Below are 118,736 nucleotides of genomic sequence, written 5' to 3'. Positions count from 1 at the left end.
TTGACTTTAAATCACAACCATGGATCGATTAATGTTTGACTACCGTCGAAAACCTGGAAGCACTAGACGGTCGTTTCGTCCTGTTATGGGACTCCTCAGCAGTGGGCATCCACATTTATGGTCTCAATGAAAACAAATATTTCACAATTTATTTTCTCTTACATTCATTTTTCCACATTAATATTATTCTAGTTGCTAATTAGTTAATTGTCTAACCGAACAAAGTAGTTATTGTAAAAAGTCATTATCTCAATGAATATCGAAGAAAATGAGGATAACTTTTAAGATGAGATGTTTCCGTGAGATTGTAGCTCATCTGTTTTTCACTGTACAATATCTGTGCAATATATAGCATTTTACAGTTCATTTACTGTGTAAATTTAGGATGTGAGACCATAACCTTCACTGAGGATTTCATTTCAAGCTCGCTCTCCTATGTTTTGTGCTTTTTCATGAGAGAATTTGAATTGCACTACAGTATCTTATTCACAGAAGACGTATGTAGATAGCTTTAGAGGATTAAAATAAAGACTCCAGTGATAATCGCACTCTTGTATGAGGCACGAAAAAAGTAAAGTGAGCAAGAATGCTAAATATCGCGTATCTGATATGATGGAAAGAAGTCAAAATTCGATTGATTTACTAATTATGAGTTTTATTCAGCATAACTTCCGTTTTGGTTCAATGTGATGATCATTTAGTGTACTAATTGTGTTCTTTTCTCGTATGATATTTTATTGTGTATAATATACGATATTCTTGTATTTAATTGACATGAACTATGCTCAGTATATGATTTGTTATAACTCTAACTATTTTTCATAAGTGTGATTCCATCTTAATTATTAAACAAATTGTGTGTACAATCAATACATAAACGAGTGTGTTTTTGACCATCGTCGTCGTGTTTTGGGGTCAATAAATCTTCACTTATACTAGTCTTATGTTCCTACTTTCGTGTCGTTGGAATTACAGAGGTTCGTCGTTCCGAGTATATGTGATAAGCGTTTCTGGCATAACAATCAGCGTCGACTTGATATAACAAGTAGCATTCAAACAACAAGACATAACAGCTTTTAATGAGCATTGGGAAAGGATGGTTATCCTCACCTTCACTTGTAAGATTGAATTAATAAGCTCTATAATCTGTGATCAAAGTATATAACCACCACACAAGAGATAAAATAGGCGAATGAGAAGATTGATTTCAAAGCTTCTGTGCAGTTGTTAGGTGTTATCAGGTTATTTTCGGGATCAGTATTTCTTAAATATGAGCTAAATTTTGTCTGTTTAAGACCCCTCGTCAAAAATATTGCATCCAATTTAGTCGCATTCGTCAAATCAATCATGTCACTATATTAAGTGATCTTATGTTATTTTCTGAGTCTAATACGCTCTTCAGTGAAACACGTTTAACAATAGTCTTCTAACAGACAGGTACACAACAGCGAGGAATTCAATTTTCACACTATGAAATTAAAAACACACAATGTAAGCTATTTTAAACGATTGTTTTATGTTTTTCAACGTTCACAAACCACTTAAATGTATGAAAAGCAGAAACTCCGGCCAGCTCAAACACATGCTACCAATCTCAAAGAATTCAAATACCGGATGCTCACTGCTAAATAAGTCGCTTAAAGTTGTTAGAACGAAAACGAAGTTGAGTTGGACTGAATTCGTCTTTTCACTCCTCTCCACAACAGTGTTCAGTTCCATATATATTTATTTACCAGGGTTCACATTTGCCAGAATCAGGCTAGTTATTCGTCAGTACCACCAGACAACACTTCACTATAACTCCACCTGTAGCCATTCTAGAGTTACTGTCTATCCCAAGCCTGGGTATACGAGGAGGGTTAGGCATGGGGTCAGCAACCCACATATCGTAGATAACAACCTTACTACAAGACGCTAACCAGAATAAACAGTTTAAACCGTTTCAACACGGTACTGAGAGTTCAAATATCTTTTTTAATCAGAAGAATCATGGCGCCTCAAGGAGAAAGTGGAGATTCTCCGAATGTCATGAGGTCAATGCCTCTTTTAACAGCCAGATCAATAATTTATATAGTTACATGGACTGTCCAGTTAATGTGGCTGGTCGGAAGGACAGGTCAAATAGCAACAAAAATGTGGAGATACAGGTTGGCGGCGGTGCTCAGAATAGGTGGGACACATTGGTCTCAAGGTGGACAACAAAGGCTAGATACGGGAGATACTGCTGTACTCTGATTACGAAGAAGAAAATGCTTCAAACACTCAAGGAATCGCTCTGATACTCTGATGGATTCATGATCATTAAAGCGTCCATCAAAACAAAGAAGGAGGGAATCACAGTGGATGTTATCCAATATTATGCAACAACCAATCATAACAACAACCACAATAAGGATTAGTTATATGAGAGATGGCAATCGATCATAGCAAAGTGCTCAGGAAAAGACCTCACCTTCCTGATGGAAGATCTAAACGCCAAATCCGGAATGGACAACAACGGTTGTGAAGATATGATGGGACGACATGGACTGACTAGAAGAAAGGACTTAGGATGGCAAGAGATTTGTAAATTTATGTGTATCCAACAACCTGGTTAAAAGTGGTACAATATTCCCTCACAAAAGCATACACAAAGCTACGTGAGTCTCATTGGAGGACACCACAGAGAACCAGATCGATCATATTTGCATCAATAGAAAATCCGCAATATCAATGGAAGACGTGAGAAACGGGAGAGGAGCTGACATTGCTTCAGATTACATTCTATTGGTGGCCAAGATAAGACTGAAGCTAAATAAGCAATGAAGAACTGGAACAACAGTTTTACAAAAGTTCAATACAGCCTTCGTTCCACATACTGACAAACTCAAACAATTCGAAATAAGTCTCAACAACAGGTTCCAAGCCTCACAAAATCTACTCAACGAAGAGGAATTTACGATGTAGAACAACTGGACGAGTATCAAAGAAACATTAATTTCGACATTCCAGAAGGTTTCGGACCACAACAAGTATCAGCATAAGAAGTGGATCTCACTCGAAACCCTGCACAAGGTTCAAGAAAGGAATAATAATAATAAGTGAGCAATTAACAACAGACGAACAAGAACAGAGAAAGTCAAGGCTCAAGTTGAATACACAGAAGGAAGCACGCAAGTGAAGGAGGGCATCGGAGTTGACAAGCAGAAATACGTGGAGGAACTACCGACGGCAGTGGAAAAAACTTCAAAAGAACGAAACGTGACATAACCATATGATACAATGAAGAAACTGGTAGGGAAATATAGTAAATCACAGAGACCAGTCAAGGATAAAGAGAGCAAGACAATCACTGAAATTCAATGATAAGGGAACAGATGAGTGGAACACTTCGAGAATCTGTTGAATAGACTATTGGATTCACCGAACTTCAAAGCCACACCAACAGGCATTTCTGTAGATGTCACTCCACCAAAGGCGGAAGAAATCAGGATGGCCATCAGATAAATGAAGAGCGAGAAAGCAGCAGAACCTGACAATATACCAGCTGGAACATTCAAGTCAGACAAAGACGTAACTACAAACATGCTACAAGTCCTATTCAGGAAGATTTGTGAGGAGGAACAAGTGTTGACAAACTGGAAAAAAGGATACTCCATCATGATACCAAAGAAAGGAGATCTGAGCAGGTGTGTAAACAACTATAGGGGCATCACACCTCTGTCAGTACCAGGTAAGTTTTCGACAGAGTGTTGCTGAACCGGATTGAAGATTCGGTAGACGCTTAATATCGGCATCAAGATGCTGGATCTCTTAAGGATCTGTCGTGCACAGACCAGATCGTGACACTACGGATCATCATTGAACAATCAATTGAATGGAACTCCTCACTATACATCGACTTCATTGACTATGAGAGAGAACTTAACAGCTTGGAATGGACAACACTATGGAGGCTTCTTCGACACTTGTGCGTGCCTGAGATGATCAATAACATACGGAGTTCCTCTGATAGATTGAACTGCAAAATCGTGCATGAAGGACAGCTCACGGTCGCAATTCAAGTGTGTACCATAGTTGGACAAGGCTACTTAGCTTCTCTCTTTGCCTGTCAGCCAGTGGCTGACTGGATGATGCAGACGTCGGATGGGAAGCACTGAATGCAATGGACAGCTTGGTCGCAACTAGACTACTTGAACTCTTAAATGTTCATTTTGTGTCTGTACATTTTCACTTATACCAAGGATGTATTGATTGACAAAACAAGAGTAGCATCTCTTAAGTTTAAAAACATATTGAACTGAATAAGATTTTCATCCAAAGCCATTCAGAATTTTTGACAGAAATATCTAGGAAGATGTATGGCAGTAGCTTTGAAAAGTTCCTACATACAGAATAAAAAATGTACGATTATTTGTAAGCAATCGTCTACGTAAGATAATCAATATCGGTTGACCAAATAACACCAGCAACAACTTATTACGTCAATAACTATCCAACTTGCAGCTGAGGACAAAGTTGGGAAGTGATGCTTGAGCTGGGCAGCCCACACATTACGTAAATCATCACACAACACCACGGGGCAAACCCTTTCTTGGAATCCTGAATGTACGAATAAAAGAAAACGTTGAGCAGAGAATTGAAGACAGACATAGAAAGAATGAATAGTAGTTGGAAGCAACTGGAGCTAAGGGCCCAGAGCAGGATCAGTTAGAGAGTCCTGGTCTGTGACCTATGCTTCTAAGAAGAATGACGAGCTTAAGTGTGTGAGTGAATAAGAACAGTTCCGAAAGTTCCATTTTTACAAACCCTGCCCTGTTATAATGTCAGCCTGTACCTCATGAATAAAAACACAGTATTCATAATAAAGTCTTATTTAAAGATCTAGAGTCACTGTTAAAGATCAGGAGTGTTTGAGCATAATATCAAACGACAGGACTTGAGAGGAAGGAATCGAGTCCAAAATGTCTACCGTGTAACAAAAACTATGGGTCGAAGACATGCACAATCAGATAATCACAAGGAGTAGTGGTCACCCTAAACCAAGCGCCTTGCTCTATCAAAGAGAATTGTGGTGATGACTTTACTAGATCAGACACCACACAAATTTATACTACCCAATTTGTCGCATATTTAGACCGTCCGTGTATATAAGATGAACATCCAACCATCCTCTCAAAAACCTAAAAATTCCTTGATTTTACAGTGCTTTCTAACGTTATTGTACCAATATATTCATTTTATTTGGGGATCTCAAAGACAGTCAAGTCAATAGTTAGAGGTAAAAGAATGGTCAGGTATATTTGAGAAATGGTCGGATCGTTAAGAACTGTGTAATCTGAGCCGACTAGTTATCGTAAGAAATATGCATGGCGGTATACCCAGACGTAACCTTGTGTGAGAGTTATAAGCTAGAGACGTGTTCAACAAAATTATATTCGTCAGACTTAACGTCGAAGACTTACAAAATTATCCACTTTTATGGATTTCTTCACCTCTACAAACCCAAAGCAACAGTATTATTCGTTTTGCTACCCGTATGATATTTCAAGAATTTAAGTTCCGAGGATCCATTGTTTCTTTAGTCAGTGACAATCCCTGCCGTATCATGGTGAAACAGTGATCAGCTGCATCTCATTATATATTTTATTCAGCCCCTCGAGTCCGACGAAGTTCGAAGGGGTAGAAGCAGGTCGTTTAATAATTTACTTACTGATCTTGAACTCTTGTCCTCCCTACACTTATTTATATTTCCATTCAAAATTCTGAGTGTCACAAACAATCCGTCGGCGATAGTACAACTTGATAGTTGACGGTTTCGGCATTCCCATGACCACATAAGGAACGCATTCGCTTAAACTCAGGACAGGTGGACTTCCAAGTGACTGTCACATTTACAAGAATTAGTTCAGCCAAGTGACTATACTACACACAATTGATAACATCAAACGGCTCGAACTACATCTACCACAACCTGAGGGATCTATGAAACTAACTAGTTCACACCGACTCTTCAAAATGTTATTGTACATTGAGTATTCAGAGAAGCAACATTGCAAAGCTGAAGGTTACCCTTCTGGTCAAGGACGGGCATTCGTCTGTATTACCGGTAATACTTGGTCCGTAAATAACAAAATATGATTATATATATTCATATAAATATGCGCATATTAATGTAAACACATAATATGTTATGTTGAGACCATGATTTTTGTCTTACTTCCTTTCAAGTGTCATTATAATGACAATATTATAATATTGTCCGGGCTAGTCTCCGTTCATCCAATTAATCTACATTCCTACCTGGTTTTTTGGAATTTGTATTCACTGAATGCAAATGAACCTTTAATTATGTTATGTGGTTATGCATACAAATAACAGGACGACTAAGATCTGTTGGGGCCTTTTCACTGAATTTCAAGGGAATTTGCCAAACTTTTCAATCACCAAATAACTCGGTAACTAAGTTCAGATGCCATAAAACTGTGGTCGCTATAATAAATAGTTCCTTAGCTGTAAGGTAACTGATTTAGTCTTTTCAGCTAATTAGATATGTATCATAGAATATATTTTGCCAAATAGTACTATTTGGAACGTTCTCTAAATTTTGGTCTTTATCTAATAAACTCTTAAAAGCACTAAAAGTTTAAATGCAGGATAATGACAATTAAGTGTAGTGTTCCTTATTAGATAGTGCTTTCCACAATCTACTGATCAGTGTTGCAGTTTCTGAGATATGATGTAGTATAGTAGGAGGCCTCTAGAATACCACACTTACTCACCTTCTTACGTCTGTTACTCCTCGTGAAGGAGCATGGGCCGCTCACCAGCATTCTCCATCCAACCCTGTCCTGGGCAATCCTTTCCAGCTCCTTCCAGTTGTTATTCATCCTTTTCATATCTGATTCTATTATCCGACGTAATGTGTTCTTTGGCCTTCCTCTTTTCCGCTTCCCTTCAGGATTCCAAGTTAGGGCTTGTCTCGTGATACAGTTTGGCGATTTGCGTAATGTATGTCCTATCCATTTCCATCGTCTTTTCCTAATTTCCTCTTCAGCTGGAAGTTGGTTTGTTCTCTCCCACAGAAGGCTATTGCTGATGGTATCTGGCCAATGGATGTTGAGTATCTTGCGTAGACAGCTATTTATAAATACTTGTACTTTCTTGATTGTGGTTGTTGTAGTTCTCCAAGTTTCAGCTCCATACAGTAGAACTGCCTTGACGTTCGTATTGAAGATTGTGACTTTGATATTGGTTGAAAGTTGTTTTGAATTCCATATATTCTTCAATTGTAGGAATGCGGCCCTTGCTTTGCCAATCCTCGCCTTTACGTCTTCATCTGAACCTCCTTGTCCATCGACGATGCTTCCTAGGTATGTGAAGGATTCTACATCTTCCAGAGTTTCGCCATCAAGAGTGATTGGATTGCTGTTCTCCGCTTTGAATTTGAGGACCTTGGTTTTCCCTTTGTGTATACTGAGGCCTACTGATGCAGACACTGCTGCTACACTGGCTGTCTTCATCTGCATCTGTTCGTGTGTACGTGATAGAAGAGCTAGGTCATCTGCGAAGTCCAGATCGTCTAATTGGTTTTGAGCTGTCCATTGTATTCCATGTTTTCCTTCGGATGTCGAGGTCTTCATAATCCAGTCGACCACCAGAAGAAAGAGAAAGGGAGAGAGTAAACAGCCTTGTCTGACCCCGGTCCTTACTTGAAATGCATCTGCCAGCTGTCCTCCATGCACGACCTTGCACTGTAGTCCGTCGTATGAGTTCCGGATAATATTGACAATCTTCTCAGGAACTCCGTAGTGTCGAAGAAGTTTCCATAATGTCCTCCTATCTACACTGTCGAATGCCTTTTCATAATCAATGAAGTTGATGTATAGTGACGAGTTCCTTTCAGCTGATTGTTGGACGATGATCCGTAGTGTCGCAATTTGGTCTATGCACGACCGATCCTTACGCAGTCCAGCTTGCTCATCTCGAAGTTGGGCGTCTGCTGCGTCTTTCATGCGGTTCAGCAACACTCTGTTAAAGACCTTCCCTGGTATTGACAGTAATGTAATGCCTTTGTAGTTTTCACATTGGCTCAGATCTCCTTTCTTTGGAATCTTGATGAGGTATCCTTCTTTACAGTCCATCGGCACTTGTTCCTCCTCCCAAATCTTTTTGAATAGAACGTAAAGCATGCTTGTGGTTACTTCGATGTCCGAATTCAGTGCTTCAGCTGGTATGTTGTCGGGTCCCGCTGCTTTCCCGTTCTTGATTTGTCTGACGACCATTCTGATTTCTTCCTTCGTTGGTGGGTTGACGTCTATGGGAAGATCTGTGTGTGCTGCTTCGATGTCCGGTGGATTCATTGGAGCCGGCCTATTCAGGAGTTCCTCGAAGTATTCTACCCATCTGTTTCGCTGTTGTTGAATTTCAGTGATTGGCTTGCCTTCTTTGTCTTTGACCGGCCTCTCTGGTTTACTGTATTTCTCTGATAGTTTCGTCGTTGTATCGTAAAGCTGTTTCATATTTCCTTCTCTAGCAGCTTTTTCCTCCGTCTTTGCTGGTTCCTCCACGTATTTCTTCTTGTCGGCTCTAATGCTCCTCTTCACTTGCTTGTTTGCTTCTATGTATTCAGCTTGTGCTTGGACTTTCTCTGCTCGTGTTCGGTTGTTGTTAATTGCTGCCTTCTTGTTCTTCCTTTTTTTGATCTTGTCTAGAGTTTCTATAGAGATCCACTCCTTATGATGGTGTTTCTTTAGGCCCAGAAACTCTTGACACGTTGAAATTAATGCTTCTTTGATGTCTTTCCAGTTGTCCTCGATAGTAGTTTCTTCTTCCTTCAGTAGATCTTGTAAGGCTTGGAACCTGTTGCTGAGAGCTATCTTGAATTCATTGAGTCTGTCAGTATCTCGAAGGAAGGCCTTATTGAACCTTTGTATTGCTGTTTGTCCAGTTGTCCAGTTCTTTTTTAGCTTCAGTTTTAAATTGGCCACAACTAGGTGGTGATCTGAAGCTACGTCAGCACCTCTCCTGGTTCTCATATCTTCCATTGTCCTTCGGAATTTTTTGTTGATGCAAATATGATCTATCTGGTTCTCTGTAGTGTGGTCCGGTGAGATCTATGTAGCCTTGTGTATACGCTTGTGTGGAAATATTGTGCCCCCTATGACCAATTTGTTGAATGCACATAGATTTGTAAATCTTTCTCCATTTTCGTTTCTCTGTCCCAGCCCATGTCGTCCCATAATATCTTCATATCCGGTGTTGTCTATTCCGACTTTGGCGTTTAGATCTCCCATCAGAACGGTAAGGTCCTTTCTTGGGCACTCTTCTATGATTGATTGCAGCCGCTCATAGAATTGATCTTTAATGTCGTCGTTGCTATCATTGGTGGGTGCATATCATTAGATAGTATTCGTTGTGATCCCCTCCTTCTTTGTTTTGAATGATGCTTTGATGATTCTGGATCCGTGAGATTCCCATCCTACAAGTTCATTTCGTGCTACTTTGGACAGCATTAGAGCGACTCCCTGAGTGTGTGGAGCATTGTCCTCTTCGTGACCGGAGTATAGCAGCATCTCTCCCGTAGCTAGCCTTTTCTGTCCAGCTTGGGTCCCGTGGGTTTCGCTGATTCCCAGTACTGCCAAGTTGTATCTCCTCATTTCCGTTGCTATTTGACTGGTCTTCCCGGTCTCCCACATTGTTCGGACGTTCCATGTACCTATAAAAAATTTTGATGTGGTTGTTAGAAAGGGCATCGGCCTCGTGGCTTCCGAAGGAACTCGGCTTTCACCATGAAGCGTCATAATTCTTCTAAATGAAGACCTCCTAACTCCCAGGGCAGAGTTGAAATGGTTTGAATTATTTTTTCTGGTGAGCGTTTTTTTAGCGAGTTAGTTTTCTACGGGATGGGGACGCTAACCTCATGCCCAACCCTCCTCCTTTATCCGGGCTTGGGACCGGCAGTAACTCTAGAAGAGCTACAGGCGGAGTTTAGAATACCATAGATAACCAGAAAATGTTATCAACATACAAAGTAACTGGTCGTCAGTCTCAGACGTGTCGCTAAATTTAGACTATTTGATCGCATTCCCCTCGATCATTGGTTGGAGACGGTCATTCTACGGACCCCGACAACGTGTCCAAAACCCATTAGTTCCACTTTTTCTTTTTTTTCTCTAGTTCACCGTCAAACCGCTCCTCATGATTGCATATAGGGATAGGTATTAGCTGAGCATACTCAACATATCCGAACTACCTCAGTCGATGAATATTCACCTCACCGGTTGATTTGCACTCTTCTCCTATTTCCCTACGTTCTACCTTGACATTGTTCAATCGGTGGTCACAATATACAAAAGATACAAGTTTACGAAAGTCAAGCAACCTTTCTAAATCTGTGCTGAGATTTTTTCAGACACCAATTCAGAAGGGTTAATGATAAATTAAGTAATAAATGCGTTCGGAAGCTTCATTTCCTCTAGTCAATCTAAACTATGCAACAGGTTGATCTAGGAAAGTAAGCGTGCTTACCAGTATATCACCGTCCTGTCTACTTCTTGCATGAAGTATTTATTGTGATGATGCACAGATAAATACTCCATTGCTGAGGTTTGTTTAATGTTGTGAGATATAGCTGTTTTATTACATTGACGAGAGCAGTAACTGGATAGTATTAATAGTTTAGGAATTTCTGTGACGTGACAAAATATTTTTCCATAGATCATGTTCCTAAATTCCCATCACCACTAAACGATTTACATTTTTAAACAGTCACTCTTATCACTAACATCCTAAATCGTAGAATTAATTCATTGGTAGGTGTTTGTAACTCACGGCACATTTCGTCATCCTCATTTAACAATCATGTCTATCTGCATGAAATGTCAATTATTTTAACATCTCTATATTCCTAAAAATCTTTGTTGTTCGGTCGTATAAATGCACCTAATGTAATATTCAATAATAATGTATGTAAATTACCAGAGCAAAGCTGTTTTAAACGTTATATAAAACCTATCTGACCGAAATTAAAGATCTCCTGGAACCATTGTTGGTTTGTTGTTACAATCAGATAGTCAGTAACTACACATACGATTAAAAATTCATTAGTTTATTGTGGTGAAAGTTGTTTTCAATGCAGTTTATTCCTATTCATGAGGTAAACAACGTTAAGTTTAAGAAAGACAACCTATATATGTTTTTGTTCGCTAACACATTTCGGACATTTTATTCTCAACCTTCATGTAGGGATGTCGAAAATGTCACACAATCCCACTCCTGCTTCTGTTCCAATTGAAAATTCTGCTTTAGATTCTGTTGAAGCAGCTAAAGCTAAACAGAATTCTTTACGTGAACGTTTAGCTGCAAGACGTCAACTTTTAGCTTCTGTTACCCATTCTACTAAAACTTCGTCTTCCGCTTCCTTCCTTACAAATAATAGCAGTACTGGAATTGGTTCAATTAGCAAACCTTTTAATGTTAACCAGTCAACTGTTTCTGTTATCGAGAATGCATTGAAACGAAAACTCGGTGATAATAATATAACGAGTGTGTCGTCTGATACACTTTCAGTCCATTCTCAGTCGAATATAACTTCTTTATCAGGATTATTGAATTCGTCATCTAGTAGCTGTGATCATATTGGAAAATGTCCCTGTCACAAATCGCAAAATGTATCTACTGTCGATTCGAAACAATCAGATCACAGTTGTAATTTACTCGATAAATCATGTAAGTGATTTAGTTGACTTATTATGAGTTTTCCTACTGCAAATAAGATGTATAACTCTGTTACTTTCAGTAGAGTAAGAACAACATTGGTGATAAAAGAATAAATATAAGTCTATTTGTGTCATAGATGTTGTCTGGTCGCTTGTAACTTGAAATATCTTTATTAATTATTTGGAAGGGAAGATTCATACCATGTGTTAGCGGGATATAGACTAGATTAAAGCATGCTCAATGCATGATTGCTTTGGTGCACGCTGATTGGCTAATTCTTATCCAATCAGCACTAGTCGATAGTTTGACAATACTCTAGAATCTTCTTATGGAAAAACTATAAATATACTGACGTTTTCCCTATTGGGCTTCTGACTTGCTTCTTACTTCCATCTAACCTTGTTATTTGGAATATAATCTCTTTCCTGTTCAACCGTGTTCTGATTTGGGGACTTGTCGAGTGAATCGGTATCCGAGAATACTAAGCAATAGGAATAGCTGGGTCATAACCGTAAGAAGAAAGAGATTATAACACCATGTTTACAGGGTAACAAATGTAAACTTATAATTGTTCTACTTAACAAGAAATTGAGAGACAAAATGAATAGAATGCAGTGTTGGCTAGTGCAAGTTGGAGAAAGCTAAGAGCATCCACATGAAGTTGTGACTCGAATTTATAAAGGTATTATATAGTAATAGTTACAAACTACCTGGCTGGAGTTCACCCAACTATCATGAGTGACGATTAGCGTTGTTGGGTGATATAGCTTATAATCGGTTGCAACGTCATGGATGCATTCGCAATTTATCTTCCCTTATGTTTATGCAATGTCAAGTTATTCAGACTAGTGGCCTCGTTACAACTAGATCGATAGAATTCTATCATCACTAGACAAACACGACATTTGTGACTACCACTCCGTTTAAGCTATTAACTTGTATATGACTACGAGCTTTACCATTCCTAACTTTGAGAAGTATACACTATCTCCAAACCTCAAATCGTTCGTAACATTCGAATTTTATGCCCAAATTTTTACACCGTCCTAATGATACCTAAAATAATACTAGTGTAAACCGGCGATCGATACTGTTTTTACTATGGTTAGTGAAATATCACTTGCAGGGAATAACCTGACCAACTAGCTTAGTATAATCTAAATATGGAACATTTATTTCGTCCATAATAATCTGGGTTTATTAAGTGTTTACTAAACTGTTCTTACTGAAAAAAATCGGGCCATATGGTATTGTGGTGTGTGCTACCTATATCGACATAAGTAGTATGTGACGTTAGTCATGATCGAACAGTAAAGAATGGAGACAAAATGCAATTTGTATGGAAATGTAAGAACAATAAAGTCTGAGTCATTTTGAGGCAATTGATGCACATTTTGCAAATTAAGCATTTACTGTATGATTGTTAGATTTTATTAACAAGTCCTGTAATTTAGTGTCAAATACATTCGGTTGTCCCCACTCGTGTTCTGTTCGCTACAGTATCACTGATCACATGATTCTGATGCGTTTTTATGATTCATAATTCCCACTATTTTTCATATCAAGTTTTATTTTATCAACATCCTATGATGAAATAATCTAGACTTCGTTTTCGATAAGTTTTACCCATTTTTCCTCTTTTTTTCAACCAACTGTACCCTCTGTGTTGATCTTAACTAATTACTCGGTTACTTGGATCAGCTGATTTCGAAAAATCAATTCCTAAACAGTCAAGGTAAGTAATACAACTGCCATATTTAACTAGCAAAGTTTTTCTTCGAAAACGTATTTTATTTAAAGACAATATCGGAAACTGGAAATAATGTATAGTTGTTCCATAGTCGATCTAATATATCGTATATTTGAATTTTGTATCACCCATTCTAATTAAGGTAGCTGAACATCGTCATCGGATTCCACATTGGATTTTCGGTCCTACAATGCTTGGTAGAAATAAGATGTTAGCTCTATACATTGCGCAAACTCAATGTGAGCCAGCGATATACGATAGCAACACCCTGAATCGTACTTGTTCCACAATTACTATAATAAAATAAAGATTGACTTTTCGTAAAAGACCTTTTACTGTTTCTATAAAAGTTAAGTTAATAGGACTCATTCGTATGCATAACTCTCTTATTGATTCTGTAATATCTGAAAGAAAATAACGGCAAAGACAAAGTAAACAATAAAAGAGAAGTCAAAGTCATTACCTGAAGTATGGGCAATGGATCTGTAATGAAATTTCGTTGCGCGAAAATAAGAATTTCAATCAATAAATCTTATTTTATTTATTTATTTGGACACCAATATCGGTACATAGGCGCCACATAAGTCACTTGATTTGTGTGTGGGCTATGATATTGCCCGGGTGCACAAACCGAAACAGGTGATTTTCTTAGGGGGCCACACATGGAGCCTTCGACCTAAAGGTCTGATGCACAAGGCAGTGGAGCAACGTCAGGAGATGTATTCCCATGGTAGCCGGTGACCAATAATTGGTTCATACGCCATTTGTTCCTTCATGATCCTGGAACCCATGTGCACCATTGGTTTAGAATCAGGGTTTTCCAACTCCTCTAAGTGGATCCTCCGTGTCCACTAACCAGGTTAAAGTGCTGGACATTAGCCTTTCGTTCACTTAATTTTGTAAACAACACCGGTGCCACGAGAAAGCAGTGAGTAGGACTTCCATGGCAGTGGTTGTATACGTGTGGCCATGTGAGAGTATTTGGAGAGGGAGAGCTGACTTTCCTCACTCTCGGTCGTACCAGGGTATTTGGTGGGCAATCATTAAATCTAAAATACAGTATTTTAATAACATCTGTAAAAGACTGATAAACTAGTATATAAATTTATCTGTTTCACGAAGTTTCATAGTCTACTTGAACCCGATAAATATTGGACTTTAGAGCAGAATATTTGGAAATCCAAGTTTATGCCCACTGATTAGATTTGTATCATACGTTTACTAACCATGCATATAGACATAATTCACTACTAGTCACTGAAGCATAAACAAAGATAATATATAGAATTATGATGAATCAGTGAGTTATATGATCACTGTAGTTCTGTGGATAAAATTTATTAGCTCATGTTATTCTGTACTGAATAAGTAAAACCTCTGTGTTGGCTTGAATACTGTGATTTTCTGATACGAATTATCCACGTGTGACCTTAAAGTCTGAACCATTTTTTCTCCCATTTTAATGACAAATTGCATATATTGCAAATGGGTGATTTTCACAATATGATAATTTAAGTCATTCATTTCTCTGTATTAATTGGCATTTGTCTTTTTATGAAATATTTAACTGGTCATTGGAATATTCTTCTAGTGTACCTTCTTAATTCCATGCTATTTGTTAACAAACAAATTTTTTGGTCACGAATTGACGCCAGTTGGAGAACCATTGAAAATCTGGTAGCATTGAGTAGCTGTTTCATTATAGCTTATAGGTCTGTGATAAGAACCGTTTTCACTCTACAAAAACTGTTTAGGGCGCTTAGCGATGTCGTGCAGTACCAAAAGTCTCATAGGAGTTTACTTCATTGACTCCGTCATCGAAACTACAACCTCTAGGTCTTGTAGTGATTGTATCACAGTTGATCAAATCTTTCGCAGTCTGACTTTAATCATAGTTAAGTAAATCGACAGTTTTCTCTTTCATGTACAATTAATAAATACCCATTATGTTATATAGTTGAACTCATAGTAACAATTACTGCTCATACATGTATATATCTATATATAACACCTCACTGTGTTATGTTCTTGATTAAATCACATGTAAAATTATCATATTGTATTGTAAAACTTAATTTCTTTCATAGCAGTATTCAACAATTGAAAACATCACATCAACACGTAATCCATACATCGGAAACAACGCCAATAGACTGTGAACGGAAATCCAATTTTTCTAATATCAGAAAACAATGTGAAAATAATGAGTCAATATCCGATAGAAATAAACGTCCACCTAATGATAAATGTAATCATTATCAATCTACTATAAAAGAGACTAATCATGAAATAGAATTTGATTTAGAAAATCTGTTGGGTGCTGAAACGATACGTGAAAAAGAAAGTAAACGAATACGTGAAGAAGTTATGGAATTATTAAACAGACAATCGACCAAAGTAATTGTATATTGAATTACTTTTATGTATTCCATATTATTATTTTGCAATTAAAACGTGGCATCATTCCATAAGGTCACTAGCTTCTTGTCTGAGCCATGTTGATATATGCAGAATACTTGGTTGGGGTCCGCGCGTCCATCGTAACCAGTGCTTGGAGACTCTGGGTGACATTGGCTCATAATGGATTACAGTGGCGTAGGTGTATACACTTTATCTTCCCTTAAACCATGAGATTAAAATTGCTTTATACCTTTCACTCTACGAACTAAGTGTTTCTCCTTGTATCATATTGTTATGACTGTGAAAATAATGCTGGGGATTAAGGGTAGGGAATTATTGATCGGACCAAAGACGCACAAACACGTAGAACAACCTAGGGTTCTGATTGGTCTCGCTTCCCTGTCTAGCCCAGTTAGTTGAGTCCAGAACACAAGTCACAGCCTCGGAGATATTTCAAACATACTTTGTTTATATACCAGTCAAGCAGACCACATCGTACGATAAAATAGAAAATAACATTTTACCATATTAACCAGCAGGAAAAGGACACGTGAAATAAGTACTGACCAATAAGTAAATAGTACCATCTCCAAGTCCAAGAATAGCATTAAACTTAATAGAATAATTTCTGGGATATTTTCCTGAATATCCCAACACATATCTTATATGAAATCTGTTTTTACTATCATTAAAGTAATAGCTTCTATGAATTTAGTGTTGATCTTGTTGTGCTACTGTGGTATGGCAACTTAGACCGATGCATATTTGTACCTAGTCCTACGTTGTAGCCGACTGAATAAGAGATTAATTGACAAGTTTATAGAAACTTCTAATCTCTTCTTTATGAATGTATATTGCTTATCTGGGTAGGATTGTTATCTTCTGCCATTCAGTTCATCTACAAGACAGAAGCTTTGCTTCAACATTCCAACCATTTGCTTTTTATCTCTTGATGGGCTAAACATTGTAATTAATTCACTCGTTTTAAATTTTTTTAAACTGGATAGTTACGATTACTAATTGTATGCATTCAAGGGTCACTATAAGAAGAATTACAAATTATCTTGAAGTTAAATAATGGACATTTCAAATAGAAATACTGTTATTTTTGCCATACTTTCGTGTTTATCTATCCTCTGAAAAAAACGAGATAAATGTATTCTAATTCAAGTACTCTGCTTGATCAATTAAAAAAGAGTTATTGTAGATGAACTGATGGAATATATTGACTTAAAAACATTTACGAAATCTGTCATTGAATAATTACACTGCGATGGATAAACAAACAGAGAAATCATCAATATAGAGCGTGAAACAGATGTTCATTGGCGTAGATTCCTATACCTAATTAACACCACAACGTAAAAGTAACAAAAGACATCAAAATAGTGTAGGAATTATGGAAGAAAACACTAAACCGTAGAAATATAGAGAAGATAGAATGGAAAAGTATTCGTGAAGGAAAATTGGAATTCAGCATCAAGAAGATGAATAGTGAGTGTGTCTGTGCCACTGCGAACTATTCTGAGCTATATCACCCAAGGTCTCTAACTACTGATCTCTCCAAAGAATTGAGCGTTTGTCACTGTGTATAAGAATCAAAAGTATCTCAATTGAGCTATTCGTGGTAAAATATAGACAGCTGGTTTAAACTCATGGTTGAATGTTGTTTGTACTAACGACTGCTTTGAACTTATGAACCAATATTTGAGGGTCCATTGTTTCAACTGATGGAGTATTGTTCTCAAGAACATCGGAATTATAAACCTAAACGTGGTTCAGTGTTTAAGATATTCGACTTTCAGCCACTGAGTTTCAGGTTCGAATTCCATACATCTACTTCAGTTTAACCAACCATGCGGTATCACTTTCTCACACTTAGAGTGTAGCCAAAAGTCGATTGTACAGATCTGTACTTCGAAAAGTGAGTTGGTCTTAATAACAATAATAATAACTTCAGGGATATAGCACATTAGATTACAGTGTATCAATGAACTCAATGTACCTTTAGTTCTGACATTGACCAAAGCTAAAACCACTCAAACTAATACAGTAAAACGATTCAAAATTGTTTGATATATGTAAAAAAAAGTGCGATTTCACTGACTGATGTCTTATAGATGTCCCTTTAAAAATGAACTTCTCACAAAATATTCGTTTGTCTATCTTGAAACTATAGTTGGGTGGATAGATCGATGCTCTGTTTTGTTTATTAAGTGCGTGTATCCGTCAATTTTATACTGTTTTGTTAGGACGGAAGATTACAAGTTTTTTCGTCCACGATCCTACACTGGACACTTGGTCACTCTATACCAAATAATAGATTATTAAAGATTCAGAATCAAACACTAAACTGGTCTCTCAGTCAATAGACCGAGAACATCATATGATACGCTCTCATTCAACCAATTTATAACCAGTGTTGGACGAATATAGATTAAAATACACAAATCTATCTGTCTGCTCTTCCTACTCAACCATTTCTCATCCTCATAGGACACATCACTTTTGTGGTTGTAACTCTTACCTTTGCCCCTTTTAACGTTACAATATGTATACTTCCCATGTATAACAGCTTTCTGGAATGATATATATGTAAAGTATATCTTTTTTCTATCTCCAAATATTCTTTACAGGAAAGATTCCTAACCGAACGTTTCCGAACTCAAGGAGGTATGTGTTTATGTATATTTAAATTAAAATGCATCCATTTAATTCATCAAATACATAATAAAAACATGTTAATTAGTTAGCATATTTGACTAAAAAATCATATCACGATATTGTTGAGATGAGACAATATTTTTTAATGTTGAGTTATTTGACTAATTGCTACAGACGTTGAATAGTTCTTGACTAGATCTTGTGAATAGTCGGTTGGTGTGAACTGTTCTGTAATAAGAGCAAATTATTACGATAGAAATGCTCAGTTCACTTTCACTTTTCACCTATCCTTCAACCGATATCACTTCATTATGTAGGTGAGATACTTCACTTATTGGTTCCATGTGTTTTATTCGTTACAGATTGGTCTCAGTTGATGCACCGTTGACAGCCAAGGAGAATTGGACAGTTGTTTCGCCACAGTATGAGGCTACTTAGCACTGCACACATGTGACCCCAACAAAGACCGAATTCATGACTTTCAGGTCTCGTTGCCAATGCTTAGTCAGTAAAACCATCGGGCCAACCGTCCAGTGCTTCTTGATTTTCATTAATACCTCAACTGAGGTCAATCTGTGACCAGTATATTTTACAAATCAAATCAATCTCCACAAGATCTTTTTACTAAACTCTATTGCTTTTACTATTTTCTATACCATTATATAGAATGGGTGCTTCTCAGTGAATCTCTTTACAGTTTATAAAACTCACAGATGTAACTACAGAGATATTTGGGATCTGCCGAGAATTCCTCGTTAGGGTCTTCAGAAGTCAGGATATATATGCGGACATTTCGTCCAATCAGCATACGCCACGAAAATGTTTAGTAGATGGACAGATTGTCACACTTTGATTGACTTCTTACTCTGGTACTTAAATTAGCATGCTTCCGGAGGTCAAAGGTTACTGATAAATCTATAAGTGCTGTTGTTTTCTGTACATCAATGAGCCCTGGACTTTTTGTTACTTTGCTCCTTTTTCCTACCGTTCAGATCTCTAGTGTGGGAGAATTCTCGCAAACTAGAAACCAGCTATGAAGTGAGTATCAAGCGTTCGAATTAGCAACAGACCTGTCAAAATATTTATTGCTTAGAATTCTCAAACCACTACCGAGTACTATATGGAATCTTTAGAAAACTAATTATTTGAATAGTTGTCTACTATAACCCTTTGCCTTCCTTAAAATTCCACCTGTTGTGATCTGATATCATCTGTCTTATTCCTGACATGGTGTGATCCTATCGGTCACGACTTTCCCCTTTAAACTTCCCTAACTTACTCACCAGTGAACACACCTCAATTGTCATAGATAGAGATTTAAGGATCGTAGATTCGAATGTCCACTGCTGAAGATTACCAAGAAAGATCGAAAGATTTAGAACAGGAATCAAATTAAATCACTTTCAGGAAATAATTTCCAGTGATCACATAATTAAAAAAAGTGACTGGTGAATACAAACCACTGAATAATCATCATGTTCCAGTATTGAGAATTCGGTGGATAGTTTGTTCATCGTATTGATTACATATTATGTTTGATTTATTTATTGATATTGTTTTTTTCTAAATTATCATTTACCGAGACATATACATATTAATTTTAGGCAGTCAAGTACAACAGTTTTGTTCTTATGGTACCCGTACTGAATGCTCAAAAGTTAAATCACGAACTGGTGATAAGAAACGGTGTAATAAACTTCATTTCCGTAAAATTATACACCCACATACGGATGGTAAGTACATATGTTATAATTATGTATAAGGTCGGCGAAACTAAAACGTAGAATCATTTCATGTAGCCACTGTATAATGCCAACGTCCTAGTTTGGATTCTTGTAATTATCATGATTAATGATTGGAGACGTTGTATGAAATTACTAAAAATTGGTCACAGTGACGTAAATACATTCACTCTTTCTTTTCATTTATGTCTTCAGTCCTAGTATTCATTCATTTATATCCTCTCATTCCAATTTCCCAAACTGCTTTTAATAATATGACTAGTCTTGCTATCGTATTAATGTAGTACACCTGAGAGTGAAAAGAATATTTGAAACCGTCCGTTAAATCACCTACCATGCAGTTCGAATAGAACAAAAATAAAAAAAAATAGGAATGTTACATAACTCAGAAGCCTAACTATCTAACGGACACAACTGTGTCATTGTGATCAATTTTTCATTAAGTCGCCCAACGTATCTAATCATTATATGCGACTATAGTGCAGTTACCCCTCCTTCCAACTAGGATGTTAGGGGTTTCAGACATTTTCTCTGGCTAGCGTTTTCTAGCGAGTTAGTTTTCTACGGGATGGGGTCTCTAACCCTATGCCCAAGCCTCCTCTTTTACTCGGGTTTGGGATCGGCAGTAAATCTAGAGGAGCTACAGGCGGAGTTGGTTTCAGACATGCCCTCGATAATTACCAGTTCATGATTTCACCCTAAATTTTCTGTGATACAGTCTGAAACCACCTAAATGAATTTGTAAGTTCACTTAAAGTCTTATTTTTCTAATTTCAGAATCTCTTGGAGACTGTTCATTCTTGAATACTTGTTTTCATGTTGACACGTGTAAAGTAAGTATAAAGTAGTATACCATGATATTTATTTGTTTTCTGCTTTTAGTTATTAAGTTATAGGTTTGAACCCGTCTCATGTTCGTTTTTGGCTAATTAATTAGTAGTAGTATTCCTAGCCCTTACACAATTAGTATGACTCAAAGCTGAGTACATAAACGTGTACAGGATAATTGTGCTACTTCTAATGATATGTAGTCAAATAGCTTTGCATAAATATTGTAAAAGCCGCATCGTCTGCTGTTAATTTCCTAGTTCAACTGTCTCCGTATTTATCATTCCAATCAATTTATGCCCAGATATACATATGAAGCAGTCAACATCGTGAGCAATACTAATAGCTACACTGTTACTACAAAATCGAAGAAAAATTTGTCATGAATCTTTGTACTTTTTTTTTAATAACGTAAGAAAACTTCATATTATCTAATTCATTTATATTGGTTGCTGGAATGTTCCCATTGATGTTTAGTACGGCAATTAATCAATCGCTTGAAGCATCCTGTGCGCATTACCTTGATATCGCCATTAACTCACAAGCGTTATAAGTGTACATGAGTGATGGCTGACATTAAAATCCATGATGTGTGTTTCGTCCTATTTATTGTTCGTCAGCTGAATTTGCCTACAATCGGAAGTAAGTCAATGAAAAAGTCCAGTGAAATGTTGAATGTTAACGGTTCGAATACTGTTAAATTTGATTGGTATCCAATTCATTAAGATTTGGTTGAATGCGAATGTTTATGATTACTTTTCTGCATTTGGAATCCGTGTTGTATTAGATGGTGCCCGAAATATAATACACACCAACCCCTCCAACTGACTCTTTGAGTGCAAATATGAGAGTGGATGATAAAGTTTATTGAACTACCGAATAAAAGTACTCATATATATATATATATATATATATATATATATATATATAATCATTTCTGATTGGTTTACCATATCAATCTGCTAATTCAATCGCTAGCTTATGTAATAAACAATACATTGTGTACATTCCTATGCAAATTTTTTGATTGAGATCATGAACCGATTGATGTTAGACCCCTATTGAAAATCTGAAAGCACTGGACGGCCTTTTCGTCCCATTGTAGGGCTCTTCAGCAGTGAGCATCCACACAATAGAACGAAACGGCCGTCCAGTGCTTCCAGGTTTTCAATGATGGTCTAACATCAATAGGTTCATGATCTCGATCAAAATGTAATATTCTCCACAACCCCTAAACTATGCAAATTTATTTTTGTCTTAACAATTAAAAAACACGACTGATAAATAAATGTATGCTGTTCTTAGTCGTATCATTTTGATAATTACTCTTATCTACCTTCCGTTTCTATGTGCGTATGACCACTTGTGTACATCTGCGTGACCATTATTCGACTATATAAACTCAGGCAGTAATTTAAAGAGGGATTCAACTAATGTATTAAATCCACACAAATACCTACACATTATACAATTGATCAATATAGCAATTCGCGGAGCACAATTATTGATCGCCACATCAATCCATTCATCACACTCCATACACTATATAGGATTCTCACTTCTCACTATTGTTTGTTCTTCGTACACGTGATCTTTTTAATATATTCGTCTAAAATATACATACCTTTCTAAAACATTTCGTATCCAATAAATCTGTTAGAAAACAGAATAAGTCTAAGGATATATATACGAAATTTTAACGTGAATTCAATAATCGAGATTATAAATAAACAGTGGGAAATGAGGTGGTACTTGTAACTAACACTCTCCATTCTTAAATGATCAATTCTTCTAATTCTCACATAAGTCACCCTACTTATTATCATTGATTTTTTAAATTTTCTTTGTTATTTTAGTATGTTCATTACACAATAGATTATACAGATAGTGTTAATCAACAATTAGATGGTGGTGTTACTACTCGGAATGTGTTAAATAATAAGAAAAATAATCAAAATGGTAATAGTTCTACAACAAATACAATGTCTTCGTCATCATTATCAGTATCATCGTCACAAATCAACACATCTTCAATAGATTCAATTGATGACGGTGTCAGTGGCGGTGGTGCTGTAAAAGACAATGGAACATCACTAATTTTATATCCACCTCAGGTAACGTTATATATATATATATCATTTATTTATTTATTCGAAGACATAATTATTGGTATAAAGGTGCACCATACACAACAAGAAAATGTGGTTGTGAAGAGATAGAGGAAGGAAAGTGAGTATAATAAATAAACATAATAATAGATGAATAAAAACTAGTGAATGCGAGTAGCAAATAATGATAGAACCAGTTCACTTGAGAAAAATATACAGCCAGAAAGGATTCTTTCAGTTCAAGAACTTACTCTCACTTTTACAAAGTAAAATCCCTAGTTATGTCTCAAGCTATTGTGTTGAACTATCTTTAGGATCTCAGTTAGGGAGTAGTGAAAAAACAACAGATTTAAATCCTGTATAGCTTTCTTTCGCACCCCGGCTCTATGTCATAAACCACTTTTTCCAATCAGCTCAGGCGTTGTCAAATAATGTACGATATGGAATTCATTGGCATGGTATTCGTAATATGTGTCCAAGTCACTAAACTCGGTGTTTTAAGGTGGTAACACTAACTGAATTATCGTTATTGTGCCCAAACGTATGTTGACGGACCTCTGGGTTACTAACATGACGTTGGCATTGAATATCAGCAATCTTTCGGAAACAGTAATCACCGAGCATAAAGAGTTCTCTCAATTCAGAGTGGCTAGGTTTCACAATCATAGAGCAAAACTTGATCGATAGCATTCGATCTGCACTAATAAGGACTAGACAAGCATGACATTGATCACCACCCAGTGATCAGTCAATTGTGAAAACTACTCTCACCCACGCGTTGTTGACCCGACCTTTACAGCCACATTCACATGACGAAGGGACCAAAGATGGCCCAGATTGGCATGAGCTACTATGGCTTTCACCATACATAAATTGGTCTCTTCAGTCACGCCACCACCAGGGCTTGAACCGGGTTAGTGAATATTGAGGGCCTACCTAGGATAATTGAAAACTATAATTCTAAACCTTATCTCCTAAATTCGCCCCACTGCTTTGTCGACTAGGCCTCTAGGTTAAAGGCTCGAGGGCTAAAAAAGCCACCTGATTCGGTCTGGGAGTCCGTGCAGTATCCTAGCCTACATGCAACTATAAAGAAAATTATCAATGTATATAGGTATTTACTGCTCTGTCCAATAAGTCGATGAACTGGACTCATAAATATTTATTCTATAAAACACGAAGTGTTTCAGTCTTATTTCCCTTAAAATCCTTCCAATTTGTGACAACATATTTATCTCACCCATGTTTTCACTGACGAAAACATCCCTGAAGGACTTTCAAAGTTATGTTCTTCATCTGCTTCGCTATTTCATTTTTTATCACTCCCACAATAACTCAATACCGCACCCATATCAACATTTTTCAGTCTGTCAGTCACAACGTACAACTTTTACGTATGTACATCGGTTCAAGTTGCCATACCCTATTCGCACAGAGAGCTGAAATTGTCAGGCCAAGTTTCAGAATATTAGATCTAGCAACAGTATTAGTGGTAATAGGAAAGATTAGATATCAAAGATACAACTCGAAAAGAAAGTATGAATCAGTGAAATAAAACAGTTGTGAGGAATTTAGAATTTGAAGGAAAACAAAGAATAAATGCACATACACCATTGCAAACGATTTTGAATCATGCTATTCAAAGTATATAATCATTGATTACGATAATCACAAGAACCCCAACCAGGTAGTCTATACCTATCAACATGACTAATTTCAATTGCTAGTGACTTCATGGACTGATGCCATGTTTCGGTTTGGTTTTTAGCCTGTAAACATAAGGAACTCACAGGGACTATGTCCGGTGGTAAGTATAAAGGGTAATCAGACGTGACGATCGAATTATCTGTCAGAAACTCGAACGGTTATTGTAGGTTTTACAAGTTCGTTCTCGGAATACCACGGCTACATCCATCGATATCTAAAAACTCTGGTCATATCGGATCCTACAGACACTTGAGAATCTCTACTCAAAGGTCAGTTGGTATGTGCTCTTCAAGAAGAAATACGTAGTGGACAGTATCCTGGATTTTGCGCAGTCATTAGGCAGGCAGTATATATTTACGGTCTAATCATTAATTTTCAAAGTATGTCAAGTGGGCAATACTTCTAACTACAACTGTTAATCATAGGATCAATATCCAAGTTATTTTGATCAGTCTATTAAAGTTTTCATATCAATTTTTAACTCGCACTATTAAATGTTTCAATAAATTAATCATAACTTGTTTACGACAGCCTCCTTGAATTCCGTAAGTATTAAGAGTTTGGTATATTTTACGGAAGGCTGTTTGATTTCTTAGTAGCTAAATTAGTTGTTTATGTATTATTAAGTTGAGGGTTCGAGCTCCGCCTCATCCAACGCAGTTTAAAGAATAGAATCGTATTGTGGTATGCGTTACTGATGTCGACAGATATAAGTAGTTTGTATCACCAATCGGAAGTGGAATGCCTGGTGGAAGGTTGAGATCAAAGAGGAGAGAACGAGAACAGAGAGTGATTGGTATAGAAATATAGTCTAAGACAATTGATGGATATTTTGCAAATGAAGTATTTATTGTATTGTTCTCAGATTTTACTGAGATTCTGTAATCCTGTATTCAAATACAGCTAGTTGTCCTCACCCGCGTTCTCATTCACTGCAGTATCACTACATAAACAATGTAGGTTAAAGCCATTTACATAAACTTTTACTTGGTAAATGAGTTACTAAGCATGTGTTTTCCTTGAAGCAATGGAATTATTGGAGACCACTGATGTCGCACCTTCAGAGATTCATTCCGTTTGTCCTATTTCGTAAAAAAAACTTAATCATAATATGTTCCTCAGAGGCTAAGAAGAAGTATTAATACAGTAGTGAAATTAAAAAGGAAGTATCGCGTAACGCATGTTAGAGGAACTTGTCCTATTATTATCCGTCCGTTTCAGTTAAAGAAGGGCATTTCTTAGGAAAATACATAATATTTTATCCTCCTTTCATTATTGTCTACTACTGAAGAGGCAGTGGTTATAACTGCTGGTAGAGTGCTTCAGAATGCATATACTGTTGAAAAAGTAATAACTCACTTGATACACAATACTGCGAATAAGATTACTGATTTTCAAGTATTTGCTATCACTTTTCCAGTGGATTAACTGTGATATACGACTGATAAATATGTCAATCCTTGGAAAATTTGCTGTGATTATGGCTGACCCACCATGGGATATACACATGGAACTGCCCTATGGAACAATGTCAGACGATGAGATGAGACGATTAGATATACCTTGTTTACAAGATGATGGTTATATATTCCTATGGGTAACAGGAAGGTCAGTGAATGTTTTTTTCTCATTTAAATTACAACTAGTAAGCCCGATTTTAATGTGCACTAGTGATGTTTTGTTCTATACCAGGAGATCTGAAAATCGTTCTTCCAGATATTTAAGTTCCACTTTTCGGGTTATGTGTTTAAAAAATATTTTTCAGATTGGATAGTTCCACAAAATTATGTGATGTGTGAATCTACTTCGAATGTTACTTAATTTAATTGGTGAACCAATCGTTACATATGCGTATTACTCTACTTATCTTGACATGTGATGCTAATTAGCATAGTAGATTAAAACAACGTTCATAACCATCAAATTAAAGCGTAAGACTAGTTCATGGAATAACTGATTGTTGACTTATACCATATCGAGATATGTGTACTTCCTGTAATTGGAGTTCACATGAGCAATTGTAAGATCTACGTAACTTTCTTTCGGTCTATTTGAGTTTTAGACATATTGCTGCTGTGGTGTGTAGCGTCTTAAACTGTCATATTCCTTAATAAAAACTCTGACACCTTTCTCAACTCTTGCTTCAAAACTCTGTAGTTTGGATGATTACCTTCTAGTTATTTTTTATTTCAAATCACAGAGCTATGGAACTTGGTCGAGAATGCTTACGTTTATGGGGTTATGAACGCGTAGATGAGATTATATGGGTTAAAACTAACCAATTGCAACGTTTAATTCGGACAGGACGTACAGGACATTGGTTAAATCATGGCAAAGAACATTGTTTAGTTGGTGTAAAAGGCAACCCAAAAGTAAGCTGAAAATAAATTTTATCAGTTATTCTTTATTCTATAAGAATGACCATTACTGGTTGGCGTCGACACTCAAACTAGCTGTAGGAAATGAAGTAGTTCAGTGGGTCAACTACTTCACTTATCTTGGAAGTCTCATAAATCCTGGTGGGTTGGTATGTGATGAACTTTCGGTATGGATTCAATAAGCTCAATTAGTTTCTGCTAATTTACATCACTTGTGGTGTAGATGGGACCCCCGTATCCCAACCGTGCAGCAGTACCTCTCTGTTCTACATGACGACAGCGAAATGTGACCTTTAAGAATTAAGGGTATTTGTAAACTATTAGTACTTGATCATAGATCCGTTTAAAGCATTGCCCCCATATGTTGGGACCACCGGAAGAGCAGTGGTTAGGTCAGACGTAGGACATTAAGTAAACGTCACAAATCGACTGAGGTGGTTGTGGTGTGCATTACGTATACCCAATCACCGCCTACTTCGATGTGGTATTTGGTATTGTGGTAAGTTAGAAGGAACTAATGATGGGCGGACCAGAACATATTTGTCCATGAGTGCATTGACTATTGACTGCAGACCATATAGTTAGGGTCCGCATAACCATTGCAACCGACGGTTAGAGATGAGTAACATGTATTAGAATCGGTCGCAGATGCATCCACTATTTGTCTACCGTTAGATACTGAGTTTATATTTTACCTTATACACAAATGGGTTCTTTTTAAATCATGTCTATGTTTGATCTTATCTATTACTACCGTTACTATTTCTACTATTCTCTCACTTGTGTTGATAATTTTCATTTCGCTGCGTTAATGTGATGTGGCGACGTGAACCAATTTACATATGTACCAGGTTGTATGTTACGTCTGACTAACTTTATTTTAGGGGACAATTTTAATTATATTCTTACACCGATATTCGTATTTTTCATAAGGGTGTAAATCGAGGTCTCGACTGTGATATAATTGTCTCTGAAGTTCGTGAAACTAGTCATAAACCTGATGAAATCTACGGTATAATTGAACGATTATCTCCTGGTACGCGCAAGCTCGAATTATTTGGACGTCCTCATAACTTACAGCCTAACTGGTAAGAATCTAAACATTTAATCAGTATATTAACTAAACAAAGTCATCGAGAAAAGCATATATATTAATTTTACTCTGAAACCAGAGAATTAAACTGTGTCAAACATGCAATATGAAGAGTAAATCCATGTTCATTTTTCAGACATGTATATTCTAATTTAGATTTACACTAGAAACATAAATCAAAATGATAAAATAGTATTTATTGAGTTATCTAAAAATATTTTCACTTCCATGAAAAAGTACTTGTTTAACACCAAGATCTAGTTCGCACAACATATGTGACCTTTCAGTATTTTATGTAGTAGCTAGTAGCATATTAAACAAATCAGGCGTAATATGTTATTTCAAGGTAAGAGAGTGTTAATTAGAATACCATCTACATAACAATTGGCCTAACACGACTCATTGTAGGCAAAAAATCTACACAGCGTCGATTTTGTTCTTGTTGTCAGTTACTAGTAAACCAATTAAAATCATATGGATAGTAGTTCATTGTTTGTTTCAAGTTCTTATAAATGCACATATGAAAATTCTGATTCACCAGAAAGTGGTGGTACAACCAGTGAGGCACTATACTTGACTAACCACTCACTAGCGACTAGTGTCATGTCTACCTAGTCATTCTTTCAGCCGTAATCGGATTCTACTAATTAGGTTGCTATGTGATTAATAGTGTGAGCAAATCATCATCACGTTCATTATATTTAGATGTTAGATGGTTGGAGCTAGGTTTCTCACTAGTTTTTCCTCGTCAGCAAGGCGTACTTGCAGTCTCGAGGGGACTGGTGCTCCACCGGAGACCCGGACTTGCATCGTCCGCCGTGATACTCTGGAACACTACTACTTGAATAACTCAGCGGCAAGATCCTAGAATGTAAAGCTGGGTGACGTGAGTTTCAATCACACAGGAAGCATCAGTTGCTTCAAGATTGCAGGCAAGTCATACGGATCAGTGCTAATTAATGCGAAACTTGAGTTCAGGACTTCCTCTTACTACTTAATTAAGGCAATAGAATGTGAAAACTGCATCCTGTTTCCTAAATGTTTGATCCTAAAATGGATCTAGCGTCTGCAGAGGAAACGATGAAACAACCTGCTCTCTGATTCTTACTATCTGCTCACTACTTAATAAATGGTCCACCATAAGATTAACAGTGCTATTCCATACTGTTAGTGTTTTTCACTTTTGTTTTAATCTTTTAACAAAAAAATACCACAGGATCACGCTTGGAAACCAACTGGACGGAACTTATTTGGTTGATCCAGCAGTTGTTGAAAGATTTAAAAAACACTATCCAAATGGTTTGGATATAAAAGTCAAATAAAAACTAGACTACCATGTATTAATTCTGATTTATACATACATCTGTACACTCGATTTATAAATATTGTAAATATTGTAAAAATGTGAAGAATATTACTGTAAAGAAGTTTTCTAATATAGAGAATGTCACTTGCTCAAACTACCGTTTTGATTAGTTGAGTATTTCAACGTAAGGAATCTAACTCGCTAGTTGTGATAACTATGTTTAAACCATTTTGTATCCATGGCATATTTAGTAAATCTTTTGTAGATGGACGTTGTTTTGGATCATAATGCGTACAAGCTTTGTAGATTGCTTCCATTTCAGCACTGGGCGGATTAGTTTCATTCTTGTTAAGAAAATGGGAGATAAACAGGAGAAATGGAATGACAAAATATTTTAGCGAAAATGAGTGTAAACCCCAGTAGGATACAAAAATTTACAGGACAACTATGGCAGAAACGCAACATTCATACATATATATATATTTATTTCAACACATAAATCTGGTACAAGGGGGCACCAGATACATATGCGTCACACAAATCAAATGAGATTTGTGTGAGGGCTGTGATACCGCCCGGGTGTCCAAACGGAGTCAGGATACATATAACTGATAACTGAATGTAAAGGCTAACATGATCTTACTAGCTATTAATATTGATAGCTGAATACTGTCTCGTTAAATGTAATTCAAAAATAATAGCAGTAGTAAAGATTGGGCGTAGAAAATATGATTCAGGAAGACTCATTATTTGACGAGGGATAAAGGAATGAGCATCTGAACCGTTGCTACTAGTTTCAAACCATGTCGCCCGACGTACCCAGTCATTAGTAACGATAACTGCGCAGACAGGAACTAGATAGTCTGCACCTACCTACACTGCTAAATAAGGTTAAATGAAAGAAATCTAGCATACCCAGTATATTTGGAAAGAGATAAAAAGAGCACACCTAACGGTAACATGACTTTCATACCTGTCTGGAGGACTAAATTGGATTTATGTAAAACGACCCGGGGGTGTTTGATTGTACTAGATTGAAGTTTAATATACGTTTGGATAAAAAAATATTAGGAGTGGGTCTCAATATCAATTAACTACCTATCTTAAATATTTCAAAAAGTTACTAACTGCGTACATCTAATAGTTATAAATGAACCTGCAAAGTTTTCTGTACAGAAGTAACAAAAACTTCTAACCTAATTTCAGTGAACGCCCACTCTTCAATTACTCTCCGTTTACTCGTATATCGAATGAGACGTGAACATTGATTTATCAAGCTATGCGAAATTGATGGTACTAAGCATGCCCATCAAAAAAAATAATCTACTTGATTTAAGAAAATCGGTTAGGACCCTTTTATTCAAATGTGGACTGATAATTGGAATATTATTAAGGCACGCTTGATTGTATTACGATCCACTATCATTCATTGTTTAACTTAAGATTTAACAGTAGATAGCGAGGCATTTTTAGTTGAGGTGTACGATGAACTCAAGAGCTGGGAAAACTTTAACTGATTACCGCTAGTTGTTGGAGAGTTATGAATAGCACATAGTGGATAGTTTGTTGCAAAGGATTACAGAAGTTTAGTGTGCTGTATGCGGAAAGCCTTCAGAATATGGATGAAGTTAATTCTGATTACCATTATATTTTAACAAAATATTTTTTGTAAGGAATCGGAAGGCAGATAATGACTCGTTCAATAAGTTTCATCACTGGTCGACAAGCAGTATATAGTGAAAACTACAATAAATAGTGTCTGTAATTACCATTTTACTATTTTATCAACCTTACTGATAATTTGCATGTCGCACTGTGACTAACTGCATCAAATGGATGCTGATAGATTAAAGTTCATTTCGTTCTACAATATATACAAAAAGTGAACAAGTGAGGTGAATTTGCGTAAACAAGATAATTTAACGAAAGCAATGTAACATTTCCAACCTGGATTACGTATAGAAAGTGAGAGAACTGAACTATATACGTTGTGGAGTAAATTGTTCGCCTTTTTAATGGTTAAATCCATACGGTGTGGAATGTAAAAAAGAGATTAACGAGTTAGAAAAACCAGCAACAAAGTAATCAATAACTTATACCTGTTTACAAAAAGCTTCACACTTAATCTAATGAAATTTTAAATTTAACAAGAGCATCTTATATAAACTGCTTATGGGGCCAATGTATGGATAATTTCGTTGGTCGACAACTTACAGGTACGATTCGCATACAATTCATCTTCACATGATTTTACCGATGGAAAGCAGTGGAGATCCCAGTCGACAAATTGTAGTTTTTGTATCAACTGACGACTCCTTGGTACATGGTTGCGCGCCGATTACGAATCATGAATATAGTACGCCCAATTGTGCTCATCTAGTTCTATCTGCCTTAAATAGCACCATTTCGTAAATCTTTAGTACATTAATTCGAATACTTTTAATTAACATACAAATTTATCAGTTTTTATTTTTTAAATCATATGCTTTTGGACGTAATTTCAACTAAAGAGGGTCTATATATTTAGAAAAAAAGAACTTACATAGTGAAGTTGAGGGAAATCTAGCTGGAGCATTTTCTTCAGGAATATAAGAGAAGGAGGACATCCTATATATGGCGGTTGACCAGTGAACATTTCGTACAAAATAAGACCTAAACTGTATATATCTGAAGACCACGAATATCCAGTAAAATCCTGTGCCAATAACTCCGGGCTGTACCATGCTACTGGATGGCTATATGATTCACCTCCTGACGACTCATGCAACCTCCAACCACGCCATGCAACATAAAGGAAGGGCAGATCATTTCGCGCCACAGTACTCCAGGATGGTGGTAGCTGTGCCATACTTCCCAAGCCGCAGAGAACCACACTTAATTTATGAGACTTTGAGTTAGGATCTAACGTTTTTTTGAAAAGTAGATGTTTCGAACATAAACCTCGATGAAGTAAACCACTATTATGCAATTGGTCAAGGCACAATACTACTCGGCCCATAATGGCGCATACCAGTTTTTCGTTCAAACCGCCCTCTTTCTTACAAAGAATATCGTGCACAGAGCCATAATCACTGAGAGGATAATGCAATGTCAGTGAGGTTTTGTCCAAACAAACACTGGAAGGGAGACTCAAGTAAGTGTGGTCCACTGGTGAGTCAGATGTAGGATTATTTTTTATGTGAGTAGACGACAAATTCCGAATCATATTCATAAAATCAAGAAGTGTTGAAAGACTAAATCTATCACAAACATCCAACTGAATTTCTTTTGACCACAATTTTGACTTAAGGTCGATGTGATGCTGGACTGCTGGTTGTATGTCAGTATGCCAGGAACTGACGTTTTCGCTTGACATGTTATCTAAAGACGAAGATCTATTTTAGAATAAGTAAATTTTAGGCATGGCAACTTACATGAAAGCCTCGTCGCATATCATTGCAAATATATTTCAGACGTCAACAGGTTTATGTCTAGTCTATGCGTTATCTTCCTTCAGATGAGCGAAAATTCGAGTTTTAATTTGGAGTTGAAAAATCACAGTGTTCCTGAACTAGTGTATACGAAAACGAGGAAGTAATCCGGAAAACAAATATGCGAGCGGAAATAAAAATCCCGAATTCTGAGGCAGATGAGTCCCAGAACCCTCAAAACTCGCAGCATACACTTACATTGAGTACTATGTACAATCAACAATGATGAGGGATTTGGAAGTGAACGAGGAGCAGCCAGGAGATAGAAAATATCTAACACCTAACAGTCTCAAGGTCGACGAGCGTCCTTCGGATTTGAAGTTGCCGAAGAATTGAAATGATTCAAATGGTTCAAATGGTTGTGGACGGAATAGAAGAAGCTTTCGCTTAACAGGCTTCCGTGTCTAGTAGCAGGGGATCACCAAATCCTCCAGGCGGGAACCTAGGTATGTTAACAATAAAAAAGGAAAAGAAATTGGTAAATCATAATGTGATGCTGTCCTTGGTCCTTAAGAATAGGTCAAGTTGCCTCTTGAAGGACTCCTGAGAAGTCGCTTGGACTAGCTCGGCCGGCAGCGAATTCCAGCTTTTGACAACTCTTAAGGAGTAGAAGTTGTGTCTACATTCCGTCTTGCTATGTTGTGTTTCCAGTTTCTGGGTGTTACCCCTTAGATTATTATTCGAACTAAGCTTAAGTAGGTGTTTAAGAGGATGTCCAGAAGTGTTAAGAATACTTTAAGCCATTAGTAAATCACCTCTAAGACGCCTATATTCTAGTGGGTAAAGGTCTAGTGAACGGAGGCGTTCTTCGTAAGGCTTAGATTTGAGTCCTCGAACTGATTTCGTAGCTCGCCGTTGGATACGCTCCAAAGTGACCTTGTCCTTATGGAGTGAGGGGGGGAGTACTATGTTTCCGTACTCTAAATGGGGACGGATGAAACTATTGAAGATTGTATGGAAAGTTCGTCCGTCAGACTGTCCAAAAATGCGCTTCAACGTTACCAGTGCAAGGTTTGCTCGGAAGGCATTTTTGTCACAGTTAGCGTAAGACTTTAAGTCATGGGGCACCAGGACTCCTAAATCTTTTTCGACTTGGGATACTACTAGAGAGGAGTTTCCTAAGTTGTAACTGTAGTTTGCGACATGTCGCAGATGGACTACTTTACACTTTGAAGTGTTAAAGGTAAGTCCGTTATCGTCTGCCCAACTTTGAAGTCGCGTCAGATCCTCCTGAAGTGCCTATGTATCGTCTTGGTTGCGTATCTCTCTCCAAAGTTTCACGTCGTCGGCAAAAAGTAGTAAGTCTGACGTTACCTGTTGAGGAAGATCATTTATGTAGATCAAGAAGAGAAGAGGCCCTAGTACTGAGCCCTGGGGGACCCCACTAGGACATTCCATAGCCTGAGATAAAGTGAAATTAACCCTAACCTTAAAGTGTCGATTTTTTAGGTATGAAGTAAGCCAATCGATTAGAGGTGGTTTGATACCTAGTCGTTTGAGCTTGTTGATAAGACACAAGTGGTTAACCTTATCAAAAGCTTTTGAGAAATCAAGGTAAATGACATCAACCTTTCCCTTGCAATCGAGGATGCTTGTCCATCTGTCCACCGCAGTCAGCAGGTTGGTTATACAAGAGTAACCCTTCCTGAAACCATGCTGTTGGGGTGAGAAGAAATTTAAGGACAGTAGATAGTCATTTAAACCGTCGCATATCAGGGACTCCATGAGTTTTGAAGGTAATGACAGAAGAGCCACCGGCCGATAACTTGAAGGTTCATTGCGTCGACCACCTTTGAAAATTGGTGTGATGTGAGCCAACTTCCAGTTTTCCGGTAATTTGCCTCGGCTAAACGAGTGTGAAAACATCACGCTAAGCGGCGTTGCCAGGATTGAGGCTGCCTCCCTCAGTATGGCAGGATGAACCATATCCGGGCCAGGAGAAGTGTCAAGTCTTAAGTGCTGCAATTTCCGGAACACCAAGTCAGCGCTTAGGTCCACTTCAGAAAGTCCTGTGGAGTTGGAGATGAGACTGTCGTCAATAAAGTTGATGTCAGCCGGTTGAAATGTTTGAGAGTAATGGGCCGCCAGAAGGTTAGCGGCGTCGCCATCGTTGTTGGTCGGGCCGTTAAGACCTAGCAGTTGAGAAACTCCTGTTTTGGCTTGACGAAGAGAGGCTGCATAACGGAATAGGCTTCTAGGGTTAGAGGCGAATTTGTCCATAAGCTTTGTTTGGTACTGAAGCCTGTCTTCTCTTATAGCCTTCGTGCATGTGTTCCTGATATGTTTGTATTGCCTATACGCTCCATCGTTATTAGTTCGTTTGTATTCCGCCCAACAGTGCCGTTTGCGGCTTAGGAGGCGAAGGGTACGGTTCTTGATTACTGTAGGTGGCTTGAAGCTTTTGGGAACCGTTTGAGGAACTGAATGGTCTGTAGCACATAAGAGCGTGTGCAGTAAGAAGTCCCAATGACCATCCACATCGATTTGAGGGTGAACATCCCAAACCACCTGTTGTAGATAGTCATGTAGAGCTGGGACATTCAGCCGTTTAAAATTCCAACGCAAATTATTGTTGGGATACCTTAGCTTAGTTTTGATGACAAAACTGAAGGCTATGACGGCATGTTCGCTTTTTCCCAGAGGAGCCAGGATTGAGAGGTTGTCGACTAGGAATTCTTCGTTAGTGAATACACAGTCTAAGCGCGATGGTGTCTGACTGTTTCTCCAACGAGTTGCCGACCTCACATTTTCATATAAGCCCAAGTCATCGATGAGGTTGAAGAACCGAGCTTCAATTGAGTTGTCGCCTCCAGTGTACGTGTGTTCCGCGAAGTTGACTCTAGGGAGATTAAAGTCCCCTAGAACCAGGATGTGTGTGAAACCGAGACGGATAGAGCGGGATAGTCCTTCCAGCATACGACTATCGTACTCAGTGTCGGCAGTTGGCTTCCTGTAAATGACTCCGACTAGACACCTGGAAGTACTAGACAATCTTACAGAGCACCATATGGATTCCTCAAGATTGTTAAACTCGAGGTTGTGAACCTGGTGCACCTCCAAGCAAGAGCTTATGTATATGGCTACTCCGCCCCCAATTCCTGTTTTTCTGTCGTTGCGGAACAAAGCCATCCCAGGCAATGCTAACTCTTGGTCCGAGAACTGAGAAGATATCCATGTTTCAGATATTCCTATCAGATGGGCCTTATTAGCGTTGCTTAGTTCACGTAGTTCATCCAGTTTGTTTGGTAGACTCGCGGCGTTCATATATAAGCAGTTTATGCTTTCAATTTGGAACGCGTGAGCTTCGTCCTGTTTTTCTGTATGAACCTTATGTGAATGGACAGGTAGCCCACCTATGTGAGGTTTGCCGAGGTGGTAGGCCCTGTCCTTTACACGTTTTTTTTATCGTTTAGACAGTCCACAAGTGGAATGGTCAGCTCTAACTTGTCTTTGTTCTTGGTCCTAACTTCGTATGGCCTATCCGGGTGCATGTGGATTCCAGGTGGCAATCGACGTCTATTAGCACGAAATGCTTCCAGAACTGCAGCCGCCATGTGGGAAGATGGGAAGGTTATCTTCATTAGACGGGGTCTAAGATCACCGTCCTTCTTGGCTAGTCTCGTCACATGCTGAGTCAGTATGTGTTTGAGCCTCAAGGACTGTTTGATGAATTTCCATTCCCTGATGTCAGAATTTGATTGAGTAGGGTCTGCATTTTCCGGTATACCTTGGACAATTATGTTTCTTCCGCGGAAAAACTTCTCACGAGATTCTTTAGGGACGTTTCGTATGATACTGCGCTCAGAGTACGGTATGTCGGGCAGTATTCTTACGTTACCATCTGATTTCAGCAAGTGGCTTGCTAGCAAGACGTCCTCTACGTCGGTAGCAGCCTTAAGTGTTACTCGGAGAAGCCTCGGGTGATTTAGATGCTTAGAATCCTTTCCTCGAGTGAGCCGGGTGACCGTCAAAGGCTCTATTCTAGGAAGTTCGAGCTTCTTGTTCAATTCACCCCAGAGCATCCTGTCGTTTTTGTCCTGCAGACTGAGAGGAAGATCAGGCTTGTCAACGAGGTTCATGATAATGAGAGAATCGTCACGAACTGTTGTTAATTTACCAGGTTTCACGATGGGTTCAAGTTTAGTAACTTGTTGTTTGGAGGTCAGTGTGCGTTTATGAATCATGGGCTCTTTATTGACCGGACGAACAGTCTTGGGGGTAGACTGTGCGACTAAATTACCAGTTATTTTCCGTGCAGCAACTCTTGGGTTGCTCGGCTTAGGCGGTGATGCCTGGTTCTTTTGGGCTCTCTTAACGTGGGTCGAATCACATGCAGGGTTTTTGGCAACCACTGTTGTGTTCGGGGACCCTGAGCTGGGAGACCCGAGTTTGCCTAGGGAGTTCAGTACCGTCGACGTAATGATGGTACTGAGCCTCGACACGTCGTCGTTAGTGTGGATGGATGCTCCATCGATGGAATACCTATCGATATCCCTGTTTTTGAGTCCGTTGCACTCTCTTGTTTGTATATCAGTTTTTTTACTATCGTATTCCAAGTTAACTGACAACTTGTTCCGAAGACTTGTCAGTAGGACAATGATGTTACTCAGCAAGACTACGGAGTCTGTGTTGCACGTGACACACACCCACTTTTGCTCTGACTTGCTGAGTCTGTTGTAAGCAGTTGCTGTCAGATCTGTGCATGCTTCGTGGAACCAAGGCTGGAGAGTATCAGTGCCTTGGTACCATTTTTCAGGAAACAGATATACAAGCCTTTTGATAGGGAAAAAGACTGTAGTATTAGAACACAACTACACGTTGTAGCGTTAAATAAATCCCCAAAATAAATAGCTCTGTAAGTTCTCAACATTGGATGCTGGCCATATGTTTTAGTGGACTCATCTAGCTGAAGGCGCTCGGTCCTGCATCCGCATCAGATCACGTGTGGTAACTCTGTGCTCAACATCTACAGCAATCGCTAGCCAGACTAGATCAGAGAATTCCGATATATTGGTAATCGCCAAATACACTCTTCCGATCTCCTCGACTCTGTCATTTGATTTCTCTCGGTGGGTATGAATTATATTGGAAGGTGTTGCTGGTAAAAGCGTTGCCAAACACTGAATACCTGTGTCATCTTCAATGTCTAAAATAACTGGTTTCTGAATGATAATGACATACTAGGATAACGTTTTGTTCAAGCTCTGTCACGTTCATTCAGCACATCAAGCAACTCCTACTGACTTCTATGCAGTCTTTAAATGGAACTAAAATTATGGAACCGAAATAGATGACTGTAGTAGTAGATCCGAGTTATGTGTCATGGTGAACTTTTAAGTTCTGTATATTTGAGTTTATCGTATGCACCATGAATGATTGAGAATGCTCCAATTGGTTCATTTGATCGTTTGTTTGCTCGTGTGCCGCATTTTTATTCATTTTTCATGTGTTGAAATAGTACGCCTGATAACACCGTAGGTTGGCTATTTTATTATTACGAGTCGATTTCGCTGATTTATCACTGTCTGGTTGAAAGAGTAAGCGTGGTAATTGATTATCTTGTTACTTTTGAAGTAAGGAACGCACGAAGTCTGAACCCAGTACTCTTATTTTTCTAGTCATCTTACATTTTTGACACGTGGGAGCGTACACAGTTTCTAGGAGTTAAATGCACTATGTCTCAATGAAACTCCTTATTCATAATTGGAAACTCAAAAATTGTCGCTTCATCATTTCCTTTACAACTGAATTTAGACATCATTGGTGTTGTTTTTTCAGGAAAAACATTTGCAATGACGCACATTATTCCGAAAAACTCTTATTATATCGAGTAGGTCGAAATATTTATTCTAGCTAATGCAAGTCACGAGTGAATTTTTTGTTGCATTCTGACTTGAGTGAAAGCATTAACTATGTGTTGTCTGCGAATACAGCTGCATTCCAAATTTCACCAGAGTCAAACCGCTAGAATACAACCCAATACGTAAGTAAAAAGTTCTTGTGTAGCACATGGTACAATAAACTTACGTTGTCTTTTTTAACTTATGGACAGAATTTGATAGCTCAGATAGTATGCGACTGTTGAGTCGTTTTGGCCATCGTGATGACTATATTCCTTTCATAGAAATTGTTGCCTTCAACACGTACACCTTTTATACTCATGCCTCTGTGGTTCTACACTTTTACATATATACTTGTATGTCTGCAGACGTGTTACTTTTTCTAATGTTTGTCTAAATGCCACGCTGTGCATTGCCTGTTTTGGGTTATAATACTGTCATTAATGATTATTATTTTCACATGGGCTGAAAAGCCTCCCTCCATATCATACTTCTGACCATCTGTATGCGTAGGTAGACGACTCCGTTTGTAGCCTTTTTGAGGTTTCTGCCGGTCTCAAGCTCGGTTAAAGAAGAGTTGGGCATAAAGTCAGTAAACTCATCCCACAGAAAAAACTCGCTAAAAAGCGTTAGCCAGAAAAACAATTCAAATCATTTAAACTCTGAACTAGAAGCTAAAGGATATTTACGTAGAAGAATTATGGCACATTATGGCTAGGACCGAGATCTTCGAAAGTCAGGAGGCCGATGCACCTTCTGACAAACAGAACAACATTGAATATAGGTACGTGGAATGTCAGGACAGTGTAGGAGACTAAGATGGCCAGCCAAATAGCTGTGGAGATACAACTTAACGGGTCGAGGGATGAATGAAACCGACTGGATCGGAGATCGACAGTAAGTATAACATTTGGAAATGATACTGTGATACTCGATTCAATTGCTTCGCACACACGAGATGTTGCACTGATGGTATCTAAAATAGCAGGAAAAGCGTTCATAGAATGGAAATATCATAGGTCCATGATCATTAGGACACTCTTTTAAATAAAGAAGAACGGAATTAAGATGAATGTTATTTACTGTTGCCCGACCACTATTTAAAGTGACCATGACCAGTTTTATGGGGGACTGCAACCGATCGTAACAAATTCTCAAGGAAAGAACCTGATGGTAGATCCAAACACCACGGTCGGAATGAACATCACCAGGTACGAAAATATCATGAGACGACATGGGATATGAGAAAAAGACGTAAATAATGAGAGATTCGCAAATGCATGTACCCTCATCAAACTGGTTATAAGAAGCATTATATCCTCCTAACACACAAAGCTACACAGGTCTCACTGGACTATACTACAGATAATCAGTTCGATCATGTTTCCATCAACAAAAGGTTTAGAAAATCAGTGGAAAACGTGTGAAGTAGGAGAGGAAATGACACTGCTCCACATCAACATCTGATTAAGGTCGTGATGAAAGAGAAGCTAAAGAAGCATTTGACAAACAACATCACAAACTCGTAATATAGCGAAAACAAGAGCGACTAGTCAGGAAAAAAGAAGGTGAGTTAATCACTGAGATTCAAGAAAAGAGGAACAGATGGGTAGAACGCTCTGAGAAGCTCTTGAACAAACTAGCTCCACTGAATCCACTGGACATTGAAGCAACACACACAGACCTTCGTATGGACGTCATTCCACCAATAATTAAAGAAATTGGAATAGTCACCAGACAAATTCTGAGTAGAAAAGCAGTAAAGCCTAACAATATTCTAAATGAAGCACTGAAGTCAGCTATACGGGTGGCTGCAAAGATGCCTCACGTCTTATTCATAACGTACAGGAAGGAAGAAAGTGTTCCGACTAACTGTAATGAAGGATGCCTCATTGAGACACTAGAAAAAGATCTCAGTAAGTGTGAGAACTACAGAGGAATCACACTAATATCAGTACCGTGAAAAGCCTGCATTAGAAAGCCATTAAACCGGGTTAAAGATTCTGTAGACGCCCAACTTTGAAATAAACAGGTTGGATTCCGTAGGGATAGGTCTTGCACAGACCAAATTGCGACACTACGGATCATCAACGAACAATCAATCGAATGATGCTCATCGCTATACACCAACTTCATTGACTGTGAGAAAGTACTTGGCATTGTGGATAGGAGGACCTTATGGCAACTTCGACACCAATAAGTGCCCGAGAAAATCGTCAATATCATACGGAGTTCATACGACGGACTTCAGTGCAATGTTGCGTATGGAGGTCAGCTAACTGATGCGTTATAAGCGAAAAGCAGTGTGAGGCAAGGCCGCTAACTCTCCTCCTTCCTCCTTCTTCCGGTGGTTGACTGTATTATGAAGACCTATATTTCAGGAGAAGCACGGAATACAGTGGTCAGCTTGGATTCAGTTAAACAATTTGAATTTAGCGGATGACCTGGCTTTTTTTATTTCACACATACCAACAAATGCAAATGAAGACAGCTAGTATAGCAGAAGCCTCTGAATCAGTGGACCTCAACATGTACAAAAGAGAAAGCAGAATTCTCAACTACAACATGGAGAACACCAATTCAATCACACTTGATGGAGAAACTTTGGAAGAGGTGGAAAGTTCCACTTATCTGAGTAGCATCATCAATAAAAGTGGAGGATCTGATGCAGACATACAGAGGGGGATTAGTCAAGCAAGAGCCGCATTCCTGCAGTTGAAGAACATAAAGAACCTAGAACAACTGTCAATCAATACAAAAACTAAAATCTTCAATACGAGCGTCAAGACAGTTCTAGTGTATGGAGCTGACACTCAAAGAGCTACTACGAGCACCATCAAAAAAGTACAAGTATTTATAAACAGTTGTCTGTGTAGGATGATCAGTGTCCGTTGACCAAATACCATCAGCAACAGCTTACTGTGGAAGAGAATAAGCCAGCATTCAATTGAAGAGCAAATTAGGAAAAGGCCCTGGGGCTGTATAAGACATACATTATGGAACTAATCTAACTGAATTATGCGGCAACTGCTAACTTGGAATCCTGAAAGGAAACGGAAAAGAAAGAGACCAAAGAACGTACTGCGTTGAGAATTGCAAGTAGGCATGAAAAGGATGAATAACAACTGGAAACATTTTGAAATGATTACCCTTGACAGAGTTCGACTGATTATACAGGTGGGCGGTCTATGCTCTCGCTCAAGCGGTAACAGTCGTAAGTAAGTAATTGTAAGCGGACGTTTGAAACAAACTCTTCATATTGGGCCTATTTTTGGCATATATTACCACCACTGACCGACAGGATTAATTTAAGTCTTATATTTGGTATTAAACGGGAGGTTCATTCTTCGTCACTGACAGTGGAGTCAGATCCCAGGCAACGAAGCTACTGAATGCTGGATGCTCCGGATTAGTGACCTTCGGTTTTAGGTATAAAAATGTAAAAGGTTACTGATTTTCGTCCATTTGATGCTTAAAGTATTGCCCCAGTTTATTAGGCACACGACTAGAGATATGGAACCGAAAGCTTCTGTTTAGCAATATGTCAAGCGTGGGGCTCCAGCTCATATTTGCAAGACATTGACGGAGCCTATCTTACTAACGTCGTTCACTTTGATATACTTTGAATTCCCTTATAGGTAGTTTGTTAGAAGTTCACATATCCGTCAGTGATCTGGGGTCTGACGATGGTGATAGCTTCTATATGTACTAGACCAGAAGCTACCATGTCTTCTAAATGGCAACTTCCATTAACGTCAGCACGCTGTATTCTGAACTATGATTGCTAGTTCTTGACTTTATTGTGTTAACGTTTCTACTCTAATATATATTAAACTGGTCGTGATGTGGCTTTTTAATCTCTATGATATCGTATAAAAGCCACATCACTATTTATCGTGATTCGCCTTTTCGTGTAAGTGAAGGTTTACGCCTGAAAAGACAAGTGTGGTATTAGCTATAAAGTAATACTAGTATAAAGACGAAATAGACATTAGTGACCACCGTGCTCACATTTTCGAGCCTCCAACAGATTTATGAATATTTTAGTTGAACCGAATTCAATCCGGTTACTTATTGACTCTAAAGAAGTGTCATATACTACGTCACGAAACGTCAGAAACACAATTTCTCTACTCATCGGAAGGTAACAAAAATACTTTTATTATTAACTCTCTATTTAATGCTCAGTTTATTTGAAACTATCAAGTCCAAACTTGGCATGAATACCTATAAATTACGCATGTTTGAAATCCACGATTCATTTAGGGGAGTCAGATATTGTGTTCTGGATTAGACGGGCAGGGTAATGCAAGAAGCTGAAGTCAACAAGGACTCGGAGTTAACAGAAGGCTGCTAGTGCTGGTTGACGTGTCGTTGGTATAGCATAGGGAGGAAGTCCTAGAAGTCTGTACACTGATTGGTGGTTTCGTTACATGATGATATTACTTCCTCGTGCAGATATTTGTGATGTGTTTAGCAGATGTTCTATACATATCTCCATGTCAGCTCCAATGCCCTCTTTTCTAATTTGTCTGCTTCTGTATCTTGGGCTTGTATGTTGGCTTTCTCTGACTCAATTTTGCCTATGCTGACCTCTGTCTTCTTGTTTTGTCTTTTTCGAAACCTAGACCAGGATACCTGCAAAGATCTATTCTTTGTGTCAGTATGCGTAGAGGCCCAGCATCACATAGCATTTCAAAGCTTTTTCTGACTTAATCCCATTTTAGCTTTTATCCGGAGTGGTCTCATCTTCTTCTGATAGATCTTGTCAAGCTCGAAACCCGTTTCTGAGAACTACCTTGAACATGCTAAGCTTGATGGCATCTTGAGTGAAGGCTGCATCAAAATTATGCGTTGATGCTTGTCCAATTATACAGTATATACCCACCCTCAGCTCTAACTTCGCTATCAACAAGTAATGACTCTAGCTATATCATCGCCTCTATTTGACGTTACGTCGTTCATTAAGTCTCTGAATTTCCAAAATCGTAGATAAAGAAAGAGGGTCTGATTCCGCCGTGTAGGTACGGATTGACAGGCGAGAGCAGCACTCCTTCAGGAGAAAAAACTGTCAGCAAAAGCTGAAGTCAGAATTTTTAATACGAACGAAGGTGAAATTGGGAAAGGTATCTGGAGCTCGGTAGGATAGACATCGAGGAAGTCATCACGAGGCCACTGGAAAAGAGACAGGTCAGAGAACATATTGTTCTGGGAACGGAGGTAGACATAAAAAATGATTGGATTTTAGGGAGAAACATAAACGCGTTCTCAGGACAGAGCTAGTCGGAAACTTCTGGTAGGCGCTCTATCCTCCCACGAGGGGTACAGAGCATAAGTAATGTGAACGATATGCATTCTCCTACCGCGGTCTAGCGGATTTTCGAATGCACTTATGTGGGAAAGCTTTGCCAGCTACAAACTTGTCGCTGATAGCCCATTTATTTACCTACAACCCTTCATAATCGCTTCGTCCTTGCATTTCATGCCTTACTGTGATCAGTTACTACTCCGTATGTTCTAATTTTCCAGGTAAACGGACACCTTCTGTATCTGCGCTTACGAAACTGGTTGTAAAAGGCAGTCATCCCAGACTTAAGGTCATATATTTGATCACGTTTTGTGATGAATACAACTTCTGGCAATTTCACACGCATACCGTTTTCATGCTGAAGATGACTATACCGTGTCTATCTCCTTCCAGATTGCCAATATGTTCTAGAAAACAGGCGCTTATGTGGAACCAAACGTTTATCACCTATAATTATACATTTTCGGCACCTGATTGTTTATTACAAACAGTAAAACCGTTCTTGGAGTTTATTGACTTTAATTAGTTTCTTTCTTCGAAGTAGATCCTATATTATTTTTGATTTGGGGACGATTCAAGAGGCAGGTGATTAAACACCTGATAGTCGGACAGATCAAGGGAAAGTCGCATCTCAACAACATGGTATTGAGTAGTCCGCTTGTGACACTTCCACAGATATTCTTGTTTGTTTTCTCACCCTCCATTCTCTTACAAATTCTGATGTTCATAATGGGGACAGGTCCAACAAGTCATGTTGGAAAACTCTTGGTAAACTTCTCCATTTGCATTATAAGACAATATTTCGTTTAATTATTTTTATACCCACTTATTCGTTTCTTCACTTTACTTATGTTAGTATTTAAAACTCATACATGACTGCTGTGATTATATTTCCGATAATAAAACTAACTGGGAAATAGTCGATGACTAAACTAATGTACATTAAAACAAAATACGTTTGTGAAGGTGCCGCATGTATTCGAAGTTTACTGACGCGTTTACTCGTAACACCTTTATAATCGAAGTATGCCAACCCAGCATCAGAATGCGGATGCCTTATCACACAGAGCAGCTATACTTCATGGACACTGTCCTTCGTGAGAGAACGAATGAGCGCATATTCAGGCAACAGATTCAGAAACTTCAGCAGTGTATAACGCTTGGAAAAACCAGAGTTCTCAGCCACTTCCAGAAGAAATTCAAGGTATGGGTTGGGGAGGTAGATGTCTACAAACCATGTGTAAATCACTAATAATAATAATAGATCGAGTATTATATTTTCGTTATGGACCACACTAGTCGAGATAATCAGCATGACTCCACAAGAATAGATTATAAGACAAACTTTTTGTGATAAAATTAATTACCGACTAAACTATTGAGCAAAGTGATATGTTTCTAATTACAAGTACAAGCTTAATCCCACCGATCAAGTTCTATTATAGTCACTGGTTTGCATGAATCAATGTCGTGCTCCATTTTGTTTTTAAATATCAAGTCTTCGGAAGTGACAGAGATGACACACTGAAGCTAACTTTCTTGCAAGTTAATTTGTTCTGTAACTTTGAGGTTGTAAAACTATAGGGACTTTTACTTACGCGTCCTCTTCCCGATTTCTTCTGATCACCCTACAAGTTAATAATAAAAGTTATCGATGTTTAATAGTACGCTTCAACATTTCATGCTTTATTATTATTCATTCGTCGACAAAATATTCTTTAGGAAAGTTCATTTTAGCAACAAATCTGGGTTGAAAAAATATGTCATTTTCATTATAAGACTTAGTGATATTTATCACAGATATATTTCACATATACTTTTCGTCTATTCACCTGTCAGTTGAATGACAACTTACAATCTACCCCTTTAGAATGCTACATTAATCCTTCTGTTTGTCTCTCTGGCATACTTGAAATACTTTGTCATTTAACAATATATACAATTAACGTTAGATGTATAAATAGTGTATTAATCATTAAGAAAGATAAAATAATGCAAGACAACTTAGTTATGAAGTCAAATTTCAGTTTGGCTATCAGTTATCAATATGTGATATGAAATTTCTATCATTTTCGATGCAAAGCCAATACGCTAAGAAATTCGTTTTGTGACATTTTGTACATTTTGGTAAGGTTTTATTTTCTATAATAAGGTTTTATACTCAAGATGATAGTAGAGAATATAGGAGTGAGACTATAATTTTTGGACGACCTTTGAGCGACGCTAGACTGACCTTGAGAGTGTCCATCCAATAACCAGGACCAAATGAGGGTTATAAACCTGTGTGAAGAGTCGGAATTATGGTTTAGAGTTGATGATTAAGGTTATAAATTAGATTTTGGGTTTTCATCACGAACTAACATCAGCAATAATGCCAAAACTCTATTTATTTGAATGAATGACTGAATTCCGCGCCAAAATTCGAGACCTGTCACCTTATATGTGATTGGTTCTTCCACAAATTATAGTCTTGCCGAATATTGGAGGTGTTATGCTTTTTAAGTTTGATGGATTAATTGATTATCGTCTATGTTTGTCTTATCATTGATTGTAAAATTATCTTGATTTTTCTTTACCCTGTCAAAACCTTTTACCCTGGAGTTTTATGCTGTTTGCTCGAATGGCTAATAAGTTGATTCAACTTGAATGTACTTGTTATGGGAACAAGCTGTTAGTCAGTTTTATAGAAATGGTAAAAATTCATTTGATACAAATATTAACAGGTGCGTTAGTTTCATTACGGATAAGGAAGACCAACAGGTTGAAATGAATGGAATTTCGTCTATGCTCAGGGTTAACAATCAAATTATTAGGAATGGAGGAAAGACAAAATTAAAATGTATACCGAGAGACTGAAAGTTTACCGTGATCATCCCATACCGTAGTGAAACATTGGAACGAAGTAAGAGTATTCTAAACAAACGTAATATAAGAGTATATTTTTGGGTTAGTAAAACCGTAAGATCAACATTAGTGAAATTTAAGGATAGGTTTCCTTAGGAAGAAAAGCCGAATGTTTTCTATGAGATCAAAAGTCATGATTGTAGTGCAGCGTATGTGGGAGAAACTTCAAAACAACTGAATATGAGGTTGAAAGAACATAAAAAATGTTTGAAAATTATTCCCTAATCCTCAGTTGATTTAAAGAAACTTGAGAATAGGTCGGTGATAGCGTTACAAGCTTTGGAAACAGGACACAAGATCAGCTTTGAAGAGACCAAAGCACTTCACAAACGTTTTAGCATACATAAAGAAAGATTGACAGCAGAAGCGCTGTATATATGGGCTAGTAAGAACAGCCTGAACAGAAAGGATATCGTTCAACTAGCAACTACTTGGCAAATGTTTATTAATAAGTAATTGAACTCTTTCTCTATCGAACCTGTCTGTTTCACATGCATCGTTATTGTGACTGAAATGAATGTGGGTTATTTTAGCACTACAATTATGTATTGTTCCTAGTATGGGACTCCTCAACAGTGCGAATCTACGATCCCGCCCCCCACGAGATTTAAATCCAAGACCTATCGATCACGAGCGTAAGCGCTTGAAGATGTCACAGGTATTCAGTGTTTGACAACGCTTTTACCAGCAACACCTAATATATTTCGTTCCCACCCAGAGAAATCAAATGACAGAGTCGAGGAGATCGGAAGAGTATATTCGGCGATGACCAATATATCGGAATTCTCTGATCTAATCTGGCTAGCGATTGCGGTTGATGTTGAGCACGGCGTTACCACACGTGATCTGGTGCGGATGCCTGACCGAGCGCCTTCAGCTAGATGAGTCCACTAAAACATATGGTCAGCATTCAATGTCGAAAACTTACAGAGCTATTTATTTTGGGGATTTATTTACCGCTACACGCTTTACCATTAGACCGCTGACCTGACATCCAACGGTCGTCCAGTGCTTTCAGGTTTTCCATGGTGGTCTAGCTTCAATTGACTCATGATTTCATTCAGTGAAATTTCTAAAATCTCCACAAATCCCCTTCCGATAAATATGTATTTGATGATTCGCATTTTACATGCACTTCAATGATTCAGAAACAATTTTTTCAACCTTCAAATAGCACTTTTATCTTTCCTTCACTGAAAAACTAATTAACACCAAATATCAACTATTACTAACTCAAACTTGCACACACACACACACTGTGAACTTTTTACATGATTGACATATAATTGACTCATGTTATCCTATTTACTAAAGTCAACATCTAAATGTGATTGCATAAGCACAATAAAGATTTGATTTGATTGTTAAACGCTGCGTATTTCTTTGATGATTTTCATTATTACCCTGAGGAAGTCAAGACAAGTTTGATAAACGAAACGTTAGAATTATGTTAAATTTCAAACGCTGAGTGTATCCCAAGTATAATTTTCAAGTATGAAAATTCACTTTGCTTTGAATTGTATGCTAGTCATTTTTTTTCTAGAAAGATAATAATACCTTCTCAATTAAACCATACATCTCATAGAACATAAGGCATTCAAGCAAACAATCAAACCTGTTGAATATCAAACCTAAGATCAGTGTAAACAACCTCAATCACAACAAGTTTGTTTTATCAATTTTTAAAATCCTGTATTCACAAAACAGATCCTGGTCAATCTCTTTTAAGAAATGCGCTTCTTAGTACTTCATTCATAAGTTTTTTGCAGATATAGATTTTAACTATAAGTGGGTTTGAATACATGAATTCTATCCTTTTCCGGATTCGTCAAGTAGATCTAAATAGAACTCAGTGTTTATGTTTATGTTGAAACTCGAAATAACTACGTACATTTTCAAGTTCAATGTTCTATTTATTAAACTTATGCTTCTAAATTACGTATAAAGATATGTGTAAGCAATTGTATTTACCTACTATAATTGTGAGATTAATGTCCAGTATATTTCCTTCGAAATGCCTAAATAGATCCGCCATATATTTAGCTAGTCGAAAGTCAACCTTTTTCAGAAGTTTACAATTATACAACCCCATTCTCATCACGAATAATTGATGTAAACCATTTGATTACTTCTAGTTGTGAAGTAATTCCAAATGTCAGGTGTAAAATTCAGAAATATATTTGATGTACATATATTACACTTCATACAAAAAGTACCTCTGGTATTACCTAACCGAATTGGTGGCTAAGAAACCTTGGATCTAATGTTTATATTAATTGGGACTCGTCAGAAGGTTGTTTTTAAGATCTTGAAGTAGATGTCGGTCCTAAGAAAGTTCGAACCGAAGACACACTGTCTTTTATTATGTGCAGTTACCACTAGCCTGTTTGAATTGGAAATGAATTCTTGCATAAGTGAGATGTTTATGTTGATTTATCAATTAATGATAACAACGTTGATTCATATAATAATCAGTAACAATCGATTATGCAAATATAAGTGATAACTGCTTAATAATCATTCGGTATAAGTGTTGTTTTCATTTAATGCCTGTACTAAGTTATTCCATGATAAAAAGCAATGTCCTAACATTATTTTGCCAATCAATTACTACCCATAGGTTTGTCTTAGCGACTAATGATTGTGGATCTTGATAATAACGTTATTGAATCAAACTATTTTTCCCTCCGATTAGACATGGTTATTTTTTTAAAACACTGAATTGAACTACTTTATACAGAACTAAGTAGTATTAACTAACAAAGCAAAATGTATACCAACCAACTAGCATAGAATTTCGTATATTTGTCAAATAATTACATATTATTTTCGCTTTATTTATTAAATCTTCACCGTTTATTACAGCCAAATTATTCACTGAAGAATGGTACTTTATAAAGAAGACAAATGAACACACACACAAAGTAGTGATTGTTACATATGTTTTATTCATTTCCGTTTTGACCAAGTGGTTTTAATGATGTTTTGACGTTCTACATTCTCTCCAGTTGAATGTCTTGGATTAGATTTAACCATAGATATTTTTTTATTGCTAGTTTTAGAACCATCATTATGATAATTATAATTATCATTATCTATTTTTGAGTCTTTTGAACTGTAAGCTAACAAAAGCATACGCATTTCTTCCAAACTAATTTTCCCATCATTATTAAAATCCCAATTTTGTAAAATCATAGATCGTGTATAATCAAGATCTGATTCATCAAAATCCTGTAAGATAATAAACAAAAATTGCCACGTGATTGTTAGTATTTCATCTGGATCACATAAATGTAATGCGTAATATGCATTCACCATGACTTCTAGAGGTTCTAGAATGATAAGGTTGAATAATGATAACTGCTTAAGATAAGAAAGCGATAATAGATATATACATATATATGTATCCAAAAGGGCTTCAAGTAAATAGTGATCGTGTCTATACTTATATAAGAAATCTGTAAACTTAATTAAGATATCTTCTACGGTTAATTATGATACAGACTGTGAAAATGTTTGTTCCAACAGTAGTCCTACTTTAATAGGATCTATACTTGCATCAGCTTCGTCGCCATTGTTATGTTCGAGATATTACGATACCACGTAATATCACATTACTTAAGGTACCTTAGTGCCCGCCAACGGAAGGCAAAATAGCAACACAATAACAGGATGAAGGTAAGTTATTTATCTGAGCCCCAGCTCCGGTAACTGAGGGAATAAGACCAGAGTCAGCAGGAAACATAAGTTATTCTACAAGCAGCCTATAAGAACGAATAACAAGCACTCAACTCGTGCATAAGATGTAGAATTCGAAAAGTGTCCTTGAAAAACGTCACAAAATAGCGTATCAAAAAAACAAAAAAAACCCAATGATTTTTAAGATCTTTTCAGGTGGGAAACATAAACTGAAGGCAACAATGGACGCTTTTTGGCATAAAAATGAGAAATTAAAGCTTTCAAAATTATATTACAAAACTAAGGAGTTAATCAAATGATTTCCAGAGATCTAGCATGCTCAACAAACGCTCTATGATATAAACTATTGGATCACGGTTCAGCAGTCACTGTATGTCAAGTGCTCACTGTGAAACCTATAAGACTCTTATTTTGACTCCCATTAAAATCATGGATGCTCACTGTTGAGATGTTTCAAACTAAAAAGAAACGACTAGTTTCGTTTCATATTTACTGACTGTCTGACTAAAAGAAGTCGAGAACATAAACTATGAAATCACTTATCTATTCTTACAAGTTATGTATCCTTATATGGCATAATTTAAATATCTTGAAATGATTTGTTACAAATAAAGAGTTAAAACAGCTTACTTCTTCAACAAGTTCAAGAAGATCTTTTAAGAAACCATACAATTCAAGATCTTCAATGGTTCCATTTTTATCCTTTTGAAGAAAAGGGGAAAAAATAAGCAAATTCTTTAAACTAGGTTCAAACCCTATCGTATCATATTTAACTGAAATTAAGATGTACTTTGATAATATGTAAACTTGGTCTCAGATCTCTTCATAAGCTGTAATCAATGTAGAATTGAATGAAAATCGGTTTAAATGCTTTAAGAATGATTAGGCTGGTGATTTAGCTGTATATAGAACAATGCCTGAAGTGAGTGTAATATAGAATTATAATGTGCTACAAATAATAAATGTAGATAAATATACAACTAATAATATTGTTGAATTGCTCTATGAGTTCGTCCTCCCTTCAAGATTCTGGTTGATGATATTATAAATATCGTTAGTGCAACGACAATACAAGTAAGGCCTATCAATTACATCTTTCTTAAACTTCCTAATAATAAATTTGCATTTAGTCGACTGTAATTTTTGACAGGTCAAATATATATAATTAATTAGTATCAGCTGAATGGTCACGAAGGTAACCATTCCTACGTGAGACCGAAGATACTAGATTTGATCCCCGCATGTAAACTCGCGAATACGTACTTTTTAAGAGTCCCAAGTTTTAAATAATGTTCTAAGATCAATTCATGATTTTCACAATGAAGATACTACAATTTCCACAAATCCTTTATACTAGTAATTAATGCATCAATAAAAACATAGATTTCAATCAGGATTATGCAATAACAAATGTAATAAACCAACTATATAACAATAACTCATTAGGATCATAATCGAATAATTTCATTAAGAAGTAGAAATCATGTTTCATATTGTTCCTATCATCTCTCATTCTAACACTAACTGTTATTGATTGAGACCATGAACCGATTGATGTTAGACCACCGTTGGAAACCTGGAAGCACTGGCCGATCGTTTTGTTCTATTGTGGGACTCCTTAGCAGTGCGCATCCACGATCCCGCTCGCGGGATTCAAACCCAGCGCCTTCAGTCTCGCGCACGAACGCTGAACCTACTGGACCACTGAGCCGGCTAGCATTCAACGGTGCTAATGTCTATCATCAACCAGTCCACGAAATTGCGCGACCATCTTCCATTGTACTGAGGTAGATACTTGTCTCTACCCTACACGTATTAGCTTCACTGGTCACGGCTTCTCACTTGAACCCGGAGAATTCCCTCACGAAGCTAGTCACTTGTGAGCATGTGTTAATTATCGGCATAGGGATTGGTTGATGTTAGAAATTAACACCATTGGATTCCGGCTTAGTGGTCGAGTAGGTTAAGCGTTCGCGCGCGAGACTGAAGGCTTTGGGTTCGAATCCCGCGAGCTGGATCGTGGAAGTGCACTGCTGAGGAGTCCTACAATAGGACGAAACGGCCGTCAAGTGCTTCCAGGTTTCCAACGGTGGTCTAACATCAATAACTATTATGTTTGAATGATAATTATAAACAAATAACTTATCTATAGTATAAATAGTTTAGCAGATAAAGTATTAGTGAAATAAAACTATGCTTACTGTATCATATAATGCAAAAACACGATCTACATCAGCCGCTGTAATTTTACCAGCATGTTTAAATATTGGACGACATAAAAAGTTCTCTTCCACTGGTATTAAACTATAAAATATTGTATAAAACTAAGTTATTACAAATGGGAATAAACTAAGAAATCAAAAATTGTTTATGTAAATGAATATTACGTAATTAGACTTATCAATTATAGTGTACTATTAAAACTGATCAAATACAATGAAAACATCTATAAACAATTTAGAATATGTTTATATAATAATGAGCAATAGGAAGTAGTGAACTGGTCAAATACGTTGGATTAATATATGATCAACTATGAGTTTATTGTGATAAATTGTCCTCATTTCAGATTTGTTTTCATTCACTAATTATATCTGGGAACCGTATATTCCTTACTTACTTACGCCGCTCACCAGCATTCTCCACCCAACCCTGTCCTGGGCAGTTCTTTCCAGCTCCTTCCAGTTGTTATTCATCCTTTTCATATCTGCTTCTATTTCCCGACGTAATGTGTTCTTTGGCCTTCCTCTTTTCCGCTTCCCTACAGGATTCCAAGTTAGGGCTTGCCTAGTGATGTAGTTTGATGATTTGAGTAATGTATGTTCTATCCATTTCCATCGTCTTTTCCTAATTTCCTCTTCAGCTGGATGCTGATTTGTTCTCTCCTACAAATGGCTGTTGCTGATGGTATCCGCAAATGGATGTTGAGTATCTGGCGTAGACAAACATTTTTTAATACTTTTACCTTCTTGATGGTGATTGTTGTTCTCCAAGTTTCAGCTCCGTACAGTAGAACTGCCTTGACGTTCGTATTGAAGATTGTGACTTTGATATTGGTTGAAAGTTGTTTTGAGTTCCATATGTTCTTCAATTGTAGGAATGTGGGCCTTGCTTTGCCAATCCTCGCCTTTACGTCTTCATCTGAACCTCCTTGTTCATCGATGATGCTTTCTAGGTATGTGAAGGATTCTACATCTTCCAGAGTTTCGCCATCAAGAGTGATTGGATTGCTGTTCTCCGCTTTGAATTTGAGGACCTTGGTTTTCCCTTTGTGTATACTGAGGCCTACTGATGCAGACACTGCTGCTACACTGGCTGTCTTCATCTGCATCTGTTCGTGTGTACGTGATAGAAGAGCTAGGTCATCTGCGAAGTCCAGATCGTCTAATTGGTTTTGAGCTGTCCATTGTATTCCATGTTTTCCTTCGGATGTCGAGGTCTTCATAATCCAGTCGACCATCAGAAGAAAGAGGAAGGGAGAGAGTAAACAGCCTTGTCTGACTCCTGTCCTTACTTGGAATGCATCTGTCAGCAGTCCTCCATGCACGACTTTGCATTGTGGTCCGTCGTATGAGTTCCGGATAATATTGACAATCTTCTCAGGAACTCCGTAGTGTCGAAGAAGTTTCCATAACGTCCTCCTATCTACACTGTCAAATGCCTTTTCATAATCAATGAAGTTGATGTATAGTGACGAGTTCCACTCAACTGGTTGTTTGACGATGATCCGTAGTGTTGCAATCCGGTCTGTGCACGATCGATCCTTACGGAATCCAGCTTGTTGATCTCGAAGTTGGGCATCTACTGCTTCTTTCATGCGGTTCAGCAACACTCTGTTAATGACTTCCCCTGGTAACTGTATATACTTATACTTATAGAATTTCGATAGTATCATAGGATCATTAGATCAAGAATGATCATATTCTGTTATTATTATAGTATACCGAATTCAATAAGAAATATCACTAACAAGAAGAATATTACTTGATTAAACTGAACAATTGATTATTGAAATAGATACAACAAACAAAAACGCTTTCTTCATCTCTGTATTTATATATTCCATCAATACATGCAAGTGATTAGATCGTATAATCAAGTGAAAATAATGAAGTGTTAAAAAGAGAATGAAATTGTAACTTGATTTGATATAAACGATAGGCTATTGTTATTATAATTATTATTAACGTCGATTTTCTCAAATTCACTTGATGTTGTTTATTTGTATCTTCTCATTGTTATTTAGGACTGCAATCGATCAGTCTCATGTTGGCATATGTGCATGCTGTGCGAACTGCCTCGATATTGCCTTAACTCACAAGCTTTATCAGCAAAGATGGATAGTGGCTAGCAGTCAAAATTCAGGACTTGCGTTTCGTCCTATTTGAGACTTGTCAGCTGAATGTACATGCATCTCAGAGTTGATGTTCACTATGAGCCTCAGACCCAATACCGTTTCCTTTAAACGCCATCGCGTTATCCACTTAGCTAATGAGTCCTGATAGCCATCTGTTCGTGCAATGGGGTGAAGTTTTAAATTCACTTGATGTTGTTTATTTGTATCTTTCCATTGTTATTTAGGACCGCAATTGAACAATCTCTTATTGGTATATGTACATCCTGTGCGAACTGCCTCGATATTGCCTTAATTCACAAATAGGACGAAACGTGCATCATGGATTCTATTGCTAGCCACTATCTATCTCTGTTGATTTTCTCAGTTATAATTGTGGCAATACGTATTACAGTTGTCATATCTCCGTCACCATTGTTGTTATGAATCATATTGGTGGAGAAAATAGCAGACATTAGGGTATTGAAAATCGAACCATTGTGGTCATCATCATTATAATCAAAACTTTCACACGCACACAAATCAAAAGGATAAGCAACTTAGAATTCATTTTAAAATTTACTAATTACTTAAACTGGCAATCTGAACATAGCAACGAAAAATACAATAAACTATCATATAATGGTTACTCAGTCTGACACGATAATGACTGCTACTACTGACAATAATAATACTACTCACAAAAAGCACTGTATTCAAGCATCATTTTGGCTTATCGATATAATGAACCAATCACGAGTAGCCAAATGAGAAGGCCACTTGATGACAATCAGAAATGTCCTAAAGGACAAATCTATACTGCTGGTTGAGACATGGATTGATTTTCTAAAGGTTAGAAACGTAAGTATGTAAAGAGTATCCATGCATGATATTCGGTAGTTCAACAGGCTTTATCATCTGTTCTTGTCCTCTCATTCAGTTTGGAGGTTAGTACATATCACGTTGTGTTTCAGTAACAGATCTTGGATATCGGGCAGCACAACACAAATAAGCCTTCATCTACTGTCTTTATGCCCATACTTGTATCATCCTATTCATACTTTCCGATAGAAAGTACAAAGTTATTTACATGTCATGCAAACAACAGATATTTATTGTTCTTTCAATGTACACAAAATGAATCTTTAATACTTTAAAATGTATAATTTTATTATCAGAATGCGTTTTGTGGAGATTTTTAGAAATTTCACAAGTTGAAATCATGGGACAATTGAAACTAGACCACCATGGAAAACCTGGAAGCACTGGACGGCCGTTTCGTCCTGGTATGGGACTCCTCAGCAGTGCGCATCCACAACCTCGCACCTCGCGGTATTCGAGCCCAGAACCTACTGGTTTCGCGCGCGAGCACTTAACCATTAGACCACTGAGCCGGCATCCAACGGTGTTAACGTCTAACTTTTCCATGGTGGTCTAGCTTCAATTGACTCATGATTTCAACTTGTGGAATTAAAATTTGTTTTTCATAAAAAGAGAAAAGAAAAGCTTACCGAGACATTTCACTTAGTTGCAATTTACCATCTCGATTATGATCGAATAATTTCAGCTGAAAATCAAAATATTTCAAGATGAATAAATTTGTATCACACACACACACACAAATTCTATTTCATAAATTCATCATTCCTCTTTTCCGGATCGATAAACATTTTTTGTTAGATGTTTTTTATGGCTTACATGCACAATTTGTTGTTTCTATTGTATCAATGTCACTTATTACTTATACTTGAAAGAACAAGGAATCACTGCATTTCCTTACCTCCACAACGCGCGAATGTGAGAAAATCAAGATTGGTAGAAGTGAAGATTTATTAAACTCAATGCACGACAAACAACTCTAGTACTGCCATTTTTGATGATTATGTAGAATAAAATCATATCGATGAGAAATACCCCGAGTTATGAGTAAATAACATGGTGCATGTCATGCTGAGCATAGTCCATGTTCATTGAATGCAAGAATATCGTACGTTGAACAAACATAACACTAAAACAACTCATCATCAGGCTATACTCTATTATATATAAATATCTATATGAAAATATTAAACCGTTCAAATCAACTTATTAGTCAGTGATCACCATGAAATAGATTGCATAACTAACTGCATATAATTTAATGTACGGATTGATGGTAAAAAAAGATGAGAAAATTTGAATTCACGAGTCGAACTAAGCTACACCACTATTGAAAACCTGGAGGTACTGGATGGCCATATCGTCCTGTACAATGATCATGCACAAGTCTGCATAAAATGGACTCTAACACAGGACCTTCGGTCTAACGCGCGAACGTTTTATTTCTAGACCGTTGAGCCAGCATCCAACGATGATATTGTCTGACTTTAATCGATCCATGATTTTGAGCAAACGTTCGTCCGTTATCTCAGGTGAATAACTACCGCAAATCCGACACGATTTGAACTTTATTGGTCATGGCTTCTTACTAGAACTCCAGGAAATCCATCTTGAAGCTAGTTATTAGTGAACACGTAATTATTATAAGTATGAAGATTTATGGAGATTATAGTATTTTCAGTTGAATTCACTAGTCCATCTAGCTAATAGTTCAACATAAGAAATAGGTCAAACATGGACAAATAGACTTTAAAATAATAATTGTAAAACATTATTAGAATTATGTAATAAAAAGTGTGTCAATGATTAGATAGTGAAGAATATAGATGAAAAGAAGTGAAAAAATGACAAATAAATATAGGATATGTACAAAAATCGTTTGTTAAATCATATCCGACCGAGATAGGAATAAGAATATAACGAAGTTCTTCGGGACACGTAATGGGAACCTCGATAAAAGTTTATTTCAAACAAGATTAGATAGAAGAAAATAACGCAGATTTACTAGTTCAAATGTCCATTAAAAATATTTAAAAAAATCATTTCAAAATTCAATAGGCTTATAATGTACAATCTATAAACAAATACTGATCATGGGTTGTTTATTCACGGTATGAAAATATTTCTAAAACTTTATACTACTTATATTACTTCTTTTAGCGAGTTATTTTTCTGCGGGATGGGATCATTAACCTTCCTCCTTTATCCGGGCTTGGGGCCGGCAGTAGCCCCCGAGGCGCTCCAGGCGGAAATATTACTTCTAATAGTACTCAATTACCATTGAGAAACAAATAGTAAGTCATGTATAATGTAAAACCATCTAGTAAATACCATATTTTATAATAAGAAAGGATGATATTACGTAATGGATTTTGATGGAGTTTTGTTCTCTGAGCTGGATGGTTTGGTCGTGGAGCTTTCATCGTTCTTCTGAACGACATCATCAGCACAAACTTCAGATAGAAGCGAAGTGTTCGAATTTCTCCATATGTGTTTCACAGCTTGTTCTGTGCACCTCGATGTTGATTGGTTCTTGTTGACCTTAAATTTATCATTGTTTACTTCTTTGTTTTGGTTGTGTCTCCCATTGGTTTGATTTTTGTTCCCATATTTATGCATGGTTTTCCTGATTGGTTGATAAATTGGATTGATTTCAATATGTTTGTTGATTGCTGATTGACCTGAGTGCCAGGCTTCTAGAAATTCTCTGGTGTTTTTGGAGTTTCCTCTGTCTAAGATTTCTACATTTTCCCAATCGAATGAGTGTCCGTAGTTATCCACGTGTATTGAAATAAGTGAAGAAATATCATGGCGTTTGACTGCTAATTGATGTTCATGTAGGCGTAGGTGGAGGGGACGTCCGCTTTGTCCGATGTAGTGTTTGTCGCAGTTGGTACAGTTTATTTTGTAGATAATGTTTGATTTGTTCTCCTTTGTTATTTCATCTTTTGGTTTGCATAAGATTGATTGTAGTGATTTTGTTGGTTTGTGTGCCACACTTATCCCGAAGGTTTTCAGCAGTCTCGTTGCAGTTTCTGATATTCCTTGTATGTACGGTAGGGTGATCCTTTTACTGATTTTTGTGCCTGACTTGGGTCGTGATGCTGTGTGCCGTTGGTGCTTTTTGATAAAGTTGATTGGGTAGCCGTTCTTTTGAAATATGTCCTTCAGGTATTTCTCTTCATTTCTTCGTGCTGCCAGTGTGCTGCAGTGTGTCCTCGCCCTCTTGAACAATGTGTGTACGCAGTTGATTTTGTGAGCCCTTGGGTTGTTGCTGTTGTAGTTGAGAATTTGATCTGTATGGGTTGGTTTCCTATATACTTGAGTTTCCAGCTTTCCTGTATCCGTTCTAGTGATCAATATATCCAAAAATGCTAGTTGGTTGTTTGACTCCTGTTCCATTGTGAACTTGATGTCATTGAAAATGTTGTTGATCAGTTTGTATGTGTTTTCCAGTTCATCCTTTTTGACGATGACGAAGGTGTAGTCTACGTAGCGAATCCAAATTTTTGGCTTGATCACCGGTAATATCGTGGCTTCTAGTCTTTGCATCACTGCTTCTGCGATCAGTCCTGATATTGGTGATCCCATTGGTGTCCCTTTTGTTTGTTTGTAGATTTTGTTGTTGAATTGAAAATATGTTGTTAGGCATAAATCGATGAGCTCCAGTAGACTTTGAATTTGAAGCGTCGTGTATTTGGTGAGATTTGTGTCGTTGTTGAGTAGTAGGGATATAGTCTCTTTTGCTAACTGTGGTTCAATTGAGGTGAACAGTGCAGTTACGTCGAAGGATATCATGAGTTCGTCGTTGTTGATTTGAATGTCCCTAATTTGGTCCAAGAATTGTGTTGGGGATTTGATGGAGTGTTTGGCTGAATCTACTAGATGTCTCAGTATTCGTGAAATTTCTTTTGACAAATTGTACGTTGGCGTTCCGGGGAGTGCTACTATTGGACGTAGTGGAATGTTCGGTTTGTGTATTTTGGGCCTGCCGTAGAATCGAGGGAGTACTGGTCCACTGGATTTCATTCTCCATTGGTCTTGTTTTGTTATTTCTCCTGCTCTGACTAGCTTGTTTAAAGTCTTTGAGATTTGGTTGTCTAATTTTTGACGGGATTTGTGTCCATCAGTTTGTATGTGCTCTTATCTCCGAGTAGTTCTTCGGCTTTGTTGACGTATTCTTCTTTGTCCATGATTACTGTGGTGCGTCCTTTGTCCGCTGGTATTAATACAATATCCTTTCTATTTCTGAGTTATTTCAAGGCCTTTTGTTCTTGTGGAGTCAGTTGGTTGTTTTCTTTCACCTGTTGAGTTATCGGTACTATAGTTTGCCTTATTTCCTGTTGTGTTTCTTCACTGATTCCGGAAGTTTTGAGTGATGACTCTAGTGCTGCGAAGAACTCCAGCTTTGAGGCGTCGCTTGTATTGTAGTTTAATCCTTTTTGGAGCAGGTGTTCTTCCGTATTTGTTAGTGGTTGTTTTGACAGATTGATCACGCAGTTGTTTGTGTTCTCTTCCATGGTTGGTTTAGAGATCTTGATTAGTTTTTCTTTAAGGTGTTTCTTATTTGTTCTCTATGTCGTTTGCATGATATCTCGATGGCTGTTGTCACGATGTCTAAATGTTCTGACGTGAGCATCCTTTGTAGCTTTATCTTTTGGTCCTTTATGACGTGCTGGTATTTGCGGATCCTGTAGTGTGCATCCGTTATCATTAGGTGTACCATTTTTCTTCCACTTTGCTCAGCTATTCTCCATCCTAATGGGCAGTTGATTGGAGGTCTATATCTTACACTTGTTGGTAGAACATGCTGGCGAAGACACTCATGGAGAAAATATAGTTGTTCTCGAGTGGAAGCCTGCCTTTTGGCGAAATTCTCCCATTTTCGAACAACGAGAAGCGTATTACGCTCATATGATTTTGAGATGGTGGAGAAGATTTGTAGCTCAGGTGGATGATTTTGATGGAGTTTTGTTCTCTGAGCTGGATGGTTTGGTCGTGGAGCTTTCATCGTTCTTCTGAACGACATCATCAGCACAAACTTCAGATAGAAGCGAAGTGTTCGAATTTCTCCATATGTGTTTCACAGCTTGTTCTGTGCACCTCGATGTTGATTGGTTCTTGTTGACCTTAAATTTATCATTGTTTACTTCTTTGTTTTGGTTGTGTCTCCCATTGGTTTGATTTTTGTTCCCATATTTATGCATGGTTTTCCTGATTGGTTGATAAATTGGATTGATTTCAATATGTTTGTTGATTGCTGATTGACCTGAGTGCCAGGCTTCTAGAAATTCTCTGGTGTTTTTGGAGTTTCCTCTGTCTAAGATTTCTACATTTTCCCAATCGAATGAGTGTCCGTAGTTATCCACGTGTATTGAAATAAGTGAAGAAATATCATGGCGTTTGACTGCTAATTGATGTTCATGTAGGCGTAGGTGGAGGGGACGTCCGCTTTGTCCGATGTAGTGTTTGTCGCAGTTGGTACAGTTTATTTTGTAGATAATGTTTGATTTGTTCTCCTTTGTTATTTCATCTTTTGGTTTGCATAAGATTGATTGTAGTGATTTTGTTGGTTTGTGTGCCACACTTATCCCGAAGGTTTTCAGCAGTCTCGTTGCAGTTTCTGATATTCCTTGTATGTACGGTAGGGTGATCCTTTTACTGATTTTTGTGCCTGACTTGGGTCGTGATGCTGTGTGCCGTTGGTGCTTTTTGATAAAGTTGATTGGGTAGCCGTTCTTTTGAAATATGTCCTTCAGGTATTTCTCTTCATTTCTTCGTGCTGCCAGTGTGCTGCAGTGTGTCCTCGCCCTCTTGAACAATGTGTGTACGCAGTTGATTTTGTGAGCCCTTGGGTTGTTGCTGTTGTAGTTGAGAATTTGATCTGTATGGGTTGGTTTCCTATATACTTGAGTTTCCAGCTTTCCTGTATCCGTTCTAGTGATCAATATATCCAAAAATGCTAGTTGGTTGTTTGACTCCTGTTCCATTGTGAACTTGATGTCATTGAAAATGTTGTTGATCAGTTTGTATGTGTTTTCCAGTTCATCCTTTTTGACGATGACGAAGGTGTAGTCTACGTAGCGAATCCAAATTTTTGGCTTGATCACCGGTAATATCGTGGCTTCTAGTCTTTGCATCACTGCTTCTGCGATCAGTCCTGATATTGGTGATCCCATTGGTGTCCCTTTTGTTTGTTTGTAGATTTTGTTGTTGAATTGAAAATATGTTGTTAGGCATAAATCGATGAGCTCCAGTAGACTTTGAATTTGAAGCGTCGTGTATTTGGTGAGATTTGTGTCGTTGTTGAGTAGTAGGGATATAGTCTCTTTTGCTAACTGTGGTTCAATTGAGGTGAACAGTGCAGTTACGTCGAAGGATATCATGAGTTCGTCGTTGTTGATTTGAATGTCCCTAATTTGGTCCAAGAATTGTGTTGGGGATTTGATGGAGTGTTTGGCTGAATCTACTAGATGTCTCAGTATTCGTGAAATTTCTTTTGACAAATTGTACGTTGGCGTTCCGGGAGTGCTACTATTGGACGTAGTGGAATGTTCGGTTTGTGTATTTTGGGCCTGCCGTAGAATCGAGGGAGTACTGGTCCACTGGATTTCATTCTCCATTGGTCTTGTTTTGTTATTTCTCCTGCTCTGACTAGCTTGTTTAAAGTCTTTGAGATTTGGTTGTCTAATTTTTGACGGGATTTGTGTCCATCAGTTTGTATGTGCTCTTATCTCCGAGTAGTTCTTCGGCTTTGTTGACGTATTCTTCTTTGTCCATGATTACTGTGGTGCGTCCTTTGTCCGCTGGTATTAATACAATATCCTTTCTATTTCTGAGTTATTTCAAGGCCTTTTGTTCTTGTGGAGTCAGTTGGTTGTTTTCTTTCACCTGTTGAGTTATCGGTACTATAGTTTGCCTTATTTCCTGTTGTGTTTCTTCACTGATTCCGGAAGTTTTGAGTGATGACTCTAGTGCTGCGAAGAACTCCAGCTTTGAGGCGTCGCTTGTATTGTAGTTTAATCCTTTTTGGAGCAGGTGTTCTTCCGTATTTGTTAGTGGTTGTTTTGACAGATTGATCACGCAGTTGTTTGTGTTCTCTTCCATGGTTGGTTTAGAGATCTTGATTAGTTTTTTCTTTAAGGTGTTTCTTATTTGTTCTCTATGTCGTTTGCATGATATCTCGATGGCTGTTGTCACGATGTCTAAATGTTCTGACGTGAGCATCCTTTGTAGCTTTATCTTTTGGTCCTTTATGACGTGCTGGTATTTGCGGATCCTGTAGTGTGCATCCGTTATCATTAGGTGTACCATTTTTCTTCCACTTTGCTCAGCTATTCTCCATCCTAATGGGCAGTTGATTGGAGGTCTATATCTTACACTTGTTGGTAGAACATGCTGGCGAAGACACTCATGGAGAAAATATAGTTGTTCTCGAGTGGAAGCCTGCCTTTTGGCGAAATTCTCCCATTTTCGAACAACGAGAAGCGTATTACGCTCATATGATTTTGAGATGGTGGAGAAGATTTGTAGCTCAGGTGGATGATTTTGATGGAGTTTTGTTCTCTGAGCTGGATGGTTTGGTCGTGGAGCTTTCATCGTTCTTCTGAACGACATCATCAGCACAAACTTCAGATAGAAGCGAAGTGTTCGAATTTCTCCATATGTGTTTCACAGCTTGTTCTGTGCACCTCGATGTTGATTGGTTCTTGTTGACCTTAAATTTATCATTGTTTACTTCTTTGTTTTGGTTGTGTCTCCCATTGGTTTGATTTTTGTTCCCATATTTATGCATGGTTTTCCTGATTGGTTGATAAATTGGATTGATTTCAATATGTTTGTTGATTGCTGATTGACCTGAGTGCCAGGCTTCTAGAAATTCTCTGGTGTTTTTGGAGTTTCCTCTGTCTAAGATTTCTACATTTTCCCAATCGAATGAGTGTCCGTAGTTATCCACGTGTATTGAAATAAGTGAAGAAATATCATGGCGTTTGACTGCTAATTGATGTTCATGTAGGCGTAGGTGGAGGGGACGTCCGCTTTGTCCGATGTAGTGTTTGTCGCAGTTGGTACAGTTTATTTTGTAGATAATGTTTGATTTGTTCTCCTTTGTTATTTCATCTTTTGGTTTGCATAAGATTGATTGTAGTGATTTTGTTGGTTTGTGTGCCACACTTATCCCGAAGGTTTTCAGCAGTCTCGTTGCAGTTTCTGATATTCCTTGTATGTACGGTAGGGTGATCCTTTTACTGATTTTTGTGCCTGACTTGGGTCGTGATGCTGTGTGCCGTTGGTGCTTTTTGATAAAGTTGATTGGGTAGCCGTTCTTTTGAAATATGTCCTTCAGGTATTTCTCTTCATTTCTTCGTGCTGCCAGTGTGCTGCAGTGTGTCCTCGCCCTCTTGAACAATGTGTGTACGCAGTTGATTTTGTGAGCCCTTGGGTTGTTGCTGTTGTAGTTGAGAATTTGATCTGTATGGGTTGGTTTCCTATATACTTGAGTTTCCAGCTTTCCTGTATCCGTTCTAGTGATCAATATATATATATATATATATATATATATATATATATATATATATATATATATATATAAATGTAGAAATCTTAGACAGAGGAAACTCCAAAAACACCAGAGAATTTCTAGAAGCCTGGCACTCAGGTCAATCAGCAATCAACAAACATATTGAAATCAATCCAATTTATCAACCAATCAGGAAAACCATGCATAAATATGGGAACAAAAATCAAACCAATGGGAGACACAACCAAAACAAAGAAGTAAACAATGATAAATTTAAGGTCAACAAGAACCAATCAACATCGAGGTGCACAGAACAAGCTGTGAAACACATATGGAGAAATTCGAACACTTCGCTTCTATCTGAAGTTTGTGCTGATGATGTCGTTCAGAAGAACGATGAAAGCTCCACGACCAAACCATCCAGCTCAGAGAACAAAACTCCATCAAAATCATCCACCTGAGCTACAAATCTTCTCCACCATTACGTAATGGAAACAGAAAAAAACTGTCTTTTTATTGACTTACAATTGTATCAGTGTATTCAATAATCTTTTCATCAAATTTTTCATCATCTTTATGTATTCCAAATGATAGTAGTTCTGTCAGAAAATCCTTCAAATTAAATGATTAAGTAGAATAATTAAAACGAGTAAATATTTTCGTTGTCAAAACAAAATTTAAAAAATCAGAGAGGGGTTTTATGGATATTATAGTAATTTAGTAGTTGAATTCATGGGTCAATGGACGCTAGACTATTATGGAAAATCTGAAAGCACTGGACGACCGTTTCATCTTAATATGGAACTTTTCAGCAGTGTGTATCCCACCTCGAGAGATTTGAAACCAGGAACTGTCAGTCTTGCATACGAACGCTTAACCTCTGTACCACTGAAATTTGATAAAAACTTTCAAATCTCGGAGTAGATTAACAACTATTCTTTTAAAGATTGTATATGGTTACCACCTGAACCCACCCATTCAATTTAAGAATGTAACTTTCAATTTTCAACAGAAATAAACAGTGATGGATTGCCCTGATTAAATAAAGGTAATCCATTCAATATTAATCTAACAATTATATTCTATCTTTGAGCTTCACTGGATTATAAACTAATAGAGTTAGTTCATAAACAAATCTATACATTGTCCATAGATACAATCACTGTGGTATAAAGAAATTAGTATAAAAAATAGTTTCAGAAATATCTGACTAATTACAGCTCCAAGTAGAATATATCGATTTTTATATCCATCTAAAAAAAATCTTCAGCACTGACCAACCAGAATTGTGTTATCCGATTTGATAAGTTATAGTTCTTTATAAATTAATGGTTATTTGCTTGTAACCGTTGTATTCACGAGTCGATCTTAACTTGACCATTATTGAAAACCTGGAAGCACTGATAACTTCAATCGATCCATTATTTACTTTTGCTTATTCTTTGTAATGTTCACGGTATATAGAGTTAAGTTGAGAAAAATTAAGCCAAAAAGCAGTTAGTCATGCTATAAATCATGTGTGAATGTCAATCTACTATTCGATATATATTAATAAACCAATGGTTACAAAACCATGAACCATTCTGTTTTATAGGGTCCTTCTAGTTTAATAATGTTTTCATAAATGTAGATCTCAATTTCACAGAAAGTATTTGTTTCCTTAAGTCTGTAGATACACTTTATTAATGATTGCCAATAAGCAAATAATCTGGGACAAAACACAAATGATTACAATGCAAAACAAATAAATGATCGATTATTATTCGGTCTGTTAGAGAATGTTGGTCGGTGGCCTATGCTTCATTGGGGGTATCAGGCGTAAGTAAGTAACTAGGTACTACTCACTTTTAATTCATCTGCTTCAATAAATCCACTATGATCTTTGTCGAATTCTCGCCATACCTAATTAATAACAGTATAAAAATTAATAATAGTTAAGCTTTTCAAACACATTACATTAGTAAAGAAATAAGAGTGAATCAAATAAATAAGAGAGTTTAATGTTCTGGAATCGGTTTTATGTGCAATTATGGTGTAAAAGTAGGTTGGAGGAAAGCTAGTGGAGGCCAGACCAAAACATGGCACAAATCCATGAAGTCACTGACAAGTGGACTGAGTCATGTTGGTAGGTGTATACTACCTGGTTGGGATCTGCGATATGATAGCAACCGATGGTTGGAGACCCTGAATGACATGGCTCAAAATCGTTTACAATGGTGCAGGTGCATCCACTCTTTGTGTTCTCCCAAATTCTAATCTTCTGAATTCTTCATGTCACATATTTTTCCTCTTCCCAAATTCGTTTCACTGGATTATACTTCATGAATAACATCTTCAAACCCTAATCTTTACGATCACTACCTATGCTTTTACTACCTCTAACACTACGGAATTTGAATCGACAACCGCATCTCTGTGCTAATGTGTTGTGGCAACTCGAACTGATGTACGTACGTACGAAGTTCTACGTTGTTACTGACTGACTGCAACTATAAACTCCAGGTCAACATAAAACAACTTCTTAATGCGACCTTGTATTCGATAGTTATCTTATCGTTGTTCATTTATAATGAAAACTATATTTCAATTTAAGATGTTTATTAGATCGAAATCATGTAAGTGTAACTAAACAGTATGATTCTGAAAGAAATCACTAACAATTCACTGTTGCCGTAATATGCGTCTATCAGTTTACGCGTTATTATTAGATTTATTCAATATTATATATTTGGTACAATATAGAATAATTTTCAGTACAAAGCATTTTAACAAGTTTCCTTTTCTTATCTCTTGATCACTCCTGACGACAAATATTGAGTGAGCATCAGCTAAAGGTTAACAGTTCAGAAATCGACATTCTTTCAATGCATATTGTCAGTAACCACCATGTCTCTGATTGCGCTCTTTTGTAACTAGTACAGCGAAAATAGAGATAGACATGAGTAAAATAAACAAGAATTGGATGGAACTAGAAAAGAAAGCGCAGGACAGAAAGGGTTGGAGAATACTGGTCAGTGGCCTATGCTCCATTAGGAGTAACAGGAGTAAGTAAGTAAGTAAGTAAGTTAGTAAGTAATTAAGTAACAGCGAAATGTCGTAAGCATAGGTTATACGATTAATAAACATAATGATGTGTTAAAACAAATAAAAGAAACAACTAACCTGTTCAAATATCTAGATGACAAGAATAGGTAACCCCAAAACTGTTGTAATAATTCATAATCAGTATATTTTTCATTTCAACTTACTAACATAATCATTTCAAGTTATTTACTACTAAACTATAGTGCTAGATACTACTGAATAAGACAAAGAAGTAGCCTTTACAAAGAACACCTACACACCTTATTCCATGAAAGTAGATGAATCAGCAAATGTACACTAAATTATATAAAACTTACATGTGAATATTACATCACATAGAAAAAAGAAACAATAACATAATCATTTGTGATTATAATAAGTACCATATGACAACAAGTCAATATATTATTCTCATTAAAATTGCATCATTACACTCATATTGTTACTAACATTATTTAATAATTTAAATTATCTTGTAGTCATAGAAATCTTTTTATAAACATAAGATAATCATTTAAACACACTTACTTTATTTAAACAAGAAAAAGGAGAGAAAAAACGGAACTTATTGAACATTGGAATGTAACTAATATTAAAACTGTTTTGTAACGAATTGATTCTACATTCCTGATGCCTATTACACTTCTTTATTATTATTTTTTTTCAAGTGAAAAGGATGATTTCGTTTTTGTTTTGGGAGGAGGAGAGATGGGGGCAGGGGCAGGAAGGGGTACTGATCTAAACAAGATAAACGGGACAATACGTTTTTTTTTCCTTAAATATTCATTTAATGATTAATTAAGTAGATATGGTTTTTGTTAAATGATACATTATGATAAATTAACTAATAAAACATAAATAAGCCCCTTTAAAGAAATAATAATAACCGTAGTAATAATAGAGAAGATTAGGGTTACATTTTATAATGAAATAATCTATAATTAGAATGTATAATGATTATGTAACATTAGTTTGTTGTACAAGTGATATTAATTAGAACACTGAGACGTTTCCATTTATATATATCAACATATATATATATATATATATATATATATATATATATATATATATACAAAATGTGAATGTGTAGAAAAAGGTTATATGGATAAAAGAGAGTTATCTATTTCTTTTTTTATGTTTCCTAACTAGATAAATGATCATTTACTTACTTACTTACTTACTTGCTTACTTACTTACTTACTTACTTGCTTACTTACTTACTTACTTACTTACTTACTTACTTACTTACTTACTTACTTACTTACTTACTTACTTACTTAAATATGCCTGTTACTCCCGATGGAGCATAGGCGGCCGACCAGCGTTCTCCAAACCACTCTGTCCTGGGCCTTCCTTTCCAGTTCTATCCAATGTTTTTTTTTTCATTTTTCTCATGTCTGTCTCCATTTCTCGGCTTAATGTGTTCACAGATCATTCTGAGTTAATAATCTCGTGCTCAATAGTAATTAGCTTCAAAATTCAATTCCTAAAGTTCTAGTGTGAAGTCATGACCAATGGAGTTTAGTAGTTATCTATTAAAGGTAATGGCAGATGATTTCGGAATATCATAAATTGATTAATGTTAGGCATTAATACAATCGGAAAACAGTTTGTCAATATAAAAGTTAGGTGTTTACAATCGAGATCTGAAGTTTATGGGATTGATTTCTGGTTACAAGGGTTGTAAATACTCGTTGCTAATGAGTCCATACTAGGACGAAACAGATTATCAGTGATTAAAAGTTTTCAATGACAGTTTGGCTACGATAGATTCGTGGTGAAGACTATAGGAAGATCCAGATCTATTCATATTTCTTTGTGAAATGTGTAATTATATTGTATAAAATAAGACTATATTGAATATTAAGTTATTTAGCAAGAATCGTTTTTCCTTTTAAAAGTTTGCGTCTTCTGGTTGGTTTCCTATTAACGTCATAGTTTCTATGGACATTCAAGTCAAGAATAAACAAATTGTGCAACAAATATGTACATAACTTGATAATTTTGTTGTCTTTTCAGTATAGGATTGTAGAGATTATTGAATTCCATTGAAATCATGAACCGATCATTGTTAGACTACCATTGAAAACCTAAAAGAACAGGATGACCGTTTTATCTTAGTATAAAACTCATCAATAGGGCACATCTGCGATCATGTACCCAGAATCTTTAGTCTTGCTCAAACACCTAACCTATGATAACAAACCTAGAAATTGTATTTTTTTAGTTAGTTGTGTGCATAAAAAATGAACTAGGTAATATTACAACAATATAGATGATAAGAAAGGTTTTACCAGATATACGAAACAATCTTTCACACTTCATTTAATTTATTGTCAATCTCATCTCTTTAAATTGTTTTGTATTTGAAAATTTTCGTTACATTCATCTTTATTTTCAGAAGAGGTTTGTGGAGATTTTTAGAAATTTCATAGATTGAAATCATGAATCAATTTAAGCTGGACCACCATGGAAAACCTGGAAGCACTAGACGGCTGCATCGTCCTAATATGGGACTCCTCAGCGGTGCGGATCCACAGTCCCGCACCCCGCGAGATTCGAACGTAGGACCTATCGGTTTCGCGCCAGGCGCTTAACCAAATAGATCACTGAGCTGGCATCCAATGGTGTTAATGTCTAACTTCAACCAATCCACGAAGTTGCGCCAACGTACACCATTGTCTTCAGTGAGTTGATATCTCACAAAAGACCTTGTTGAACTCCACTGATAGGTCGTCTCATTTCAGATTTCTAGTTGATATATCGGATTGAAAAAAACTACTTTTAAGCATCTTAACAAATATATCACATATCCTATCACTAATAAACAAAAGAATTATCAGGATTGGTTTTGTGGAGATTTTTAGCAACTTCAACAATTGAAATCATGAATCAATTGAAGCTGGCTAGCTGGAGTTATACATTAACACCGTTGGATGCCGGCTCAGTGATCTAGCGATTAAAGGCACTAGCGCGAGACTGATAAGTCCTGAGTTCGAATCTCGCGGGGTTCGGGATCGTGGGTGTGCACTGCTGAGCAGTCCCATATTATGACGAAACGACCGTTCAGTGCTTCCAGGTTTCCCATTGTGATCTGGCTTCCAATTGACTCGTGATTTCAATCTGTGAAATTATCTTCATTTGTCAGATTCAAATTATTGATTTTCCTTTTTCTTTTTTCTTTTTTTTTTTTTACCAAGAAATGTTATTTTCACATTTGTTCTGTAATTTCTTTACTATCTTTAGTTTATTAAAATTCTTTAGAATTTAACTATACACCTATAAAGGTCTATATATTATCTTATATATAGTAGACAGATAGTTATGTCTATCAGGATACTTTTAATTAAACTTCACGGTTAAATGATACTTCATTTGACAAAAATATCATAAACAACACATAGTGTGTTGTTAATGTCAACTAGACAGTTAATTGTTCTTATCAGTGAAAATCATTCAACTTAAACGATAGAATTCATTCAGGACACTTGTAAGGTGTAATAATAATAATAATAATGATTATGATAATGTCTATAGTTGTCAACTAATCATATGATGAACAATGTTTATTTAGTCATTTGTGTTGTAGGTATTTGCCTTTTTTTTAAACAAAACGAAAAAAAAAACAGAATGATTTATTATCGTTTGATACAATCTTAGACTGAAATGACATTTCAGTTTTATCCATCAGATTAAACACACTAATAGTGGAATGAAGAACATTCTCTTCAATAAATTCTATTCCGCTTTAGTTATATGTCTAAATTAATAATACAAAAGTTGGCCAGATTTGTGGCATGTATTTGATTGAGATCATGAATCGATCGATATTAGACCACGATCGAAAACCTGGAATTACTGGATGACCGTTTCGTCCTAGTGTGCCATTCCTCAGCAACGTACACCTACGATCTCACACTGAAAATTCGAACCCAGGACCTTTGGTCTCATGCGCGAACGCTTTGACTTATTATAATCATTATTGTTGTTTCCACATCACTATCAATCTTCTGAATATATGAATAGTTTAGTCAGTACTTATCCCACTTTATCAGTTCTAACTGAATTCATGTCACTTTATATACAATATAGTCAGATTTGTGAATACACTTTTATTTCTCTCTTTCACCATATGTTACCTACATTTATTCTAATTATTAATCTCACAATTTGATTTAACATACAAAATGTATACAAGTTAACATTGCTTGTTAGCTATTTCAAAATACACACAATTGTAATATATATATATATATATATATATATATATATATATATATATATATATATATATATATATGTTATTTGTTCAGTTGATGAGTTTCAATTAGAACGAAACGCGCGTCATGAATTCCACTTCTATCTCTCCTTATAAACAGGTTCTGGGTTCAAGCCACACGTGTAGAATTGTGGATGCACACTGTCGAGGTGTCCCATACTATGACGAAGCTGCCATCTAATGTTTCCAGGCATTCGATTATGGTCCAACTTAGATTGACGGTGTGATTTACAACCTCTTGATTCCAAACATTATTGTCAAATCGTCTTTTTTTTCAAACTAATTTCATGGATCACCATTATGCAAGTATTTCTCTCATCAATCTTCAGTGAAACTATTTACTATATGTTATGTATGTGAGCAGTAGTTTTGGACTGTAGATTTTCAAAAACTGAATGAACGATGATGTATGTGTAACTATATTGATGATTTCTAGTTTTTGGTAGTTTGACAGATGTAATCAGTTTTTGACATGAAAACTAACTTGAATGTACACAAATAATACAGCTGATTAAATGTACTTGATAAATATACACATTTTAAAGTTGTATTCATCAGAGTTCGGTCACAGTAGATGTACCATTGTGAACTACGTAACACTATATTGATATTCTGACTTAGTATGGGATTTCTTAATATCGCACACACTGAGTTAGCTGTAAAACCTGAATACCGTGGGTTCGGTCCCTTGGGTGGGGTAACCACTGAGGAGATCAGTGCTAAGATAAAACGGTTGTTTTGAGCACCAGTTCGTAAAGAATGAAGCTCAAACGTTATTTCCAATTTCTGCCACGCATCATCAACTAACTTATGCAAATCATGTTACTGAATAGATTAGTTTATTATGAAAATCATTTTCGTCACAAAGTCCTATGCTTTCAAGTCAAAGACTGTTCAATGTTAATTAGTTTACCACCATCTACTGTACATTCAACTAATCTCTACAACTAACTAAGCTAGATAAATAATTCTCTCCAAGAGTCGAGTGAGAACTCGTTTCGTTTTCGAATCCAACTCTACCCGTATTGTAACAGTTATCACTAACTGAATAAAATTAGAATTACGATTCACTTTATTGTAATTCATTGATAACACATTCGTTTCCATTAATGATAGTCATGAGTGGTAGGGTTTTAGGTGAGTATTCTTGAAAAAAATATCGAATCAGGACAAAACAGCCCTAAAGTGATCTTCCGTTATCATGGGGTTTTCAGCTAATAACAAATTTTAATGATGACCCATCAAAATAATGTTATATTATTGTACTCCTTATGTTCTTTGGAAAAACAAGAGGCGATTGTATAGGAATTTATGTATCATAAATATTATACAATAAGATAAGACATCATAAGGGGAAGCCTAATTAAAAACGTTTTGAAATGAATATGAAAGGTAGGAAACTAGCGCTGAAAAATATACTTTATATATATATGTTAAATAGTAACAACGTAAGTGGATATTAAACGGGAATAATTTCGCAATATTTCATCTTTTTCTTAGATTTTTTCACTACATTCCAACATATGCGAATGAACAAAAGGGTTAGTCTCATTGTTTTTCATGTGGTAAACTCGCTTATATAGTGAAAACTATATGTATACTAAAAACAATACATATGACTATGAACTCAAAAGAAAACACAAATCTCTGATGATACTGTTACTTTTGACTTCGACAGTCTAATTAAAATGTACCCAGTAGCATTACATATAAAAAAACATCAACTCAACACGTCTGTATATGTAGCATAAATTTCGTACAAAATTTAGAAATTCTGAAAGTATACCGTCCACAACTTGGTTTTTCTCATTTCATTAATATCTAGTATGTAACATATTGAACAATGAATATGGTTAATTATCCGCTCACACTAAGGTGTGCCCATGAAGATAGTCAATATCATACGGAATTCCTTTGATAATGGATTAAACTGCAAAATCGTGCATGGAGGACAGCTCACAGACTCGTTCGAAGTAAAGACCGGGGTCAAGCAAGGTTGCTTAACCTCACCTTTTCTCCTGGTCATAATCCAGATGCTACAAGTGTTTACTAACAGTTGCCTACGCAAAATACTTCGGATCCATTGGCCAGATACTATCAGCAACACTATTAGAGAACAAACCAGGTTCCAGCGGAGGAAGAAATCAGGAAGAAGGGCTGTAAGTGGATAGGACACATTGAGGAAAGCACCCAACTGTGTCAAAAGTCAAGCCCTCACTTGGAATCCTCAATGCCAAAGGAAAAAAGGAAGATCAAAGAACATATCACATCGAGAAATGGAGAGAGACATGAGAAGAATGAACAACATTTGGATAGGACTAGAAAGAAAGATCCAGGACAAAGTGGATTTTAAAATGCTGATAGATTGCCAATGCTTCCTTGGGAGTAACAGGTGTAAGTAAGTAAGTAATCCACTCATTGTTCAATTAGATGAATATGTATTTATATGTACAAAACGGAAGATTATTCTATCAATATCAGTAGAGTAAAAAAATTACATTTACATTTGAAAGGTCACTTTTTTCTTTACATAACATTATAATAAGTAACTTACTTTCATAAAATCAACACTGGAATTTAACTTATTTTCTCGTTGGAATAAAATTAAAAATTCCTCATCAGTTGGAAGTAACTGAGCCAACTAATAAAAAAATGAGTATAAACAAATAAAAATAAACAAGGAAAAAAGTTGAATAAACAATGATAGAAGTAATAGGAAGTAAATGTGTAAACTACTCGGATAAGGTTAAGCTCTCTTCACAGGAACTGGATGTCCGTGGTTCGATCCGTGGGGGGGGGTCATGGATAAACTACTGAGGAGTGCCTTACTAAAACGAAACAGTTTCTTAGTGTTTCCTAGTCCTTAATGGTCAACTAACTTACATACATATATTTATTTGTTCATTTCATCATAATGTTTATTATCAGTACGTTTACAATTTTTACCGTTTTTTTACTGCTAATATTTACACTTAGTTGATCACTTATTAAGAAACAGTGTATTGTTTGTCCGATCCTTTTAGTCCTAATCGAATCTTATGGACCAGGTTGTAATGTGGCCAAATAAGTGACTTAACATTGAGTATACTACGCTGAAATGTTAGACCGATGAAAGTAGTCGATAATAATCGATCAGTACTAAAGTAATTAGATATACATGACCACCACTAGCTTAACCATTTGATACATTTCATGATTGGTAATTTCATGCACTTTCATTTATTATTAATGACATACAAATCACCATGATTAAGTTAACGTTTCTCTTAAAAAAATATATATATCCTTTAAAAGAAGAGTAAAGATCCAATGCGAGACAATACTGGTAGTAACTTATCATTGAGGTATCTATCAAAAGCATTTCATGAAATTGATGTAAGGGGGTTTGTCGAGATTACAGAATTTTCACAGTTTAAGTCAAGAACTTATATTAGCTCGGATACAGCTAAAAACTTGGGCCACTGGACAGGAATTTCGTCCTAATATGTGATTACTCAGCAGCACACACTTGCGCTTAACCGTGGATTGATTCCAGGACTTATGGCCTTGCAATTAGCACTTGATGTTGAGACCATTACATCATAAACCGATATTTTACATTTCTAACTTTAACCATTTGGCGACATTGCCCAATCATCTATTGCACTTGATGCATAAATATCTCACACTGGTCATTGTTGAACTCCTCTGGTCATAGCCTCTTACTAGAACTTAAGGAATTATATTTCAAATTTAGCCACAAGTAAACACATGATTAGTAACTATAGTGGGAATTTGTGGAGATGGTTGAATTTTCATAGCTTCCGACACTTACTTATCGTAGTTAGACAAGCCAATGTATGGTTAATAACTTGGGTGAATAATAGCGTTTCTTCATTGAAATACCACTACTCCGTTCAGCTCCCGAGTGAATTTCTTCCATTGTTCTAAAATGTTCTTAGTCTACAGAAATAAAATTTGAAGTTGGTGTGCGTTGAATATGCACTGATGTCAGTTAAGGAACCACTAAAAATTCCACTGCTAAGATGATGATCATTCAGCATTATGAATTCCTTAACGTTGAGACCATTACGAGTCATATGATTTCAAATTTGTCATTCAAAGATACCATGGTCATCGTAAACATTAAAGTTCTTATGTTTGATTCCATAAGGAATGTTATGTATTCGATATTTAAAAATTCGTAAATTAAGGCGATACAGTATTTTAGTGTTCCTTCGTTTTCCATTAATACTTATTAGTAATATTAATCAGACATCAAATCACAAAGAATGTGTTCACAGCTGAGGAGTCCCGTACTAAGACAAAACCGCTATCCAGTGCTTCCTGGATTCTAATGGTAACCCAACCGATATCAATATGCGATGAATAGATTCGACAAATATGAACATAATATAGAAGGACAAGATTGACTAAGTAATCATTGAGACTAGTTGGATTTAGTCTTTCATAAAACTATTATAAAATGCGTAAATAAACAAGAGAAGTGTGTATTTATTGTGAGAAGTTACAAAGTATCTGCACAATTCTTCTACATAACCCTCTGCATTATGAACTATTTTCGCGACTAGCTTCAACACGAAGTTCCTGGAGTTCTAGTGAGATTTCGTGACCAAAAGAGTCTGATCCATGCTGAGTTCAAGAAAGTTATCCAAATCAGACAATGGATGAAGGATTGCGCAATATCGTGAATTGGTTGAAGTTAGACATTAATACCTTTGGATACAGGTTCAGTGGTCTGGAGGTTGAGCGTTCAAATACGAGACCGGATGTCCTGGGTTCGCGTCCCGCATGCGGGACCGTGGATGCGCACTGCTGGGGAGTCCTATACTAGGGTGAAACTGCCGTCTAGTGCTTCTAGGTTTTCGATGATTATCTACCTTAAATCGATTTTTGAATTTGATCTTATATTATTTACCGAACAAGTTATAAATAACTATGAATCAATAATTTGAATGGTGTTGAACTTAACGTGACGTTTGATATTTGAACGCTTGAAACTGTTTTTCTAATTACTTTACTGTCTCCTAGAAATCTCCTGCTCTTGAACTATGCATGGAAGATAACGGTACGTGAGGTGAAAGTTTAACGTTCAAGGTTAATTAAGATACAGAAAACAAGGGTATTTTAAGATTTATCGATGACCTTGTTATTTCGGGTGCTCTCATAAATATGTTGAAATCACTTGTAGAACCCGTGACTACCCAATGAAAATATGACATAATATACTGCTTTTCTGGAAATGTCTGAGATCTATTTGAAGGACTATTTTTAGACGTTCACCGACTTCAAAAGACTTTCGCAAGGAATTCTTGTAGATTCTTAACAACCAAAAAAATCGCTGGATTACTCGACAGTATAGAAAAATAGATAAAGGTAACAAAAGGAACGAAATAACACTCAATACCAACACAACACAACTATTTAAATATAAACGATAATCATGCATTAACTAGTGGTTCAATTCTATTTATGGATCTCAATTATCAAACTGAAAAAAAAAATGGTCAGTGGAGTTAAAACAACATCTAAATTGAACTAAAAGTTTTACAACCGATCAATCACTGAACACTGATTAGTTCCATGTATTACAAGTCATTCTTTATATTGATCAGTAATATCATTCTCCCAATTTAAGAATTGAATGTTCTACATTTAAATACTCAAATAATCATAGATTAGTACTTTTTGAAGAATCATATACCTAAAATGATTATAAATGTTTAATGCCCCCCTCCCTGTTTTTCTTAACACTTAGTAAACAATAATGATTTGTAATTTCAATGGTTAAGATCATGAGTCAATTGAAGCTAGATCACCATGGAAAACCTGAAAGCACTGGACGGCCACTTCGTCCTAGTATGGGACTCCTCAGCAGTGTGCATCCACGACCTCGCCCCCTGCGAGATTCAAACCCAGGACCTACTGGTTTCGCGCTCGAGCATTTAACCAACTAGGCCACTGAGCTGGCATCCAACGGTGTTAATGTCTAACTTCAACTAATCCACGAAATTGAGCGACACATCCACTATTGTCTTCAGTGAGTTACCATCTCACAACAAACCTGATTGAACTCCACTGGTCACTACTTCTCACTAGAACTGTAGGATATACCTTTTGAAGCCAGTCACTAATGAACATATGTGGTCTGGCTTCAAATAATTCATAATCTTAACCATTAAAATTACTATCATATCCATAAAACCCATCTGATATTAATAATGATTTATATTGAAAACTAATTCAAACTTTTAATTGATTATGAAACATTTTAACTAACTGATCATTGATAATCATTATGCCAAAGAAAAAATATATAGAGGAAAAAAAGTATATACCAAACATAATTTGATGCATATCATTCTAATTAAATCAATTCTAATGGTATAGTTTAATGTTTTATATGGAAACAAGAGGGGGGGGGAAAGGAAAGATACATTTCACATTTTATTTTGTATACTCTCATTAAATATGATGTTAATATAAAATGATACCAGGAAATGGGAATTAATCAAACGGATTTCTGTCGCCAGAAAAATAATCTCTAACAATAATAATAATAATAGTAATAATGGATATATATTGGTATAAGATACATTACAGGGATGCTAAATACAATCAGATTAGAGTCAAAATAGTTAAAAGCAATTAACTAATATTCATTATTACCTTTTTAAAATGAATGAGATTTAATTTTTAGAGAGACATTTTATTATTCTCTATGAGATAATAATAATAATCAGTATTCAATTATTCTGTTAACTGATCTTAGTTAGAAGAAGAAAAACAAACAAACAATGAAAACTAGAAAGTACTGGATAGTATAGGACTCATTCATAAGTACTATTGATCGAATACAAATCTTTAAGTTATCAAAATTTACTGAAACTTTAAACTATTGAAATGGTATTCAATGATCTATGCAATATGTAACTTCAATCGATTCGTGATATTGGTTAACCATTTCTTGATGGTATTGATAAATTATGATGTGTGCTACTGATGTCAATAGATATAAGTAGTATGTGTCATCAATCGAAAGTGAAATATCTAATGGCAGAAGGTTAAGAAGATCAAAGAAAAGAGAAAGAGAACGAAGAATGATTGGTGTAGAAACGAAAGAACAATGAAGTCTGAGACGATTGACTGATATTTTGCAAATGAAGTATTTAATGTATGATTCTCAAATTATATTAAGTTGTTCTGTAATTTTGTGTCCAACTACATTCAATTCTTCTCACTTATTCACTACAGGGTAACTATCTAACATCCAATATAGTTAAACTCTATGTTACTACACCTTCTCGTAAGCACTACCATGATTGTCTCCAAAAGTTATTCATTAGTTAACATATATAAATCAATTAGTAAAGGGGATTTGTAGATATCCTTGAGTTGTTTTAGCTATGTTAAATAGCTTTAGTATTGATCAAATTCATAGCCTATTCTCGCAAACATCTAAGCAATTACTGTGTTCATTAATGACTGTATTTGCCAAATATTCCTAAACCTCTGGTCAGAAGTCATGAGCGGTTGTGTCTTAACATATCGATCGTGAGACAGATATTTCAGGTTGGTAATAAATGATATCTGCACAATTTCACAACTCTCCATTAATCCCTGTGTTATGTCTTGATAAGCATAATGAATGGCGACTTTTGTAATCCATTTGTGGACCAATACTATGCCTATATTTTTATCGTATAACTGTTAAATAACTAAACTATTCATATCCGTGTTCCTCTTATCATAAGCTTTATTTTTACCTATGAATTATTACTATACGATTTGCCATTTTTGAATTATGCCCTGTCAATTAATTCCTACCTACCTCATTCACAGCCACATTTGGCCAAATCTTTTACAAATGTTATTTTCTATTTTACGCTACGTTGTGGTCTGTTTGATTGGTATATAAACCCCGTATGTTTGAAAATAAATGATTCATATTGCAGAGGCTGATATTGGTGTTCTGAACCTAACTGGCTGGGTTAGGTAGGAAGCAGGATCGATATGTACTCTAGACTGCTCGTACGGGGTTTTATGCGTCATTGGTCCGATTGATAATCCACTGCTCTCTAATTGACGATATCATTACGTTACATATTAACAGGGCATACAGGCCATAAGTTATAACACCCTGATATACACTTATGATATATTTGATTACATACAGTAACTAAGGATAAACTATTAACTGTGAAATTGTAAAATAAAATCAAAATTCATGCAAACTCAACGTATATTTCTGTTTTATCGAATTTAGTCAATATTTATGTTTTCCTGAAATGAACTAAAACAGAGTTACGTTTCAGTTTAATGTAACATTATACCAGTAAAGATTCACTGTATCTTTTACAAATATAAGAGGCTACAACAATTCAAAACAATGACATTGGTCCTTATCATCGAATGTGGTTGGTAAACGCTGATATAACAAACATTTCTAACCATAATTGTCTTTATTATTTCTATACACTCATTTAAACCTATTCAGTTAGTATCTATGATTTGAAAATTGACTGTTTTATTTTCTGTTTAGTGGTGGACAACTAATAAAGATTAATGTTTAAATAATATTGCAAAACAGTCAGTATTAGTATTTGTTATTTATTTATTTATTTGAACACATAAATACTGATACAAGGGGACACCAGATACATATGTGCCACACAAATCTCATTTGATATGTGTGAGGGCTGTGATACTGCCCGGGTGCCTAAACCGAAACAGGTGGTTTTCTTAGGAGGCCACACCCCGAGCCTTCGACCATAGGGTCTGATCCACAAGATAGTGGAGCATCGTAAAGAGATGCAGTCTCATGATAGCCGGTGACCATCGATTGGTCCATACGCCATTTGTTCCTTGAGGATACTGGAGCCCATGTGCACTATTGGTTTGGAATCAGGGTTTTCCAACTCCCCTAGGTGGACTCTCTGTATCCACCAACCAGGTTAAAGTGCTTTTAGTGCTCTCAATTTTGTAAACAACACCGATGCCACGAGAAGGCAGTGATTAGGAATTTCCTGGCAGAGGCTATGTAAGCGTGACTATGTGAGAGCATTTGGTGAAGGAGAGCGGACTCTCCCCACTCCCGGCCGTACCAGGGCATTTAGGGACAGTCGTTTAGTCCTAATATGACACTTCTCAGCTGTGTGCATTCACGACCCCTTACCTGAAATCGAGTTCAAGATTTCTAGATCTTATGGAGAGTGCTTACACTTTAAACCCATGTGGTTACAGTTTGGTTCATAATCTTAACAAAATTCTATCTTGATTAGTTTCATTATCAAATGCTCATTTACTATGAATATTATTAATTAATATATGCTCTATGTTAGAATGAAGTTATAGCTTAGTTTAATTGAAAATAACATAGTTTTGTAATATATCTCAGCATGTGTTAAACAATTAGAATTATGAAAAGAAAGGAAGTAAATGACAGTAAACGGAATGAAATAAACAAAAAATTACATTGATGCAACGTTACAAACTGCTAAATTTTGTTATACAGTATAATAGGGGAAAATAACACAAAATAGAATAACGAAGAAAATGGTTAGTTATGAAAGGTGATTCCTGAAGTTCTTATTAAGAAGCTGTGAATAGAGGAGTTCATCTACGTTGTGATGTGTTTACTTACTAATAAAACAGAAAGATAGTTGATCAGTTTTGTGATCTAACTAAGCTTGGAAATATCAGTAGTTGTATGAGGCTTCAGCGATTCGGAAGATAAATGATGACTCTGAGACATGAAGTACCCGTGATTTATCAATGGTTGGATCGTACATGTACACTGTCAAAGGATTTTCACACTAAGACTAAGTACTTGTTTAGTGCTTTCTGATTTTTAGTGGTTTTTCGATAAAGATTGGTCAACAATATAAACTATAAACTACATTAAAAAAGTCCCTATATATATGTTGCATCTGTTACAGACTGATCACAGTTGAGGTGCCATATAAAACCACGGACTGCTGAACATCTTGTTATTTTTAGAATAGGAGTCCTGAATCATACGCACCAATGATCTCACTTATGATCAGACCAAGGACCTTCAGGTTGAAGAGAAAATAGTCAAAAATCGGAATGGTATAATTTCGATTTCTTTCAAGTTGTGATAGTTCAGGGCTATCGTTTCAATACCCCTGTTAATAACTGCCTCAATCCTAGTAAATCTGGTTTTCAACAGTTACGATTTCCTACTAAAACTTAAGGAAGATCTTGCAGTAAATCACTAGGGAGTTGACTATTATGATTTAATTAAAGGGCTTTCATGTAGATTATTTTAATTAATAGGTTGCATTTGCCCAGTTCACGTTGAGGTAAGAAGGCCATGAATGCGACCGCTAATCAAGCCGTGAATTAACACAGGTAAGGAGTATCATACTAGACCAAAACACCTTTTAAATAATCCGTACCTTCTAATGATCCTTTAGTGAAGACCAATCAGTGTTGAATACAACCCACAATCTTAGGAAATCTCCAGGAAACATTTTCAACTAAGATATTTATCGGAGTCAAAGAGATTCTCAACTTTATCCTTTGAGACGATTGTCACTTGGCTTTTAATATTCCTAACCGATGATGAATGAAAGTGAGTGTTTGTTACTTAAATTTGTTGTTTACGATGGTCTTAGGTAAAATCTCGGACTATGAACAACTCTTTTCTTTCAACAGTTGAAATCACGAGTCAATTGAAGCCAGATCACAATGGGAAACCTGGAAGCATTGGACAGCCGTTTCGCCCTAATATGGGACTCCTCAGCAGTTCACATTCACCATCCCGCCCCCCGCGAAATTCGAACACAAGACCTATACGTCTCGTGCTAGAGCGATTAACCACTAGATCACTGAGCCGACATCCAACGGTGTTAATGTCTAACTTCAACTAGCCAGCTTCAATTGATTCATGATTTCAACTGTTGAACTTACTAAAAATCTCCACAAAACCAATCCTGATAATTCTTTTGTTTATTAGTAATAGGATATGTGATATGTTTGTTAATATGCTTAAATATAGTCTTTTTCAATCTGATATATCAACTGGAAATTTGAAATGAAACGAAATGAAACATCTATGGTTATTATCATAATCAAGTTTCGGTTAAAATATTTGACAGAAATTAATTAAGCTGTTATTTCTTATGCATTGACCTCAGCTGCACGATGGGTAAGAGGGGTAATTAAGTGAGTAAGTATTTATGTAGTATGTCCTACTGATGTCGACAGATATAAGTAGTTTGTATCATCAATCAAAAGTGAAATGCCTGGCGACAGAAGTTAGAGAAGATCGAAGAGAAGAGAACAAGAACAGAAAGTGATTGGTATGGAAAACAAGTAACAATAAAGTCTGAGACAATTGACTGTACGGTTCTCAGATTTCACTAAGAAATTTTGGCTGAAGTTAAACGTTAACACCGTCAGATGCTAACCAGCTTAGTAGTATAGAAGTTAGGCGTTCGCGCGCGAGACTGATAAATCCTGGTTTCGAATCCTGCGGGTGAAGTCATGGGTACTCACCGTTAAAAAGTCCCGTGTTAGGACGAAACTGCCATCTAGTGCTTCCAGGTTTTCCTGATTGTCTACCTTTAATTAACTCACAAATTACCATTATATATATATATATATATATATATATATATATATATTACATCGTTTTGATCTATTCATAATCTTGAAGAAACTTAAAGTGAACATTGATTCGGTCAATAATTCCTATTTCTATTGAATCATTAAAACAAAATTATTTGTCGCCTAAATAAATGTTTCATGAATTTTAATCAATAAAGTTGTTTTTTTTAATTTTCGAATAAAATTCAGTGACGACGCGCAACATTTCAAATGTAGTAGACACACTTTATTTTGAATAATTTACTGTTGTATCCATGTGTAAAAATAAAAAGAGAATTCAATAAAGACTTTTTACTTTTAGACGAAATCATTTATTTAAGCTGTATACATGTATCCATAGTTGTATAGTAAATATATGTCATAAAGTGATTCAAGACTTTAGTAAAGTTTTGTTCTATGAGCTGGATGGTTTGGTTTTGGAATTTTCATCGTTCCTCTGAACGACATCATCAGCACAAACTTCAGGTAGAAGTGAAGTGTTCGAATTTCTACACATTTGGTTCAAAGCTTGTCCTCTACACGTCAATGTTGATCGGTTCTTCTCGACTGTATCTCCAATTAGTTTGCTTTTTATTTCTATGTTTGTACATAATTTTCATGATTGGTTGATAAATTGGATCGATTTCAATGTGCTTATTGAGTGCTGATTGTCTTGAATGTCAAGGTTCGAAAAATTCTCTGGTGCTTTTGGAATCACCTCTATCTAAAATCTCCATAATTTTCCAGTCGAATGTGCATCCGTAGTTGTTCACGTGTATTGATATAAGGGAAGACATGTCATGGCGTTTGACTGCTAATTGATGTTAATGCAGGCGAAGATGAAGATAGCGTTCACTTTGTCCGATGATTCAAGACTCCAATTATCAAATGAGGTTACATAAAAACCAGAGAGTTGAAGAAGGATATATATATATATATATATATATATATATATATGGATGAAAATAAGTTACAGGTGAGAATTTTGAAAGATAATCGTTCATACAAAATGGTATTAGGCTCAACGAAGGATTAGAGATTGAATGTATCATTCACACACATAGAGTTTCAGCTTGAATTGGTGGATAGCCAACGCCTTAGTTGTTCATAAGTTTTTCTATTTTTCATGGTAATATCAGTTTGGGTAAATAAGGAAAATTCTATTCAATAAATAAATCAGAATTAGACAAGTTATGTCATTTTTTAATGAAGTACACGGAATATACCTATCGTTACATAAATTAAGAAAGATTGATTCAAAGAAGAGTTCTTTTTTAGGAGGATTCATTTACAAGTTTGTACAACTTTTGATATTTACAATGGTGTTCATTTACAACCTCACCGATAGGTGAACCAAGGAATATCGATTCTCACGAAGGACACACAGTTTCTTATCCCCCACCAATCAATTCGCGATATTGCTCAATCATTATCTATAATCAATGATGGTCATCAATATTCACCAATCTCTTTATAGTAATTTAAAATTGTAATGCAAAAGTGAAAACAGGAAAAACCAAATCTATCATTTAAAACTACTTACCTCTCTAATATCGATTCGATTATCATTGTTCGTATCGATTACTTTTAATAACTCATTAACTAATTCACGAGTATCATCCTCGGATAGTTGCTGTTAACAATAGACAAAAGTAGAAAAGAACAATATTAGAGAGATTAATAAAATTGCATTTTAGCTTAGTCAATAAACCATGTTTACTTACTGTTATAAAATATCCTCGTTTTTTAATAGAAAATGGTTAACGGAAAATTTGGTACTTACTAATCATTACTGCTGACTTTTTTTTAAATTAACTAAAAGTTTAACTTGATACTTCACAAAATCGTGAATTACATAGTTCAACACACGTGCGAATCAAGGATATTAAGACTTCATTGTGAACACGATACATATAGATAAATTTGCCAGGAACCTAATGGTCTATATCAATAATTGCATTCATTTTATGATACAGTTGATTGAGATAGTGGCTGGCGGTGGTCTCAGCATAGTGTACGCGATGTCGAGTCACCTAGACTAGTAGCCACATTACAACTTGGTTGGTAGAATCGGATCTGCACTAAGGTGGACCTGACATACTTGACATCGATTACTACCCAGTGATCAACCAATTATAGATACAGTACATTCAGTGTTATCAATAAGAAATTGTTTCATTCACGATATTATTGACTAGATGGTTTGGACTTCGCAGATGACCTACCACTTCCAGCCTATATACACGAACAAATGCGAGTCAAGACAATCCCTGTGTCAGAACACTCTGCATCAGTAGGCCTCAACATACACAACGGAAAACTCAAGGTACTCGAATACAACATGGAGAACACTAACACAACTACAATTGGTGGAGAAGCTCTTGAAGAGGTATAATCTTTCATGTGACTATACAACATCATTAAAGAACAACGAGGATCCGATGCAATTGTAATGGCAACGATTAGCAAAGCGAGTACAGAACTCCTATAGTTGAGAAACATATGGAACTCAAAACAACTATTAACCAATATCAAAGTCAGAATCTTCAATACGAAGGCCAAGACAAGCATACTGTTCGGAGCTGAAACTTGGAGTACTACCACAACCATCATCAAAACAATACAAGTATTTAACAATAATTTTCTACACAAGATACTCAATGTCCGTTGACCAGATACCATCAGCAACAGCCTACTGTGGGAGAGAAAAAACCAACTTCCATATGAAGAGGAAATAAACGTCGGAGTTGGATAGTGCACACATTGTGAAAATCACTAAACTACATCCTAACTTGTAATCGTCAAGGGAAATGAAAAAGTAGCAGATCGAAGAACATGATGCGTCTGGAACTGGAATCAGACGTCAAAAGAATGAATAGCAGCTGGAATGAACTGAAAAGGATTATCCAGGCAGAGTTGGATAGAAAATGCTGGTGGGCGGCCTACCTTCCCCCCCAAGGGATAACAGGAGTAAGTAAGTAAGCAAGCCATAACTTCCTACTAGTTATAGCATTTGCATAGGAATGCGTTTGACATTTATTTTAGGAAGTTTTAAAGGTCTATGTAGTTGACATTTGATTTTCTGATTGACTTTCAAGTTCACCTATATTAATGTCAACGGAATATTGAATTATAATACTGTACCATCTTGTTATGGATATGATTTATTGAATTATTTTCATATAAATTTCAACATTGAATGTAAACATCGCTATTGAAATAGAAATTGATTAGGTTTAATGAGTCTTAAATGAGATGAAACATGAATTCTAAATTCGAATGTTATTCATAATACACATTTATATTTGCATCATTTAACTTTGATTTTGTTGAAGTATTTGGTCAGCATATTCCCTATAGTAGTGAATTATGAACAAAATTATTTATAATAGCTATATATTTGAGATCATGAACCGATCAATTTTAGACCACCACTAAAAACCTGAAAACACTGGACGGCCACTAAGTCCTAGTACGGGACTCCTCAATAGTGCGCATCCACGACCCCATATATAAGATTAGAGCCCAGGACTTCCAATCTCGCGTGTAAACGCCAAACCTCTAGATCACTGAGCTAGCCAACATCCAACGTTGTTAATGTTTAACTTTAACCAATCCATGATATTGCTCAACCGCTGTGAAGTCTCACACTAAGACGAAGCTTCTAGTTCAATACTTCTAGGTTTTCAATGATAATCTAACATTGATCAGTTCATGATCTCAATTACAATCCAACAGTCTCCATAACTTCATACTAATAATTATGTATTTATTTTTCTCTTGTTTTATGTAAACAAAATAATGTCAATTAAGGTATTTGTCATTTAATATTTAAATCCATTCAATTTAACTGATAAAGATATAATGTATTGTTTACTGTATGTAAATTAGGCAATAGTTTATAAAGTATATACACAATTAAATTTATCAGACCATATCATTGTCAACTTTTGTTTTTCACTATTGTTGCTTACGCTGCTAAGCAACATCAAACAATTTTCAATCATATTTCCCATATTTTGTTCACTTGACATATATATATGTATGTATATACATATATGTTAATATTACTATTAGGAATGAGACTGATTTGTAGAAGGGAACAGATAAGTGCAATTAATCCACTATATCAATTTTTGTGTATAAAGAAAAAATGTAATAATAATCACCTACCACAATGAGTGCATATTATCTAATGTAGGAGTAGGCTAAAAGCAATCGGGGTGGGGGTGGGGTGGTCAAACTAGAACATAGCGCCAATGTATCGTAGTAATTAAAAATTGAATTGAGTCATGTAGATAGATGAAGATTATCTGATTAGAGCCCACGTGACCATTATAACCAGTAGTTGGAGATAATGATGTTATAGCTCAGAATCATCGGCAACAGTGCAGATCTATTCCGTTTTAGTCTCTTCATAGACTGTGAGTCCGGAAATCTTATTTTTTTCTTCTTTACTACTACTACTACTACCAATAATAATAATAATAATAATAATAATAATAATAATAATAATGCTATTGTACTGTCACTACTTCTTTTACTCTACGACTTAGCTTCATAATATATGTTTTTGTGTGAATATGGTGTGGCGACTTGAACCAATGAATATATGCATCAGATAGTATATTGCATTCTACTGACATATTTATCACCCTTCGCCTTGCTATAAGTAACATGACATGTTAGGAGTAGTTTACAGATGAAAAGAAAGAAATTGTTTGTGTGGATAATATGGATTATTAAGGTGTTATGTTAAATACAATAATACTTTCTTCAAATTAAATGGAAATATAAGTAATCATCAAAATAAAACAGGAAACAATCATTGTTGCATTGTATAGTTAATATTATAAACCAAAGTTAGTGAAACAGTTTTTGACCAGATCGGACCAGAAAAAATTGGACAAGTATTCCATCCCAGTATGGAACTCAGCAGTACACATTCACGACTTACTACCAATTGACTAGCAACTACTTTCAACAAAACCCATCACAAACGAGGTTCAGTCATGTATGAGTCAGTCACCCACCAATGATATTAAATGACTGAGTAATATCGTGAACTGATTGAAGTTAAGTTCTCAAACATTAAATGCTGCCGCAACTGTTTATAGGTTAAGCTCTCACTTTAGGATTTTTGAGTTACATGTTCGAAAGTTGATGATATCGTACCAACAACTACTAAATGAATACTTTACCAGAACTAACTAACTAACTGTTCAGTGCCTTTCAGTTTCCACTTATTATCTAACTAAGCTCAATCTGTATTACAAACTAAAGGATAGCCAAATTACTAATGCACTGAGTCCAAACGAATGAATATAAATAACAGAACAATTCCTAAAACAGTGCCTCTACATAAAAAAAGATAAAAAATACAAAATAAACATGAATAAAATACAATTTAACAAAAATGATACCAAGATTAAAGTTTTCTAGGTCAGTCATCATTCAATAAAATGAAAATCTAATATCAGTATAGGGTTTTTGACTCCTCCACAAACCTATACTGATAATTACCATGTGCTCACTAGTGACTAGCATCGTTAGGGAATTCTCGGAGTTCTAGTGAGAAGCCGTGACCGCGAGATTCGAACCCAGGACCTACCAGTCTCGCGCTCAATCGCTTTACCTCTAGTCCACTGAACTGATCAACACCCAACGGTGTTAATATCTAACTTTAATCAACCCACGAAATTGCGGGGCGGGATCGTGAATGCGCACTGCTGAGAACTCTCATACTAGGATTAAAAGACCATCCAGTGCTTCCAGGTTTTCCATGATGAATCTGCTTTAATTGACTCATGAATTCAACTATTAAATTGCTACAATCTCCACGAAACCTCTTTCTGATAATTAACTTAACCTTTCCACATATATACTGAGAATACGGATAGTGTATAAACTGATTAAACGACTAACTATAATATCGTTCAAGGTATGATGGTGTCAGTCATGTTGGGAGCATGCTTGAAGTACTTACTACCATGTTGAACAATACAAACATATACTTTTTTAATCTTAATTTTCATCCAAAGGAAAGAAACATTACCATTTATTACCAAACATAAATGAGGTTGAAATAAATTGTATCGAAAATATTTGGGATTTAGATGAGTTCTCATTGAAGATAGGCTAATTGAAACTCAATCACTAACTAATCTTAGTTGGCACAACAATGACAACCAACTGCTTAATCCCTGAATAAAACTTCTTAACAGTAGCATTTCACAACCCCGACTTATGGAGTAATATCCAGGATCTGTTTTGCTCATGAAAGCTTAACTTCCAGACGACTTAACCAGGATTTGAAGGCACCGATTGCTGGACAGTCCACGACTAAGACGAAACAGCTGACCAGCGCATTCAAGTTTATTGGCGGTCTGCCTATAATTAGTTTTTGATTTAAACTGCAAAAATTTTTAAAAATGTATATATGTTCCCGTAGAATATTCATACAAAAATGTGGAACAACTATATGAAACCTAATAAACTCATCTAGAGTAATTAAAGTCACTTCAAGATGACTTCTGCCCTTCACTTTCTGTTCATTATAAATATCTGAATTCGCATAGTCATTGGTTACATAAGCAGAGAGTCAGTTGTAATTCAAATAGCCCCTCGGTGTTACTGATTCGAGTCCGATAGGTGTTATAGTGTTCCCTAAGTATTGTAGAGGTATTCTGGTAACAAGTCCCAGATAATTCAATACCTCGGTTGCAGGTTTCCCACCGACTGTCTCTAGTCCCCTTACACCAAAATAGTGTGTACTCCAATGTCCGGTCAATAAGATTGGTGACTATATATTGCAACATGATCGGTAGAATCCAATTGACATTACAGATTAGTTATTATGGTTTTGATCACTACTCAATGACACTTATAATTCCCGACCAATTTTTCTTCTAGTTACATGGGGTTAAACTATGACATTCTTTTGATCCTAATCTGTCTTAACAATGTTCACAAGTATTTCACTCCAGTATTTCAGGTCTACAAAGATAATAGTAAGTCTATAGGGATTTATAAACAATAAAAACAACTGTATCTCGTCCATAAAAACTTTGGGAAACACGACGCTCACATTGTATCTAAAACTATTCAATAACTCGTCGATAACGTTGTCTGTCTCATGGAATTAATAATGTTTTACGATCTCTGGTGTGAGAATGTATTGAGAGAGAAAAGATGTCTGACATTAGTAGGAAAACTTATGTATTAATCTTAAGGAAGTATTTTAAAATGGAACAAGAGGTTGGCAAATACTTTCAATATTTGAATGTTAACATGTAAATAGAATTCCCCTGAAGTTACCCAAAACTCTTGGACATAATAACCCTAGAATGTTACATTAATTTTTAATTGGATATTAATATGGTATTTCTAAAATATTGAAAGGAAGGTAATGTCATTGACTTTCATACTGTTTGGATTATGATAAGCAATTCTTTCATATAAATTAACTAAGAAGGTACGGTATTCTTGTTTCTGGTGCTTCTTGACAAAAATGAATCACATCAAACTGAATGATTACAGACAACCAACGACGAAACTGTTGGGGACGATAGATCCCCAAAACTCATATTTTGTAATTTTATCTTATCGATTAACTTATCGACTAAATGTTTAAATATTTGAATGGCAGTCAATTGATGAACTTATCGATTAAATGTTCAGATAGCAGTCAATTGACGAACTTATCGATTGAATATTTGAATGTCAGTCGACTGATGAACTTATTGATTATTGTTTAAAAAGTTTTACCATGACAATATCGATTATAAATATTTGTATAAATATGTTTGATTTGTGTGCCTGATTGACCTGGTATCTGCTGGTTGCCTGTAGAATACATTTCCATATCTTACCAAGACTTCTTGATCGAGTTAGCTGAGTTGGGGACAACGGACCAGAATAGCCTATCGAGTCCCTGAATCCTTGATCCTTCGTTCCGTCCCGAATAAGCCGAATCAGTAGTAACATTCAAGCATAACGAACCTAACAGTAACTAGCAGTGAAATATAGTAAACCAGAGAGACCAATGAAGAACAAAGAAGACAAGACAATCACTGAGGTTCAAGAACGGAAGAACAATTGGGTAGAACACATTGAAGAACTCTTGAATAAGCCAGCTCCACTGGACCCACCGGACATAGAAGCAGCACACACAGACCTCACCGTAGATGTCATTCCATCAGTGATCAAACAAATCGGAATGGCCAACAGAAAAATCATGAGTGTTAAAGCAGCGGGACCTGATAATATACCAACCGAAGCACTAAAGTAAGACACAGAAGTAACTGCAAGTATGCTTCACCTTCTATTCAAGAAGATATGGGAGGAAGAACAAGTGGGAAAAGAATACTTTACCAAGATACCGAAAAAGGAGATCTGAGCAAATGTAAGAACTATAGAGGTATTACACTAATGCCAGTACCAGGGAAAGTCTTCAACAGTGTTGCTGACTCGGATGAATGACTAAGTAGACGCCAAACTTCGAGATCAACAGGCTGGATTCCGTGCACAGACCAAATTACGACACTACGGACCATCTTTAAACGATCACTTGAACGGAACTCGTCACTATACATCAACTTCATTGACTATGAGAAGGCGTTTGACAGTTTGAATAGGAGGACTCTATGGGAACCTCTTCGACACCATGGTGTACCTGAAAAGGTCATCAACACCATACAGAATTCATAAGACGGACTACACTGCAAAATCATGCATGGAGGACGTCTGATAGATGCATTCCGAGTGAGGACCAGTGATAGAAAAGACTGCCTACTCTCCTTCTCCATCTTTCTTCTGGTGGTCGACTGAATAACGAAGACCTCGACATCTTAGGGGAAGCACGCGATACAATGGACAGTTTGGATGCAGCTAAGCGATTTGGACTTGGCAGATAACCTAGCTATTCTATCCCATATACGTCAATAACTTCAGGTCAAGAAAAACAGTGTAGTGGCAGCCTCTTCAACAGTAAGCCTCAATATCCACAAGGAAAAAGGCAAGATCCTCAAATTCAACACGGAGAACGATATCATAACCACACTTAATAAAGAAAATTTGGAAGAGATGGAGACTTTCATGTACTTGACCAGCATCATCGATGAACAAGCAAGATGCTGTTGTAAAGGCAACGATTGGCAAAGCAAGGACAGAAGTCCTGCAAGTGAAAAAACGGACGCATCTCAAATCAGCTGTCAAACAACATCAAAGTTACCATCTTTATTACGAACGTCATGACAGTTCTATTGTATGGAGCTAAAACTTGGACAACTATTTATAAACAGTTGTCTACGCAAAATATTGAGTATCCGTTGACCTGATATCATCAGCAACGGCCTACTGTGGGAGAAAACAAACCAAATTCCTTCTGAAGAGGAAATTAAAAATAGATGTCAAAGGTGGATAGAACGCACATTATGGAAATCACCAAACTGCATCACAAGGCAAATCCTAACTTGTAATCGTGAAGGGAAACAGAAAAAAGGCAGACTGAATAAAACATTGCTCCAAGAATGGGAAGCAGACGTTAAAAGAATGAATAGCAATTGGAATGAACTGGAAAGGATTGTCTAGAACAGAGTTACACCGAAAATACTGGTGAATGGTCTATACTCCTCCATGAAGGATAACAGCCATAAATAAAGGAGTAAACGTTCTACATAATTGTTTTGAGCTGATATTATTATATCGGTAAATATTTATCAAATAAACTTGGCTTACATTTCTAGCATGTTTCGGTATGATACATTCGACTAGTTTGCCCATGAACATTTCAAGTTCTTCACCATCTATAAATCCATTACCTAAAATTTTGGTAAATCATATTGAAATATGGAATATAATAATAACACATAGTTTAAGTACAAAATGTTAATCTATAAACTTTAATTAAAAATCACATAAAAATAACCATGTTTCAATGATCTTAAAATCGATATTTCTTTCCTTACCCTGTTGTAAAAATGATTATAACGACAAAGCTTTGAAGAATCAATAATAAGCTTCTATAGCGAAATAATTTCAATTTATTGATTAAGATCATGAACTGATCAATATTAGATCATTATTAAAAACCTAGAAGCACTAAATGACCATTTCGTCCTAGTATGGGATTTCTCAGCAGTGCACATTCATGATCCTGTACGTGAGATTTGAGCCTAGGATCTTCAGTACCACATGTGAGAGAAACTCAAAAATCTCCATAACCCTATTATAATAATATTGATTTATTCAGACTCATAGAATTATTTTCCACTTCATCATTAACTTGAACGTATAGTTTAGTTATATCAGTAAATATTATTCTTAATATCAAAAACAATCTAAATCATAATGAATATTTCATACAATAGGATAGTTTGTAATTAGATTGATTTTTATTCATTCAGTGAAATACTACTGATAAGATAGTAATATTGAACAGGATAGCTACTATTTGACAAAATTCATGTACTAGAAACTTCTAGAAGTATTCATATCACTCTGAAGTAAAGAAACCTGGATAGTATGATCGGGAAAAGTATTTTATTTAACACATTTATTGTACATGTTAATACTAATGACTAAAATTGAACTGATCACTTGTTAGATGATTCATATTTTCACCACTACAATCTAAAGTTCAGCATTTACATTCAGAATAAAAAACACACAACATGAAATAATAACATCAAGGAATACCTTAAAGATTATTGAGTTTCGATTGAGATCATGAATTAATTAATGTTGAATCACCACTGAAAACTTAAAAGTACTGAACGGCTGTTTCATTCTAGCTCGCGCTCTACTGAGGAGTCCCATACTGGGACGACACGACCATCCAGTGCTTACAAGTTTTCAATGATATTTCACTGGTTGAAACCATGAGTCAATTGAAGCTAGACCACCATGGAAAATCTAGAAACACTGGACGGCGGTTTCGTCCTAGTATGGGACTCGTCAGCGGTGCGCATCCACGATCCCGCCCCCCCCAGGAGCTTCGAACCCAGAACCTATCAGTCTAACATTGATCGATTCATAATCTCGATCAAAACTTTATTTGTTATTAACTTTACAGTTAATCAGGGTGATATTCAAGTGTTGCTTATAGTTACTAATTCACTCACTACCCAATTATGCTTTCAATGATTATATATAAAGATATATCATAGATACCAAAAGAATTGATTTTGGCTAATGAATGGTAAATCAGAATACTTAATTAAAATGCAACAGTGCGTTAACTAAGTAAAAATCAATAAATGGCCATCTAATTGCAAAACAATTGAAAAACTCATATAAATGAAGTGTGAATTAATGATAATACGAAATTAGTTCATTTCAATTTATTTAAGATCTATCAAATGGATATATTTAAGGTTTGTCTCCAACCAAAGGTGTTTCCCCCTTGTACATAGATTACCTTGTTACATATCACAAATAAACTATGATAGAACAGTATCAATCCATCATGATTCAAAGTAAAGAGAAGAACAATGTCTGTGATGTTTAGAGTATAATTTTAATAAATCATTTGTCGAAACATTTATGACACTAAACTAGAGAAAATAAAATAGAATTCAAACAAAACACTGTGGTCTGTATAATTTCTAGTTTGATTTACTATGCAGAAAATAAGAGTGATCTGGTTGAGATCTTTACACTGTACTCTTTCATATACGAGTCGATTATAGTTTTTAGGGTGAAACGTCTTTGATTATTATTGTGTTCTACTTTACAGGTAGGTTAGGTGTGTATTGGAAACAATTTGTGAAGCACAGAAGGCATATTCTGTACATAATATAAAAATATATAAGTCGATAATTTTTTGCACAATATATTATTATTAGCTTCATTCAATATTATATTTTTGGTACAGAATATAATTCTCAGCAAAACGTATTTCAACCAGTTTCATTTTCTTATTTCTTAATCAATCCTGATGACGCAAGACTGGCTTGCATCAACACCTGAACAAAGAATAGAAAGTGAAGTAGTCGAACGCGTTGACAACTTCACTATTCTTTGAAGTTTGATCAGCTGTAATGGGTTCGTTTCTGAAGAAATCTCAGCACGGATTCGAAAAGCTCGTTTGACCCTTGACAAATTACGACACTTATAGCGAAGGCGAGATATCCGTCTATCATTTAAGGGACAAGTACATTGCACAGCGGTTCGTTCTGTTCTACTTTACGACTGCGAGACGTGGGTATAAAGAGTAGAAGATATTCGTGCGCCACTAATATTTGACCACAGATGTCTCAGAAATATTACTCACATCTGCTGGGATCACCGGGTAAGTAATAGTGAGGTTAGATGCATGGTATTAGGGAATGATGGTAAATCAGTCGATGAGATTGTAAATCTTCATCGACTAAGATTGTTGGGCTACGTTTTACGTATACCTAAACATTGAATACCACGACGCGCAACGCAGACTAGTGTTGGGGATGGTTGGAAGAAAGTTAGAGGCGGCCAAAATAAAAAATAGCATTAATTCATAAGGTCACTATCTTCTGACATGAGCCATATTGATAGATACAGATCACTTGATTGAGGTGGCGTGATTATCGTAACCAATGGTCGGAGACTCTTGGTGACATGGTTTAGAATCGATCACAATGGTGTAGGTGTATACACTCTCTGTCTTCCCATAAAATGTGAGGTTAAAATTGTTTTATATATATTTTTTTCTACCAAATAATTCTTTCCTCCTGTACTATATCGTTATACACAATCCTTCTTTTATACATTACAACCATTGAAGTGACTACTTCTATGAATTTGGTGTTCATCTTGTTGTGCTAATGAGGTGTGGCAACCTGGAACAATCTACATATCTGCCTGATTCTAGGTTGTAGCTGACTGACTGACTGACTGATCGACAGTTTAGATGTTAGCCGTTCAGGAATCGAAATGTGTTCATTTTTTTCAATGCATATTACCAGTTACTATGAAGTCACTGATTATACGTTTTTGTAACTTATACAACGAAAGATCGTAAACTTTTCATAAACTCATCTGAACAGATTATGCGATTAATAGATATAATGATGTATTAAAACAAACGAAAGAAATAGGTAACTTGTTGAAATATCTAGATGGCATGAACAAGTAGTCCAAATATTCAAGCTGGCCATCAATATACCAGTTGTCGATGTCATCTGTTATTAAAACACAAGCTTTTAAAGAACAAAATACTTTGAAATTCATGGTATAGTTTATGTTTTTTGAAATAGTTAACTGTTTCACAGAATTCAGTTCAAAATCGATCGGTTATTGCTTTAGAAAAATGATTCTGGAAGTTAACAAACTGGATATTTTAATTAAGTATCAGCACGCTTATGATGGTTGGTGTATATACAAAAGATTTTTTTTCTAGATTCCTCTACAATTGTCTTCATTCATTTAAAACTGTATACAATACACTGTAATAATAAATGAATTAAATTTATCACCACATAGAAACATAATCTATTAAGGTTAAATAAGATCAATATTAGAGACTATACATGACAATGCTCAAAACATGAAATACTTTGCAACAACACACATAAAAAAAATAGATAGTGGCTAGCAGTGTAATCCAGGATGCACGTTTCGTCCTATTTAGAACTCGTCAGCCGGATGTACCTGCATTTTAGAGTTGATGCTCAATACCAAGTGAATTAATACATATAGGATTTTAATATCTTCATTGATACATCAGTCTCATTTATTGTTAATGAAATTACTAGATTATTTTTCATTCACATTCAAATGATTTTATGCCTGTTCGAATAATTTTGAATGAAGTAGTAAGTAAACACAATATGATTATGTAATCAATACTTTTTTATATTTTCGACAGAAGGATTTCAAACCAATCTTTGAATTAGAAATTAGTTGACATTATGAATTTTTGAAAATGTATTGCTACATGAGTTCATCTAAAAGTCTTAACGTGATTTGGTGTATGTTATTTAAATTGACAGATATAAGTAGTATGTAACAACAATCAGAAGTGGACTGTCTGACAATAGAAGATTGAGAACATTGAATTGAAGACAACAGAAATGTAAGCAAAGAGTAATTGTTCTAACAACATGGATGAAGGGATGATGAAGTTTGTAAGGGACAAGTGATGGAAGATGTGAAAATGATATATTTGATGTATCGTTTTAATATTTTATGAAGACACACTTAACGGAAAATTGTTTATCGTCACCAAGACTTCATTCAGTACAGTATGTTAGTAAACAGAAGTAAGCATGCACAATTATCAGTGCTTCCTACAAACCAAAAATAATGTCAGAGATAAGAACTTTATTTTCAACAAGTCTATATAGAATTGATAAAATATGGTAAGTAGTGGAATCAGTGACCAACCTTTTTCCCTAATTGAGATTCTTCAGCTTAAGGAAGTTGAATCTCATTGTTGTTGTTCACATTAGGACTCAAACCGAATACCAGACACTTAAAGCATTTTATAATTTATCTATGGATCTAGCGAATTCATTAAGACACTCGCTCATGCAACAGGTATGAATCTCAGATTTAATGATCTAAGCTATCCCGAATAGAAAGAAACATTTGTTAGAAATTCCATTATTAGTTACATTCCATCTATTCTACATACAATTACGGTACAACGGCTTATTCAAGGCAATCTTCAAAAGATCTATATATTCCATCTGAATATCCTAAAGCCTAGTTTTTCTGTGAGATAATCATTATTTTCATTGAACAGGTACACAACTTTCAGTACACAATAAATATACTTTTTAACATTTTTCACTAACTACAGTTGGATTCCTTTTCAGTGAATACAACGATTATCATGATTTCATTTGATTGAAATGCTATAAAGAAAACATACCTAAATTTGTGCTAATACTTACGTTAACTCCATATACTGAAGTTAATCATCCAGTCAGTATTAATTGTTATCATTGATCTTTTAGAATAACGAGAATACTAAATTCGATATGTGACTTTATAGTAGTTACCTTTAATTTAGAAGTGAACTATGGATTTAAAATTATAAGGTACACACTAATTTATTGATTAGGTTATAAAATAATGGGTACAGCAGGTTTGTGGAGGTTGTTGAATTTTCATAGTTCCTATTACAGACTGCTTCTACTTTAACAATCTTTAATAACCAGGAAATATTACTGCTATTTCGTCCAATAATGCGACTCCTTAGTCTTGCGTATCTACAAACTTATAGGAAATTAAAACCAGGAATTTCGATCTTGCGGAAAGCAATTAACGTCTAGAACACTGAGCAAGCATCTAATAGTGTACACTCTTATGAAGTTTCATCCTAAATTTAAATAATTGTCTAGTACTTCCTGGTTTTCAATGATTATTTAACTAAGATCAGTTTGTAATGTAAATTTTGAGTAATAAATATTAATTATTTATTCTTAAACTCGGTTTATAACTATATACTAGTCAACCCTATGATACAATACAAGTGAACATCAACTCTGAAATGTAGATACAACCAGATGACAAGTTTCAAATCGAACGAAATGCGTATCCTAGATTCCACTGTTAGCCATTATCCATCATTACTTACAATACAAATAAATTTTTTTGTAATTTTAAACATTTTAACCATTATCTGTCTTCGTTCTATAAAACACATTAAACGATTAATGGATATTATTAAATGGTTATAAATATTGTAGTGAATGAGAACACAGGTGAGGACTACCGGACAATATACAGCACAAAATTACAGAGTTACTTGCTAAATTAGAAAAACCATACTATAATACTTTATTTGCAAAATGTTCAATAATTGTCTCGAACTTCGTTGTTCTTGCATTTCCATACTAATTGCTTTCTATTCCCGCTCTTCCTTTCTTGATCTTCTCCATTTTCCGCTGCCAGACATTACATTCCTGACTCGCGTCATATACTACTTATATCAATATAAGTAGCACGCGCCACACTATTACGTCATTTTCATTTATAGATATACAATCATATTCAGGTATTATAAATGGTACATATTTGTCAGTATCAGTGTAATAATTTAACGGAGTAAAAATGCCATTTATAATGTCTTACCTTACATTTCCTATTAATTATATATAATCATATATTATAATTTCCTGTTAAAATAAAAGACAGTTTATATTTCCTTTTACACTATATAATCTATTCCGTATGCATATAATAAAATCTATGATTATTTCCAAAGTAAATATAGCTTCCCATTTAGTGGATGTATAATTATTCATGTGCCCGTAAATGCCCTGGTACGGCCGAGGGTGGGGCGAGTCCACTCTCCCTCTCAAAATGCTCTCACATCACCACTCGTAGACAGTCACTACCAAGGAAGTCCTACTCACTGCATTCTCGTGGCACCGGTGTTGTTTACGGAATTAAGAAGACGAAAAGCGAATGTCCGACGCTTTAACCGGGTTGATGGATATGAAGGATTAACCTACGGAAGTCGGAAAACCCTGATTCCAAATCAATAGTGCACATGAGCTCTAGTACCCTGAGAGAACAAATGGCGTATGAACCAAGTGTTGTTCACCGGCTACCATTGAACTGCAGCTCCTGACGTTGCTCCACTGTCCTTTAGGTCGAAGGCCCCCTAAGAGAACCACCTGGTTCGGTCTGGGCCTTCAAGCAGTATCACAAGTGTCACATATATCAAAGATAACTGCTACTGGCCTCATTGTTAATGTGCGACGCAAAGGCATTTGGTGCTCCATTGTACCAATGTTTATATATTCAAATAAATAAATAAGTTAATTATGTTGTAGGAAACTTGTGAAGATTGTAAAAATTTTCGCAGTGTAAATCACGAACTGACTTTAGCTAGAACATCACTGACAACTTGAAAGTACAGTCTCACTGTACCATAAGTACACACAAATTTCTAATGACTGTGTAGTAAAAAAAACTATTGACACTTTACTACTTACAAGTAATGAAAGTTAGTGAACATGCTTAAAATAAAGTGATTGAAACATGTTTTATGAGTATTAGAATATAACCTAACTTTACAATCAATATTTTCTCAAGTAAATGATTGTAGAACATAGAGAGAGAGAATGAAAAAAATTAATAAAAAACTGTGATCTATTCTGATGGAGTTTCGCTCTCTGAGCTGGAGAACGAAACTCCATCAAAATTATCCACCTGAGCTACAAATCTTCTCCACCATCTCAATGTATGATCTATGAAATGTACATTCAAGGAACTGACGGTTTAATTGATTATAATTTTCATGATATTATAGTTTCCTTGTTTTACTAAACTAAAACAGTAATAATAACAGTTTGAATAAAAATTAGGTAACCTCTATTGTGGTGTGGGTTACTTATATCCACACAGGTAGCATATAACGGTGGTCAGGCTTAGAATGTATTTCAGTAGAAGGTCGATGAGGAAAGAATGGGAACAGAATGCAATTGGTATTAAAACACGAGAACAATGAAATCTGAGACAGTGGATTGATGTTCGCAACAGAAACAGTCAAGTTTGATATGATGGATTGATATTTTGCAAATTAACCTCTGCATCAGTAGGTCACAACATACACAAAGGAAAAAGCAAAATCCTCAAATGTAACACGGAGAACAGAAACCCAATCACACTTGGTGGCGAAACTCTGGAAGATGTGGAATCCTTCACGTAACTGGGAAGCATCATCGATGATCAAGGAGGATTAGATGCAGACGTAAAGTCGAGGATTGGAAAAGCAAGGGTCGCATTCCTACAATTGAAGGACATATGGAACTCAAAACAATTTTCAACCAATATCAAAGTCAGAATCTTCTTCTACTATACAGTGCTGAAACTTGGAAAACTAATACAACCATCATCAAGAAGGTACAAGTATTTATAAATAGTTGTTTACGCAAGATACTCAATATCCATTGGGCGGATATCACCAGCAACAGTTTACTGTGGAACTGAACAAACCAGCTTCCAGATAAAGAGGAAATTAGAAAAAGACGATGGAAATGGTTAGGACATACACTGCGCAAATCGTCAAACTGCATCACGAGGCAAGCCCTAACTTGTAATCCATAAGGGAAACTTTAATGACCATAAATTAACTGGTTAGTTGTATATTAACTATAACCTAATATTATTGAAATAAATGGGAACTAAGAAATCTGTCTAGTTTTGACATATTATATTCATCTCCATTTTACAAATATTACCAATGATATCAACTTTACATAATTTTATACATATACATTAGCGGTGATGTATATTTTTTGGACAAAGATAGTTAAAGCCAGAGGTTCATGAAAGAATAATTATTCTGAATATATAGTGCTCTATCTCTATCTTTAACCACTTATCAGATGATAATATACTATTCATATAATATATTATACATAGCTTTCAATCTACCATTTGCATCTTTCGATGTTTTCTGCCATCTGAACTATCTCCCTCGTCTGGCCTCCAAGTGTTCTGACAACATCGTACCTTTGATGCACTGAAACGTTTCACTCCATCTGATAATTTCAGCACCTTCGACGTCATATTCCGTCACATACTACTAACAAATAATCTTGTGAGTAGTGTTCACTACACTACAATCTTAATTCAAAATAGTAAAAAATTTTGCTCAACTACTTGGATGAACTATGGAAATCCAAATGACTGTAGACATTTACATCTGTATTGATTGATGAAATGAATGATTTTAATATTTTGATTGATACATGTCATAGTTTTACACTAATTGATCTATATTACGTAAGAATGTAGATAATATGCTTTAAATAAATGATAGTAAGTCAATTACAAGAGTTTTATTATCCGTAAAACAAATAATAATGAGTTATTAATGAAATGGATGATTGTTGTCAATAATATATAGTCTGATTACTTCAGTGTAATAATCGATATATTGCATAATTACATGCTCCTAATTAGGAGGATGGGATAGAGCAAATCGTTATACAAACTCATATCTTCTAGTGTATATGAGATGTGAGTTTTAGATGTGAATGGCAGGTGAGTTGGATGTGATTCTATACAAAAACTTTATTATTTATCTTTTTTTAATCATTTTAATGGTCTACGCTAGCTAGTAAATACATATGGATGCAGTGGAATTCGTCAAAGTCATCATTATTTATTGAGTGTCCAAAGATTATTGAATATAATAATACAATGTTCTTTAACTATTACATAAACGAAATAATGATAGACTGTCATTTCTATTTGTAGTAACCATTTGAGCAATTGATATAAAGTCAGTTAGAATAGCATCATTCATATCTGAGTGAAAGGTAGATAAAGGTAATGAATAGTTCTATTTTCAAACGTCCAATTCATACTTTTATTTGTTCTTCAAAAAATAAATAATAAATATAAAATGAAACCATTGAAAAATAATTAAGTGCCTTGTAAAGATCTTAGTTTATTATAAAATAAATACTATTTGTCTGAGTCAACGTTTATGTAAGAAAGTGAAATAGGTGAGAGTATTGATCACTTCATTTGTCTTGAAAGTTTCATCAGCTCTGGTGGATTAGAGTCTGACCAAATCTTCGAATGAAATCAGGTTTGTTTGAAATTTTCCACCTTACACCACTGGTGATGTAGTCTGGATGTCCATCTTCTAGGTAAATGATGAATTTATTAATGAGTGGTTCATTATGTTCTAGTTGGTGTCTGTGAAATGTATCCCTAAGAAACAAAGAATACTCGTAGCTTACTGGTATTCGGTCATGGGTATTATTGAAGCCTTATTTATTTCGGATGGGATTACCAAGCAAACAATACTGAGGTTAGACTTAAGGGGTTCAAGTACAAGCGATAGATTAGTTAATGAAGTAATGAGGTTTTATCCATTAAACTTGTTGGAACGCTATTTATTCCGTATGCCTAAGTACTACCCACATCGACGTACAATGTTGGATAGTATTGGAATAGTTCTAAAGAAAGCTAACGGTGATATAATCAAGAAGTCATATCATTCCATGAAGTCATTTACATCGGAAGGTTCAAATTTCTTGTTTAGGGTCCCCACGATTATTGTAACCTATGATTGATGATGTGTGACATATCTTAAAATCATTTGAGATGAAAGAAATGTGTTAACCATTTATATTCTGTTAGGTCCGAATTTTCAGAGTTATTCTTATCTAACGAATTAATCCACTTCTATACCTAATCTTTTCTAATACCCCTGATAATTATGCTATATCTCCTGAACTCGTATTTGTTTTATAATCTCATTTCGCTGTTCAGATTTGATACGGTATCTTGAACTAGTGTACAAATGTACCAAGTTCTATGATGAATATGATTGACTTACTGACTGACTTGTTAATAAAAACAGATTAAATCCTGTACAATTAACTTGTGACTGAATTTACAAAATTATATCGAACATAGAAACGGGAGAACCCTACAAGCTTTTCTATATAGACATATCAATTTAGCTGCCCTTGTAGAACTAGATATAAAGGGTCTTAGTCTTAGAAACAACCGCTCCTATCGACCTTCTTACAATATTTTCAGTTTAGAAGATAAATATCAGTATGGGGATTTGTGGAGATTGTAGTATTTTCACAGTTCAATTCACGAGTCGATCTAAGCTACACAACCATTGAAACACTGGATGGCTGTTTCGTCCGAGTATGGAACTCCTCGATAGTGTTCATCCATTTAACCTCACTTTCCAATTTATTTACAAATGGTTTTATTATAATTCAATAAGGTGTGGTGTGTGTTACTTATATCAGCATAAAAAATGTATAACGCTAGTCAGGAATAGAATGTCTCGCAGCGGAAGATTGAGATGGAAAGAATGCAAAAAGAATGCAATTAGTATGGAAGTGAAGAAACAGTGAAGTATGAGACAAATGATCGAAATTTTACAAGTATTTACTGTATGATTCTCAGATTTTACTAGAATGTTCTGTAATTTGTATGTTCAAATACATTCGATTGTCTCCACTTGTGTTCTCGTTCACTATAAAGGTAGAAAGTGTGATCATTTTCCGAGACATTTTATCGACCATAAAAATGAAACTCAATAACTAAGACCAATTTGCAGTTTTATTTGTCATTATTTGTTAAATGCCAAAGTGAATATCTGCATAAATCAATAAATAGAATAATCCACTTGGTATTGTTTGGCTTGTATCTTCTCATTGAGGTTTAAGACTGCAGTTGATCAGTCTGTTATTGGCATACGCACAGCATGCACCTCATTGCACAAGCAAGTGGCTATCAGGACTCAGTAGATGACTGGATAATGCGATGGTGTTTGAAGCGAACGGTACTGGGTTCAAGTCCCAGAGTGAACATCAACTCTGAGATGCAGGTACATCCAGCTGACGAGTCCCAAATAGGACAGAACGCGCGTCCTGGATTCCACTACTAGCCACTATCCATCATTGCTTACAATAAATGCAATAATATTTCTTCCATTTTACAAATTTTAACAAAATACAAATATTAGCAGTTGGAGATGTTGGGTGACATTAGTCTGAATCTTTCACAGTAGCACAGATCTATTCACTGTTTGTTTTCAATTAGATATTGAATTTGAAAATAATCTAGTTCCTTTGCCTATCATTCTATTTATTCTCTTTTTATGAATCATATTTTCCATGTCTCATATATTTTTTACTACTACTACTACTACTACTACTACTATAACTGATAGTGTTACCATTTTCAGTACTCGAACAAGTTTCCTGATAATTTCATTTGTATATATGTCATTGTGCGATGACAACGTCAACTTATACACATAATTCCCGAATGCTATGTTGTTTATGATTGGATTAATTGAATTGGCTCATGTATTCTCTTCAACCATTTATAGTCGTATCCATTGGCCGGATATAATCTGCAACAGCCTACTGTGGAAGAGAACAAACCACCTTCCATCTGAAGAGGAAGTTAAGAAAAGATGGAACTGAAACTTGGACAGCAACTATAACCATCATTAAAAAGTACAATTATTTATAAACAATTGTTTACGCGAGATAATCAATGTCCGTTGACTGGATACTACCAGAACAAATCAACTTCAAACTGAAGAAGAAATTAGGAGAAAACGTTGGAAAAGGATAGGATATACATTACAGAAATCATCAAACTGCATTTTGAAACAAATCCTAACTTCGAATACTGAAGAGAAAGGGAAAAGAGGAAGATCAAAGAACACACTGCTTAGGGAATCGGGAGCGGACATGAAAAAGATAAATAACAACTGGAAAGAGATGGAAAAGTTTGCTCAGGACGTGGTTGGATGTAGAGTGCTTGTGGGCGGTCTATGCTCCTCCACGAGGAGTAACAGGCGTAAGTAAGTAAGTAACTTATCGCAATAAAACAATTCGATTTATTCATCAAACTGAGCATATATCATTTTATTATATGTCCGCATAAAATTCTTAATCAAAAATTGAGAAATTACACAAAGTTTACTTAATAAAAAACAATGAATATATGGAAAAATTTGACAGTGTGTAAATATCAAAGAGGTCGGATTGATTCAAGTAAACGATCCCAAGTGAATTTAAAAACGTCACCCCATTGTACAAGCTAAGAGGCGTTTGAAGTGAACGGCACTGGACTAACTCCGAGATACAGGCGAGCCTCAAACAGGACGAAACACGCGTCCTGAATTCCACTGCTAGACACTATCCATCTTTGTTTATAATGGACTGATAATAGTTTATGATAAGAACTCTTCTGTGATCTAACTGAACGATAAACCTGACCAAATTGAATAGACTAGGATCGCTTTGTAGAAATAAGTTCGTTAAGGAATTTATACTTCTGACCTATATTTGTTTACAAATAGTTTTATGGAGTGTCATATGACTAAATAAAATGTCTAGTCATTAAACTATGGATCAACTTGAAGGTCATTCGATAACCATCCGTTTATTTAACCCTATCTTATAGTACTTTTAACAATCTATTTGTTTGTATTGCTTAAGCGATTGGACTGAATTCTGAAGTTGGATGTTAGTTAATTCAAATTACTACAAGCACTTTTGACAATATTATAGTTTAGTAACAAGCCAGCTAGAATTGAGGATATAGCTTTTGAGTATAATGAGAACTAAAAATACCTTTCTATACTGCTCAAAACGTTTGAAATAATAATGAGGAATTAGTTACTATATTTATAAAGTAAGAATGTTAATGTTGAACGTAACGAGTTCTGTGATTAGTAGCTTAATAGATAACAGATAAGAGTTAAAGACATAAGGTACTGAGTTCGAGTCCCAGTGTGAATATCAGTACTTGGATATAAGTACATCCATTTGACGAGTGATAAATAGAGCAAAACACTTGCCATCTATTACATTTATAGACACAATTCACTTATTTTTAAACATTCAACCCAATATTTATGTAAACTCTGTTCTTTATAGTTTCTTACTTCCATAGTATTTATCAATTAACTATTCATAACTAATGTAAATAACATACAAACTTCTGTTTTGTTTATTCAGTAATATCTGACTTATAAAAGAATGTAATATATGTAAACAATGAATTACTAAGCAATTTCTATGCAAACATCTATAGAATGAAATAAATCCCTCTTTATAAATTATTTATTGTTTTCATTAATTAATCAAGACTAAACAGGTGATTAGATTCACTTGATATCGTTTCATTGTTTAGGACTGCAAATCATCAGTCTCTTATTAGTATATGTGCAAACTGTGCGTATTCCCTTTATATTGCCTTAATTTACGGGCATTATAAGTAAAGATGGATAATGACTAGCAGTGGAATACAGGACGTGCGTTTCGTCCCACCTGGGACTCGTCAGCCGGGTGCACCCACACCTCACTCTGAGACTCGAACCCATCATCGTTCGCTTCAAACGCCATCGTGTTATCCAGTCATCTACTGAGTCCTGGTAGCCACTTGCTTGTGCTGTCACACCTCTGTACAGTCAGCAGTACGACTTCTTCGGACCTTGGGTTTGTTGCTTTTAGTCTTACCGCTATTCAACCGATCTGTCTGGCATGGTAGGACCTTGAGGAACGGTTGTTCCAGCCAGTATAACTCAGTTGCTTCATCACGATAGGCAAGCCCGACCACCAAGTCAAGGTAGTAACAACGGTCTGGACTTGCTTATGCAACGGGATTAGATTTATTTCATCAGCTACAAACCTGATTATTTTTAAATCTAACTGTTTAGTTTATAAGTTAGCAGTTTTCCTATACAAATTCGAATCTTTTATTGTACAATGACTAATGAGTCTTTAGAATGTTTAACAACCTAAACACTACTGATCCACACTCATCATTAGAATAATCACAAGTCGATAGTGAAGGTTTACGGTAAACCATATATTAGTGTTAATACTGCGTATTAATACTAAGTGACATGAATAAATTAACTAAAATCTATATATTATGTTTATAAATTGGGAATCAAAGTGTTTGCATGTTACTTGTAAGGGTTTGTAGTTTTGCATTGGTGATTTTATGAACTATGTGTCGATTAGTGTCTACTGACATTTATGCATCTTGTGCGAATGGTCTTGATACTGCCAGTTAGTCACATGTTTTTATTTATACTTGGATAGTAGCTAGCACTAGGATAAAGGACGTATATTTCATCCAACTCGAAGTTTCTCAGATGAATGAACCATCATCCCTGATTTGATGTTCAAATCGCAAATTGAACTTAGTACCTTCACTCCACACTTAAATATGTTATCCTTTGAGATCTAATGAGAACATAAACACTAAGAATGAAGGTAAATGAATCTGGTTAGTCCTGAACAGAATTGGACGTGCATCCTGAATTACCCTACTAGCTAATACCAAACTTAAATGCAGTAGCTGTAATTGAAGGAACTAATCGATTTCAAGAGTTATTTTCAACTCAACTTACTGAAATTTACTTAAGGACTGGAATGCTGAAATACTGAACCATGCATTTATTCTGTAAAGTAGTTCTCCATAAACTTTTTAAATCAACTGTGTAACATCGATCTCTTATAGGATTAAGATATTTCTACTGAACTATCACTCATCGGCAGTCAACATAAAATGCTCTAAGGTTGAACAGTCTCAATCAATAAAATAACCTCTATCATCGAATACAGGTACTGATGAATAATGTGTGTTGTTTGTAAATAATATCAAGAATTTTCTAGTTTTCACTATTTGCTCTGATTATAGTTAAGCAACCATTAGGAATCAGAAAACATTGAACAGTAGTTTCCAAATAGTGTGGGATTCTCTCTGAGTGTATATCTACGATCCCACCACGATCAAACATAGGACCAGTAGGTCTCGTGACGAACCGACAACTGAGCCGATATTTAACAGATGACATTTATAATTTCATTCAATTCGTTATATTGCTTTTTCAGTATCACTAACAAATGTGTCTTATCTTTAATATAGTTGACCTCGACTGGTCACAGCAACTCATTAGAAATTCGAGAATTACATCTCGAAATTAGTCGTATATTATTTTAAACATTTATTATTTGCGCCATATTTAATCTGAATTAAACAGAAATCTCGCTGCTAAACAAAATGGTTATCTTATGCATTGAGAATTTAAATAGTTGAAATCATGAGTCAATCGAAGATAGATCACCATGAAAAACCTGGGAGCGCTGGACGGCCGTTTCGTCTTAGTGTGGGACACCTCAGCAGTGCGCATCCACGGTCTCGCCTCGCGACATTTGATCCCAGGACATATTAGTCTCGTGCGAGCGCTTAACCAGTAGACCACTGAGTCGGCATCCAACAGTGTTAATGTCTAACCGCTCACTAGTGACTAACATCAAGAGACACTCCTGAAGTTCTAGTGAGAAGCCGTGACCAGTGGAGTTCAACCAGGTCTGTTGTGAGATATCAGCTCACTGAAGACAACAGTGACGGTGGTGCAATTTCGTGGATTGGTTAAAGTTAGACATTAACACCGTTGGATGCCGGCCTCGTCAGTGGTCTAGTGGTTAAACGCTCACCCGCGACTGATGTATCCTGGGTTCGAGTCTCGCGAGGCGAGACTGTGGATGCAAACTGCTGAGGAGTCCCATACTAGGGAGAAACGGCTGTCCAGTGCTTCCAGGTCTCCCATGGTGATCTAGCTTCAATTGACTCATGATTTCAACTACTGAAAATACTAAAGTTCTCTACAAAACCCCTTCTGATCTAGAATTTAGACTATAACATCTAACTGGGAAAATGTCACTCACAACTACCAGAGTTCCATTCACATAAGTATTAACTAATTCTTTATACTTAAGAATAAAAACGAATATATATATATATATATATATATATATAATTTGACCGAACATAAAGTTCTTAAATGTATCTTGTGACCTATAGAATATAGGTGATACTCCCATAAAAATGAATGACTTATAGATGTTTCTTCAATGTGAAAGCGCTTTCTTTTTCTTATATACTATTTATTTGTTTTTGTTGTTTTTAATTACTTGTCTATCCTTGTACACAATAAGTGAACAATAAGCATTTGACATCGTTTTCGAATGATCATTTAGAAAAAAAACGCCTGGATAATCAATAGTTTTTTGGAAGAGAAAACGAACATTTTAAAAGGTAAATAAATGAGAAGATAAACTATAAATGACAACAACATTGTGTGTAGTATAATTAGTTCAATAAATTACAAGATTCATTTCATAACATTGTCTTGTATTTACAACTTAACTACTAATGCTTTCAATGGATGACATTCATAACATGATATATATATATATATATATAATGATGAAAGTTGACTGTGCAGTTAACTCTTCAAATCTAAACATCACTTTTCTGGCAAATTCAAAGTTAATGTCACATAAAATATGTATAATATATTCATTGAATTCATGAGTTGATGTAAGCTAGACTACCATGGAAAGCCTGGAAACATTAGACAGTCAACTCGTCCTAGTATGAGACTCCTCAGCAGTGTGTATCCACGATCCCAAACGCGGGATTCAGACTCAGGATCTTCGGTCTCACGCGCGAACGCTTTACCTGTAGACCGCTAAATCAGAAGGTATCCAACGGTGTTAATGTCTAACTTCAACCAATCCATGATATTGAGCTGCCGTCTACTATTTTCTTTAGTGAGTAACTCAATGCAAACTGCTGAAGAGTTCCATACGAGGACGAAACGGCCATCCAATGTTTCTAGGTTTTCAATGGTAGTTATAAATTCAACTATTAAATTACTATGATCTCTACAAACTCCCCATTCTGATGTGTATGATCTTCACTTTTGAATTTTCTATAATTACTACCATTTTCCTAATTCTGACTATTGTGATCATAACAGTTTACATATGTTTCTTCTATAAGATGATATCAATTTCTCTCTCTTTATCTTATATACATTTACTTCACATTCACCTGTGCATCAAAATTTTATAAATATAGAAAACATCAAATTTACATTTCACCTTTGAAATAAATGTTGAACAAATAGTTACAAAATGAAACATTCTATTTATCTATATAAACAATTCTGTTTATTAGTATCAGAGGGGGTTTTATGGAGATTGTAGAAGTTTCAATAGTTGAGATCATGAGCCAGTTGAAGCTAGACGTGAAGCTAGGTTGTGGATGCGCATTGCTGAGGAGTCCCATACTGGGGCGAGACGGCCGTCCAGTGCTTCCAGGTTTTTCATGATGGTCTAGCTTCAATCGACTCATGATCTCAACTATTCAAATTCTGCTTGTATTTAGAATATTTAGGGTACATTTTATTCTACAATAATTAAGGTTATTGTTTTACAAAATGACACTAACTGAATGCAAATCTGTAATTCACTGTCCAAATTCTCGAGATGAAATATAATCAATATTCTCATTTCTTCTTGGTAATTATTCAGTCGATTTCTTTTCAACTTTGACAATAAAAAAGTATTCAACATGTGAAAAAAATCAAACTATCCAATTTCATAAACAACAATGATGAAATAAATTAAACCTTATATCACCATTATGAAACACATATAAGTGATAAATTTTCAAGTTTCATTGAAATGGTGAATTGATCAATGTTAGATTATCGATGGACGATTGTTTCGCCTCAGTATGGGACACTTCATGCACTGAGCTGTCGTTTAATAGTGTCGATGTCTAACTTCAACCAATCTACGATATGAAGCAATATCTAAGGAGTCTCATACTAGGACGAGACAGCCATCCAGTGATTCAAGGTTTTCAATAGTGACTTAACATTGATCGGATCATGATTTTAATAAAATTCAACAAACTTTACAATCTCATACTGAAAAATATTTAAGTCATTTTCAACTTTTGGATGAAATGAAAATATTTTTAAAAGCTAATCAATTATTTTGGTGTTCTTTGCTCTAAATGGAGAGTTTTATTTATAAATTTTCATTAGCTTATGGTCTATTCCTCTTTTCGGAACACATCATGAATCATATTTCAATCATTGATGAGTGGCGAATTTTTTCCGGCATTTTTAGTATGTATACTGGTCCTGCGTTTTATGTTGGTTACTGGGTAGCATTTCTACTATTGTCTAAGTAGTCATAGCATGAAATTAATTGTCATTTCTAACATTAGCAATCACTAAGTTGTAAAGCTTGATTCACTCTAGTTTATTTAACATATTAGGAAAACTCTGGCTTAAACTAAAATTACCATCCTGTGTTCACTTCAGTTAATCAGTTAGTTAATATCAACAACAGGCCTGACATCGGTGTATTTATTATTTTTATTTAAACACATAAACATTGGTACAAGAAGGCACCAAATACATATACGCCACATAATTCATTCAGTTTATGTGAAGGCTGGGATACTGCCCGGGCGCCCTAACCGAAGCAGGTGACATCAATGTAAATTTTCTCAAGTGGTTACATTTACGGTTGATTGGTGTCATTATTGTCATTGTGATCATTAAAATCCTATGCATTTGAAAATTATCAAGTTTCGTGTAAAAGAAGGAACGAACAATGGAACTATCAAAATTTATAAAAAAAATTTCTATTTAATACTAATGAGAACAGTACAAACATATAAGGAGATTCGTTGTGTGAACTTGACGTTTTGGTTACTAATACTGAATCGGCTAGATTACATTTGATATTTTTCATCTTTTTACTTAATATGTGTTTATATAAGCCAGTTCATCAATTTATGCAACAACTGATCGTTACATCAAATCATAATGTACACAGTTCAGTGCATACGATCTTCAAATTTAATTATTTTCTACAGCTTCAAAAATGTCTCATTACCATGGCTAAACTCTACATCAACTCAATACAAACCTAAATCACATATATAAACAAAGGTGGATGCTTATAATGCGATAAGATGGTTGTTGGAGGTAGTCAACATGAAACCCTAGACCTAGGTTTCGAGGTACTTAGCACTCTCCATCAAGACGTGCCTGTAATCTTAAGGGAACTGATGCTCTCTCGTGTCACCCAACTTCATAGTTACAGACGTTACCACTCAGATATTCGGGCCGTGACTGACTTCCTGTAGGACTTGAGGCAATATCAAGGTAATCCGTACAGGATACACATAAGTCAATAAGAGACTGATCAATTGCAGTCGTAAACATCAGTGGGAAACTTTATTTAAACAATACTAAGTGAATTCAAATAACAGATACTTTTAATAAGTAACTATATCAAGGAATTTTGTCAGTAATAGTCAGTCGCCACTTAAACTCAGAATTAAATGACCGATTTGAGGAGCATTTATTGTCAGCTCGGACCATATCTCCAGTGCTTATTTTATGTATTGAGATTTTTAGTAACCCCACACCAGTTTTGTTCCGAAATAGCTGGCAAAACTATTAAATAATTATTCAAATTTATTCATCTTATTACATTCATAACTAATTCAAAGCAAATCACCTTATTAAAATAATAAAAAAAACTTACCATCTTGATCGAAATGATTCCAAACATCACCAAATTGTGAAGCTGTGAAGTTACGAAACTTTTTTGTATTTGGATCAAAATAACTCAATAGACAATTTCCAGATCGATAATTTTCCATACGTCTTGCTTCAGGTATTTCAGTTTGTAATGCTTCACCAGGACTCATACTTAAACGTCGATAAGCCATTAGTATATTATCAGTTATGTATATGGTATAACAGAAATTATTATTATTATGATAATCTTGATCAATGATGTGAAAATTATGTTTCTTTGATTTCACATGAAAAAAAAAATTATGTTAACATATTGTACCGAAAAAACTAACAAAAAAAATAACAAGATTTGGGAAATGAAATTTTAACTAGCCAATAAGAAGTGAGCAGATGAAATTTGATTGGTTCACGTAGATGACCAGATATATGATGAAAATAATATCTCTTGACTAATAGCATTTTGGATAAAAGTTTGGTTCATGGATCAAGAATGTGAATTGCAGATTTTTTGGGCGAAACTGAAATATCAGGAATAATGAGTAGTAGAAATATTTCAATAGGATACTCAAAATAATGAAAAATGATTACAAAAAATTATTTTTTCGAAACCAGAGTGTAAAATAAGTGTTAAATGTAACAGATACCTAACTGTCTCTTTAAATTGTACAAATAAATCAATACTGCCCTAAATATTCAGTCATGAAGTAAACCTTAATTCAGAGGGATTAGATCTTATGAAAGGAAAAATCAAACAACGCATTTTGTATTTCCTAGTGAAATTCGTTCGTTTATATGATTACAGATTATTATTGTATTATATTAGGTGTCAGATTGTGATGAAAAGCCCTAATCTTAAACTCCTTATCCCTACCCTAAATACCTAACGAAAACTAGGAACAATGTTGGAACTGAAAAAGAAGACAACTAGTCTATGTCAATTTACAGATAGAGTAACCTACAGAAAACTTTAACGAATATATGAAATATGCTAAATCTGTCTATAGTTTGTAATATTACTGTTCATTTTCTCATAAAATATCCATGTGTTCATTGTATGACATGGTGTCGTGGTATCGAAGAAAGCTGTACAGGATTGGCTTCTGTTGGTCGTTCACGACTCTCTGGTTAAGGTCCTAGAGATCGTGCAACACAATGCCTTAAGATGTTATCAGATAAGGTTCAGAATAGAAGCCAGTGACGATCCTGCTGCAACTTTCTTTTACTTTCTTCATAAAAAAACTTGGATGTAACTTTTTTAACGGGAAAAATTCTTTCTGATTGTACCTTTGCTAAATGAACTACCTCTTCCATTAGAATTATCTCACTATCATACACTAATTTCTGTTCATTACTGTTTTCCTTTTTCTTATACTCACTTTACATCATCTATCTCTTCACATTCTCAATGTTATTGTGTGACACATATGTATTTGGTGCCCATTTGTACCAATATTTATGTATTCAAATAAATAAAACATCCAGCTACATATTTTTCTGTTTAACTAAGATCAGGCTGAGAATTTGTCCCAGTTGTTTTAAGCTCATTCCTGATTGTATAACGTCGTTACATTTTGTTTAACTCAATAAAGAAAGTTACTGATTCAACTCTTTATATTGAAGATTGTTCTTGATTTTAATGACATTTATTAAAAATGTCTAAGAATGAGTGAAATAGAATGAATTTCCTTTGAATAGATACAACACTTATCATCATTATGATTACTTTGTTTTTGAATTATAACATTACCAATGCTCTTATTGTATTTCTTATTGCTTTGAATAACCTTTGTTGTAGGAATACGCCCTTCATACTTATAACGTTTCATTTTACCATTCTGTCAATATATGGATATATATCTAGGTATAAATTTCGGACTAGTTTAAACGTGTTCCCTATCCAAGGTCATCCAAGTGAAATGTGAATTAGAAACAAGAAATAATTCTGATCAACTTCTTATTTCATTGTTGAATTTTTTTAATATAAGATAGTTGACGAATCCTAAATAGGATGAAACGGGCGTCCTGGATTCCACTGCTAGCCACTATCCATCTTTGATTATAATGCTTGTGACTTAAGGCAATATAGAGGCAATCCGCACAGAATGTATATATGCCAACAAGAGACTGATCAATTGCAGTTCTAAACAACATTAAGTGAATACCCAATAATCTTTTATTTCATTTTTAATTAAAAATAGAAATTTGTATTGTTGCTCTAAAGACCTTCTAAATCATCATGTTTTATAGTACCTATGAAATTATTCAGTAGATCTATTCTATAAAGACAAAATAATCAAATTTGGGAATGTAACTCCATTAGTAGTTGACTTGTATTTTTTATTATACATCATCATATGCTAAATGTACTTTGAATTATCATGAAGTTGTCTACTATGCAAATAGAAATTAAATATGACTTAGTGTGCAAGTTAATTACTATAAACGAATTTTTATTCTAATAGTTGAATTCATGAGCTAATGTAAGCCAGACCACCATGGGAAACTTGTAAGCATTGAACCGCCAACTCATCCTAGTATGAGACTCCTCAGCAGTGCGCATTCACGATCTCAAACTCCAGACTCAAACTCAGGACCTTTGGTCTCGCTAGAGAACGCTTTACCTCTAGACCACTGAGCCGACTGGTATCCAACGGTGTTAATGTCTAACTTCTTCAAATATAAACTGTATTTAAAAATTAAATTATAATTCATTCATTCATTTTCGATTTATAGTAACCAACCTTCTAATTAATTCACATAATTACTGAGTACAATTAAATAATAGGTACTCTTCTATTGTACTAATTCCTTGAAACCGTTCGAAATTAATTCATTTCAGGGAACTTTCACACAGATATTGAGAAAACTAGAGTAACAATAAAGTACGAAAAGAGTATTCATACCTTGAAAAAATAATTGTAACGAGTCTTTATTATTAAAAGTAATATACTGTAGGATAAGGTAACCGAACAAGAACCTTTGAAAAAGTTAATGAATGTGATAAAATCACTTATACATTTCAGTTTTTGATTCTCATAGTTCATTTATTCATCGCCTAGAATTAAATTTCAATACTGGGGAAAAACAATTCTACCATTTTTTAAGGTTACTGACAAATCATATTCTGTAAGAACTGTCCAATTAGTTTGAAACCTTATGTTACTTACTTAAACATGCCTTTTACTCCCAGTGAAGCATAGACCGCCGACCAGCATTCTCCAACCCACTCTGTCCTGGACCTCCCTTTCTAGTGTCATCTAACTGTTATTCATTCTTCTCATGTCTGTTTCCATTTCTCGGCGTAATGTGTTCTTCGATCTTCCTCTCCTCCTTTGGCATTGAGGATTCCAAGTGAGGGTTCGCCTTGTGGTGCGACTGGTTACTTTCTTCAATGTGTATCTTATCCACTTCCAGCACTTCTTCCTGATTTCTTCCTCCGCTGGGATTTGCTTTGTTCTCTCCCACAGTAGGTTGTTGCTGATAGTGCCTGATCAATGGATCCGGGGAATTTTGCGTAGGCAACTGTTAATAAACACTTGTATGTTCTGGAAAATGGCTTTCGTAGTTCTTCAAGTTTCCGCCTCATACAGTAAAACTGTCTTGACATTTGTATTGAAAATTCTGACCTTGGTGTTGGGAACTTTTCTTTCATCTTATATGAATAAATAGTTCATGTAAGAACAGAGTACTTATTGTGACTTTAAATTCAATCTCTAACTTTCCTATTATTTTCTTTTCGATTCAATAAGCTAAAATGAGCTAGTGTGAATTGTTCATAAAAGATGTGTGTGGATAACTTGATACAGTAGAAAATAGGATACCTAGTGAAAATCATTGACTTTTATGGGACACTCATCCAAGTAAATTATTGGAAAAGATGATGGAAAAACAAAAAACTATCTTATTTGTATTGAGTATTTAAAAAAGATGAGTAACCTTAAAAAACTTAAGAAAAATATGTAACATGCACTTAGAAACAAAGTACATATTTATACAACATTTTAGTTAAACAGGGCGCTAAAACATTATCTAACACTGTTATGAAATTGTAACCAAATAGTTCATTGAACTATAGATATAAGAATATATTTGGTATTGTTTACTTGAATTTCCCAATTGCAGACCTAAATATCAATGGGAAGATTCAAGTAAACAATACCAAGTGAATTTAAACTTCACCCTATTGCATAAGCAACTAGCTAAGTGGATAATGCAATATCGTTTGTAAGCGAACGGTGCTAGGTTCGAGTCCTAGAATGAATATCAACTCTAAGATGCAGATACATCCAAATGACGAGTTTTAAACAGAACAATATGTGCGTCCTATATTCCACCGCTAATCACTATCCATCTTTGCTTAACTACCATCACAAATTTTGTATGGCATTTCATCTCTTCATTATAGCAATCAAAATAATATTAAATCTTAAAGAATATAATCCGTAGATATCAATGCCAAGATTGAATTCGATAGTTTTCCAAATAAAATGGAACATTCAATAGAAAGTTATTAGTAACTACATATATATTTTTATCATATAATCGGTAGAACAATTGTATCTCTGAAGTTTCGTGACTTAATCTATGCTACTTCCTCAGAGTAAATAAACAAGTAAATTTATTCTGAAATAAATGGCTCACATCAAATCACGAAATATCAATAATACAATCGGCTCTACTCATTGAGATATAACGAAGGAAATCGATATATATATATACACTTATTATCATAATTTTTCCTTCTATGAAAATATACTTCTTTTTTCAATTTATCCTGCTCATTACCTAATCTCTTTTTCTCTTAAATGTCAGTTACTAATTTACATAAAATATTTATTCTTAATCTACATTGTTAGTTTCAGGCGTTATTATTTCATATCTCATTTTTTTGGTGAGAAATAAGAATGGCTAGATATTTTGATTCATTTATTTATTTACTTATTTGAATATATATACGACACACAAGTCACTTGATTTATGTGTGGTCAACGATACAGCCTGAGTGTCCAGATAGAAACAGGTGGTTTCTTTAGGAGGGCCACATCTGGAGCATTTGATCTAAAGGTCTGATCGACAAGGCAGTGGAACAATGTTAGAAGATGCAGTCTCATAGTAACCGGTGACCATTGATTGATTCATATGCCATTTATTTCTTCAGGATACTGGAGCACATGTGCATTATTAGTTTGGAATCAAGGCTTTCCAAATCTTCTAAGTCAATCCTCCATATCCACCAGCCCTGTAAAAGCGCTAGA

At 35.6% G+C, this 118,736-nt stretch overlaps 3 protein-coding genes across 6 annotated transcripts; 1 reads left to right on the top strand and 2 right to left on the bottom strand.

Moving 5' to 3' along the window:
• The first annotated feature begins 6,022 nt into the window (after positions 1 to 6,022).
• METTL3_1 (N6-adenosine-methyltransferase subunit mettl3) lies at positions 6,023 to 29,830 on the top strand. Of its 2 annotated transcripts, none has more exons than XM_051217501.1 (12): positions 6,023 to 6,098; positions 11,227 to 11,709; positions 13,402 to 13,435; positions 15,541 to 15,847; positions 18,487 to 18,523; positions 20,119 to 20,247; positions 21,034 to 21,089; positions 22,941 to 23,198; positions 26,320 to 26,507; positions 27,100 to 27,271; positions 28,211 to 28,365; positions 29,587 to 29,830. In XM_051217501.1, the coding sequence occupies exons 2-12, from the start codon at positions 11,238 to 11,240 to the stop codon at positions 29,690 to 29,692; spliced, it is 1,914 nt and encodes a 637-aa protein (XP_051064915.1). In that variant the 5' UTR covers positions 6,023 to 6,098; positions 11,227 to 11,237; the 3' UTR covers positions 29,693 to 29,830. The 2 variants fall into 2 exon arrangements, with proteins under 2 accessions (XP_051064915.1, XP_051064916.1); XM_051217502.1 differs by having other exon boundaries at positions 15,538 to 15,847.
• On the bottom strand, positions 29,690 to 33,485 carry MS3_00009167 (uncharacterized protein). 3 transcript variants are annotated; one of them, XM_051217499.1, is made up of 5 exons: positions 33,090 to 33,470; positions 32,219 to 33,050; positions 32,129 to 32,180; positions 31,891 to 32,090; positions 29,690 to 30,020 (listed from the first exon to the last, which is right to left on the bottom strand). In XM_051217499.1, the coding sequence occupies exons 1-3, from the start codon at positions 33,110 to 33,112 to the stop codon at positions 32,136 to 32,138; spliced, it is 900 nt and encodes a 299-aa protein (XP_051064913.1). In that variant the 5' UTR covers positions 33,113 to 33,470; the 3' UTR covers positions 29,690 to 30,020; positions 31,891 to 32,090; positions 32,129 to 32,135. The 3 variants fall into 3 exon arrangements, with proteins under 3 accessions (XP_051064913.1, XP_012796691.1, XP_051064914.1); XM_012941237.3 differs by lacking the exons at positions 31,891 to 32,090; positions 32,129 to 32,180 and having other exon boundaries at positions 33,090 to 33,226; positions 33,345 to 33,485; XM_051217500.1 differs by lacking the exons at positions 29,690 to 30,020; positions 31,891 to 32,090 and having other exon boundaries at positions 32,114 to 33,453.
• A 16,498-nt stretch (positions 33,486 to 49,983) lies between these two features.
• Positions 49,984 to 113,768, bottom strand: CBP53E_3 (Calbindin-32). The gene is made up of 10 exons (XM_051217498.1): positions 113,486 to 113,768; positions 93,348 to 93,430; positions 85,153 to 85,242; positions 74,551 to 74,637; positions 66,476 to 66,532; positions 65,156 to 65,242; positions 56,742 to 56,797; positions 53,099 to 53,201; positions 51,528 to 51,599; positions 49,984 to 50,429 (listed from the first exon to the last, which is right to left on the bottom strand). The coding sequence occupies exons 1-10, from the start codon at positions 113,601 to 113,603 to the stop codon at positions 50,148 to 50,150; spliced, it is 1,035 nt and encodes a 344-aa protein (XP_051064912.1). The 5' UTR covers positions 113,604 to 113,768; the 3' UTR covers positions 49,984 to 50,147.
• Between the last annotated feature and the right edge of the window lie 4,968 nt (positions 113,769 to 118,736).

The sequence above is a fragment of the Schistosoma haematobium genome, chromosome 5 (assembly GCF_000699445.3).
Source record: "Schistosoma haematobium chromosome 5, whole genome shotgun sequence".
In the NCBI taxonomy this organism is placed as follows: Eukaryota; Metazoa; Platyhelminthes; class Trematoda; order Strigeidida; family Schistosomatidae; genus Schistosoma; species Schistosoma haematobium.
Note: the sequence above shows the minus strand (reverse complement) of the source record. Positions and strands in the feature narration are given on the sequence as shown.

Coding starts and splice junctions, on each gene's coding strand:
- METTL3_1 (XM_051217502.1), top strand. CDS start 11,238: ATGTCACACAATCCCACTCCTGCTTCTGTTCCAATTGAAAATTCTGCT. Junction 11,710..13,401: donor TAATTTACTCGATAAATCAT/GTAAGTGATTTA, acceptor TACTTGGATCAG/CTGATTTCGAAAAATCAATT. Junction 18,524..20,118: donor ACGTTTCCGAACTCAAGGAG/GTATGTGTTTAT, acceptor TATTAATTTTAG/GCAGTCAAGTACAACAGTTT.
- MS3_00009167 (XM_012941237.3), bottom strand. CDS start 33,112: ATGATATGCGACGAGGCTTTCAT. Junction 33,051..33,089: donor ATATGCGACGAGGCTTTCAT/GTAAGTTGCCAT, acceptor ATTCTAAAATAG/ATCTTCGTCTTTAGATAACA. Junction 30,021..32,218: donor ATTTCCCTCAACTTCACTAT/GTAAGTTCTTTT, acceptor TTTCTTAACAAG/AATGAAACTAATCCGCCCAG.
- CBP53E_3 (XM_051217498.1), bottom strand. CDS start 113,603: ATGGAAAATTATCGATCTGGAAATTGTCTATTGAGTTATTTTGATCCA. Junction 66,533..74,550: donor CCAGTGTTGATTTTATGAAA/GTAAGTTACTTA, acceptor GTTATTAATTAG/GTATGGCGAGAATTCGACAA. Junction 53,202..56,741: donor CAACTAAGTGAAATGTCTCG/GTAAGCTTTTCT, acceptor AATATTTTATAG/TTTAATACCAGTGGAAGAGA.